The sequence below is a fragment of the Hyaena hyaena genome, unplaced genomic scaffold (genome assembly GCF_003009895.1).
Source record: "Hyaena hyaena isolate Hyena2069 unplaced genomic scaffold, ASM300989v1 scaffold_31, whole genome shotgun sequence".
Taxonomy (NCBI): Eukaryota; Metazoa; Chordata; class Mammalia; order Carnivora; family Hyaenidae; genus Hyaena; species Hyaena hyaena.
This window is the reverse complement of record NW_024080664.1, coordinates 3,271,810-3,415,988: the sequence shown is the minus strand read 5'-3', so window position 1 is coordinate 3,415,988 and position 144,179 is coordinate 3,271,810. Positions and strand designations below refer to the sequence as shown.

The 144,179-nt window shown below is 48.2% G+C and overlaps 1 protein-coding gene across 1 annotated transcript; it reads right to left on the bottom strand.

The window, feature by feature from the left end:
* Positions 1–36,508: 36,508 nt before the first annotated feature.
* COL6A3 (collagen type VI alpha 3 chain) lies at positions 36,509–115,283 on the bottom strand. Its single transcript, XM_039228600.1, is given in 43 exon segments — positions 36,509–37,230; positions 37,867–38,031; positions 44,844–44,942; positions 45,897–46,160; positions 47,424–47,875; positions 50,846–50,948; positions 52,193–52,891; positions 53,724–53,820; positions 55,298–55,791; positions 55,888–55,899; positions 56,001–56,037; positions 56,123–56,155; positions 57,411–57,473; positions 58,457–58,519; positions 58,940–58,975; positions 59,175–59,225; positions 60,954–61,016; positions 62,031–62,093; positions 63,395–63,457; positions 64,705–64,767; positions 65,361–65,396; positions 67,904–67,957; positions 68,283–68,348; positions 69,163–69,225; positions 69,684–69,737; positions 69,858–69,902; positions 70,011–70,037; positions 70,802–70,873; positions 71,740–71,793; positions 72,675–72,767; positions 74,139–74,284; positions 75,329–75,407; positions 76,137–76,474; positions 77,270–77,869; positions 78,382–78,996; positions 80,552–81,157; positions 83,164–83,772; positions 85,340–85,912; positions 87,253–87,852; positions 89,547–90,131; positions 94,165–94,767; positions 102,483–102,603; positions 115,085–115,283. Coding segments are annotated over 42 exon segments (8,970 nt in total). The 5' UTR covers positions 102,574–102,603; positions 115,085–115,283; the 3' UTR covers positions 36,509–37,189.
* Positions 115,284–144,179: the final 28,896 nt, after the last annotated feature.

The window sequence follows — 144,179 nt, the reverse complement described above, 5'->3', positions numbered from 1 at the left end:
CAAAGAGTAAAAAAGAGTGCAAAAAATAGAACAGAAAATCCGAAGGCTACAGGACAATATTGAAATGTTCTAGCATAACTAACAGCAGAAGGAGGAGAGGGACAGGGTGGGGGGTGGGGATCAGAAGAAATATTTGAAGATATAACGGACAAGAATTTATCAAAACAGCAAAAGACATCAGGCCACAGACACAAGAAGGTCAGAGAATCCCCAAACAGGATAAACACTGCAGAAGCAAAAACACACCCAGGACACATCATACCCTAAGGACATAAAAACAAAGATAAGGGGAAGAAAGCCTTGCAAGCATCAGACACGTCACCAACCTAAGAGCAAAGAGAAGGATTTGTAGGAGACTTCTTGTTAAAAATAACATGCAAGCTAAATTCCAGGGAGAGAGGTTGACCCTGACGGTCCCAGCTAACCACCGTTTTCCCTGTTAGAGCAAAGCCATACGTGTCCCATTGATTCTCAGCTGTGGCTGAGTGACTACGTTTACCTTTCCTTCAGCACAGTCTGAATGTCCTGTGAAGGGGCTCTGCTGGGTGGGACACGGAGGCTTCTGCACACTCATCAGAGAAGAGCCCATTTGGAAGCAGTTATGGAAGGGAAATGCCTGTGTTGATAAATAGATTCTATTTCCAAGTGTAGTCCAGTCACGATATGTTGTATAGACCATGGACCTGGGCACCAAGGAGCAGACGTTCCAGGAAGAAAAATGGAGCATCAGAGATTCCTGGAAGGAGAGCCTTTGGGTACAGAGTGCTGAGGATGCCCTGACACCACGTTTCAGATTACATGGAAAATAAAAGCTAGAATGAAACTTTGGAACACGTCAGTGCTTATTCGAGGTGTTTTATCACTATGATTTTTTAAAGAAAAGGGGAGATAAAATATGGATGTAAAGATTTATTTCCTTTTTTTAAAATTTAATTTATTTTTACACCCAAGTTAGTTAGCATATGGTGCAACAATGATTTCAGGAGTAGATCCTCACTGCCCCTTAGCCATTCAGCCCATCCCTCCTCCCACACCCTTCCAGCAACCCTCTGTTTGCTCGGCATATTTAAGAGTCTCTTATGTTTTGTCCCCCTCCCTGTTTTTTATATTGTTTTTGCTTCCTTTTCCTTACGTTCATCTGTTTTGTATCTTAAAGTCCCCATATGACTGAAGTCATGTGATATTTGTCTTACTCTCACTAATTTCACTTAGCATAATACCCTCTCGTTCCATCCACGTAGTTGCAAAAGTCAAGATTTCTTTTTTTTTTTTATTGCTGAGTAATACTCCATTGTATACATATACCACGTCTTCTTTATCCATTCATCCGCGGATGGATATTTGGACTCTTTCCATACTTTGGCTATCGTCAATAGCGCTGCTATAAACATTGGGGTGCATGCGCCCCTTCGAAACAGCACACCTGTTCCCTTGGATAAATACCTAGTAGTGCGATTGCTGGGTCGTAGGGTAGTTCTACTTTTAATTTTTTGAGGAACCTCCATACTGTTTTCCAGAGTGACTGCACCAGTTTGTGTTCCCAAAGATTTGTTTTCAATTCCGTTTGCACCACGTATATTTATATTCAAACACTTTCTGTTGGGCCATTCTATATTTAAGAAGCAATAAAGGTGGTGGTTAAGGATCTGTTCTCAGATTATGACCCTGCCTCTTCACAGACATTTGCTTTGGAAATGTTTCTTTATCTCGGAGTCTGTTCCGACGTCCTCAGAAGGTCATTGTGAGAATTGAATAGAATTCAGGGCAAGTGCTTAGCACAATACCTGCAAGCTATAAACACCAATAAATTTTAGTTGCCCTGAGCTTAATTACTGGTTTTGTTTGTTACATCATTATTTGATTAGTGTGACTTTTATCTAAGCAAGTGTACAATCCGCTAATGGCCTCTCTCTGTGCGCCTTATTCTTTGGGTCTCGCCAAAGCCCAAGAACATTCTTCCGAGACTTTTCACACTCATTGCTCATTCTCCTTTACGAGGTTTGAAAGGTGAGCGCCAGCTCTGAGCTTGGACGCTGACACAATGCTGAGCAGACCCAGAACATCATGTGCTTTCCCTTGTGATGCAGCCGGAGAACATTTCCATCCCCGCCTTCCCCCCATGTGCACCGCCTGTTAGCTCTGCTCATTTTGGAGGAGGAGGCACAATGGATTAGCATGACTTGAGCATCTGAACTTTAACCCAACCAGCACTCCATGGACCTACAAAAATATTTCTAAGAGTGTTTCCGTTCGCAGCTTTATCAAGATGACCTGTGTTGTACACACGCATCCCTTGCAACTGCATTGAGCTCTAGATCAGAGGCTAGCAAACTTTTCTGTAAAGCACCAGATAGCAAATATTAGGGACTTTGTGAACTACACACAATTGTGTTCCGTCTTGTTATTCTTTTCCTTTTTTCCTTCCCACAGCCCTTTGAAGATATAAAAAGCTCTTAACTTAGAAACTGTAGGGAAACAGACTCTGGGCAAAAATCAGTCCACAGGCTCTGGTTTGTTGATCCTTCTTATAGGTCTCTGATTTCCTTTGTATTAATTAGTTTGGCAATCCAGAAGGCACCATTAAATCCTCTTCTCTTTGCTAGAATCATATTGAAAGTCTCGTTTTCAGCTTTTAGGAAACTGGACTTTTTCAGAGATTTCCTTGGAAGAGAAGAGGGTATTTCATTGAAAAAAATTTCAAGGGGCACTCGGGTGGCTCAGTCAGTTGGGCGTCTGACTTTGGCTCAGCTCATGATCTTATAGTTCCTGGGTTGGAGCCCAACGTCGGCCTCTGTGCTGTCAGCTCAGAGCCTGGAGCCTGCTTCAGAGTCTGTGTGTGTCTCTCTCTGACCCTCCCCTGCTCATGATCTGTCTCTCAAGAATAAATAAACATTAAGAAAAAAATTAAAAAAAAAGAAATACATTTCAAAATACATCATGTGTATTTACACACACTCGCACACATATGGTCCTTGTGTTCCAAGTAGTTGAAGTGAATAAAAATGTCTGACCTTTTTCATCTGTTGCCTTGCAAAGATAGGTTAAAACAAAACATATTATCCTCAATAAGCACCAGGTTTCCTGGCTGATGAAATTTCTTATGCGTTGACTTTGGAGGGCATTCTATTTCCAAAAGCCCCTGCCCGGTGGCTTTCCTCTCTATCCCTCTACTCTGTGTCCCTTGCCACACCCTCCTCTATTGTCTCCTTGTCGCCGGTCTCTCTTCTTCCCCCCACCCCCATGGCCTCTTCACACCGCTTGCTCTGCGCGCCTCTGAGATGAAGGTCAAACATCTGGTTTCCATCTACCCACACTGTTTAACTGAAGCCCAGCCGACCAGATTTCCTGTTCATAAATCATTACTCATCTGGAGCACACTCAGGACCACTTTGGGGACTGTTTACTCAGCGTATCTCCTTTTTTAGAAGAGCTGTTTCCCTTCCACGCCGTTTCGAGCTGGCCAGCATCTTCTCAGTTGATAATTTTCTCAATTTTTATTTTTGAAAAGGAGACGAAAGGGAAATGTTTTCTTTGATAAGGTATTTAAACAAATTGTATCAAAATTAGAGTTTGGTAAAACATAAGAGTCTACAACAATACAAGTAGTAAAAACACTGGAAATATATCCATTTGATATTAAGTAGGGACGGTGTTGAATATTTTAAATAAAGCTTTCAGCCCCAGAGATAGTTAACACATATTCACAGCTATGTGCCAAGCGGCGCTGGAAACCTTAACTCACCTAAGTCACAACAACCCTGCAAAATAAGTACTCTTAACCTTATGTTACAGACAGGGAAACCAAGGCACAGGAAAGATTAGTAACGTGCCCATATAGGTAGGGAGTGGCCGCCCCATCCTCCGATGGGAACCCAGTGGCCTGGCACCGATCTGTGCTCTTAAGCACCTAATTTGACTGCTTCCTAGTAGAATTCCTCAACTGTAAAATTATCCTCGCTTCACAAGTGGGGAAACTGAGGACCAAAGAAGTAAAGGAAATGAAACCATCCTAGCTATTTTTAAATTTCTCCAAACGCTGTCTCTTTTCTTAGAACTTCTGGTTGGTTTTAGTGCTGTATTTTATGAGTTTATAGTGAGCTCCCAAGAAGTGTTTTAATTCCTCTATGCAGAATCAAAATTAAAAACCTAATTCCACTTTTCCATTTTTCACAAAAGTGTGTGATATGTGATATTTCCCTCAGCTGACTTGTGTCCTTGAAGAAATAAAATGAAAATGTCAAAACATTTTAACCTGAAAATCGACCAAGTCAATCAGATGTTTTTCCTATGGTCATAATGTCAACGATTTCAGAGGAATTAAGTAAGCAAACGAAAATGTGAGTTCAGGTAAAGGACACTGAGTCATGTTCTAGTTCTTGGATCATACTGGGTAATGACCAATAAACAGTTGATGACCATCCATGGTGTTCGTTGGTTGCTAAACACTGTGCCAGGTGCTAAGGGAAAAGAGATGGAGTCTATCACTTCTCTCCCTGCAAAAAATGACACTGTAGTGGCAGACATAAAATCTGTAGTGAGACTCTAATCAGTGGTAGCAATTTGTAGAAATGTAGATTCTTTGTGAGAGAATAGCTAGTCTTTCTCCATCATTTCTCAAGTGGTGCATTAGTGGGACAGTGCTGGCAGGGGAGGGCTAGGTCATGTGTAGTAAGCAGCAACACCAAAAAGTCAAGAGCTTAATACAACAAGAAGTTAATTGTTACCCATATTACGTGTCCTATATGATGCAACACTGGCCTCTGCCCCACACAGTCATTCAAGGACCCAGGCTAATGAGGTCTCCACAAATTTTGTAGCTACATCATCAAAAACATGGGGCCAGGTTCATCTTGGAGAGATTAAAGAGTGTGCCTGCTTACTCTCTCAACAGGATAGAACACATACCCCTTCTCCCTGGCTAGAACTCATTGTCTGCACCCACTACTTTCAAGATGGATGGGATATATGTGGGTGCTGATGAATCCCACTGTGTACTCAAGCTCAGAATAAGGAACATAGCGAGTCTGTTTCCTGGTTTCATTATCTCTTCACTGCCTATGCTCCCAATAGATAACAGAGCCTTCAGGTATAGGGACACATACCCTGTGTGAAGAAACAGGTACCCTATGAGGGATAATTGGATGGAGACATTGATTCTAAAATATATTGCAATTAAATATATATTATTGGAGCTTACAAATTCCAAGTTTCGGGGCATGTATTTTATAAGCATTACATTTTTGAATCCTGAAAACAACTCTATGAAACTAAATCATTTGCTGGCGGATGCACAGGTCCTAAGTGGTAAATCTTTTATCAGAACATTTGTCAGTAGGATTCCGAAGCCTGTGTGATTATCCCACATGCAACGCCACTAAGAATCATCTTGCGCAAGGCAAAGAAAGTGATGCACAAGGTTTTGCACATTTTTCATTGTATTTACATAACTATTTCCCCTTTCTCGTCTCCTATGTATGCCTTGAAATTTGCTTGTTGCCTCTATCCTGTTCTTTCTTCCATCTTTTTCATTTTGCAATGATCTTTTTCATTGGTTTGGTTTCTTTCATACAATCTGTGTTACTTTTGCTGTGTCCCAGGTGGATGCGTACATCATGGTCAAACAAACACATGCATAAGAAAGTAGAATATTGATTTGTTTGTTTGTTTATACAAGCAAGCAGCATCCAGATAGTGTTTAATCTATGATTCTAGTCTTTGAATTCCATAAGCTAACTCAATAATCATTAAAAATTCCCCTGTTGCTCAGAGGCCTCTCAATTTATTAGTGAGATATTTATACAAAGAAAAATCAGAAATTGATTGCAGGTAACAGATCCTGACATATGGAATTGGTTAAATAGAGGTGAAGTGATAGTCTTCAAGACCCCTCCATCCTGAGAAGGTAAGCTGAGAATTCCTGTTATCTCCCAGGGTTCAGATCACCCACTGAGGCTAGAGCTTTAGAGTACTTGGTAACAGATATCATGGTACCAAGATGTTTCAATTCCCTCTTACCACCTTAGTAAGGAGACGAAAAGGAATGCAAGCTCCAGTCCAAGCTGATCGCCCAGAAGCAAAAGAAAACAGCAGAGCAAGTTTATCATTTGTTAAGGGATCTTCTTTCTATTTCTGACAACACAATAAGGCAGTTTCAGATAAACATGCATATGTGAAACTACACCATTTCTAATACGAAAGTTGACGTATCGGTAAGGAAAATGAGAGATCTGCATGGTTGGAAAGAGGATATCTGGGAATAGAGAGGAGTTCAGTATACTAGCTCCTTTGATCTCCAACCAAGCTGATCTCAGAGCTTTTGTGTCTGTGGTTGTTTCTGCCTGGGGTATTCCCTAATTACCACACCCCTTCCTTTCATCAGATACTTTCATGGCTGGCTCATATCTTCACTTCCTTCAGATGTCTGCTCAGATGGCTTCTTTTCAGAAAGGCTTTCCCTCAGCACCATTTATAAAGCATACACACATGCACACACACATCACTCTCAATTATCCTACTCTACTATATTTTTCTGCTCAGCACTTATCATCAGCAGACATGGTATGTATTTATTTGCCTATCTCTGTATATTATTTAGGCTAAACTGATGTGATAACAAATAGACTCAAACAGACAGCGTCTCAACATAATACAAGTTTTAGTTCTTGCACACTTAACGGACCTGGGGCGGCATTCAAGTCGGCAGGTCAGCCCTCCTCCATGCAGTCATTCGGGGATATACACTCTTTCCATCATGTGGCTCCATCATTCATCCCCCAAATCCAGGAAACAGAATATAATAAACCATGGGGAGAAATGCATGGGAGGTTTTCATTGCTCACATGGAGACATATCACTTTTACTCATTTTATTGGAAAGGACTCAATAATAAGGCCATATGTAGCTTTAAGGGACATTGAGAAATAGAGTTTTTGTATGCATTCAAAGAAAAGGAGGCTGGATTTTGCTGAAGAGCTCACGATTTTGATCTAGTGTTCTTCTACTAAAAGGTAAGCTACTTGAAAAGAGCAGTTTTGTTGTGTTCATGGTTATATTCACAATGTCTAGAACAATGCCTCGAACATAATAGACTTTCTGTAAATTCACATTAGATTAAGGGAAAAATGAACAGAAGCAAATTTACTTTGAAGGTTTGTATGTAACCTGAGATGTCTGGGATTATAGTCCAAGGCATATTTGGGAATACATTACCCAAGATTCACATCCCTGTTTATTTTCCCCATGCATACCTTCTATAGATGATTGAACTCAGAACTAAAAAGATTAAAAAGCCCCAAAGTTGCCCAAGCATGGGCAGTTTCCTTTAATGGCCCTAATGAATAAAAATCATGATTATCCAAAAGTTCTGGCATTGAAAATTTACAAATGTATGCCTCAAAAACAAGAGAAAGGAATCTTAGCAATATTTTAGGTAGTTAGGTCACAAGCTTAGCTAAGAAAATCTTGAGAATTCCCCCTCAATCTTCAAGATGTACCTCAGGAATGGATTAGACCAATGAGTAGTCCACACTCATCCACACCACAGGAAAATCTGACCATTTACTCTCTCAAGCCTGTCCAGAAGGGCCCTAGAACAGGAAATCATTCAACAGACAGACATTGTGGCCTCTAGACAGACTGACCAAGGGCTTCAATCCATATCCAAGACAAGATGTCAACAAAGACATGTACATTACTTTTTCTAACCAGAAGAAAACTACAGGTGCCCTGAACCTGTGACCAGTGGATGGTGCTTCGCCATTTCCTTCTTGCTTTGTCTCCACCAGTTCACATCAGATGTAATGGACACTTAGCGCCATGTTGCAGCTTGTGAGGACTTACATCTGCACCTTTTGAAGACTGTGCATGAGAAGAAATGGTTTCGACCAATTCCTATACTTAGCAAGCAGTGGCAGTTCTGCGCTATTACCTGCAGATGCAATAACCGTGTGTGTGTGTGTGTGTGTGTGTGTGAGTGCGCATGTGCACATGTGTGAGTGTATTCTAGACAGCCATCTATGGGACTCCAGGCTACACTAGACAATTTGCTTAGTACTGCTTTTCTGGAAACACCCTTTCCCATTATCCATATAGTCAATCATATTGAGAGTGAGTAAGTAAGTACTTGACCCAAACTGGGAAGCTGGGCCAATTAATCTTTCTACAAAAATTGGAATGAGGAAAGCAGGTGGCTCTGGGTCTGTATTTTAGTGATGATGTTTTCTGATACAAGGGAAGCAAGGGTTGTATTAGGAGGTCTTGCAAGGAGTATACTGATTACTGTTATGGGTTTTTGTGGCCCCTAAATGATGTTGGGACAACATTCACACATAAAACTGTTTTTCATAATAATAATGATGACTATCTTTTTTCCTGAATACACACAATATGTCAAGTATGGTACTAGATACTTTACTTGCAAGAATTCTAGGATTAACTTTTAGTTATTAATATCTCTGCTTTACACATTAAATAAAACTATCTCAGAGAGATCAAACTAACTCAAACGTGTCTGTTTTCTATTGCTGTTGTTACAAACAGAAATGTATTATTCAGTTTTGTATTTGTATTCCAATATTTGTAATGTAACAAACCCAAATGTATTATTTCAGTGTTGGAAGTCAAGATTTCCAAAATGGACCTCACTGGGAGAAATTCAAGGTGGGCAGGGCTGACTTCCTTCCTGACGGCTCTGAGAGAGACTGTTTCTCTGCCCCTCCTTTCTTTAAAAGCTGCCAGCATTTTCTGGCTCCTGGCTCCATCCCCTACCTATAAGCCAGCCATGGCTTTGACTTTTCTCCCATGATCACTCCTCACTCTCTGACTCTGATCTTCTGCCTTCCTCTTCCAGCTTTAAGTCCCCATGTGATTATATTGCCCTCCCCCCAAACCCTCCCAGAGAATCTCCCTATTTGCTGTTCAGCAAAATTAATTCCATCTGCAATCTCAATTCCCCTTTGCTATGTAATGTAACATATTCCAATGTTCCAAGGATTAGGACATGGATGTCTTTGGTGGGGAGGACATCATTGTATTTACTTTTAGGTTGCATAGCTAGCAGGGGTCCATAGTGAGTTGGATTCAAATGCGAATCTGCCTACAAAACTCCCATTCATAACCGCCACATTCACCAACCTCTCACCTGGTTGCCATGCTGTTCTTTCTGCTGCTTGCATGACTTTGGTTGTACTTCATAACCCTTTTCCAAAGAAGACATCCAGATGGCAAACAGACACATGAAAAGATGCTCAACATCACTCATCATCAGGGAAATACAAATCAAAACCACAATGAGATACCACTTCACACCTGTCAGAATGGCTAAAATGATCTATTCAGGAAACAACAGATGTTGGCAAGGATGTGGACAAAGGGGAACACTTTTACACTGTTGGTGGGAATGCAAACTGGTGCAGCCACTCTGGAAAACAGTATAGGGATTCCTAAAAAATTAAAAATAGAACTACCCTCTGACCCAACAATTGCACTACTAAGTATTTATCCAAAGGATACAGGTGTGCTGTTTTAAAGTGGCACATGTACCCCAATGTTTATAGCAGCGCTATCAACAATAGCCAAATCATGGAAAAAACCCAAATGTCCATCAGCTGATGAATGGATAAAAAAGATGTACACACACACACACACACACACACACACACACAGACACTGAAATACTACTTGGCAATGAAAAAGAATGAAATCTTGTCATTTGCAACAACATGGATTGAACAGGCGGGTATTAGACTAAGCTAAATAATAGAAATAATAGAAAGACAAACATTATATGATTTCATTCAATGTGGAATTTAAGAAACACAACAGTTGAACACAGGGGAAGGGAAGGAAAAATAAGAAGAAAGCAGAGAGGGAGGCAAACCATAAGAAACTCTTTTTTTATTTTATTTTATTTTATTTTTATTTATTTTTTTAAATTTATTTCTAGGAGAGAGAGAGAGACAGCGTGAGCAGAAGGGTCAGAGAGAGAGGGAGATACAGACTCTGAAATTGGCTCCAGGCTCTGAGCTGGCAGTCAGCACAGAGCCCAACACGGGGCTCGAACCCACGAACCACGAGATCATGACCCAAGCGAAACTCAGACACTTAACCAACTAAGCCACCCAGGCGCCCCCATAAGAGACTCTTAAATACAGAGAACACACTGAGGGCTGCTGAAGGGGAGGTAGAGGGGGGATGGACTAAATGGGTGATGGGCATCGAGGAGGGCACTTGTTGGGATAAGCACTGGGTGTTGTGAGTGATGAATCACTGGGTTCTACTCCTGAAATCAATACTACACTGTATGTTAACTAACTTGAATTTGAATAAATTAATTTAAAAAAGAAAACCTAAATCTGAAGCCTCCTCATTACTCAAAGCTCAGCATGACTTCCATCTCTGTTAATGAGCACTTGCTGAGTAAGCACCCAAATCATGGGGTCAACCTCCATTTTCAGTCTTCCCTTCTGTGGGTGTGTAGAATCTGGAATAAAGAACTAATCCCAACTCCGTGTAGCCCACCTCATTTTATGCCATCTACCCATTTGGGTTTTTTTTTTAATAGTTTATTGTCAAGTTGGTTTCCATATAACAGCCAGTGCTCATCCCCACACGTGCCCTCCTCCCTGTCCATTTGGTTTTAAACCTTAGAGTTAAAAAGAACAAGAATAATTTTTCTCAGAGAAAGCTTTTCACATATAAGCAGGAAATGACTGCTGACCTATTACCCCACCTCTTCTGTTTGCCACACGGAAGACCTCTGGTTCTTTCAACCACCCTCCCAGGCCAGGGACCCACGCCACCTCCACACTGAGGGCACACTCTTCTGCCATACTACTGTTGACTGATGGGCCCCTTCCAGAGTGCCAATGCCTTGAGTGTGGCCTAATCAGATCCTCACCCAGATACCGTGTTTCTACAAACTCTCTGAGATCAAACCGCCTGTTCAGTGGATAGACCACAGCATCTATTCAGCTTTCACTGATAGATGAACCGAATTAAGTCATTAAGGTTGTTTGTAACATGCTACTACTAACTAAATCCTATTGCTTTAGCGTGTGTTGGAAGGTAGTTTATTTGTGAGATTTGGGTGAGCAGGCCCAAACAAAAGTGTCTTCTGGTATGCCAATCAAAGTGGATTTCATAGATCCCGCCCTTTCTTCCATCAGGTCTCACCTCCCAGGTTCATGCCACCTATAAACGTGAAAATAGTGACTTCAGCATGTCTGTCCATGGCGCTGATAAAAATACTCAGCAATGTGGAACTGGGGATGGAGTTCAGTAACCCAAAGACCAAAAGTCTTTGGGTTACTGAATCAACATTTCCTTTGGACACCATTAGCCACTTAGTAATTCACCTCAGTATGCCAGCCTCCACCCCATAATTCTCCAGCATGTCCACAAGCAGGTCATAAAAGGCTCGTCAAATGACTTGATGAGGAACAGATGAGGCCCTAAGTCAACCACAGTTCCCAGCTAAACCCCTGTGAAAGAAGGAAATGATGCTGTGGGTCGTGGCAGCCATCATTATGTTCCCCAGGTCTTCCACTGAGTGAAATGCAGTGGTAAGAATGGGTTCAAACAAGCCACCTTACCAAAAACTATAATTGCCATTTTTATTTTTGTGAAAATACATAAAATCAAAAAGCAGAGTCATATAACCAGGTGTGACTTCTATACCTTTGGACATATCCCTGAACGTCTTTAGTGTCCTATCAATGAAATGAACACAGTATCTGTTCTGCCTGTCTCTCTGGGTTGTGACGAGTATCAATTTAGAGATCATGAACATATGCTTTGAAAACAATGAGCCTGTCCTCCATCCCTGTATCCTTGAGACAATCTCGACATCTGAGCACAACTTTCCTGGCCCCACCTCAATATCCTCAACCAGCTAAGGAATGCCATACGTCTGGGCACAAACCTCGGGGAAGTTCTAGTCGTAATGCTTCCTTAAAAATGCACTGACTACATACAGACAGTTTGGAGGCTCAGAACAATTCATATAGCTGAAAACATTTGTAGTACTAATCCCAGAAGAAAGTTAATTATGCTTTGTTTTAACAGAACAAGTTTCATACTTGATGACCCAATTCATAGTTTGGAAATGGCTCTGGCACCCTTGGAATGGCTCATCCAAAGAAACGAGTGAGCTAGTCTCAAGAAAGGATCCCTCTCCTTTATGTACTATGTGACTTCGTGTGACTACACCTGCTAGACAGTGCCATGCAATTGCCAAAGAAATGGTCAATGCAGACACTCACAGCAGCTGGTGGAGGTGTGTAAAATGTGGTAAAACAAGGACCCACGGGAAAAGCCAGCACCCCCATCAAGTGTGTGATCTTGACCTGGCTGCCCCACGTCTCAGAGCTTCATCGCCTCATCTGTAAGATAGGCTCATGGTACCTTCTTTCCCTTCATACCTTCTTCATGGTACTTTCCCTTCCATTTTACTTTCTGTAGAGAGTCATGAAGATTGAGCAAAATAACTAATGTATGCAAAACTGCCAACACCAAAGCCAGGCTAGACCATAGAATCTTCCATGACTAACACAGAAACAAATGGTTTCCTTAGCATGAATCAAGGCTAATTCATACAAGACCAACCTCCACAGATGATTGAGCTTTGCCTTTGATCTCAAGCTTAACATTTGTCATAGTGTCAGAGTTCTCCATCATTATATCATGATCCCCAACAGATCTCCTTGTAGTTACAAGAAAACCTTATATAATGTGTAAGTGCTTCAGAATAAACTCGACAGTATTCGCAATAACAAAATTGTCAAACTTAAGACGAAAAGTAATTTAAAAGTAGAGTGCAGTGGAGACACTCACACTGAACTAAGATGAAATCGCAGATATGCACAGTAGTTTCTGGCTTTAATGGTAGTATTTGTAACACCTTTGGATAATGAGGAAAAATCATGTTCTTTCATAAGAAAAGGAAGTATTCGATGAAGTTTTAAAATAAAAAACTATATTCAACTATGTAGTTTACAAAGAACATTCCACATAAATTAGCTCAGTGAACCCCTTTTGCAGGGATAAAACTAAAGCTTAGAAATGCTAAGGAGCTTTCTCATTGCTGAGGTCTTACCCTACTGTCCAGAGCCCACGCCCCTTCCCTTGAACCCTAGACTCTTGGCAATCCAGCTATTTTCTTCCAGCCTCTGTCCACCTCACTTCTATTAGTGAAAATGCCTGCCTGAGCCCACACCACTGTCATTGCCCTTTCTGATTGCTCTCCAGAGGATGCGAGCACAAGGCATGCTAGAGATTAGGATATTAGCCACACAGGTTGTAGAGTCAGGGAAGAATCAGAAGTGACTGGAGAAAGCCAGGAAGATCCATGCCCTGTGTCCAAACAGGAGAGGCACATTCAGGCATATCCAAGCAGATGAGGCTACCCAAGGAAAAACCATCAGGTGAATTCACAAAGTGGATCAGCTTGCATCCTGAATGGATGCAAGTACCAAGGAAGCTGGTACTCCTTGCCCACCTGGCTCAGGTAATCTGCAGACAGGGACTGGAGCAGAGGAGCGAATATTCTGTGGTGGTGGAAGGAGCAGGTGTCAAGCAAGAATTCAGACTTCAGTAGGGAGACTGGGGTGGGAGCTGAGCTCTGGCCTCAGCGTGAATGGCGGCATCCAGCAGGGACTAGGGAGGGGTTCAGTCATACCACTTAGAACTTGCTAGAAGCTGGGGAAACAGGAATTGGATATCAGATAGAAGAATAATTCCAGACCTGCCAGGTGATGAGCTGACATCTCCTGCTCTGGTCCGAACTGGCCCAGGAAGGATGAGAGTTGATTCTTCCAAGGGAAGAGGTCCTGCTAAGCAAAGCTAGAAAAGGTCAATTTTGGAAGAAGGGGCTCCATCTTCATTCTGCCCCCACCACCCTCTTCATCTCTGCCCTGTGAACACTGCTTTATTATTATTATTGAATTATATGCTCATTTCTCAACAAAGATTCACTGAGTTCCTACAATGGCCAGGTGCTGTGCCAGGTGGTATTTATTCTACGGTAAGTGAAGCAGTCCCAGACTCTGTCACCAAGGACAGACACAGGCTGTGACAGCACCCTGGTGATGAGGAGAGGGAGGGTGGGACCTGAGGAAGGCAGGTGAGTCATTCTCCTTGGTTCCAAAATTGAAGAGGGCACCAAAAACCTCAGCAATCGAGTAAATAATATCTTAATGCAATATCTTAATAAATCAAAATAAACACAGTAAAACCCATGATGAATAAACTATGAAACTACAAAAATAAAAAAGAATCTGGTGACAGAAACCTACAGAGAAGAAGCAAAAACCACCCCCTCTGCCATTGCTGGGCGTATTACTGTGGTGAGTCCTTCCTGCCTGCTTTTAAATATATATATTTTGGGGGTGCCTGGGTGGCTCAGTCGGTTAAGCATCAGACTCTTGATTTTGGTTCAGGTCATGATCTCACAGTTTGTGAGTTTTAGTCTTGAGTCAGGCTTTTTGCTGATGATGCAGAGCCTGATTGGGATTCTCTGTCTTCCTCTCTCTCTGCCCCTCCTCTGCTCTCTCTTGTTCTCACTCTCTCTCAAATAAACTGAAAAAAAAAAAAAACTTTAATAAAAATATATATACTTGCACACATCTGAATGTACAATGGGAGCAATGGCCCTCCCCTCAGTTTCACCCTTCAGACTTGCATTTCAATCCTTTATGACTCAGAGGTATTCTCCGATTCACATTTCCCTGGTTGGAGTTAAGTGGTAGTTGATGCTTTCAACATAGCCATGCCTACTGCAACCACCACTGTATTTCTTGTTTGTCCTGGGGTCCACCCAGGGACCCCTGCTTGCCCTAGATCTCAGGATCAGAGCCGATGGAGGCCCACACTGTTACTCACTTCCGGGGAACATGGGCCATCATACCATCTTCAAACTTCTACACCAAAGTGCAGTATGTCAGTTTCACCCACATTATTGTTGGCCAAAGCAGGTCACATGGCCCCATCTAACCTACAAGGATCACAGGAGGGCAGCTCTGTCATGGTCATGACATGATCATCAGCCTCCATGACTATCACCATCCCTTGGCCAAACCAAGGCAGTGAGGCATTCTTGCCTCTTTGGCTACTGTGGAGGGAGATGGTTACTGGATCTGCAGTCCCAACAGCAAAGAGAGAAGCATACTGTTTGGAAGAGCAACAGTGCTGAGTAGCCCAAAACAGGCAATTGTCCAGGCAGCAAACCTCATCAGCTACCCAGGGTTTGAATGCCTTTTACATGGGCAATCTCAAAAAAACACACCCCCAATTAATATTTTCCCATTTGTTGGGGAGCGGGGTTGTATTTGCTTTTTATTTATTTTTATTAGTAGACACTTTTTTTTTTTTTAGTATTTTTAGGTTTGTGGAAATACTGAGCAGAAAGTACTAAATAGAGTTCCCTTATATCCCCTTTTGACATGCCCAGAGCTTCCCTACTCTGAACATCTTGCATTAATGTGGTACATTTGTGATATTTGGTGAATGGAGTTGGCTGAGGTTCTTAGCCAGGGAGGAGCCTTACCCCCTGTGGCAAGGAGTCTGAGCTCTTGGTGGTCCTGACTCTGTGGAATGGTGATGATTTTTACTTAATCTCAGTGTTCTTGGTGGTCCAGGGAGGCACAGCAGGAGACTCTGGGGGCTGCCCCCATATTCCCCTCCACCCACTTTGAGCAAATAGTTCCTTCACCCTCGAGGATCAAGATCAATCATTCCGTCACTATAATCCATTCCTTTGCTGGTTAGCTCCATAGCATGAGGAACCCTAAATGGCCAACTAGCAGCATTATTTCCCACTGGGTGGATGGAAGAAGCAATCCTTTCTAGGAGACTAAAACCTGTAATGCAGAAGATCCCAGCAACATGGCCACTGAAGAGAAAAATGTAATCAGTTTATCAGAGATACTTGTGAAAAATTACTTATTCCCTTCCATCTCATTGTTCTTAGGCCCATATGCATTAGTTATGAAAGAAACTGCACCATATGTGGGTCTCTGGCTAAGAGTACAGAGCACAGTCTGTCGAACAACATCATAGCATCACAAGGTGTTCTTCCCCGCCTGGCACACATCTGTGTTTTCAGCAAACCATTTATATCCGTCATTAGGATCATCGCATATATTCTGTTTCTCCTCTCCTTCCAGCAACCTAGTAGGAAAGTCCTTCCTCCTTCCCTGGAACTTAAGTTTGCCTTGTGCCTCGATGTGACCAATGATATACGAGTGGTAGTGCTAACTCCCATCAAGGAATGTGTTGGCTTATCATTTTTTTTTCTTACCTTGGTAACTGCCATCAGCCTGAGCTCAGGTGGGGTTGGGTCTGAAATGTGATTGAGAAATAACCCATTGTTGTGCTGGGGTTTACTTCTTTACCATAACTTAACCTATCCTCACCAACTCACCATTTATTCTGTAAGTTCAGTTGCCTCTGGGCCATGGTGTACATGATAAAACCAGTGAAATTCATTTGTTGTAAAGTGATTCCTTTTAGAGACAAGGCAGTGAAAAAGGTGTTTGGTAAGTCTGTGGATGGTGGTGCTGACGGAATACAGTAACCAGGAGAAACAAAGCCAATTTTGGAGTCAATGTCTGTCCCAAAGAGGACACGTACTGTTCCCTCATGCTGGAATGGGCCAATGTTATCAACCTGCCACATGGAGTTGTTGGTTGGTCCCACAAGATGCCACATGGGAGATAACGTTTGCATAATTTGCTGGCAAATAAACCACACAGTGGTGATGGTCAGGTCAGTCATAATAAAACAAAGTCTCTATCATGGATCCCAATCATAGGCTTTAGCATAAGCTCGAGGGCCACATAGGTGTTCTTAGCCATTGATCATTGGAGGAAAGACACTAACAAAGTTCCCCAGGGTGTGTCATCCCATCTGTCTGATGACTGAGAGTGCCCCCTGCAGTGGGGATCTTTGGGTGGCCTTTCAGGTAAGATGAGTAGTCTCAGCTTCTGGGCTCATTTCAAAAGGACCAGCCTTTTACCCCAAATCTCTTTGTCTCTCGTCCTCAAGTCCTGGTCATCTGGGGCCCTGACTTCCATGTCATGGTCCACTAATCAGTATGGCTCTTCACCATCTGCCCTTTCTTCACCCCTGGTTGCCACGGATGCAGTCAGTATGAGGACATGGCACTATTAGTCATCCTTTTCCTCTCTGTTAAGGTTACTTCTGACCACGTGGACAAGATGATTGCTCAAAGTTCTGTCTATAGAGGCTTCTTCCATTCTGCTTTCCTTCAGGGTACCCTGAATAACAAACAGCTTAACACAGCACCAGTCCACTGCCACATGGCACTGACACATTTTGCAAATATCTACTTATCTATAGAGATAGATAGGTAGGTAGATAGATAGATAGATAGATAGATAGATAGATAGATGATAGATAGATAGACAGATCATGCTCCATTTTTCTTCTCCTCTCTAAGTGTCACAGGTGTAGGCTGAAGAAGGGACACCATTGTGAGGAAAGAGTGTCAGCTACTAGCCCATGCTAAGTTCCTGTGTCTACAGACTCTGCTTGTCCAGCCCAGACCTTCCACTGACCGATGGAGCAATGCCGGATGCACCAGACTTTGTGGCAGGTTGGTGGGTTAACACCTGGCTCATGACTGGCAACCAAGGTGGCATGGCCACCTCGTGTCCCTGGAATGGCAGAAGCTATTCCCAAAAGAAGACCCTTATGTGCTCTGGGGGGTGTGGATGGGTTCCAAAATCCACAGGAACTCTGCTGTGACACTGTCCAGTCGAGGCTGGTCACTGGCCCCTCACAGAGTCTCAGAGGGGCTTTCTGCAGTGGATCAAAGCGATAGTAGGGGCCTCACAGCTGGTCCCCATGTGCTGTTCAAAGTGTCCATCTTAAGATAAACTAAAAAGTCTTTAAAGAAAATAAGCTATAAGCAGTAAAAATAAATGTTGAAAGACACAAATCCTGAAGTTTACAGAATTAATTTTTAAAGCAATGAAAAAATAAACAACGGAAAATGTTTTTAAATTTAGAAAGGCAGAGTGAAGTGGCATACACTGAGGGTATGAACGACGAAGATGTCATTAAAAAAGGATTCGGAGATTATAAAAATGAAGTTTTAACATGATTCAAGAGGAATAAAATAAAAATAATTTGATGATGGAAGAAATCTGGAAATAATGGAGAGACAGTAACTCAATAAGATGGCAATTCTAATTCCAGCGCTTTTCTAGACAAATATGAAAAGAATCCTCCTAATGGTATACGCAACCCTCATGACCCCCAGCTTGGTGAGAAGACCAGGCCATGTTCTCAAGATGGCATTGAATCTAATACTTGGCTTCTCACCTTACCCAAGCAAGAAGGTAGAAACTGGCAACTTTCATAGCTGAGGTAAATTTGCCATGAGCAAGACTTTGGCACGTGACCCTGAATGTCCCCAGAGATGTTCCCATATCCTTCATTACCTTGCAGCCAACACACATGCAATGCACTCACCATTCTGTGCATGAAAATTGAGCAACAGATGCTATGGGTCTTCAAGAGACATACACGCAAACTAATCCAAACCCTTGCTCCCAAAGTCTCAGGCAATAAAAAGGAATAAAAGTCCCATGTGAAAACTAGTGAAGCTGATGGCTACTTGCACCCACTGGCCTCCAGTCTGATGTCCTCCCATGTGACTTCACTTTGGTTTCAGGCCAACTTTGAACTAATCAATGTCATGGTGACCCTTTTTTATAATTTTATTTAAAATTTATGGGCTCATAGAAGGCAATGCATTGCACATAAAGCGCCTCACTGGAAAAGTGCTCCCCAAACACGTAGTCACCAGATCTCTCTCCTGTTACCCAGCCACTGGGTGCTTCCTTACTGCCATGGGTCAGGCTCACAGAACCAGCATCTGAGATGGAGATCTGCAGGCAGGAAGCCATTGGAATGGGCTTTGGAGATCAACACTGTCATCTCCAAGGATGGTCGGAGTTTTGGGGGTGGGGGAGATGTCAGTGAAGGGAGATGACAGCAATCAGATGGAACGAAGTGGTTTTCATGAGGTTAAGGGGGCAGCCCTGGGAAGTGGCGATGGGGAGCAGAGAAGGCAAACCCATCCTTCTGGCCCTGATACATCTGGGATTCAAAGAAAACCCTTGAAAGAACTGAGTCAGAGAGCCTTTCCCCTTAGCAGAAAATCAGTTTTTGAGGAAGGCAGGTAAGAGGGAAACTTTCTGAGAATGCAAGGGGAGTTTGCCATGATAGAAGTGATCCAGAAGACATGGTAGAAAGATCTAGAAAAGAGGGAAGAAATAGCAGATAGAGCCTAATTAGGAAGCTCGGAGAGCCTGTGGGAATTGTCTCCGGCAGTGATGAATGACCGAACCTCCCATGAACCAAGCCGTCAGCCTCCCACTAAGCATGGGTGACTCTGCAGCATGGCTCCTGGCTCTGGTGGAACTTGTAAGCAGCCTAGCTCAATACTCCCAGGCCTTGCATGTTTCAACCAAATAAGGTGCTCCTCCAGACCCCGACAAAAGGCAAAGACATAAACTCTGGGATGTTGTCAAGAAACACAAAATAGAAGTGGCACCAATGACCACTTCTCCCATGCCCTACACCAAGGGCAGAGGAAGAAATGCCCCTGGTCTGGGCATCCTGCCGGGAGCAAGGCAAGGCTGGGCACAGGTGCGGCATTGTGCCACGGTGCTACTGTCATCGCGTTCCCATTATCAGAAGCCTTGCTTTTCCTCACTAGCAGTCACGTGTATCCATTGGCTCAGAGGCCCAAGGATGACCTGAGATGCTAAGAATCCCGAGGCCTCCATTCAGGACACCTGGGGTTTCCCTGGCAACAGAACCTTGGTGGAGCTGCCTCTCAATTTCCGTTTGCGGTACCTGTGGTGTCTGAGCCACAACCTGAGATCTATGAGTCGATCCTTCTAAACACTTGCCGGCCTGACATGACCATCGAAACTCACCTTGCTTCTACGATTAACAGCTGACCCCGGGGACTCTGCCCTTTGCTGCTATCCCTTGAGAAAGACATGGCTTCTGACACAAGGAGGTGGGGCTACAGGGCAGCCGCCAGAGGAAAGCCCAGGATGCCCATGGCAGATGCCCAGAGAGCATGCTACACAGTGTTCTAACTTGGAGATAGAGATGACATTTACACGCATGGTGGCAGAGATGAAGTTGGCAAGGGGGAAGAAAACAATGGATATAAGTTCATAAAAATGTAAATCCATAAAAATAGTGGGAAAAGGGCGAATACTTTAAAAATGTGCAGTATTTGTGAAAGTCATCCAATAAGTGAAAAAGTCTTTAAAATAGAACAATAAATAGGCCAAAAGAAAAATAGCACAGGTAACAAGACAGACTTTCAGACTGTGTTGAGTTCAAAAGCCAAGTTGTCCATTTTGCGGCTGTGTGACTCAGGGCAATTACAAAACCTCTCTGAGTCTCGTCACCCCATCTACAAAATGAAGAGCTTGCATTGTTACTGGGAGAACACTGGCAGTGTAATGGGTGCCAGACATGGAGCACAGTCTCTAGCCTAGAAAAGCCATTGTATCCGTTACTGTTAGACTTTTTGCAACTGCTTAGAATGCATTCTAAATGTTTACAATTTTAACATCTCTAATAACTTTAAACTTAAAATAATGCAACTTAAATTCTCATATATCAAATGGGCAAAGCTTTCATAAAATCAACATATGCCTATAAGACAGATGGGACATTTCAAAGCCCATTAGTAGGAGTACAAATTGGTGTCACTTTTGTTGTGGGCAATTTAGTGATGTACACCAAACAACAAGATAGAGAACGGTCCTCTGACCATATATTCCATTTCTTACTATTTATTCTGCAGGAACAAAAAGAATCCTGGGTTAAAATCCGTGTACAAGGTTACTTACCACCATGTTATTTATTACAACAGTGAAAAAGTAAAAACAAGGTGGGTGTTTAGAAAAGTGAGCTGATTGGGGCTCCTGTGTGGCTCAGTCTGTTAAGCGTCTGACTCTTGATTTCAGCCCAGGTTCATGAGATCAAGCCCCACGTTGCTTGGGATTCTGTCTCCCTCTGTCTCTGCCTTTCCCCCACTCATGCTCACTCTCTCTTTCTCTCTCTCAAAATAAATAAATAAACATAAAAAAAGAAAAGTGAGCTGGTGTCACTGTGGGTCATGCACAGAGTGAAAGATCACAGGTGCGTCAAAAGGATGCTCCCAAGTCATGATCAGTAACCAGAAACACCGTCATGATCTGTTTAGTAGGTGACAACTAAATATTCTCTCCCCTTGAATTCCTCCCCTCCATCACCTTTCGTTTGCAGAATCAACTTCTCTGATTCCTGCTTCCCATCCTCCATTCCCAGAGACCCCCTCCGAAGGTTCCCTCTGGGTCCAGGTCTCTCCTTATCTGCCCAGTTCCCCAGTGCCTGGGGCCCGCCTTGCTTCCCTTTGCTCGATACACAGTCTCCCTGGGCAACAGCATCTGCATCCAAGCCTTCCGCTGTGCAGGGATTCTCCTGAATCTCTCATCCAACTGACCTTCCTCCTCTGCTTCTCCTGTGTGGCTAATGCTTGCCTATCAGCCTACGCACCGTAAGAGCCTCAGAACTATGAGTCGTCATTTTCCTGACTGTTCCATAACTCATCATGTGTTCCCCATCTCGAGGAATGGCTCCACCTTGCACCCCGTTCTGTAACCCGGGCCTGCAAGCTGCCATCAGCTCACCCCTGTCCTCAGCAGCCCCATGGAGCCAGCCACCCAGCCCTCTCATTCTGGCTCCATGTCTCCTCCTTCCTCCGCTCCTTCCTCCCCAGCACACGGGCCTAATCAGGGTCTTTGTCATGTCCAGCTAGACCATCAGTAGCCTCCTTTCCTGCCTCCCTGTTTCCCTTGACGGAAACTAAACAGTTCGTGACAACAGCCAGTGGGGAGTAGACTGTCCTGCTACAATGAACTGTAGTTGTGCCATTTGCCCACTTAAATTTTTAGTCGATGTCCCTCTGCCTGCTCTGTGTTAAGCACTCTTTTGTGTGACAGGCCGTGCCCTTCGAGAACTACCCTGGAGCTTTCAGTCCAGGCTCATCCCCATCATCTCGAGAAGGCCAGCGATAACAAAGCTTGTGTCCCCTGAACACCTTCCTCCCTCCAAAGCTTGCAAGCATTGCTCGGCACCCAGGTGCACACACCGCGTCCTTTGTGGCCTCATGGAGCCACCAGCCCCGCTGTCACATCCCCTGGAGCCCTGGGCAGACTCAGACGCGCTTCCCCTTAGCTCCTCTCTTCTTCATTCCCACCTCCGCCGGAGCAAACACCACCCTGTGTTCACTCTTTGGTGTTTATGCCTCCAAATGGTACTTAAGGGCAAGGACAAAAATTTTCTATTTCCTTATCCCAGCTGCCTTTCACCGGGCCTGGCTCCCTGGGGCTCTGGGTCGCAAGCCTTCATATAGCAGCAGCGGTGATGGGACCAAAAGAGACCAAACTCAAGGCCAGGTTGAGAAGGGGGCCTGGTCTGCAGCTTCATTTCCAGAAACTTCTTCCTCCGGGGATTTCATTAATGAAAATGTCTCCAGGATTTGGCTCACACTATAGGCAGCCTTCTCTCCCCTTATGGCCCTGAATGTCCAGCACATCCAGCACTTGCAGGGCACTGCCCAGTGCTCCACTTCTTTACGAAAGCGTCGTCGCTGAATGTAACAAACCCTCAGACAACTTTGGCAATTTTCCAAGTTGGGCACAGGGTGAACGCCTCTAGGCTCTGTCACATGTTCTGTCCTTCTGTTGGGGTCACATGCAGTGACCTTGAGGTCGAGGGGACTCCATTTCCAGGCCACAGCTGCAAAATTTTGCACAGTCTGTATATGACAGACCAGATGCAGTGATACTGAATTTTAACTCTGTGTCTCTGAACCAGAGATTGCAAACTAGTGGCCCAAGGGCCGCTCTTGCCTAGAGGACATGTAGCCGGTAGTAGTGTATTAGTCGTCAAACGTGAATGTCTGTAGGAGGGCCATGTCCCCCCCATCTGCCTGTCCTCTGGCCCTACTCACCCGTGACCCTGCCCGGCGTCTGTGACCACGCCTGAACCTGGCACACGGAGTGAGCTCCAGACCCAGGGGCTGAGCCTGAGGACGGTCCCTGAGATGTGGTCACAGTGGCTGCTGGCCGCTAACCCATTTCCTCGGCCTGGGCTCTTCTGCCCACTTTGAAGCTCCGTAGCGAGAAAGGTGGGGAATTTCGGGGCCCGGGCTCCAAGGAGGCATAAGTGCCCTCGCGGTCAGGGCGATTATGAAACAGACCGGCCTGGGGAGCTCCATGCTGGGGAAGCTCCTCTCTGAAAAGCAAAACTCAATTTGGGGTGGTGGGGATTGAGTAACAGCTTCTGCCAAACGAGGGAGTCAGGGTCCCAGTGAGACCCGGGAGACTGTTCCTGGATTTGCACAGTAGATGAAAATGGGCGACACCCGGCTATTTTTAGCCCTCCTCTCTGCCACGCTGGCAAACGGTCTCCTGCTAACTGGCCGGCCATGGCTTCCATGTGTGCAAGCGGGAATGCAGCGGCTGAAATGCTTCCAGAGGCTGAGTTTGCTTCCTTAAAAGGCCTGAGAAAGTCACATCGGGTGGCTACAGGGACAGGAGCATGGACCCCGCACGGAGGATGACGAATTTCCACCCGAGAGAGAGCTCTTTGGGCCTGCACCCGAGCATCCTTTACATGAAGATAGGTTTTTATTTAGAAACTCAAATACAGACGAAGAGTGGAGGCGGCAGATACGCTGCATTCGACCGTCTGAGGAAAGACAATCCTTGTGTGAGTCATGCGCGGCAGACACTTTAGAGCCACCCGCATAAATCCCCTTCAGACACTTACTTTACGAATCAAAGCTGTTTGGTCAGTTGATTGGAGCTTGATGCTAAACAGACCCAGTCCTCAGCTCACGCCTTTCCCAGGGAAACCTCACAGAGGGAAACAGTTTTCAGAGTATATTCTAAGATGAATAGAATAGAACAGAATTTGGATTAGAATATTTCTTTCTTTTTAAATTTTTATTTATTTATTTTGAGAGAGAGAAAGAGAGAGAGGCAGAGAGAGAGGGAGAGAGAGAGAATCCCAGACAGGCTACGCACTGTCAGGGCAACTGTCAGGTTGTCTCACCAACCATGAGATCATGATCTGAGCCAAGAAACCCTGTAATCAAGAGTCAGATGTTTAGCTGACTGAGCCCCCCAGGGGCTCCAGGATTAGCATATTTCTAACTTTGGACCTTAATTCTGAATGCTGTAAAATATGCCTAAGTTTTTGTTTCTGGAAATGGTTAATATTTGTTTTTATATCCTGAAGCTGTGTCTTATCATGAGTAGTATTAATTCCCTTGATGAGGTAGGAGATTCGACAAATTATTTATTGTGTATAAGGCCAAGCCTTCTGTTGCCCCACTAAATACAGAAAAACAAAGATGGAGAAATGTTTGTGAAGTCTTTTGCACAGCCCTGAACTCCTATTCAACCACTATACTGTTTTCCAAAACCTAATTGTAGGTCACAAGCATTAAATTCAGCCCGGGAGTTAGTGAAGGCTGCCAGGAAATCGAGAGGGTGGGGAATTGGGTGCGGGCTGGAGTGCTGGGCACAGACCACCCACATCCAAGTCTAGACATGCAGTGAAAGGTGCCTCGTTGAGGCAGTGAAGCTGACAGTCCTGAGTTCTCCTGGGCCACCATGATGGAGCCACAATAAACTAAATGTCAGTAAGTCCCATTAGCTCAAGTGCTCCCCTTTAACAAAAGCTATAAAGCTTTGTTTTTGCTATTCTGTTCTTTCTTTGGAAAACGGCAAGGGAGTTCATCGAGAAGAATCAATCTTATACAGTAAAACTTTGGATTGCAAGTAACTTGTTCCACCAGCGTTCTGCAAGATGAACAAACATTTCTAATACATTTTAACTTAATAAAGGAGTGATATCTTGCAATACGAGTAGTATGTGATGTCGAACGTCACATGATCACAACTGATCCAATGGTTCTCTGTCTCTGTCTCTGTCTCTCTCTCTCTGCGGGATGGTGGGTGATCGTCCCCCATGGCTCAGATGCTCAGTCTCAGGCTACGGTGTTTATCAGAAATCAGAGATTTTTCAGAATGTTGGAAGGTGCCCATAACTGGCATTAGTGTATTTTTTGTCACTTCAAAGCACCTATGGACAGTACTTTGCTTTTCCATATGAGAGTAAGCTCAGTGATGCTTTTCTTCCTTCTAGGTCAGGCTGCCAGCAGATACAGACCCTTTTGTCTGCTGCTTTATTTCAATTACATTAAATACAGTATGACAAGATTATTTTTTTAATAATTACTATTTCTACATTTAATTTTTAAAATTTATCGTTGAAGTATAGTTGGCATACAATGTTATATTAGTTTCAGTTGTACAACATACTGATTTGACAATTGTACACATTACACATTGGATACCATGATATGCAAATACCATCTACCATCATAAAACACTATTAAAATATACTGAAGACTTGTTAATGGTAGGTGCTTGATAAATACTTTATCGATGAATTAAAAAGTCAGCCAAAATATCTTGTGATGAGTTTTTATATGAGTTGAATAGAAAAAAAATAATAAACTTCTTGTAATTGTTTGAGTTCACAAATGACAATAATTTTTTCAGAAACTCTGAATATATTTTACATGGATGGAGCATAACCCATACAATGTGTTATATTTCCCATAAATAAATCTTCAAAAATATTATCGACTATATTTCCAGTAGTGTATTTTTTATCTCCGTGACTTACTTATCCTGTAACTGAAAGTTTTTACCTCTTAATCCCTTTACTTATTTTACTTATCTTCCTACTCATCTCCCCTCTGACAGCCACCAGTTTGTTCTCTGTATTTAAGAATCTAGTTTTTGTTTGTTTGTTGTTTTGTTTTGTTTTGTTTTGCACATATAAGTGAAATAATATGCTATTTGTCTTTGTTTCTCTGATTCCCTTAATACAATACCACTACACCCATCAATGTCATCACAAAGGTCAAACCTTTATTATTTGTGACTAATATTCCAGTGTGTGTGTGTGCGCACGTGTGTGCGTGCGTGTGTGTATCTCACATCTTTATCCACTCATCTAAAGATGGACACTTGTGTTGCTTCCATATCTTGGCTATTGTGAATAATACTATAACACACATACAGTATGACAAGACAGATTGTTAATACTGGACTGTAGTCAACATCCATTAGTGATAGTGAAAGTCATCCTACACAATAACCCTTCTTTATCTTGTCTCCCTCACACCAGCCACGAAGGTTTTCAAAGATAAGTGTGAGTTAATTTGGGTTTTTAAAAATATTTTGTGTTATCTTTATTACTTTTGTTATATTACAGTATTGTAATCATTTTTATATGAATGTGTTTGGATTGCAGAATGAATCATCTGAGTTTCCATTGCTCCTTATGGGAAAATTCACTCTGATATACAAGTGCTTTGGATTACAAGCATGTTTCTGGAACGAATTACGCTCGCAAACCAAGGTTTTAACATAGGTTTTAACAAGGTTTGGATGAACTACCTGTAGTTTCTTAAATGGCGCATACCGTCGTGAGCCGTGGATGCACACACAGACCCGCGCCGTCATGGATACGGTAGTGGGTACAGTTGGCCTCCATCCTCCTGACCAGCTTCCCACCTATCTTTAGGATCTTGAGCTTGAAGCATGGGGGGCTTCTTTGCCAGTTTTCCTGCCAGTGACTGGCTTGGGAAAGGGAAATGTCAAGGGAAGTTTGCTGGGGGCTGCTGGGGGACACTCCCTCACTCCCTTAAATAGTACTGCATCCAAATGAGAGCATCTTGGCACCAGGCTAAGGGTGAGCCCAAACTGAAAAAAGCAGGCAGCAAGGACAGAACCTGGGCCCTCAAAGGTATCATCCAGCCACCTGACTGGCCAGTCGCACAGTCCAGGCTCCAGATTTTCTGTGCAGCGGAGGTAAAAACTGTTCCTAGGGCCCAAGCCAACTCGAGACAGGGTTCCCGTTCCCGGCTGCTGAGAACATCTACCGCACACGTCAGCGTCCACACGGGTCTTCTCCAGATCTCCCTTGCCTGCTCTCAGCAGGATTCAATGCAGCTGACAATTCCATGTCCTTGAAACAGTTTGCTTTCGTGCTTCCCATGACCCCTTTCCCTCCTGGGTGTCTTCCTATTGCTCCAGATGCTCCTTCTCAGCCTCCTGGGGTTGGCCTGTTTCCTCCACTCAGCCCGAACTTCAATGTGCTGAGAGGCCTCTCCTGGCTCCCACATTTATACCCCTAGCCCCAACCACTCCCTGGAACTTCATCTGTTTTCCTGATACTATCACTTCAAAGATCAATAGACTTCCTAAATTAAAATGCACATGAGGGGGCACCTGGGTTCTTGGTTGAACGTCCAACTCTTGACCACAGCTCAGGTCATGATCTCACAATTCATGGGATCGAGCCCCGAGTCAGGCTCGGCACTACCAGTCTGGAGCCTGTTTGGGATTCTCTTCCTCCCTCTCCCTCTCTCTGCCCCTCACCTGCTCTTGCATGTGTGTGCATACACACTCTCTCTCTTTCTCTCTCAAAAGAAATGAATAAGCATTTAAAGAAAGGAGTGACAATAAAATAAAATGAACATGAGAGAAATCTTGACTACCCAACTGCACTTCTGAAAACAAGCGTCACACCAAAAGATGACACTCCTCCTCTGTTTTCACTCATCTCAGTAAAAGGCATCGTCAACCATTCAGCTTCTTTTCTTACTCATGCGTCTAAGTCATAAGCAGGTCCTATTGATTCTTCTCCTCAACTAAGTCCAAACCCATCTTCTCCTCTCCATCGCCACGGCCAACACCTGGCTCAAGCCTCCATTTTCTCTAAACCAGGGCTGCGGCTCCTGAAACTACCCCCTCCTGTGTTCCCATAGCCACACCAGCTATTTCTCCTAAGTGCCAGAGTCCATGCGCCAGACTCAGAAGAGACTCTGGCCCAGCCCTTCTCTCAACCTAGAATAGTCTTCCAGGTCCTCCCTTGGTTGGCTCCCTTTTGCCTTTGGGGCTTTAGCTGATAAACCAACTCCTAGGAAGGCCTGCCCTAACCCCCCAGTACCTGTGTGGACCCGCTCGGCACCCTCTTACTTATTCCAAGATCTGAGTGCTGCAAATGCAGGGAACATGTACTGCTCATCTTGCATCTGCATGCCTCACGCAGCACCTGGCACATGTTAGGTACTCCACAAATGTTTGTTCCGGTTCCGGTTCTAGGCTGCAAGTGGCAGAAACTCCCTCTGGTGAACATACATAGAAAATGACTTTCTTAGAAGGATATCGAGTGGCTAACAGCAACGATGGGAAGACTTAGAAAGCCAGTTCATTTTCAAAAATAAAATGGACAGGAACCCGGAAGCCGACCAGCCAGAGCCACAGCCAGAATTCAGACCACAAGCTCCATGGCTCTCTCTAGAGCCCCTAGACCGATGGACACTGGGTGGACAGTTTGCCACCTCCAACCCAGTGGAGTGCTGGGGCATAGGTGGGCGAACGGGAAGAGCTCAGAGCATCTGCTCCATCATTGCTCCCACTAGAGTAACCATGAATAGAGCACCCCCTCTATTCTGTCTGACAACCCTCTCTCAACAACTTGATTTTATGTCTCCACTAAGCTCCTATGGGTTCATGTCCAAATGGGCTGCTAGCCACTGCCACTTATGCCACACTCTCCAGCCCACCTGTGAGCACCCCGACAGCCATGATGGATGGTTCCAGGTGTGCTAACAGCTCTCCACCCCAAGGGCCCATGTCTCCCAGCTTCTTGCCCTCAGGACTTCCTCTAGCAACAGAGTACACAGGCATCCTAGAAGTGCTGGGACTTAACACCCCCACGGTGGCCCCAACCACAAGAGATGAGAGTCAAGAGAGAAGCCCCCACCCCCATCACACTTCTCCCTGGCTCCTGGTGGCTCCCCAGTAGGATGAAGCCCAGGTGTCTGCAGCCACCCTAACCAAAGTGGGAACTTGCTCAAAATTAACACACCTTTTATTGACTTTTCTCTGTATTTCTTTTCAATTCCCTCAGCTGCACTTCCTACATACTTTCCCAAATCAGCTCCCTGCAACCCAGAAGTCAGGGTCCGCTCTTAGAGGCACCAGAACTAGGACTGGGTCACAAGTGACCACAAACTCCTTGAACCAGAATGCTCCCATCAAACACAACTGCTCTCACTTGGGTCTTTCAAAATAAAAGTATTCTTCCTCTAGTATAACGACTTCACCATTTTTTTTTTTTTTGTATTGTGCTATTTCTGTGTCTAACATCTCCTGGAAAATTCATGCCAATCCTGGAACCTCAGCATTCCTGTTGAATTCAAACATGCTTGGCGAGTTCCATCTACAGATGCCCAAGCCCCTTCCATGAGATGACATTTTGCAACAGTGCCTGAGGGTTTTCACAGACACCTCTGACTCAAGGCAGGAAAATAATATCTACTTTCCAGGTTGAGCATTACTTGGAAGGTGTCACCATTATGCACAGATTGGCCCTTTCTCCCGTGGCTGTTCCCCCATTACCCACCCCTAAATGTCTCTGGGCTGTAACAACTGGACTTGAAAATACTCCTTCTTCCATATTTCACTCTTTGGCCTGCCTGTGTGGGTTCCAAGGTCAGGGACAATGTGAAAAGGCATCTGTGAACTGGCTCCACACTGGGCCTCCGAACCTCTGAAGGACCGTCCAACTCATGATTCCAAGCATACAGGAAGACCTCCTGGGAACCCAGCGGTGCTAAGGACAGCCCACCATGTCAGCTCTGGGGAGGTGGGCAGCACAGGCAGCATCAAAGCTCAGACCAGCGAACTCAGCTTGGAGGAGCAGGCCACTGGGCAGCCTGGACCATGGCCCGGTGGCGCCATTCCACCAGCAGCCCCTGGCTTCTCTAGAAGCCGCACCCAGATGGGTGGGCCGGGGGAACCTAGCTCCTGAGGAGAAGCCAGGACCAGCTGGAAATTCGACAACGAGGAAAACTTGGCAGGAAATCTGAACTGTTCCCTACAAATAAATCACTGTGGGGAACAAACTTTAAGATTGATCTTCTAAGTTCATGATACTGGCTTCCTACAAAAAAGACTGGCTTCCATTCATGCTTATTGTGAATTTTTTTTAAGTTATATAGAACATTGTTGTAGAAGGGTAGTTGAAGGCACTTATATTCATAAGTCCAGCAAAGATGAAGATGTGCAGACTGAAATGTGTTAATAGTTGGGTCCAAATAGATGTCCCAATGACCTGGCCACAGAGACTCAAGCAGGCCAACCTCTCCACTCAGGCCATAAACTTGAGCCAAATGTCTAGCTTCTCTGAGTCCTTCCCTGAACAGAGAAGCTCTGGATAATGAGAAAGACATGAGAGCATTTATAATAAAAGGAAAAAGGCAGGATAGAGATGTTCTGTCTATGGAGAGTGACACCAGGTCTTGAGTAGGGTGCTGGGTAGGGCTTGTTTTGTGCTGGGAAAAGACAGAGTCACAGCTGAAATCCAATCCCCAGGGAAGCAGTCCAAAGTCCCTGGAGAAGACAGCAAGGGTCTTGCAGGAACCATTATGTCCTCGGAAAATGGAGCACTTCTGGGTCACAATGGCTCACTCAGATACAGTCTCCATTAGATCGCTAGATGGGTGAACTAGACCACTGTGACCCCCTGCTTCATCATCTATGAAAACTAGGGTAATGACAGCACTGTCTGAGGTAGTGTGTGTGAGGTAGTATGTATGAAACATGTAGTACATTGCCTGACACACAACTGCTACTGGATAGAGATGAGTTGCTATTAATGTCACACTAGCTGCTAGGACAGCCCCAAACCTCAGTGCGTTACGTGTAGATGTTTAGTTCTTGCTCACAAAATCCAAAACAGGTGTTGCAAGTGACCTCCACACATCCAGTCTAGAAGTTCTTTGACGTTACCTCGGAAAGAACTGCGTGGACACTTGGGTCCAGGGCACACCGGGGTTCAAGGAAGGACACAGAGTCTGTGACACGGGCTGGCAAAGGAGAGTTCTTGGATAGAAGTCCGCAGTTGTCAGGAGTCAGGGCCCCTGCTGCTCAGACCACACTTCGCTGAATGCAAGGTCAGGACAGATGATCGAACACAAGAATTTATTTTAGTTCCTTTGTGGGAAGGAATGTGAAAAATGGAACACAAAAACTGCATCCATTCTTACATATTTTAGATCAAAATGTACCCAGAGTCCACACTTCATCTCTCCTACTATTTCTTGGTCTTGGCCACTGTTGCCTCTCACTGTCACCTGTGTTTATGCTGTAGCGTCATCACGGCTGCCACCATCTCATTGCTCGCTGTCTTGTCCATGCATGGCAGCCAGGGGACCCTCTCAAATTCCTAGCAGAGCATGCAAGTCCCTTGATGGAGCTGCTGAGCAGTGCCTCCCGGGTCACAGAGTATAAGCCAGCAAGCTTACGGGGCCCCCAGTGTGCCTTCCGGGCTTCGCCTGGCTCACCGCAGCCCAGCCATGGTCTTCCCATGTGCTCCCCTGTGCTTGAGAAGCACTTCATGCTCTACCATCCTCTCCATCCAGAACTCTCCTCCATTAGCCGCTGGCCGCCTCCCTCAACATCCGCACGTGTCCTGTCACAGTGGGCTCCCGAGCCAGGCCCCTGGGTCGGCCTGCCGGAACGGGGTGGCGTCCCCGCCGCAGCACGGCCACAGCTCCCACAGCGGCCTGGCGTTTGCTCTTTGTCCCACTTCCCACGCTTGCCCGTCTCCCGCCACGAGAACATGAGCCCCCGGCGGCACATACAATGTCTCTGTTAAACAAAACAGAATCCCATGAAAGGAGATCTTTGTGCTAAAATGGAAAATCTGGGGTGGCTGAGCCCATTGATGACCACTCAGCTCTATTTTGTAATTAAGATGGGGGTGAGAAACAACCAGAAGATGAAGGCCTGGCTGTGAGGGAAGGGACGGTGCTGCAGCCGGCCAGGAACATTATGTTGCATTTGCTTTTAATATATTTTCCCTTTATTAGAATAAACATACATTTGTGTGTGTGCATGTGTACATGTGTGTGCATGTGTGTGTGCTCTTACTGTAATAAATGTACAGATTTGTACCATTTTTTAACATTCTATCATAAACCCCAACTGATTAATGGCCTGGGCCAACTACCAACGTTATGACCTATTTAATGGCTACTTTTCCTTTGTTGTTGGCAAAGCAAACTGAATTTCAGCGTCTCCCTCTTGTTGCCTGTTTTGATGACCTCTAATTCATTTTTTGGCATCGCAAATAATGCTGCATGGAATCACCTTGGGCAAAAAGCTTTGTGCATCTGATTGCTTCCTTGGGATAAATTTCCCCTTGGAAATTTACTGGGAGTGAAGTCGCACACGTGGAAATGTCACACATTGTGAGTGTGGGGAGGGTACCGTGGGAACATCTGTCAAAACTCATCAAATAATACGCATGAATGGATGCATTTTACTGTATGCAAAGTTGTTTTTTTTTCAAATTTTTAAATCTTTATTTTATATATATAGAAAGAGACAGAGTACAAGCAGGGGAGGAACATAGAGGGAGGGAGACACAGAATCCGAAGCAGGCTTCAGGCTCTGAGCTGTCAGCACAGAGCCGGATGCAGGACGTGAACTCATGAACCTTGAGATCATGACCTGAGCTGAAGTTGGACACTGAACTGACTGAGCCATCCAGGAGCCCCATAAAGTTGATTTTTTAAAAGGTGATGGGGTGAATAGATGTCCTGGGAAGACCGCAAGAAGCACATTCCCCATCACCTGGAGTTTTGCTTTCCCAGCTGAAGTGCCCACGCCAAGGGGCAGCCAGCACTGCTGCGGGCACGGAGGGTTATAAGCAGCTGGGTGAGGGAAGAGGAGGGGGAGACTTGAGGCAGCCGCTGGAGGTGAGGACCTCTGGTGCAGAGGCAACTTGTTTAAAGGCATTTGTGTGAAGTAAACCAAGGAATGTGTGAGAAACTTCTCTCCAGACTCCTCAAAGTGTCTTTATTAAAATGCCCACTTGTCAGTAACATGTGGTGGGGCCAGATCACATGTGCTTTTAGGGTGTCTTGGGTGCAAGGCTTCCTTCTAGATGCCCCTAAGGCCAAGGGTGGGGGGAAGTGCAATGTTCAGCCCATCGTGAAGGGACCCAGGGCCCAGAGCTCCCTGCTCAGTGTGTCCCTACAAGAGGGGGGTTGCCTCCCTGGTAGATCATGCTCAGAGTTGATCACCAAGGGCCCAGCGCAGAGCACACTGCCCCGAGTCACTGCTGAGATGGAAGAGGACCATGGGACAAGGTCATGGTGGCCTTTAGAAGGCAAAGCAGTGCTTGCTTCTTTCACCTCCCACGGGGAAGGGAAGGGACTCACTTCCTAGGGTGGCAGGAAGCCACACTGCCCAAGGGAGGCCCCCAGTTTCCTCCAGGGAACCAATATGTGCCTGGAGCCTGGGGACCCTGCTGCAGGGGGAGGCTGGGGCAGGCTAGGGCTGCAGCGTGGAGCCCCACAGGCCTGGCCACAAAGAGGAACAAGCCACGGACTTCTCCACCTTGACTCCACGCAGGGCTGTGAGGCCAGCCTGCGCTGGGGTTCGCAGAGAAAGGCTGTAAGAGTATCTTTAACTCCCAGGGCGCCTGGGTGGCTCAGTTGGTTAAACCTCTGACTTCGGCTCAGGCCATGATCTCATGGCTCGTGGGTACGAGCCCCGTGTCGGGCTCTGTGCTGACAGCTCAGAGCCTGGAGCCTGCTTTGTATTCTGTGTCTCCCTCTCTCTCTCTCACCCTTCCTCTGCTCATACTCTTGAGGTTTTAAAAAGAAGGGGACCCAGGCTTCCGATCCAGTAGTGATGGTTCCCATAACCGAAAGTGACTAGAAAGGATAGGATTCAGGGGCGCCTGGGTGGTTCAGGTGGTTAAGCATCTGACTTCACCTCAGGTCATGATCTCACTATTCGGTTTGTGAGTTCGAGCCTCGCGTCGGTCTCTGTGCTGACAGCTCAGAGCCTGGAGCTGCTTCAGATTCTGTGTTTCCCTCTCTCTCTGCTCCTCCCCAGCTCATACACTGTCTGTCTCTCAAAAATAAATAAACATTAAAAAAAAAATTTTTTTTTTAAGAAAGTGATAGGATTCAGTGGAAAGCCTTCGCTGGCTCTCACTGCTAGACCCTGGAGCAAGACATCAAGCAGGCTGGGAACAAGTGTAGGAAAGGCTAACACTGTGTTATGGGCTGAGTCGTACACTCTCCTCCCTTCCCCCAAAAAAGCTATGTCAGGAGTCCTAACCCCCCAGTACCTCAAGATATTTGGAAATAGGGTCACTGCAGCCATAATAAGTTAAGGTGAGTCATACCGTAGTAGGATGGGCCCCTCATCCCACATGACCAGTGTCCTTAGGAGACGACAGCCGTGTGCAGACAGAGGCAGAGACCAGAGCGATGTAGCTGCAAGCCAAGAGGTCACCAGAAAGTAGGAAGAAGCAAGAAAGGATTTCCTACAGATCTCAGGGGGAGCGTGGCCCTGCCAACTCCTTGATTTTGGACATCCAGGCTCCAGGGCTGTGAGAGAATAAATCTCTGTTGTTTCAGCTGCCCGGTTACCGCCCCCCTCCCCACCCCCCCGCCCCGCAAAAGATTACAGAGCATTTCATGGCTTATGTTTCATCCGCTGCACTAACGATGCTCCCTTTCCCTGGCCCCACTGCAAACATTTCTTTGCTCCAATGGTACAAACTTGACTTGAAACCCTGCAGCCTGAGGGGAAGCACACGGACCTATTTATATGGAAGGGGGGCTCTTCCTCTAAGGCTGGGGGACTCTGGGGGCAGCTGTTTCGGAGAAGGTCACAGAATGCGCATTTCCCACCCAGGTTGAATATCCACTTGAAGGGACTTTATGACCATCCCTGAGCTCCCTGGGGTTGTAGGCGCCCTGGGATGGCCGTATCCTAAAAAGGGTCCTTAAAGGTGAGGAGGGGTCAGCATGACCTGGAGGGCGGAGAGGGCCCATGGGAGGGAAGGTGGGCGTGCTGTGTGGCTCACACGGGGAGAGGAGCCCACGGGGCTTCTGCAGGGATGTGAGCAGAGGTGCCTGGGGGCCGCCCTGACTGTGAGAGTGTCTGAGGGCTCCCCAAAGCTTCTAGGCTCCCTTGAAGCCACCCTGGTGTCCATCCAGGCTCTCTCAGTCCCAAAAAAGGCACGTAAACTCACATCCCCAGTGTCCAGGAAGTCTGGAGTCCTCCCTCAAACTCCTGAAAATTCCCAACCGAGGTCTCCTCTGCCCGCCCCTTCCTTCTGCTTCGTGTCCACCACCATGATACGGGCACACATCTCGGGTCTTCCACCAGATTCGGGGCAGATGGGGCCACTCTGAGCGCTTTTAGAGAATTTAAAAATGTCACCCAAAGATCCGGGTGGAAGTCACAGGGGGTGGCTCGCAGGGAGGTCTGCACACTCTCTGACCTCCCGTCCCTCCCCGTGGATATACCGACAGGGGCATCCCTGACCTCCCGTAAAGCAGCTCCGCCCGCGCCCATGGCCCCTGCCGTCTGTCAGGTGCACTTGTCAGAGCAGATGTGTTCTGGCAAACGCATTCAGTTTCTCTCCTAAGTCGGCTTCAGGTGCCACCAAAATACGTGTTTATTTGTGTCTTATGTTCTTTCTGAAGATGGGAGAAAAAGGTCTTTAAGGGGGAAAAAAAAAAGATTCTATGCTTTGTCTTTGAGACCAGAAATGAGTTGTCCTGACCAACTGTGTCTCATCCCCCAGCCACTGTGGGGTGTGAGTAACCTGAACCCCCAGAAAGTCACTTTAAAGAGGAATCCGGGGGTCCCTGGGGGGCCTCAGTCAGTTAAATGTCCAACTCTGGGTTTCAGCTCAGGTTATGATCTCACAGTTTGTGAGTTTGAGCCCCACATGGGGCTCTGTCCTGACAGTGTGGAGCCTGCTTGGGATTCTCTCTGCCTCTCTCTCTGCCCCTCCCGTTTACTCTCTCTGTCTTTCGCCCAAAAATAAATATATAAATAAACTTAAATTTTTTTAAAAAAGAGAGAAAGAGAGAGAGGAGCCAGGAAAGGAGGCCATGGCTCTGGGTCTCACCAGAAGTTAGAGCAGAGGATAAAGGCCAGTCTGGCCGGGAAGATCTCAGATTCCAGAAAGGGGTCCTAAGCAGGGAAGGTGATCTACCAGGTCCCAGAGCACCACAGTGTCAGCGGGCTGAGCCCCCCATGGCCCCACGCTTGGTGATAGAGCAGTCATGCTCATCCACTGAAAACATGAGGTGGTGCCCAGGACCAAGGGCCTGGCTGGGCCCCATTACCCCCGCCCGGGGTCACTGTGACCGTAGGTGCTACCGAAACCACCCAGCCAATAACATCAAGCCCACGACACTTTCAATATACTTTATTAAAAAGTTTCTTTGTATAAATTTCCTAAAATCTTTAAAAATTAAAATTAAACACCCTCCCCACCCCCCCTTGCATAAAAAAAAAAACCCACACAACATTAGAGGAATGCCAAAAATATTCTCTATGATGACTTTCTTCATTCTTTAATGAAGGCATTGGTCCCACAACAGTGCACCCAGATTAAGGTAATTTTGCTTCCTTCTAACTAGGTTGGTTGTTAGAGGCTTTAGGAGAAGAAAATTAGCTTGAAATCTAATCTAGGAAATTGGGGAAGAGAGTCAAAAGTTGGAATCTTGTTTATTCACCGTACACAGGCTTTCCATCTAAAGTCGTGCTTAACGAAGAGGGAAGAAATGAACCAAGCAGAAGTATACAGAGTAGCAGTGAAATTTGGAGTTAGGTTCTAGATCGTACACTTGCCCAACACAGGCAAAGCGTGAAACTCCAGAGAGCATCTGAGTTTACAGAAACGTCCACGTAAACACCAGCGGTGGATAACTATTACAACAACATTCAAAGTATACGATATAACTGCCTGGAGACAGAGAGCGTTGGGTCCACAGACACATTTAGCACCATATCGATAGGTCATGCGGCAGAACGGTTCGTTCCGAGTTCAAAGGTACGTCAAAGCAAGAAACGGAACAGTGCAAAGATGTCTATACCCAGAGCTTCTACAGAGACGACTTGGAAATGGCTGACTCCTTCTTCAAGAGGTATGTGGTAACCATCGGCTACGCTTAGGTCCCCATGGCAGCCATGACGCTGGGGTTGACGAGCGCTGAGCATTGATGGAGAGGGCGGGCCGGTGAGGGTGGGAGAGAAAAGGAGGGGGGAAAGCCACATCATTGACTGAAAAGGACACCACATTTCTCACAAAAACGATCCCACGGCCTCTGGTTTTCCTCCCCAATCTTCCTTTCCTGCTCAGTGCCCTAAACAGCTCTCCTGGCACTCCCTGGTCTGGGTCTGTGTGTGCACCGAGTGCCCAGTGGCCAGCCCCTCGTGCACCCTGCAGTCTCCCGTTCTGGCACCTGCAGACTCTCGGGGAAGCTGTCCGTATAGCAGTCAAGTTGCCCAATGTAACGGAGATACTGGGTGGCCCCAGTGTCAACATCAGTATGAAGATGAAGCAATTATTTAAAGATGAAGAGGGAAGAATAGTTTGGCCTAGTGTCTCTTCATGGGCAAAAACCCAAGTATACAAGGATGTTTTTAGGAAATGATAATCATTTAGAAAATTAATTGCATGTGTTTAATTGAATATCTTCCATATCTAAAGATACAACTTACCCCCTTTGTCCAATCTACCCTACTCATTGTAAATTCAAATATCGTAAAAAAGGCGAATCATCCACCTCGATCTCTTGTCAGCTTTGCAAAAGCCACAAACACAAAAGAATAACCAATCACTTACCGGGAGCGCAAACTTTTTCACATTCTTTTTGTGAATTAAATCTGTTCTCATTGCCACCGCAGCCTCCATACCAGAATCTCCCACAGCTTTTGGTATCCGCGTCGTAGTACCATTTCAGTATGAATTTCCTGCAAGTTCCTTCTTCTTTGGGTAACTTACATATGTCTTTAATAACGGGATGAGAACAGAGCATCAATTAGGACACGCTAAGGACTCTGCTCCCAGCGCGAGGGGCTGAAGGTCTTATCACAAGGCTGGTAAGGCAAACAGGAGAGCTTTGAGGAGCGAAACCCTGCTACCCTCGCCACGCCTCCCCCTCCTGGCTGTCGGATGGACGTGAATCTCACCAACAGCAATACTGCAGTTGCCTCGATGAAAGGACCTCGCCAACTTCACTCAGATTCCAAATGCAAGCCTTCGTTATTGGATAATTTCAAATGAATGAACTGTTTCCCCTTTTCCAAACACGGGGCCATTTACCCTCCAATTCCTTCAATACTAGAGCCCCAGCTAAGAAACTAAGTCTTAAAACTATGGCACGTTCTACTCCTCGGCCACATGGCAAATAAGTTCCGTCAAAATCTAGTTCAAACATAAGGCTGTATGTTTCACTACAAGGCAAGCAGAGGGAAAATAAAAGTCAACGTGTAAAAGAAACATCCTTTGTGAGTATGTGTGCATGTGTGCCCATGCACATGCGTGTGTGTGTGTGTGTGTGTGTAGCTGACGGCCTCCGAAAGCAGCCAAATTAAACAAGCAAAGAGAAGTGCTACCGCTGATGTAAAATTCACGATGGCAAAAATGTCACATCACGAAGCTATTTTGAAGACACAGAAGCATTCTTTGTCCAGTTAAGGAAGTTTATGTTTTACATGCATACTTCTGATGTGGCCCAGCTGCAAAGTTAAGAGCTAAGTCAGAGCCGCTCCACAGCGCCTGGAAAGAGAAGTTTACAGCCCTTTCAGAGTAAAATGTCTGTTTACAGAGTTCTCTGGCAAACTCCAGGTCATGCTGGGAAAGAGAAGCATTAATGTCAACCATTTTCTGTAAGTTTGAAAAATGTAATCCTTCCTTCAACAAAATTCCCCAGAGTGCACAATGCTACGTGTTTCTGGGAGGAGCCAACATGCCTGAGTCACCGCGCCCCCCCCACGCAGGGCTGGGTCCCCACCCGCGTGGGTTGCTCACAGCTGCGCGGCGGAGGTTCTGATTGCACCAGGAAGTGAAAGAGAAACATAAATCTTCAGGTAAGGAACCAAAGCTTGGGTCAGCCATAATGGACCAGACTCAGAGGCACACAGGATTTAGGCTCAGAATGAGCCTACAACATTCCCTGGTGACATGGGGGAGGCCATCTCCCGGGCACAGGCTGGTGGCTCCAGAGTTACCTCCTAATTGCAGACCCTCTCAAAGGCCCAGAAAGCCAGCGGTTCTACCAAGAGCCGTGGAAGACCCAATGAAGCCAGAATAAAATGATGACAATTTACGAAAATGATTTTCTTCCTCCCAAATGTGCCTACAACCGAAGACAAATGCCTGGCTTTAAAGAAATGTCCCGCAGAGAACTGAGCAAAGCAAGAGGATTTTGGCCACCAAAACTTATGGTCGTTTGCCAGTGGGTTCCCCGTTTCGTGTGAGGCTCGGGCCAAACGGTTGACTCGTCCCCTCTCCTTCTCCCGAGCATCCCCCACATGGCTCACGTCTGTTCCATCTTATTTATTCCACACGCCCTCAGTCCTGGCCCCACCTGTGTTTAGCTCCTCTGTTCCCGCTCCCCCATGCCCCTTCAAAGCAAACACGGGAAGCCTTCCCGGACTCAGAGCCACGCAGCCCGGCGGCTGCCCTGCGGAAGGACCCTCTGCTCCCTGACTGATTGGCTTCCCCGGCCTCCTATGATTTTCACCTTAACTGTCCATCACCAAACTATCGCTCCTGCAATTCCCCATCCTTTATGTCAGTGACCAGCGCCGCTAAGACCCTGTAGCTTTCCCAACATGACAGAGGGGAGCTGGCATCACGGGCACACAGATATTTGGTAGACCAAGAGAAATACATGAACGAGGGACTCGCGCTGTTGAAAGGCAAACACTTGGGATTCTTCATGCTTAAAGCATGGAAGTGAAATGTTTTGTCCTAAGAAGCCCTGTAGTTTTCATTCCCGTCATCCTGATTTCTGAGATACACCACGTAGACTGGACTCTGCTGTGTCTGTGCTAAAACAACCATTTTATGGACACAAAACTAAAAATGTCTTGTTGTCCAAAGAGGGGTGGTTGGATGGACCTCATCAAGCTTTTACCCAGAACAAGTGTTTGGACACAACAGTTGTCCAGGTTTTCACTCCAAAATAAGTGTGCCCCTTGGGGCACAAGCCAGGAGGGAGCCCGGAGTCCCCTCTGATGTGAGAAGAGGGTCAGGCTGCACACACTGATTTTCTCCTCCTTATATTGAGAACCCAACAGGAGCCTAAAGGACAAGAGGGAGCAACATTTTCAAGAACCTTCCCTGATTCACTTTTGCTTGGAATAACAACGTAAATAAGTTTCATCTTAAAATATTGACCTGAGGGGCTGTGGATTCAGATCACTCTCCGGAGATACTTTCCAGTGAAATATGAACTGATCACCGGGCATCAGTGAGCATCTGAATATAAGAAGAAACCGAGGCAAATGCATCTGGAAAACCCTGCCAGGGAATCCCACCTGTTCACAGAAGCCATGGGAACACACCTGGGAGTCTGAGAGCAGCGACCACAGGGTGGAAGGTGTCCTAAGAAACATGGTCCGCTTTGGCAACAAAGACGTGGGCACGTGTGTGTGCACATGCCCACATGTTATATCCATTTAAAAAATTAAAAGGCTATGCCTGGGGTCATTAACAGTGGTCATCAATGCTTCAACTATGGGAGTCATAGTTTCTTAGGTTTTTTTTTTTGGTAAGTTCTGGATTCTCCACAATGAATATCTATGATTTTATCATTAGAAAGAGATATTACCCTTTGAAACAGATAAAGTGTTCAACTGGAAAATCTTGCCTTTTTTATGGTTTGAGGTTTCTTTAGTGTCTATGAGTAGCATTTAAAAGTTATCAGCTTTGGGGTGCCTGGGTGGCTCAGTCAGTTAAGTGTCCAACTCTTGACTGCAACTCAGGTCATGATCTCACAGTTCATGAGTTCCAACACTGTTCATCATGTGTTCTATGTCCAAAATGCTAAGCTCTAACGAAATACAGTTCCTTAAGGTAGTATCAGACCCCAGTGAATCTTTCTATTCATAGAAGTAAAAACAAAAAGTCAGGGGAAAGTATCTAACATTTAATGCCAAGAAAGGGACACATCTTTGTAAATACAAACCGTGCTTCTAATTAACTGATACTGCAAAAAATAAGAGAAATTAAACTGTACTCACAACTACATATAAAAAGTAGTTTTTAAATTTAATTTTGCCTCCACTGTCTCAAAAATACATCTTTGGAGAGAGAATGCATTGTATGCTAGCTGATATTTGGATGCAAGTACTGAGTAAGAATACAGGGAGTGTATTTTTAAAACTTACTTAATAAAGGGGCTCCTGGGTCGCTCAGTCAGTTAAGCGTCCAACTTCAGCTCAGATATGATCTCACAGTTTGTGGGATTGAGCCCCGCATCGTGCTCTGTGCTGACAGCTCAGAGCCTGGAGCTGCTTCCCAGTCTGTGTCTCCCTCTCTCTCTGTCCCTTCCCCACTCATGCTCTGTCTTTCTCTCTCTCTCAAAAATGAATAAGCACTAACAATTTTTTTCAAGTTACTTAATAAAGTGATTTGTTGTTACTCTTTTTCTACCTGCAAAAATAAGAATATCATAAAAATGTTTTACTCCCTTAGGGAAAATTCCTAAGATGACTAATTAAGTCATGGCAGGTGACAGGGGAGGGAGGAGGTTGGGAGAGGGGGAAGCTTTCGTCTCCTGATTCTGTTTTCCTATCTGGAGCTTTAAACATTTTAAAGTATCTAATTGATTTCCTTCAAAAAGAGCTCTCAAAATTGGTGCACCCGCGTGTGCATGTGGGCATGTGTGTGCGTGTGTGCACTTATACATGTTCATTGAACAAATATGTATTAAATGCCACCTCCAGCAAAGTGCTGCTTTGTTACTGTGGGGCGGGGGGAGTGATCAACTATGCAGGGTCTTGTTCTTAAGAGAAGCAAGTTCTATCTTCACACGGACTCGAATCACTAGCTGGGGTTCACACAGGGAAGGGTGAAAGATCTGAGTCCTAGGACTTGAGTTTACACTGTAATCCCAATGAAGGAGAAAGATTAGAAGCATCTGTATCTAACTACCTGCAGCCTTGAAAGACTCATAAGCGCCACCAAAATCCTTTTTCTCTGCCACATGGTGAGAGACCTACGTGTTAAAGGTCTGGATTAAAAGGACTTTCCTAACTCTGAACCCATGACTCAGTCTTAAACAACAAACACCACAGCCCAGTGCGATTCATGTTTAATGACTGTGTTGTTTATATCAACTAAATACTGTTTAGATATTCCCGTCCCTTCTGGACCACACAAAAAAAGAACCAAAAACATCCCCAAGACTCACCATGGAATTTACTCTCAGTCATTTTCTCTCAATGAAGCACCGAATTTGTAGGAATTTTACAATCCCTACTCTGTATGAGAGGTAAAGTGAGGGGGAAGTAATAGGCAGATTTCAAGGACTTTGAAGTTAGAATTTCATCTTTCCTGACCCAAATCTTTGGGCGAGTTCTTTGTGAGTTCTTTGCGGCTTCTCTCTGAGCTCGAGCACCATGTTGGGGACCAAGTCACCACGGAAGTGACCCAGGAAGGGAGCAGAAGAGAGAGAGGAGCTGAAGGTCCCCTAGTGCAGGGGACAAAGGCTCTTCCATACACATCTATGTGTATAATAGTCCCACAACACCTGCACTGACTGACTTTCTTTCTAGTAACTCCTGATGCCACCTGTCAGTAGGAGATGTGACTGTATGAATGGATGACAGAAAGAGAGATAGATGGATATAGACATAAAGATACAGCATAGATACAGATATAGATACGGATACAGATATAGATCATTGACATAGGTATGCACAGATAGACGGCCACAGGGAAAGTCTGCTGATGGAATAAAATATTCTAGCGATAGAGAAGATTCTCTCCAGAAACAACTAAAAGAATCCAAAAGGCTCTCCTCCCAAGTGGCCACCAAAGGTGAGTGTGTGGAGTTAGAAATCATCCAATTTTATTTGTACACAGATGGGACAGAATGCAGTCTCTACAGAGAGATTAAGATGGAGAATCAGGGATCATTTTCAAAACTTGTAGAGAAAGAGTAAAATGAGGAATCCTCAGGGTGCCTTGGTGGCTCTATCCATTGAGCGTCCAGCCCTTGATGTCATGATCTCACAGTTCACGGTTCACAAGATCGAGCCCCGTATCGGCCCCCGCTCTGGGCATGGAGCCTACTTTTTTTTGTACTTTTTATTTTTATTTTTTTAATAGTTTATTGTCAAATCGGTTTCTATATAACACCCAGTGCTCATGCCCACAAGTGCCCTCCTCCATGCCCATCTCCCCACTTCCCCTCCCCCCCACCGCCATCAGTCCTCAGTTTGTTCCTACTTAAGATTCTCTCCCTGTTCCTCTGCCCCTCTCCCCAGCTCATGCACTCTTTCTCTCTCTCTCTCTCTCTCTCTCTCTCTCTCTCAAAACAAAAAACAAAAAACAAAAACAAAAAAAGAATCCTTACTAAGAGCTCAGAAAGCAATGTGCCACCGACTCTGACAAAGCTGTGAGTATTGAGAAAGCACACAGCTTTGAAACCCAGGACAAAGACCATGTGCCTCAGCAAATGCCTTCTATCAGAGTCCGCTGCAGACATAAACACTGCAAAGAGGAATGCCTTCTTTCTCTGGACGGCGGCCCACACATCAAAGAAGGACTTGTCCCCACAGCAAGTGGGGTCTATAAAACAATACCGTAGGGAAATGCCCATAGAATTTTGACTTTGGATACGACGGCCAACGTCTTTTGAAGAACACTTCGAAGCAAACCATATCAACTGTATCAATAATCGGTTATCATTGGAGAAGAGTTTTGGCTCGTGGTCCACAGGACAAGGGCAAAGGTCTCAAGGAATCAGGACTCCCACTACCCAGGAGCAAAAGCAAGTGTTGCCTGTCAGTTCTAGGAACAGGTTGAACTCATCACCCAGAGAAGTGCACACACACTCAGGCTCAGACCCACGATCGGTGGGATGACAGGCTAAGCCAGGGTGTGTGCTTAGGGAATTAGGACCAGAACGTCCCTCTCATGGGTCACTTCCAAACCCCTGCATTTCACAGGTTCTACTAGTTGGGTTGTTTTGTGTTCTTTTAGGCAGTCGTTATTAGATTAAGTCACTGAGTGGACAAATCCCTACGCTTCTGGCTTCATGAACCATAAATCAACTCTAGCCCCAACAGGAGGCTCAGGGAAATCTGATCAACAGACACTTGAATTCCCGACTACAGCCCCAAACCATCTGGCCTTCTTTAAGAGTCTGGTGACAGGAAAAGAAGGTCACCATTTACAACTCAGACTCTGCAGAATCAGACTACACTGGGCCACAAAGAACCCATGTGGAATTTTCCAGAGAAGCCAGACTTGCCTGAGAATTAGAATCCCAGTGGATGACCTAGAGCCCAGGCTTCAAAGGCTTTAAAATGTCTGGAAGAGGGGTGCCTGGGTGGCTCAGTTGGTTAAGCATCTGACTCTTGCTTTTGGCTCAGGTCATATCTCATGGTTCATGGGATCAAGCCCCAAGTCTGGCTCTGCACTGATAGTGTGGAGCCTGCTTGGGATTCTCTTCCTCTCTCTGCCCTTCCCTGCCTCATGCACATGCTCTCTCTCTCAAAATAAATAAACATAAAAAAATTTTTTTAATGTCTGGTAGAATGCTTTCTTAGTGCTGTTAACGGACTTACTACTTCACAACTCACCTGCTTCACCACCAGCCAGTGGCTCCGTGCTCACCATTAGATTGATGGTTGAACTAGAAGCTGACCTTGCTTGTGGTGGAGACGGGGACTGAGCTTTTTCTAGAAAAGAAAAACACATGCGACTGGCAGGACACACAGAAACTGCCTCTCCGGGTTACCGTCTCACGCGAGGGCGAGCCAACGACACGTGGAGCCCGCCGAGTCTCTACAAACACTCCTGAGGCCACTCCTCTCATGGAGCAAAAGGAGGGAATCTGAACTTTGAGTAAATCCCCCCATTTCCTATAGAGCCTCTTCTGCTTTCATCCACGAAAATGGAGCCCCGGTGCGGAAGAGGTTTTACACTCACATCTTCACGGATTATGTGGTGACGGATAGGAGTTCCCTTTCTTTGGGGAGAACTCCTTGATCTCAATTGCACTGGCCCAGACAGAATGGGGGTGGGGGGAGATCCGCAAGAACGTCAAAGGCCAGGGGGATGGGGGGATGGTAGCTAACAGAGAGAGGAAACACCCGCACGGGCAGGTCCCCCAGGGCCACGGAAGGGCCAAGGCGACAAGAGACAATGAGGGCAGAGCCACTGCCTGGTGCACCGGGCAGCATGTGATGCCCTTTGTGGGTGGCCGTGTGTGTCCCCTGGTCTTGGGGCGGTAAGGCGCATGGTCCCCTCGGGTCCTCTGTGAAAAGCCAGTGACTCTGGGGGGTGGGGGGTTTCTGTTCACTGAACATGGAAACGAACTTTAGACACACGGTCATGGTGGGCAGTCGAGCCCCCGGTCAGGTTCCACGGATGTGGAGGAGGCTTCACGTAGGCCAAATGGATCTGGCCTCCTTCACAAATGGATGTGGCCCTTCAGGACCCCCACAGAGGGCAACAGTTCACAAGGAATCCCACCTTCCATGGAGCTCATCTACGAAACGGGGCATAACCAAAACACCCAGGCTAAGCTCATCAGTTCAGATCCAACGGACAAGCACCAACCCCTCTATGTCCTGTTTGACATTCTGTGTGGAAATCAGGTACCGAGTGCTCAGGGAGGCCCACGTACTCACTTGTAGTGAAACTTCCTTGGTAGGCAGCTCTGACCTGAGACTTCAAGTAGCAAAGCACCGCCACGTGGTATGTGTGCCCGGCGAGCAGGCCCCCGATGGCACGCTCCGTGACCGACAGGTTCTGCCTCAGCACCAGGGACTGATCGTGGGCCGAGGTGACAGTGAGGTCATAGAAGTAAGAACTGGGGGGCTCGGGCCTCTCCCAGTGGAGTCTGGCGCTATTCTCCGTGATCTCCGACACCTGGACCTCCCGGAACGCCTTAACTGTAGGACAGATGGAAGCAGAGTGTGGAGATAAAACTCACCATCCCGCGAGACTGTAGCGCACAGGCAACAGAACGACCGAAGCGATGACCTTGGGGTGAGCAGGGAGCTAATTTCTCGTTTGGGCTCCTGAGAACTGTTAGTCTCGTGAGCCAGCAACCTACATAAAACGTGGAATTCATAATCTCAACGAGACATCACTATGTCTTTCCTGTTGATAATCTCTCATTAAGGAGAAACTTTGCAAACACACAGTCCAGGAGCGCCTGGGTGGCTCAGTAGGTCAAGCGGCTGACTTTGGCTCAGGTCACCATCTCGCAGTTCGTGGGTTCGAGCCCTGCATTGGGCTCTGTGCTGACAGCTTGGAGCATGGAGCTGCTTCGGATTCCATCTCTCTCTCTCTCTCTCTCTCTCTCTGTCTGTCTGTTCCTCCCCTGCTCTCACTCTGTCTCTCTCTCTCTCTCAAAAATAAATATTAAAAAAAAAAAAAGGAAAACATACAGTCCAGTGCACTAATCTGAAATGAAGCACTGAAAACAGAATGAGCCCCATAAGTTAAAATGTTTTAAGTCACGAAACTTCAGGGCATGACAGGAAATTCTTTTAAAGGAATCCCTGCTTGCTTTCTCTCTGTCCATCAAATGAAGACAATTTCCCCCTTTTTACAGACATACATTCTGCCTTCACCTTTCTATATGGTTTGTGACTCTCTAGTATCTTCCAGGATCAGAGTGAAAAATAAAACAACAAATTCTGGGTCTCAGTAAGCCCACCCACCCTCGTATCTCATTCCATCTGGAAGGTGCCTTCCCCACGGACAGTATTCGTGGGAAGGGGGGTGGGGGGAAGGCTGATTGTCCGGGCTCTGACTTGCCAATTTATGAAACTCAACACTCCAGTATAGCCACCGCGTGCACCTTGGGGCCTCCTTCTGCCAGAAAACCCAAGATGGGATTCGGGGCTTGGGGTGGGCAGTGGGGGATGGAGGCAGCAGAGGGTAGGAGACTCATTTCACCTGCTCCTTGTGAGGGGCTCGCCAGCCTCACAGAGGGAAGAGAGAGACGGCTTTCTAACAGAAAAGAAAAGCAACGTTTTGACAATTGCATGCTCTGACCAGCACCTCCTAAATTGCATTATCTAGAGGTACAAATCCCAGATCAATGACAGCATTTCAACAGCCTTATAAACAGGCTTCAGAGGACATGCCCTGAGCACCAGCAGTAAGGGTGTGACAGGTGGGCGGCCCTAACGGTGCTTTCTTACCCATGGGCTTCGCAGCGTCTGGCTTGCTGGTAGCCGGTCTGGCCGCCTGGGGCTTGGCAGCCTCGGGCTTGGCAGCCACCGGTTTGGTCACGACAGGGGGTCTGACCGCGGCTGGCTTCGCAGCCACTGGCTTCGCAGCCACTGGCTTCGCAGCCACCGGCTTCGCAGCCACTGCAGGTCTGACCGTGGCCGTTTTGGTGGCCTCGGTCTTGGTGACCTCAGGCTTGGTGGCCACGGGTCTTGCAGCCACCGGTCTCACAGCTGCCGGTTTGGGTGCGGCTGGCTTTGCTGCGACTGGCTTGGAGGCCGGCAGGTTTACCACGGTGACCGGCTTTGTTGTGGTGGTCACCGGCTTCGTCGTGGTGGTTACCGGCTTCGTCGTGGTGGTTACCGGCTTCGTCATGGTCACTAGTTTGGATGTAGGACTTGAAGTCACGTTATTCGGAATATTTCTGTTAAGACAAATTAAATTTTTTTAACGTTTATTTATCTTTTTAGAGAGAGAGACAGCACATGAGCAGGGGAGGGGCAGAGAGAGGGAGACAGAATCAGAAGCAGGAAGCAGGCTCCAGGCTCCGAGCCGTCAGCACAGAGCCTGACACGGGGCTCCAACTCCTGAATGGAGAGATCATGACCTGAGCCGAAGTCGATGCTTAACCAACTGAGCCACCCAGGTGCCCCTTAAATATTCTTTAAGCCCTGGGTATTTTTGCCTGCTATCTAAAATTTCCAAAAGCAGTCCCATGAGCTATGCAAAATTTGCTGCTTTATCAAAATGCACCCAGCAGCACTGATGATCGCACATCAGTATTGCTTATATTAAATTCTTTCCTTTTAGAATCGTGCCACAGAAAAGATACTGAAAAGCATATAAAGTAATAAAATCATTAAAAATGAAGCCTCCAGGGGCGCCTGGGTGGCTCAGTCACTTAAGCATCTGACTCTTGTTTTCGGCTCAGGTCATGATGTCACAGTGTGTAAGTTCAAGCCCCGAGCTAGGCCCTGGGCTGACAGAGTGGAGCCTGCTTGGGATGCTTTGTCTTCCTCTCTCTCTCTCTCTCTCTCTCTCTCTGCCTTTTCTCACCCTGCTCGCTCTCTCCCTCTCAAAATGTTTTTTTTAAAACTGAAGCCTATATTGTACTATATACATCGGTCAGCTTATTTCTAGTTTATAAAATAAGAGCAGGAGAAAGTAAAGAGACAATAATAAATATTTTAATTATTATTATCATTGACAAGAATAATTATACTTGAAAATGTCCAAAATATAAAAATTGGCCAACTGAAACATATACACCAAGAATTTTTTTTTAAATGGTTAATAGCTACTCTCATGATAAGAAAGCTTCCACTTGGGACACCTGGGCGGCTCATTCGGTTGGGCGTCCGACTCCGGCTCAGGTCATGATCTCGCGGTTCTTGGGTTCGAGCCCCGCATTGGGCTCTGGGCTGACACCTCAGAGCCTGGAGCTGCTTCAGATTCCATGTCTCCCTCTCTCTCTGACCCTCCCCTGCACATGCTGTCTCTCTCTTTCTCTCTCTCTCTCTCTCTCTCAGAAATAAATAAAACATTAAAAAAAAAAAGTATCCACTCAACAAAATGCTGTGTCGAGCTCAAATTTATAAAGTCAGTGTATACTTTCACTCTCACACCTCGTTGTGTATGTTTGTTTGCACTAATTTTGGGGTGTGTGGTTGTTTTTCCACAATGTCTTGATCTCTTACGAATCCCTAGAAGGACCAGCAACATAAAGAGACACGGCGGCACAGATCCACCCTTTGTCCACTTGCGGCCCTGAGAGGACACTCGTGAATTTCTAGAGTTGTCACACTATGTCACAGGCAGTAAGTTTTCAGCTGATGTCATAACACTTCAAAGACTAGGTTATACTGCCCATTCTGTCTTCCGAAGGATCACGTTAAGAATGTCCGAGAGAGGGGCGCCTGGGTGGCTCAGTCGGTTAAGCGTCCGACTTTGGCTCAGGTCATGAACTCACGGTTCGTGGGTTTGAGCCCCGCATCGGGCTCTGTGCTGACAGCTCAGAGCCTGGAAGCTGTCTTCGGATTCTGTGTCTCCCTCTCTCTCTGCCTCTCCCCTGCTCATGCTGTCTCTATCTCTCTCTCAAAAATAAATAAAACATTAAAAGTTAAAAAAAAAAAAAAAAAAGAATGTCCGAGAGAAATCACAAAGATAATTAAGGCGAGGGAGAGAGAGCCTCTGAACCTGGACGGACACACATGATGCCACCAGAAAGGGCCCCAGCTCCCTTAGCGGTGACTTTCAGCACCTCTCTCCGGGCACGGGCAAGAGCCGAAGCACTGAAGGGATGGGAGAGGGAGGCAGGTTCTCCGCCTCAGCCTGCAGGTCAGCTGGGAGGCAGCCACATGCTCGTTTTTCGAGCATAATTCAGGTCCACATCTCCTCCGGGTGCTACAGGCGGGACCTCTGCTCCCCCACCAAGCGTGACAGTCTGTGGCACAGCCTTCAGTGGCACAACACGCCGGCACGTCGGCCGGGCTCAGCTCCTGCCACCAAGCCCCCGTCACCTCGCCCTCTGTCCCACAGCCACAGGGCCCTCCTCTCCGCTCCTGGAGTCGGCACCGCAGGTGGAGCTGAGCCAGCATCCCCGCGGGCACGAGCCCCGTCCGCCTGCCCGTCAGCCTTCCGGGTAGAACAGGCACCTCCCCTTCAGGTGTCACCACCATCACCCGTGTTATCATAGCACTAATCACGTTAACACTCGGAGCCCATTTTTTTGCTTAATGTACTCAGTCCTTCCGTGTGAGATCATCTCACACCAGGTGCCGCAGACCGTTTAAACACACGGTCCCGACTTCCCACCCTCTGTTCCCGTGCCCTTCATGGCGTGATGTGACCGGGCCCCCCGTGGAGTCTAGTCCCCCTGCTGTTGAATCTAGACTGGCTGGCACACTGGACGTGCCTTGGCCAAAAGAATACGGCAGAAGCAACCCGCGCCGGCTCCAGCCGCGGCCTCTGCCTCCTCTCACGGACCCTTCCCATCCACCTGGGGGCAAACTCCCAACACCGTGTCCTGGAGAACGAGAGGCCGTGGGGAGCCGGGGGGAGCCGACTGGCCAGGACCGTCCTCACCACCATTCATGGCAGACGAGACCGCCAGCCAGCATGTGAGTGAGGCCAGCTGAGCGCAAGCAGAAACTGCTGACCCCCAGAAACGCACATGAAATAAACAGTTGTGTTAAGCCACTAAGTTCCAGGACATCTGCTATGCAGCAAAAGCAAAGGGATACAACAGACTGTCTGCAACGCATGCTCCTCGTGCCCCTTGGGAAGTCACAGTCTCTGGATTTCACTGTCCCCGTCAGGAGGTCAAACACGGTCCAGAGGGTCTCTGCACTCTCTCGAGCGCTGTAGTTTTTGAGATCATCGTGATGATACTTACAACTGCTTGTGACCAAACTTGACAAGATTCTTTGTCAGCTGGTCGCCTTGGAACCAATCACACTGTTTCCTGATGTCCGGGGACAAGTAAAAAGCATTTTCACCTGGAGAGAAAGAGAGGAAAAAGTAGATCTTGCAAGTGCCTGCAGATCACATGGAAATTAAAACTAATCTGCTAATGGGTTCAACGGAGCACCTAGTATGTAGTCCATAAATATTTGTTGAATGAATTCATTCCCCCAGACAAGCTAAGCCCAATCAATTTAAACAGTAAGCGTGCTGGTCCTTGGTCCCTAAAACATCCCAGGCCCAAAGCTTCTGTTTGGCAATAGTCGGGTGATTAGTTAGGTTGAAGGAAAGATGTACTCAGGGCGAGGGGGAGACAGGAATAGAAGAAAAACCAAGTGCAGAGTTTAACAAGTTCCAAGCTCTTGAACATCGCATTGTAATCGAATTACCTGCAATGTTTTCTCAATGCTGTGTTTAATAAAACTTTTATTTTTAATCTTTGGAAGGCAGTGGCAATGTTCCCAGGGAGAACTTTCCGGCCTAGCTTTGCTTCGTGTTTTTTCTCTAAGACTCTGGAGGGACAGGCCTTCACAAGAGGGAACGCTGTTTTCATGGAGCTCACCTTTCCCTCGAATAATAAACTCTCTGCACATGCGTGTTCGTTTCTGCTTTCTAGAGCTCCCTCATTTGGGAGACACTCTCCTGTGCTGACCTGGGGCCGTGCACCCCCTCAGGGACCATGCAGTCCACTGGGACCACAAACCACACGCATGAATAACCAGGAGGCCGTGGGACAGATACGGAAAGTAGCATCCAGAGAACGATGAGAAAGCCTGGGAGTTGGTGGGCATTCACGGTTAGTAGGGGCAAATAGAGATAGGCTTTGAGGATGATTTGTCACTAAGCCAGAGGCGGAGAAGTCCCAGGGAGGAGGGTCACATCAGCAAAGGCCCACAAGTTTCCAAGTATGGGGCTAGCCGCTAAGCCCAGATCAATGCAACTCCTTCTAGGAGCTTCCCCATTATTTTGTCGTGCATCACAAATATGCACTTGATCCACTGTATATGTGCAGGGACATGGGGTCTATGGCTGGGAGGTGTCCAGTCAAATTTGGTTGAATATATGAGTCACCAAGGACAGGATGTTCACTGTCAACTGTGGCTCCTGAAGTATGTCTGGGACACAGTAGGTGTATGTATATGTGCTGAATGAATAAACAAGTCGACATCAGCACACTAGACGTCTATTCCATGCCCACAGCCCCAGGCCCCGCTAGCCTGAGGGTATGGGCTGGCAGAAGGCCCTGACCCAGGCCCGCACTGTCCCCTGCAGGACTTACTGCCGACGAAGGATGGTAACAACCTCCCAAAGCGCATCAGCGGCTCCTCGTTGAGCTCAGTCGACTTATCCAATAGTTTGAAGAAGACGTCGCTGGGCTCACTGGCGAAGTTGTACACCTCCTTGACATTCACCTTCCTGCCGATGCCCAGAATCACGAAGAAGTAACCCTTGCACTTGGCCTGCAAGATGACGCTCTGGGCCTCTTCCAGCTGCTGCTTGCCCACCTCACCCGTGAGCATCAGAACCACGATCTTCATGTCCCGTGGGTTGGGTGCGCTCTCAAAGACGTTCTCTATGGTGTATTCGATGGCGCGGCCCAAGTCCCTCGTCCCCTGCAGCTGGGTCATTCTGCTGCTGAGAAAGTCTACCAGCTTCTCCTTGGAGCCGTAGTCCGTCAGGGAGAACTCCACCTTCACAGGGGGCGCGCTGGCGTTCCCTACGGACTCATAGGGCGCGTGCTGCACGACAGCCACCCTGGCAAAGTGCTGGGAGGCCTTGGGGTCTGGGCTCAGGTCCAGCTGTCTGACCAGGTACCCTATGTACTTCCTCATCTCATTGAACTGGAACAGGCTGGTGGACTCGGAGCTATCTAAGATGAAAGCCATGTCGATGTCCACGTCGCTGCCCGCCGCTCTCCTGTCCCTGAAGGCAGGCCTCCAGCTGCCGAAGCCACAGGACGGGTCAATGTTGCAGATGTCTAGAAAGAAAGAAGCAGAGCAGCCCATTTATCCTGTGACTCCCGCTGCAATTCTGTGCGTCGATCTGTTGGGAGTCTGGGGTAACTAAATCATCACATAATATAGAAGCCTATTTATAGCTTGCTGCCTTTCTGTGGCCAGATTTCAGTTTTTATCACCTAACACTAAATGAAACAGTTCAGTAAGCTAAAATCCTTATTCTGATACTATGGCATTGGCCTCAGAAGAAGGAGGGAGAGGAGGGGGAAGGAGAGGGAGGAGATGCTAGAGGGAGAGGGAAAGGGGGAAGGGAGAAAAGGGTGGAGGGGGGAGGGGGAGGGAGAAGGACAGGAAGGGGAAAGGAGAAGGGAAAGAAGGACTGGGAGATGGGGGAAGGGAAGGAAGACAAAAGAATGGGAAGGGAAGAGGGAAGGGGGAGGGGGGGAGGGAAGGGGACGGGGAAGGGAAATAGAGGGGTAGAGGGGAAGGGAGGGGAGGGGAGAGAAGGGGAGGGGAGGGAAGGGAAGAAAACTACTTCTTTGCCACTCTTTGAAGAAGTGTGTCTAAAAAGTCACAAAGCCAAATCATCAAAATCTGGACTCCAAGGTCAAAATGTAAACAGAGCCTACTTTCTCCTTTATTTCCTCTTTATCAAAGAGAAGCTCTGTTTGGGGGCTTCCACTTTAAATGTGGAAACTACTTAAGTGGGAATTACACTGGTAAACGTGAGGCGTTAAGGATCTTCTTTTAACCCAAGCCCTTTATAGGGATGGCGAACATTCGTTCAAACGTCACCCGGTGGAGAGCATGGTACATTGTGTCACAGATGGTCCTGTTGGAGGAGCACCTTACCCAGGCAAACGTGACACGTCAGGACGTTCTTCAAGAAGTCGGTGAGGTCTCTCCTAGGGGGCAGGACAAGCACGTGTCCCACTGCCGTGTTATTGATCTGGTTTAAACGAAAGGAAACGCTTGGTAGGAGTGACTATGATAAGTAACTATTTGAAAATACAGCAGCGGAATAGAGTCACATCAGTAAAATAAGCTTCTCAGCCGATCACTCTCTTCTGGGGGGTTGTGTTGGCGGGTTTGGGAGGAGGTGCTGAGCTTAATAGGAAAATACCGGTTTTCTTCTGCGGAGCTGAGCTGACCTTCAAATCCCTCCCCTGCACTTTCTGCAGGGCCCGAAGGAAAATTATTTAACCTCTCTGAGGTAGTCTCCTGAGCTGCAAAACGAGGTGCTGGTAAACTCCCCATGTCCAATTAGATGGTACACGTGAAGTGGCTGGCACAGCCTCTAGGGGGTCGTGGGCCCTTAAATAGCCCAGTTATTCTCAGCAACAATAAGAGCAACTGACAAACATTAGCCCCAAACTCTCCGAGAAAGGGATTTAACCATAAAGCAAGTAGTGAAGTCCCTTCTAGAAGACTCAAAAAGCCCTGCTCATCACGGTGCCTTAGAATCCATCACTAAGTAATCATTTAGTGAAAAATTAAATGTAACTAATGACTGAATAATTGACTTTGCGAACTTGCTGGAACACTGCTGTTGAGACACACATGTGGTTCTGGGCCTCTCGGCCCACACGAGGGAAAATGTACATAAATGAGCCCCTTATGAGGGCAGAGAGCTGGAAGGCCAAGCTGGATTCCCAGGCCTTGCGCTTTTGCTCACACTGGCCCGTGGTTTGGCGGAATAAGCCCTGAGAGACGGTACCAATTACCAGACTGTCTTTCGCTGACGTGGGCAGGAGTAAAACCACAGAATACCCAGTCTTGGAGGGAAGATGGTAGAGACCACCCCTCCCCCACTTTGCCCTTCACAGGCGAGAAATCTAAGACACAGAGAGGTTGAGTGACGTGACCATGTTACTTCGACGACCTGAAGCTAGGAAGGGGGCAGGCTGCCCCAAGGGCTCTTTTCCATTATGCCCATCGCCCACTCGTCCTGAGCAATGCCGCTGGCATCGGAATGGAGTAAACATTAAGCGATTAATTAGCCAAATATTATATATATTATTATAGCAATTCAACAAGCTATTGAAGCAAATGACAAGGGAATGCTTTGTGCCTTCACAGCGAAGGCTGACCCTTGCCATCGTGGCTGAGGAAAGTTTGAACAGGGATGCGCTGATGTCTGGGGGACCTCACGAGGACACCGCAGGCCTCAGGGGAGATTCGCCTCCAGCATGTGAGGAAGGACCCAGTGGGAATAAGTCACAGGCATCTGGATGTCATTCTAGAGCCAGAGCCACTCGGCTGTCCTGGAAACAGCACTAGAGGGACTGCCAATCCCAACAGCCTCATCCCGGAGCTTTTGGAAACTATGGGGCAGGAATCCATCAAGGCGGTGCCAGGTGCCCGAGAACATTCTCAGAGCCCAAGGGGGCGGAGGGGGGTGTCACCAATGCCCGTGGGGCACAGACCTGCAACGCTTTGATGAGCTGCCGGTCCTCCTGGCTGGTGAGGAACAAGGGTGTGATCCCCGCATCCGAAAGCTTTAGCACAGCCTCCCTGAGCTGCGGGGACGCCCTGGTGGGCTTATTGCTGAAGAAAACGGCCACTTTCCTCATCAGGAATCCGTTCCTCACGCGCTTAAACGTGTTTCTGGCCACGAAGGACATGGCCGTTTCCAGACTCTGCTGCTTGGACGTCAGAGCCACCTGAAGGTTCTTGATCTTGTCCAGGAGGACCGACTTCTTCTTGGAGTCGGCGAACCGGATCTCCGTGGTCACCTCGTTGTTGTAGGTGACCACGGCCACGCGTGCCCCCCTCGGGCAGTTGCTCTCAGCAATGGTCAGGTCGCCCACAATCCTCAGGAGCACGTCCCTCATCCGGCTGAACGTGTCTTGGGTGACCCCCTCCGAGGTGTCTAAGGCAAAGGCCAGTTCCGTCGGGAAGACGGGGCATTCCAGGGGCCCTGTGGGAAGTGGTGGGTTTTCAAGAACCAACTTTACTTACCGGGAAAGGGGTCTTCTTTCTGCAGGAGAAAGTCAAACGGCTGAAATCAACTTACCGTAGCAGCAAGCTACAAAAGAAACAGAGAGAGTAGTGAAACACGGGTACTGCATGAAAATTTCAAACGTCAGAGCAGACATGCATCACTGACAGCAGAAGATCAGTACTTACGACATTTGTCTTTGATGCTCTGGACAAGGGCACATTGCTTTAAAAGGAAAGGAAAGAAGTGTGAGGGGGGGTGGACAAGAGGCTTACAACTCAATGACTGGTGATGCACACATGCAACTTACATCCACGGAGTCACCTCTGTTGCCTTTGGGACCCTGTGGAACAAGAAGGAGAGGGTGAGAAGAGCCGCGGACGCACAGGCCCAGCAACGCGATGGAAACGTGGGTGGGGAAGCAAAGGTGGGTCTTGGCTGCCCTTGACCATTTTCAGGCTCTCCCTATAAATGTGACTTTACTGCTCAAGGAACAAAAGAGAGAGGAAACTCTGAGAACAAAAGCGTTTCCCCTGCAAAATGAAACATTCTCCGCCCTGGAGAGCTGGAAGGTTGTGACAAATCGAAGGAATCATACATCTGGGCTTGCGTCTAAGCATGACTTCCAAGAGAAGAGCTTTCTTTCCGCTTGCGATCTTAGTGCCTCCTGTTCACAGAAGGGACAGTGACGGGTCACTTAGCTAAGCCTCAGCTCCAGATCTAAAGAACACTGGCTGGATGCCACCCCAGAGGAGGTCCAAGGACCAGCCTTCAGCTGCCCTCAGGGTCTCATCCCAATATGCGGCCACCATGATGGCCACACAGTTGTCTCCTGGGCCAGTCAGGTGTCTATCTACAAGACAACTGACTCCCTTAACTTTCTCCCATGAAATGCTTCACTTTCTTAAAGGCAGCAATCAGCTGACTTAGCCTTTACCCAAGTTTGACCCGTCTAATCCCTCAACTTTTCCTCTTAGGAGTGATCATCCATCATCCTTTGAACCTCATGAAATTTAACGCAGGGAGATGATATAGGGAGAAATTCAATTAAGAAGACAAAGATGTTCGCAATGAATAGATACAACGGAAAAGCTGTGAAAGGTCACCCTCCTGGCCCCAGGTGGCCCAGCACTCGTGGGTTTTAAACCACAAATCAGAAGCTCTCTTGGGGATTTTAGAGACCACAGGAAATAGTCCACAAACCAACGTCTGACATAAATTACACTTACACTACTTCAACAAGATGCAACCAAGAGGTATTAAAACTTGTCCCTTTTTTTTTTTTTTTTTTTTGTCCTGTACACAAACCTCAAACCTACACCAGGAAATTATCAAGGCAAATTACAATATACCCTAAACCACAAGGTTCCACAAGAAACTTCTTTGGAACGTTTCTCATTACTCTAAAATTCAAAAGCTCTTTTCTCCATTGTGGCATCAAAGAAAAGTGGTTTATTTAAAAAAAAAAAAAAAAAAGGCAATGACAACCAAAACACAACATGCCTTTTCTGTGAGGGAAGGAGGCCGTAGGAAGTTTACAAAGGGGCACATGTAAAGCATCCAGCCCATGGCTGGGCTGGAATTGGGTGGGTACTTACAGATGGTCCTGGGTAGCCAGGGTCTCCCTTCTGCCCAATTGCCCCTGGAGGTCCTGAATTTCCCTAGAAAGGGCAGAACAAACAGTGCTCAGCTCTGAGAGAAGATGGAAAACTCACAACTCCTTCAGTTGGAAGGGATGGTGAAGGTGATCTAATCCAACCCTCCTCGTCCCTGTCACTGGGACAAATGTTCCTCTGTGAGGTGCTTGCCCAAGAACCATTAAGACTATCGATGGAGGGGCACCTGGGTGGCTCAGTTGGTTAAGTGTCTGACTTTGGCTCACATCATGATCTCGTGGTTCATGAGTTTGAGCCCTGCGTCAGGCTCTATGCGGACAGCTCAGAGCCTGGAGCCTGCTTCAGATTCTGTGTCTCCCTCTCTCTGCCCCTCCTCCACGCTCGCTCTCTCTCTCTCTCTCTCAAAAATAAAATAAACATTAAAAAATATTTAAATAAAAATTTAAAAAGAAGTCTATTCGTGGACACACAAGCAATCAATAAATGGCAGTTAATTAGACCCCACCCCCACCCCCGCTCAGTGCAGATGACCAGCCCAATGTGTTAAAAGCACCTGGAAAAGTAAATGAGGTAGTTTATCCTCACTGAGCAAATTAGCAGGATCAGATGATCATGATTTTCACTATATTTTAAGCTACAAATAACTGTTTCCCACATCGAGACTGCAATTTGCTAATTCAGGACTCAGCGCAATCTTAAGAGGATAAGTAAACATCCACTGAAGACAGTAATTTGGAGCCAAAAGCAGCTTCAGGAAGAGGACTCTAATGGCCTGGAGGCGGGAGCACGGAGTCTCGTGGTCCTTGAGAGGTGTTAGCGGGAGGGCGTCTCGGGGCCTCCCCGTGAGGGCAGCTGGGCTGAAGGGCACAGCGCAGTCAACCACAGGGCGTTCTGAGGACGCTGGTCTGGGGCTCAGGATTCCTTTTCTTCTGCCCCATGTCCCGCTGGCCCGGAGGCAGGCGAAGAAGGAGAGTTTTCACCACCCGCGTTCCCCTCCCCCACCTGCAGCCAGGAGCAGGCGCACTCACCCTGCGGCCTCTGATGCCTTTGGGTCCCGGTGCTCCACCTGTCCCAGGCTCCCCAGGGGTGCCCTGCGAAGAAAGAGGCACACTGAGCTCTGCAATGGAGGCTGTCACGGAGGGTCCCCGGGGCATCTGGACCACACTTCCCAGGGCGGCCAAACAGCTAACTCTGATTTACATTCCTCTGGGTCCCAAGTGCGTCCGTGTCCTCTGCAGATGCAGCTTACTGAACCCACAATGACAACAGCACACAGATCACAGCAGTTTACAAAGTGTGTGGTCGCCGTGTCATTTGAGTCGGCCCTCACAAGTCCCGAGACAAGTACACACTGTCCACTGTCACCTCCGCGTAACAGGTGACAGGGCGGGGCCTTAGTAAGCGGCTGACTCAACACTAGCACCACAATATTCTGATTTTCAGCCCTTGAACATGCCAGACGCAGCCCCCCAAAACCGTGACGTTTCACCACCAGGGGAATATTTATTTACCTTTGGACCTGGGTACCCAGGGAATCCTCTTTCTCCCTGTAAGAGATAAACAAAGAGCTCAGTTGTGGGTCCTAATCCAAAGGCATCTAAAAGAAATTATTCTTGAGCAGAAAAAAATACACCCACGGAGTCACCAAGACAAAAATAATTCATGGTATTACAATCCAATTTTGAGAAATAATCCGCTCAAGATACAAGATGTCAGAAGTTCAAGCATCCTCAGCAGATAACGCACTTTTTTGCCTTTGCGTCCTTCACCGCCAATCCCATCTCTGCCGTCATCGCCCTGGGGGTGGAAAGGGAGCGTTACTGCAGGCCGCCATGCCGGGCACCCCACAACCGACACCCCACAACCGCTCTGTCTAGAGCCCGGAGCACAGGGTCCTTGGGTCCCTGAAGTGTTCCCAGATCAAGGGACTATTCTCGCTCCCACCCCATCCTCCAAGTGTAAACAAGATGGCGTCTGTAACCGAGTGAGCTGAACGGGACTCCTTTGCAAAATGGTGCTGGTGTGCCACCAATGAAAAGAACATCAACAGCCGCTGGGAAAGACAGTGCTTGGGTGTGGAATCAAAAAGCCAGTAGGGCGCCTGGGTGGCTTAGTCGGTTGAGCATCCGACTTTCGCTTAGGTCATGATCTCGCGGTTCTTGGGTTCCAGCCCCACGTCGGGCTCTGTGCTGACTGCCAGCTCAGAGCCTGGAGCCTGTTTCAGTCTGTGACTCCCTGTCTCTCTGACCCTCCCCTGCTCACGCTGTCTCTCTCTCTCTCTCTCTCTCCTAGAAATAAATAAAAATATTAAAAAAAAAAGCTTTAAAAAAAAAAAAACCAGTGAACCTGAGACTCAGAGTGGAAAGGACTTCTGGAAGGTCGCCTTGCCGACGTACATCCGTGAGTCTTTGATTCTACTACAAAGCAAGAACTCGGGACTCAGTCTCTCACGCCCTCCTGAGCCTCCTGTGCTCAGACCTTCTCCCCTCTCCTCTGTGGCTTCCCCCCTCCTAGGTCATGCCACTGGCTGCCTTCTTTCCAAACACCCCCTGCCTATTCTCTCCAGTCTGTCCAATCACACTCTCTCTGGAGACTTCCAGAACTGCACTCCATTGACTATTTCAAAAGAATCAGAAGAATGTGTGTGAAATATATACATTAGTATCTCTAAAACATACGCAGAGCATGTTATTTAGTTAATTTAAAGTTTTAAGCAAACATCAACAGCTAAAGAGCCATTGTCCCAGAAGTTACAGATACACAATCAAGAAGAGATTTCCTTCAATGGTCTGAATAGATTATAAAGTCTGACTTTTTCCCCCTTTGCTTCTGAAACTAAAAGTAACAGAAACGGATCCTTTAAACTTTAGTTTTCTGTAGAGAGGTTACACACACACACACAAATATTTTAAAGTTTGGGATTATAAATCAGATCAACCGCGTTCTCAACACATTCTTAAAACGTGCTGCAGATTTCTCTTCCCTGTACACAAGTGTATCTTACAAAATTATCGTTAGTGAGCACTTAGATTGTCTTTAGATAATATTTTTAAAACTGAGTTATCAAGGTGATAACTTCTATTCCTAGGGTGTCTCATCCAAAGGAAACAGTTTCAGTCTGGATTGAAACCTGATCAGATCCGATTCCATTTTAACCGAAGGATATTTATTTCTCTGCAGAAAAGCTCCATCTAGTCATGGTCACAAACCATTTGAAGGATGATAATGAGGGTGGTTCAAGCTTCAGTGAGTCCCCACATTCACTTACCAGGAAAAACATAAAAGAAATGTCTTTCCCCACTCGTCCCTGATGTAATGAAACTTCTTTTGAAATTAACTTGCTGTTTATAAGCAACCAGTCTCACTGCGTTCAGTCATACCCCCAAGGATACAAGAAGCAACTATCAATGACCTCTATTCGGAACCAACCCAGTTGGCAACGAGAAAGCCTAGCCCAGAGAAAGGCCCCAACTCCCCGCCTCGGCCCTTCAGCGAAGGGTCAGCCTCGGCATGTCCTGATCTTACCGTCTCCCCTCGGGGGCCCTGGCTCCCGACGCCTCCCTTTGGTCCCGGCTCTCCAGGCTCGCCCTACGCACGAGAAACAAGGCCGAGACCGTTGTGGGTCCAAGACCAATTTAAAACGTGGGGGGGGGGGGAGGGGAAAGGGAGTGATGGGCATGGAGGAGGGCACTTGTTGGGAAGAGTACTGGGTGTTATATGTAAACCAACTTGACAATAAACTATAAAAATAAATAAATAAAACATGATTCCAGGCAATTTCTGTTCACCTTGCCGGCGGCAAGGTGGCTGAAAGCTGCTAACTTCACCTTTCAGATTTTGGTAAAACCGATTTTTCTAAATTGCCATGTTCGGGTGTGTGGACTCCCGGAAAAGAAGCCAGGAAGCTCTGTGCTTGTTCTCTGCATTTGCACGGCCTGGGGACATGCTGACGGGGAAAGGAGAAACAGAAACAGGGCAGAAGCAGCCAGGAACATGGGTGGGTGTTGACTTGAGCGGGGAAACCCCCCAACATCACCAAGAGACAGAGAGACAGCTGTGGATTCACATGAACGCATTTCCTGTACTGAGAAAAGGCTGCCCTTTCAGGCCAGTTCTGATAAACTGTGTTTTTTCTTAAGGCTTATGGAAAGTCGGCTCTCAGACAGTCTTCATATGACAAGCTGCTGTTATCCAAAACAGTCGGGGATCCAGGCCTCTAGGATTAGCTAAATATGGCCAGCAGAGCACTGTGTGTGCGGTGCCAATGTTTAAAGAATGTGTGTTCGATGCAGTACTGGGGCTGTGCTGAGTGCCTCCGATCTGCTGATGGCTCCAAGGACGCTGGACACCGCCCGTCACACACAGAGGCACGAACAGATCAGGGAACCCACTAGCTGCTGGCTGGTTCTGGCCACAAGACGGCCAACCTGCTGAGTCCTGCTCATGTGTGCCCTTCTGGTGGGACAGGGCATGGACCCCACCGGCCAAGCCGGCTGGCAACGGGGGGAGGGGGGGGCTGAGTGCAGGCTGAGCAGGTGAGCACACGGACAGATGTGGGGGAGGCCACCTCAGGAAATGAGCTCTACTTCTGCCAAGACAAACCTTTCTTCCCAGGGGACCGACTCTGCCACGTTCTCCAGGAACACCCACAGTCCCTCCACTTCCCTGGAGCAGAAGGAGAGGCGCGTGTCAATGAAATAGCCACCCGCCAGCCCAAGGCCCCGCCCCCCGCCCCCCACTCCGCAGCACCCAGGGCCCCGAGAGGTGCTGCAGACCCAAATGCCCCAAATGCACACAGACATGGCTTGTGTAAATCCAACACATCCGTGTGACCGCTCGGCACCAGTGTCTGCAAACCAACAGGTGCTGCAGTTCATATCCCAAGTCCCTGACTAGAGAATAACCCGGATTTTGTGGGGCTTTGTTTCCTCTCCCTTTTCCCACCTCCACAGCGACACCTGATTACACAGGTGCGGAATCCTGTACACATCTCCCCTGAAGGAGTAAATAAATAATGAAGAAACATAGCTCTTAAAGTGGGGTGTAGCCTCCGGAGCCCAGAAATGAGCCAAATGAACATGCAAAAGACAGTTGGTAGGAGCTCTTTCTCATTGGTGACTATTAGGAGAGTTTCACCTCACCTCCACTCCACCTTAAACTCTTGACTAGTCAGAGCTTAAATAAAGCTGAATAAAACCCACAAAAGCTTTGAAAATAGGTATTTTTCAGATGGTGAACCGGGGAAGGACTGTCTAAGCCAACAAGAGCCCTCATGAAGTTCCGGCTTGGTGGCAACACCTTTTTGTCCATTTCTGTAGCAACAGGCCAGCTCTTTGCCAGTTTTTGGTCACTACTGTTTTCCGTAACACATGACAGCCTGGCTCCCTGAATGGCATATCAGACGGGACGGATGCCAGAGTGTGCAGTGCTGGGGACCAGTCCCCACCCGGCTCTAACTCATTGCTTCTCATTGTCACCAAGAGCTGAGATGCATGTTCATGCCTGTGGTCGTTCAAGTTTGAGGAGCAGCATCTATGTTGAATTGGAGGGTAAGGAATGCCTTACACCAAATACCGAACCACAAGGCAACCTCTGCGGGCCACATATGAAACAATCTGTCATAAGCCAAGAATCTGGGCAGATCTAGTTAAGAGTTTACAAAGCTCCAGCCTCGGGCTTTGGAGATGCAGGATGGCCTCCCTAAGCTCACCACCCAGCTGGCCAGTGTTTGGAAGGAGCAGCCCCGGGATTCAGAAGCCCCTGGAGAACCAAGAAAAAGGGTCCCTTACTTCCCCAGGCAAACTGGCCAGTCGCCTTGAGGACTGAGGCTGACCCGGGGTCTGTGTTGGCAGGTTGGAGGCGAAGGGAGAAGCCCGTCTACAGTAACACCCTCCGCAGGACCTCAGTCCGTGTGGGCCCTGTGCTCTCTGCTCAGCTAAAGACGGGGTAGGATCAAGCACACTTACCCGCGGCCCAGAAATGCCTTGTTCACCAATCAGGCCTGGAGGACCCGTGGGACCAGGGGGACCCTGAAGAAGCAAGAGGCCAGTGTGAGTGCTGCGTCGGGGCCATCCCATGAGGAACATCAGGGTGACACACGCACTTTGCACAGAGCCCAGAGCCTCGCTTCTGCCGGCCAAAACGACCCCTTGAGACCACTCTTCCGTCTCAGCCGTGAAGGGTGGCTCCAGCCCAGGACACAAATGCGGACGTTAGTTGAAAGAAATACAAGAAGCCCTGGTGGCTCTGTCGGCTAAGCGTCCGACTCTTGATTTTAACTCAGGTCATGATCTCAGGATTCGTGAGTTCGAGCCCCACATCAGGCTCTGCACTCTCAATGCAGAGCCTGCTTGGGATTCTCTCCCTTCCTTCGCTCTCTGCCCCTCCCCCACTTGCACTGTTTCTCTCTCTCTCTCTCAAAAGAAATAAATAAACTTTATAAAAAACAAAAGGAAGAAGAGTTCAAACAAAATCTTGCATACGTGCCCACAGCAGCACTATTCGTAAGTTCCAAAAGGTGGGAAGAGCCATGTGTCCCCCAGCTGATGACGGGGGACACAAACTCTGGTCTGTCCACACAGCGGAACATTCTGCAGCCACAGAAGAAAGAATGAAGCCCTGATACCTGCTGCAGCCTGGGTGAGCCTCAAGCACATGATACGTGGGAAAGGAAGGCAGACACAAAAGGACAAACATTAAATGATTCCATTTCTATGAAGTGTCCAGAATAGACAATCCATAGAGGCAGAAAGGAAATTAGTGGTTTCCAGGAACTGGGGGAGAGGACATGGGAATGACAGCCCAATGGCTCGGGGGCTCCTATGGGGATATGAACATGTTTTCAGCCTATGTAGATCCAATGGTTGTACCACACCATGAACGTACTATATGCCCCTGAATTGCTCAGTGGTTAATTCTGAGTTCAATTTTATAAAATCAATTGTCGCTTCATTTAAATTTCAAACAAAGGTGGGGGCTCCTGGGAGGCTCAGTCGGTTGAACACCTGCCTCTTGATTTCAGCTCAGGTCACGATCTCACGGTTCGGGAGTTCAAGCCCTGCGTCAGGCTCGGTGCCGACAGGCTCTGTGGAGTCTGCCTGGGATTCTGTCTCTCCCTCTCTCTCTCTCTCTCTCTCCACCCCTCCCCTGCTTGCACTGTCTGTCTCTCTCAAAACAAATAAACATTTAAAAATAGATAAATAAAACAATTTAAAAAGCACATACTAGAGCACCTGGGAAAACAGCACAAGGCACGCAGCCGCATGGGGGTACTGACCTGTGCACCGCGGGTGCCCTGCTCTCCCACAGAGCCCGGCTGGCCCGGGCCGCCCTTGTTGCCCTTGGAAACAAAAGAAGATGAAGGGGGTGGGTTAGGGTGGTTGCAGTGCCAGCTCTCTAGTCCACAGTCGCCTCTGGGCATGGGGGGAGGGGAGTGGCCCCACAGTGGGGTGGAGGCCACCAATGCAGCAGCCCCAGGATGAGATATTCAACACGTATAGCTAGTATCACTCTGCACGCCTATGATGGCCCCCCACTCCCGCCTCACCTCTGCTCAGGATGGTTCTGAAATCAGGATTTGTTAATCCAAACCTGCCTTGCACAGGTGAGCAGATGGGCACAGTAAGATGCTGAGACTGGCCTACGACCAGATGGGGGGGCGCGTCAGGATGCGGGACCCCCAGACCCCACCTCCTCCATCTCTCTCCTCCATTTCTGTCCCTCGTCCCCATGGCCGAGCAGTTTCACAAGCCGCTTAGAAGAGGCTACATTCACGGAGTTGGTAGAGAAGGTGCTGGCTGCTGGTTGAGCCCCACGCCTTGACGGCAGAGGGACAAAGCTTTTGGCTCCCGGGCTGATTGCATTCTTGCCCTTTGAGAGCGCACAGTGAGTCACGGGTGATGGAAGGAGACAGGTGCCAAATTAGACGCTTACCTTAGCTCCCGCTGGTCCCCTTCGGCCAAAGCCGCCCTGTGGGGAAGTCACACACACTGAGAGGGCGCCTGGGGGACGGAGCCCGCGGCTTTCTGCGTCTTGAGCCTCCGCGAGCCGGACACCGTGGCTGGCCCTGAGCACGCGCACACGGAAGACACGCTTCCTCCTGCCCTCCTCCCCGCCAGGTTTGCTTCCACGCTGCCCTGCTAACCACCCAAATGCAAGTTTTCAGAGTTACTGCAAACCTGCCAAGCAAAATAATGACTCCTCTGGCTGCACAATCCCAGCCAATGTCAAAAAAAAAAAAAAAGTATGTAAAAACGGTAATGTCAACCTTTCTGTTTTTCAACCATTTTCTTAACTGCAGGGAGAAGTAATGAAATAGGTCAATTATAACGGAAGGGAGTCGCAAGCTCTCCAAACGCTCCTGGCCAAATAGAACACCCACTCAGCTAAGTAAAGGATCAGGAGTGCACATGCGTGAACCTCAAAGCCCAGCTGTACTTAGTCCGGGCTCATGACTTGGCAACATCTTCCTCCATGTACCAGAGGTGACCCTTCGTTCAAATAACCGCGGGCCCACTGCGTAAGCAACGCTTTCATTCCGACTCTGTGATTGCTTCGTCTCCATTGGAAAGGTTTGGGACGGGATGCAGGAAGGCGCCGGCTGTATCTTTGTGAGGTTAAGGGTTGGTTTCTGGACACTGTAAGGCGCCAGCTCTGTTACGGGGCTTGGCCCATCTGCGGCATCAACCAAAGAGACATTCTCCATGCCCAGTGGAGACTTTCTGGGGTGACTGCTTTAACATTATTCGCTGTGGTGGAAGCTTCTTTAATGGAAGACCTTGGCTTCATTCTACCGATGACACATGGACAGGCGGAGGAGAAGGAGACCGGCCAGGCCACTCCTTCAGAGTGACAATCTGGCTGGCCTCCCCCAAAGGGGACATCTAGGCTACCAGTGCTCAATGAGGCAGCGCTGAGGCCAGAGGCAGCCTGCAGAAGTCTCCATGTGGTGTGTGAGGCATGAGGTAGCCCAGCAGGGAGGACACGTGTCGCCTTGGCATGAGCCAGGCACAGCGAAGTCCTAAGGGAAGGAAGGGCGGCCCCGGCCAGGCCTCACCCTACAAGAGCCCTTGACTCCATCAAGTGTAAACCGAAGTCTTGAAACAAATTGTATGCAGGACTCTATTTTAAGTCATGTCACGAAAAGAAGTTTTGGCTCCTCTCACACACTCAGCAGACGGCACACTGTAACCACTGAGTACCTCATCATTGCTTGGTCAGTACACAGCCCACCAGCAGGATTCAAATAGGAAGCTCAGAATTTCTAAGACGGCATTTTCAAATTTTGTTTTCTTCTGAATTCTAAAGGCACGATTTTAAAAATTACGCCCCTTAGCCTACCACTGAATCACGGGTGAGAGGCATTCCTTCCAAAAGTCCTCATCTCAGGGCGCAGCCCCTAGGGTCCAGGCACTGATGGAGCCCTCACGGCACGGCTGGCGACAGGGAAAGGCCGGAGGTACCATTCGTGGCTGCACGGACCCAGTTGCCGCCGCTGTGCTGTCAGCTTGTGAACAGAGCCACCCTCACTGCCTCTGACCATTTGCAAACTTCCAGGCCACTCCTCCCCCGTGCAGGGACCCTCTGCCGCTTCCGGAGCTGCGCCCTGTGTCCCCCGGGGCCTGGGAGTTCCCAAGAGTTTCCCAAGGATCGTGTGCAGAGCTTCGGTTTTAGCAGCTCTTCGAGGGGCTCCAGAGATTAGGCACACAAGGGGCTCTCGTGCAGCAGGCATTCGCGAAATGTCTTGAAAAAGTAAGAAACTAGGGCCCCTGGGTGGCTCAGTCAGTTAAGCGTCTGACTTCAGCTCAGGTCATGATCTCATGGTTCGTGAGTTTGAGCCCCGCGTCGGGCTCTGTGCTGACAGCTCAGAGCCTGGAACCTGCTTTGGATTCTGTGTCTCCCTCTCTCTCTCCCCTCCCCCACTTGTAATCTGTCTCTGTCTCTCAAAAATAAATAAATGCAAAAACTTTTTTTTTAAGTAAATTAAATTAAATTTAAAAAGAAAGAAAAGGCAACCAACCGCAAGATGCAATTCGGTAGGAAACAGAATCTGGTTTCGTTGCTTGAATCACAGCCACACAAACAAACAATGACTAACCCACAAGTACTCAACCCATCAGCCTTCCTGCCCCTTGCTCCCTCACTCCCCCCGTGTTCGCGCCTCTGTTTGGACTTTAAAAATATTTAGCGGGATAAAACCTAGCCAAGTGTTCGAAAGTGGCAAAGACATTCCTTTTAAAACCTTCTGTTGGATGCGGTCTTTTTTGGACCGGAAGGAGGCAGAACTGGGCGCAGGAGACGATGGAGCACAGAGCAAACTTAAGAATGAAACGCTCGTCGAAGCAGCGAGATGGGTGAGGACAGCCTCAGAAACCCCCTTAAAGTGGCTGAGTAGCGCTGCCCCAGATTGGGTGGGTGGTTTAGGAGGCTCTTGCTAGCCCCCCCACAAGGCCCCCCGAGCCCTAAGAGGTACTCACATCCTTCCCGGCGTCTCCAGGCCTTCCAGACACCCCGTCTCTCCCGGGGAGACCCTGGCGTGGAGGAAAAATCAGCGTAAGACTCCCGTCCAACTCTGGCATATTGTGCCCGAGACCACGGGAAGGGGTGGGGGACCCTCGGACGTGGGTCATGCCGTCTGCACCAGCCTCTGGCCGGAGAAGCACAATCCATGAGTATCTAAGGGGCACAAATCCTGCAGCAAAGAAGCCCCTCTGGGTAGCAGCTGGAGGCTGCCTTCTCGGGCACACAGTCCGCTCCCGACCTCGTGTGCCCACAGCCGTGAGGACCACTTCCGTGGCCGCTGTGGCTGGGGGTGAGCCCTCGGCAAAGGGGGCCCGGGGATGCAGAGCACAGTACCATGGGGCCGATGTCCCCGGTTTCTCCTTTGGGTCCTCTCTGCTGACTGTCCCGTCCTGAGTCACCCTGTAGACAACACGGGTCAGGGACGTGAGCCACATGTGCAAGCAAAAGGCGCTTGAAATTCCCTTCAGGCAAAGAGAAGAGTTTGCCACCTTCTCCATCTGTGGCTTTGCAAAACCTATGAGCCAAATACCTCTCGGGCCAGCCTCCCCTCCTCCCGGGACAGCCTCCCTCCTCCCGGGACAGCCTCCCCCCTCCCGGGCCAGCCTCCCTCCTCCCGGGCCAGCCTCCCCTCCTCCCGGGACAGCCTCCCCTCCTCCCGGGACAGCCTCCCTCCTCCTGGGCCAGCCTCCCTCCTCCCAGGACAGCCTCCCCCCTCCCAGGTCAGCCTCCCCACTCCCGGGCCAGCCTCCCCCCTCCCGGGCCAGCCTCCCTCCTCCAGGCCAGAACAAGGCAAGAGGGACCATGAGGCCCTGTTCTCCCTGGTGAGGAAGGACCGCTGCCCACTGCCCAGGGGACCCACGATCGGGCTGCAGGGTGAGATGGGTGGGCTACGTGGGACGTGGCCGAGGGGTACCCCTCAGGGTCCTACATTTTTGCCGCCTCTGACACCTTCCTGAGCACCCAGTCCCGCTGGATTCAAGTGCCCTGAGGCCACCTTCTAGGGAAAGTCCCGAGGCCTATGACGAGCTTTGCACACACTATCTCTGCAGCCGGAGAGCAGACCCGTCTCCAAAACTGGACAACCAAGTACGTCATCAACACGTTCTACAGCGATCTCAGAATTCTGGTTAAAAATTCTTCCTCTCAGCCCCCTTCCCAATGACCCTCTTCCCCAGACGTGGGTCTCAAACTGTCCACGAGGAAGCTCGCTTACCGGGTCACCTCGAATTCCAACGTCTCCCCTCTCCCCTTTGTCCCCTTTGGGTCCCTTGTCACCCTAAATAAAACATGCAAGCAGAGACAGAAAGGAGATAAGGTTTCACACTGGCATCTCCCCCTTAAAAATCACATTCTTCAGTTCATAGGTCTTACACGGAAGCGCGTTTCCCATTTACTCGTTTGCACGGAGGCAAAATTCCTTCCAAATATTTCCGAGTCGTTCAGGTAATCCCAAATCTTTACTAGGGCCTGTTCTGTACCGGGCAGTGGGGATTTATGTAAACAGAACAGGGTCCGCCCCTGCCCTATCAGATGTACTCCTCAGATAAAAAGATACGATGTCATTGTCACAACTGACAGAGGACATAGGAGACACCAAGGATGCGCTCCCAGAGGACATCAGGGAAGGCTGCCTGGAGGAAGTAGTCCTTGCATACAAGATTAAAAAAAAAAAGTTTTCTCAAATGAAATGTTTTCAGTTGTTCCGTCATGACAGCACTCTGCAAACACACTCACCCTTCTTCCGGGATTCCCTTTCTCTCCAGGAGACCCGGGCAGTCCTTTGTCTCCCTGCCAAAGACAATGAGAAAGCGTCACTCCGGCCACAGCTCGCACCGTGGACTGAGGCACGAGTCACAGGGACATTCAGGACCGGACACGGGTTGGGACACAGAGTATGAAGTCGCTTACATCTTCGCCGTTGAGACCATCCAGCCCGATTTCTCCTAATTCACCCTGCGAGGGAACGAGACAGCCGGTGAGGAGAGAGGGCCGTCTGGTAAGGGAAAAATGACAAATATTCGGCATGCTTTAAACGTCAAAAAAGAAAAGCAGCGTAGGTACCTTCTCTCCTGGGAATCCACGAGAGCCCTGGAAGGGGGAGGAAAGGGGAAGCATTAGCTCCTCCCTGGAGGCCGAAGAGAAGAGGCTAAAACAGGCTGGGGGGGTTGGGCACGGGAGGCCACCCGCCCCCCCCGAACGCCCTTGAGTCTGAAATTCAGTGCCAGGGATTCATCTGCCTGCCTTGCCCTCTATCCATCCCATGGGGGGTGCTGGGGCTCATTTCCCTGCCCTGAGCACGTGGTGGTCTTGGCCAAATGGGCAGGAGGGGTGAGCGCTGAAGGCCAGGGACCCGGCTCCAAGGCCCCTCTGTGACTTTGCCACATGCGCCTGCTTTTAAACTTCAGCAGACGGAGGACCAAGCACATCCAAATATTTCACTCAAGGAACCTTCTAGCACATGCCACTCTCTTGCTTCCTTCCACCCCGCCTGGACATGACCCTGGTTCCTCTCCGGGCCCTGGGGGCTGGAGACGCCTGCCCCTGGCCCTCCCCCCGCCCTGGCCCGTGTTCTCTGTCCTGGTGACTCCTTCCTGGCTGCTCTACACCCCGGAGGAAACTCATCCTCCGTTCTCGGGCTCCCATCCCAGAGCAGCCGGGGCCCCGACCCCGCCTGGACATGACCCCGCCAGACAGCGCCCTCTCACCACGAGGCAGCTGAACATGATGACCCAAAATCCCCCGGGGGTCTTCCTCCCCAAGGAGGCATTGGGGGACACTGTGTCGCTTCTGCTTGTGCCCGAGACACTCTGCCCGCGGGGCCCCACACTCACTCAGGGGCCAGCACGCTGTACCTTTATTCCTCTCTGCCCGGGGCAGCCCTGGAAACCTTGAGTGCCGTTCACGCCAGGAGGACCCCGCTCGCCCTGCGGGAGAAACAAAGGCACGTACAAGGTGGAGCTCCCCCCGCCGTGCCTGCGGAGTGTGCGTCGCCCGCAGGCTGTGCCCCAAAAAGCAGATTTCCCTGGCGGGTACACCTCAGGCCCTCCTGCACCCCCAGCCCTGGGCCTGGCCTGAACCCGCAGTTCCCCCGGGTACCAGGGTGAGCACGTCACTGGGTACTGGGTGTGGTGGGTGTCGGGCCCCCACGGAGAATCCCCGGCCTGATGGCTCCTCAGCGCAGTCGCTTGTTCCCGGCTCTCGGATGGGTCCTGGGGCCGGCCTGACGCCCAGCACTGCCGCTGGGACCCTGTGGCTTCGCCTACTCCCCGCGGGCCCTGTATCCCATCTCAGGCTAGGCTTCCTCCCAGGGTCTCCAAGCCTCTCGGGCCACCTCTGTCCCAGGAACTGCTTCACAAACCCCCAACCGGGCCCTCGGAGGGTCCCAAGGCAGCAAACCTCCCTTAAAGGGCGTGACCCCAACGACCACCCTGGTTGGCTTTCCCCGGCCCCTGGCTCCAGCTCACTCCCATCTCTGCTCGGATGTCTGGGTCTGCTAGACCTTGGGTCTGCCACATCCGGTGGCCCCCCGTCGCAGAGGCCATTAAGTCTCTCCCTCTGAAATGGGACCAGTAAAGACCATTTCGTGTCCACATCTGACGCATTCAGGTCGTCACACTGCTCTCCATAGTGTAGGAATCCGAGCGGAGTTGTTACGGAGGTTAGAGACTGATGTTTTCCCAGGAGGAAACTCATTGGAAATGGAACAGATTATGAACACCACAATTCAACCCTGACGTGTGAGGAACACGGAGGCAATAAAAGCTCAAAGAACAAGACATTTTGTACTTACGGGTCCGCCCTCGTCACCAGGATAACCCCGGTAGCCATCTTCCCCGGGAATGCCCTAAAACAGAGTAAGTTGATCTTTGGTTAAAGCCCTCAGTTTTCTTTGTTCTCCAAGTATCTCCTTGACCCCTTCTTGGTAGAGTAATGCCCCCATTTAGCACGGCTTTAGGTGTCCCCTTGAACCGAGGCTGCCTCTCATTATTACAGTACAATTAATCTATCAGCATCTTTTTTAAAAACTTTTTAATGTTTATTTATTTTTGAGAGAGAGAATGGCAGACAGAGCGTGAGCAGGGGAGGAGCAGAGAAAAAGGGAGACAGGATCTGAAACAGGTTCCAGGCTCTGAGCTGTCAGCACAGAGCCCGACACAGGGCTCAAACCCATGAACCATGAGATCATGACCTGAGCTGAAGTTGGATGCTTGACCAACTGAGCCACGCAGGCGCCCCAATCTATCAGCATCTTTTTAAGGCTCGTCTCTACCAGGAAATCCTGCCGGTTTCCTGTAACTTAGACACAAATGCCAAGAATCCCTGCTTGACCGTCGGCAACGAAGCTGCCAGTCAGTGATGCCCACTAATTTTAACATTATTTTAAGTTTACTTATATTTATTTTGAGAGAGAGATAGGGAGCGAGCAGAGGAGGGGCAGAGAGAGACGGAGAGAGAGAATTCCAAGCAGGTTCCACCTGTCAGTAGATAGCCCGATGCAGAGCTCGAACTCAAGAACCATGAGATAAAGAGTCACACAATTAACCGACTGAGCCACCCAGGCACCCCGGACTTTAACATTATTTTATAAAATGAAGAACAGAGCCCCTCGCCCCGAGGAAAGAGAGAAGGCAGCAGGCATTCAGTGCCCCTCAGGCCTCGTGCTGGACCCTTGGGACTCTGCTGAAATCTTGTCCCAGACATCAGAGAAGGGCAAAGCCACCCTACCTTTGGCCCGATGCTGCCAATGGGCCCGCGATCTCCCCTTTGCCCGGAGCATTTGCAGGGGACCCCACAGCAAGCTTTCTCAGCAATGTTGTCCTACCAAAAGGAAAAGAAAGTTCGAGTCTCAACAAACGTCTAGGGCGGAAAAAAGCATAAATATGCCGTGAAGGTCAAAATCGATGTACGTGGATTTCACGGTGAGAGATGACGTTCTTCCCACAAAGCGCTTCCTCCAAGACCGCTCAGCAGGCAGGGTGGGAGCGTGGAGAGCAACCAAAGTAAAATGCATCTTACAGTGTCACCGCAGGCTAGGCATTATGTCTAAAAGTTTCCAACATACGTGTCCAAATTTCAGATGTGAAGCGTAACTTACGTAGTTTTAAGCCCCGAAGAGCAAAACATAATAAATAAACTGCCTGTGGCCAGGACAGAAGGCGGCCCCGATGGAGAGCCATACGCCCTTCCTCAGGACCATGGTCAGAGCACAGACTGCGGCTCCAGCCGGGAGGGGACCTTGGGAACAGCCTCAGGGTGGGGCCGACACAAGTGGTCCCCGCCCCTTAGCCACCAACACCGCCACTCTGGTGGGGTGCGGCCACACTTATCTGACACCCTCGACGATCCCTTCCCATCCCAGCCCCTGACCTTACAGGGACAGCCACGCCCAACAAACATTCCCATGTGCTACACTGGTGCTGCTCAAACACTTCTCTTGCAGTGAGTGTCCTAGAGTTTTCACGTCCTCCATGGCCCGGATGCATCAGCTAACGCAACCTCCTTCCACCCAGTAAAAAAAATAAAATCCCAATCCAGCCCTGGGAAGAATGCAGGAGGGAAGAAGGAACAGTCAGTTCGTCCCACAGCTCACAGCTGCCACCACGCAACACCTCACCACTCAGCCCTGCGTCCCCCAAAAGCCGTCCCCACTCCCGACCCCAGGGCTAGCACCTCCAGCGGAGAGGTGGAACCCCGCATCAGGAAGCCTCATGAGGGCCCCTTTATTTGCTCCAAAGGAAACTAGGAGAGAACACAATGGAGGTGCCTCTCCATCCAGAGACGGTCTTTCTTTTCCCGCATCGTCTTATTTTCACACGTAAGCTTTCGGATGCCGAGGACGGTTTCCTGCTTGGGGACAGGCACTCTGATGTCTTGCCTTCCCAGCCATCTTAGGAATGGAAAGACGTTCATGAAAGGGAGCAGAGGGAACTGTCCGGTAACACCACCAGCATGTCCAGAGAATCCATTTTCCAGCTCTGTTTTCCCAGCTCCTGGATACCTCCGTCTCCAGGACTCACACGTGGGATGGCCACACAGCAGGCCCCAAGTGAATTAAATGAATTGAATTACCCACCCAAAGGGCCCCTCTGCCATTCACTTGGCCAAAAAAAAAAATGCTTTTGTTATCTTAAGATGACAAAACGAATTGGTATCTCGACCCCTTTGTGTGTAAGAGACATAGAAACTCACGAGCTGCTCGGCCAGTTCATAATCGAGGTCCAGCAGGTTAAGCCTCAGGGGCCTGTTGTACATGAAACCTCGTCCGAACTCCAGCTGCATCAGCTGCTCCAAGTTGGCTACACGTTCAAGGCCCACCAGGATCAGAGCTTGGACGCCTGCAGGGGGGAGGCACATTCAGCGCGGCTCACCTGGGCATTCCAGAGAAAACCTCAGGGGCGCCTGGGTGACGCAGTTGGTTAAGCGTCCGACTTCAGCTCAGGTCATGATCTCGCGGTTCATGAGATCAGGCCCCATATCACGCTCTGTGCTGACAGCTCGGAGCCTGGAAACTGCTACGGATTCTGTGTGTGTCTCTCTCTGCCCCTCCCCTGCTCGTCTCTCAAAAATAAACATTAAAAAATTAAAAAAAAAAAAACAACACTTCAGTATAAAATGTGACCTTTACCTACAACATGCTGAATCAAACCAGTTTCCTACTCTGAAGAGTTAAAGTACTAGAACTCTGGAATTCTTTAGCAATTGTTAGAGGCATGTCAGTAACTAAACCAATCAGTGGAAATACAAGAAGTGACGCCATGAAGCATATTCATACGAAGATTCCCAAACTCTGACAAAACACAGGTGTGCATGGGGAGGGCCGCCACACCACCCCTCCAACGCCAGATAGTAGCAATCTCGTCTTCCTGGCTCAGGAAAAGCCAGCGAAGAACGAGAACATTCTTAGGGTAAATTATGGTTTCTGTAAGCCTCTGGTGTGGCATTCACTTTGTGATAGTCAATGCTACCAAATTCCAAAGCAAATAAACAGATATTACATCTGATAATCGGCATCCCTGTCTGTCTAGTCGCCTTAAATCTGGAAGATGTGTTTTCATGGTTTATTGTATAGTAAAGTGCATTTTCTGCTTCAAATTGTAATGTTTTCAAGTGGTGATCAAAAAGTCATGTTCTCTTGGAAAGCATCAGGATTTCTAGATGTTCTACCACCTGAATGAGTCTGAGAGCCTGAGGGTCCTGGGTCAGGATTTGGTAAGAAAACCGTCTGGGGCACGAGGGGAACCGGGGTAGCCCCTGGGAGATGACAGAGGGCCAGGGTGCGGGGAGGGGTCCCCAGAGTCCCCCAGAGGAGGCCAGCAGGGCGATCAATGTCCCTGTCTCAGCCAGGCCAACTTGTCCCATTTGGAAAGCCCACTACTCACCTTCTTGTCGGAGAGCCTCAGACGCCCTTTGTAAATCAGCCAGATCTCCGTCCGCCCCGTCGGTAAAATGAATGACCACCTAAAGTAAAAGAGGTGTCCAACCCCAGACAAAATTAGAAAGAAATGACCTCCCGGGGGGTCGGGAAGATTGGACCCGTCCATGCAAACCCTCCATCTCACAGTTGAGGAGACCCGGGCCAACGTTGAGAAACAATCTACCCACTCGTAGTTCTTTGATACCGTGCAATAAAGGAGGGATAAAATAAACGGATATATGGTGGTGTTCGATTTACTTAAAAAATTACAATAAAAGTAAAAACAATATTTATCTCATTTTCCTATTTATGTGATGCAGTTTCTAGAAACTGTGTGTGTGTGTGTGTGTATGTGTGTGTGTGTGTTCACACTATATATGTATGCATCCATATGTAGGTACATATACATATACACACAGAGAGAAAGAGAGACAAACAGAGAACATGATGTACTTAATGGGCAGGACCATAATCAAACATGGATTAATTACAAATTCAGCTCAATCAAGCTTAATTCCTGATTTCCAGGATTTTTTTTTTTTAGAGCTTAAGTAAAACTATTGAAATGGAAAAGAGATCACATTTCTGAATATTGGGATCAGGTGATGATAAAGCACTTGTACGCTCAGGCACCACCAACCCCATCAAACATGAAGAGTGTTTCTAGAAGAACACTTGCGGGGAAGGAGCTTCTGGACACGGAGGTGCTCTCCTCACCAGCACACACCTAGAAGCCGCACGGGAAGCGGGAACAAGGGGGAGCCCGTGCTCACCTTCACGTTGTCTGCTGAAGACTGTCTGAACTTGTTCTGATAGACCTTGAGCGTGTCTGCAGTGAGGACGTAGGGGTGCTGGCCGCGCATGTTCTGGAACTTCTCGAACAGGTCAGGCTGGTACTCGGCAAAGTCGAAGGCCTCCACGGGGCCCGAGGGCGTGTTGGCCACCACCGACACCCGCACGGTGGGCATCTGGCCACCGCTGCAGCTGATTCTTTGCATCTGGCTGATTCTATTCAAGATGGTGTCCACCTTGGACTCAAGGCCCTTCTGGGTCACAAATACGTTCTGATCCCTCGACCCGTCAAATCCCAGAATCACATCCAGATTGCAGACTGCAAAAAGAAAAGGGGGCAATGAGCTCTAAGCCAAGGTGGCCAAGATAAGTCCAATACATAGGCTCAGCCCCAGGACGTGGACCAGGCATCATGCTCAAGGGAAAATGAGATCCTCTAGGTGTGAGCTGGAGAAGCAATTCAATCCGCCTCTCTCTCAGGGAACAGCAGTACTGACTCTTAGGAACTGAAGGCGTAGGCCATCTTAATGTGTCTGCCTTTTCGGGTGTTAATCAATTTTGGCCTGCTATACAGCAGGGGTCTACGTCCATCCCAAGACTGTGCTTTAAATGAAATGCACTTGAGAACTCAAATACTCTGATCTCAAATAGTTGGTCTAAGAAACCTATAAACAGAAATGGGGATTAGTAAGTCCAGATTATTCGGGGGATTCAAGAATGGGGGGGAGACATCTTATGAGATCAAGAAAATACGGACTTCCACTCTTATCCTGAAAGATAAGATACCCTTATCGATAACAGGGGTTAAGTGGTTACCAGGACCCAACCACACAGCTGGGTAAGTACAATCCCTGAAGCAGCCAAAGGCTTGAGGAATCCATAGGCCAGCACCAGGCATCTAAATGTCTAAACAAGTCCAGGGGGGCCTGGATGGCTCAGTCGGTTAAGTGTCCGTTGCAGGCTCAGGTCATGATCTCGTAGTTCATGGGTTCGAGCCCCGTGTCAGGCTCCATGCTTATAGTGTGGGGCCTGCTTGGGATTCTCTCCCTCCCTCTGAACAAATCCTGAACATCGGCGTGACAGGAGGAAAGTGTACATAAAAAGGACAGGTTACCTTTGGAAACATCAGTCACACCCGGACATAAGGTTTCATGCATCGCATCATGCAGAGTTTCCAAAACTTGCTCGCTCAGGTCAGACAGCTCCTGGACGTTCCCCACTCGGAACGCCGTCGCGCTGTTGGACGCTATCTTCCCAATCTCCTCAGAGTCGATGTTCTTCACGCCCACAGCAAACACCTTGACGCCCCTCTGGGTGAGAGCCAGGCTGGCCTCCTGGGCATCCTCCACTGACTTCCCGCCCGTGATCACAAACGCTATCTGAGGGACCCTCTGGTCCAGGCGGCTGCCTGCCTCAGGCACGAAGTGATTGAGCCGCAGATGCTGAAGGCCCACCTTGGTGTTCGCGTGTCTCCCCCCTTTGTAAACCACTTTATTGATAGCGTCGATGATCTGCTGCTTGGTGGTAAAGTCCTTCAGGAAGAACTCGTCAGTGGGGTCAGAGTTGTACTGGACCAGCCCCACTTGGATGGAGTCACCCCCCTCATACAGCGTGTCCACGATTTCAGAGACGAAACGGAGCACTTCCTGGAAACTGTCCCTCCTGAAATTGATGGAGCCATCCAACAGGAACACAATATCCGCTTTCTTTTTCTCTGAAAGTGGTTAAAATGGAAATGAGAAATTTGGTTTCCACATCCAGAACAAATATACACAGTGTAAAATAATTGGAATAAGACACTCCTATAACTTGTTCCCAGCAAACACTTTTGCTCTATTCCCTGCCTCTACAGGGCCCAAATTCACGGCCACCACTATGCCAAACAAGAAGACAAATGATAAATCATCTAAACAAAAAGCTACGAGACAGGAGGACCCGGGGAAACTGAGAACTGAGTTCTGGTTTTCCCATACAAAATGGCATTATGGCAGATTCGACAGTCCACGAACTCAGATGTTTTAGGAAATGCCACTAAACGCTTTCCTTCTGGTCAAAAATAAACAACGATGTCTGACAGGTGTGGAGGGAGGTATGCAGCCACAACGCTAACAGAAGGAAATTATGAAAATACATAATTGCTTTTTTTAGCAATTGCTAATTGCTTTTTTTCTCAATTAAGAAATAACAGATGTCACACTCTGTCATTATGGGTCCCACAGGTCGTACCTGGCCGTGAGGGAGGAGGTGTGTCCACTCCTGGAGGTGCGGGTGTGATCCCAGAGGGTCCAAAAGAGTTCATGACCTTCTCTTCTATGTTGGGGAGCTCTCTGAATTCTCGCACCGTGAAGACCAGCCTGGGGTCATTGGTGATGGTCTGTAGCTCTGTTCTGTCGATATTTCGGTCTCCCACCCCTAAACTCACAATCCCTGAGGAGCTAATCACCTGTGAAAACCTGGAAATATCATCCTGGGATTTGCCCCCCAGAAACAGAACCAGGTGTTGGGGCACACCATCTTCTATCCGGCTCCCGGCGGACTTGACAAAGAGATTTCTTGCCACAAATTCCAGAGCTTTGCCGGTATTCAGCGGAGACCCCCCTTTGAACCTCAGGCGACGTATGGCATCAAGCACAGGGCCCTGGGATCTATGGGTCTTCAGGTAGAATTCTGGGAAAACATCATTGCTGAACTGTACAACCCCAATCCTCACTTTATTGGGGCCGATGTTGAGTCTGCGAACAATCCTGCTAACAAAGTCCCGAATATGGGCAATACCGTCGGGCTTGACGTTGTCCGAGCTATCGATTAGGAAGACAATGTCTGCAGCGTCACTCTCAACATCTGTGAATAGAAAGAAAGGAAGAGGAAGACTCAGTATGTGACTGGTGTTGATGTGGCTTTGTTTTTGTTTTTGTTTCTGAGCTCTGCATTATCTTGCACCACGATACTAACTAGCATTAAAATTATAAGGTAATCCACATGTATTTATCCCTTGAGCTTTTTAAAATTAATCATTAAGGGGCACCTAAGTAGTTAAGCATCCAACTTCACTTCAGGTCATGATCTCACGGTTGGGTTCGTGAGTTCGAGCCCTGCACTGGGCTCTGTGCTGGCAGTTCAGAGCCTGGAGCCTGCTTTGGATTCTGTGTCTCCCTCTCACTCTGCCCCTCCCCCGCCACCTCAAAAATAAATAAACATTAAAATGTTTTAACTCATCATTAAAAATTGGGCTTTTTTTCACCGAAACAAATTTCTACTTCTTAAAATATTCCAAGTTTTCCAAAACTTTCTCTTTCTAAGTTTACTCTATTTTAATTTTGGCTTTGGAGTCTGGGTTCCAATGAGTTTTTAAAATGTAAACAGCATTTAGAAACTGGATTACCAGAATCCATAGTCATGAGCTGTTACCACCAGACGGAATCAAGATCTCCCAGAACAACATCATCGATGTACAAGAAGAGGGAGCCGACTGAGGTCAAAGGTCCCCTCTGTCCAAGGCCACCACTTAGGTAGTGACACCTGGAGAATGCCAACTCTCTCTCACTGTGCCACAGCAGCTCCCGAGGCATTTGACTCATGGTATTTCGTCTTACCTACATATCCCTGGCATTTTTTTTTTTTTTTTGCAGTCGTTTCCCCTATTTTCTTTACATGAATCCAGTTTTAGTTACAAAAGTAATCCAAAAGTCTGGGACAGATGAGCCATGTTTTCCTTTTAGTTAGAATTCTAGGTACTTCTTGGATGCCATTTTATTAAGCTAGTCCTATGTCGCCACTCAACAAGTTAGGCCTGTCTTTTGCTTCATAAATCACTGGGCCACATGTAATGGAAACGCATTGTGGCAAAATCTGAGCAAGTCATAGAACTGAGCCATTTACATTGAGAAAGAGAAAAGCTGGCCCGGCACACAGAGCCAGGCCTTGGGTTCTCCTGTAGAACACAAAAGATTTCACAGAACAGCAGCATCAAAATCCTATGTACACACTGACAAAAAGAAGAAAAAATAGCCAAACGCCTGCCATCTTGACGAAGAGGAATGACTACTGCTTCTTTACCGATTACGGCTTTAGCCTTAAGATGAAGAAAGATACCAAATCATAGAATTACTTCCACTTCTTGGAATATCCAATCCAGGCCAAACTGCATTTCCTTAAGCCTCCCACAAAATTGCCTCCCACAAGCTCTAATCCTATCCTCAGTCCTTCCTAACACCCTCTGATTGAGATGCTCCATGACTCACCATCATGTGCTTCCTCCCTCCTTGCTGACACAACTGGCTCAATGTGAGGTGTCCCTTTATTTTGATTTAATGTATCATGAGTACCATGGGCCTTTGAACTGTTATGTTTTTATATCAAAAACACTCAGAGAACAACAATAAGTACCCCATCTTACCTGGAGAAGGATAGCGAGTGCTGGCTAGGATCCGCTGTATCTGCTCTGAGGTTAGGGTTGTGATGGGGGTCAGCAGTTTCTGCTCCAGGCTTGGCAGCTCCCGGAAGGTGCTCACTGAGAACACATACTCGGGGCTCAGGGAGATCTTTACCAGCTGCTCCTGGTCTGCATTCCTCGCGACAGCAAATGGGGCCACACCAAACTGCTTGAGCTCTGCCGCAGAATCGTCTACCTCGTCATCAGACTTCCCAGATGAAATGAGGACCAGGAACTGAGGGACACCCTCTTCGATCCGGCTTCCCAGTGGCCTCTTGAAGATATTCCTCGACACGTACTCCAGGGCACCCCCAATGTTGATCTGCCTCCCGCCTTTGGGCCTCAGCCGCCTCACTGCATTCTGTACTTCATCCTTACTGGAGTGGGCATTCAGCAGGAACTCCACCCTGGGGTCCTCGCTGAACTGGATGACGGCCACCCGAGTCGTGTCGAAGCCCACATCCAGGTAGTCAACCAGCCTCTCAATGAGGGTGCGGATGTACTGAAACTCAGGGCCAGCGTTTTGGGACCCGTCGATGAGAAACACCACATCTTTCTTGTTTCCAACACCTGCAAATCACACGTTATCATGGGTTTCACATCTGTGGGCACCAAATTCTTAGTATTCATGAACCACCTCCCAGTTTGTCATGGGATCACCACCTGGCAGGCAAAGTATCCCAATTCTCACTATTACAGCTAAAATGCCAGCCCCAGGAGGTAGTCCTGGCATTGCGGTGATTCAAGCCAGGGAGAAGAGAAGGAACCGGAAAAGGATAAAGAAGAGTAACTCTGAGGGCGGCAGAGCATAGACACACAAGAGCCACGTCTAGACCAAGTAGGGATGGTGTTGCAGGAAGGAGGTGATCCGAACTGTGACATGCATCAGGTTCTCTTAGATCAAGCAGGAAGTGCATCTGAGAACTGACCACTGGGTTTTTCCAGATGGAAAGACCTTGACAAGAGCGCCTTCTGCGGAGTGGCTACAGTGAATGACAGATCGGGGTGGGTTCAGAGAGGAAGTGTAAGGATGTAGATAACTCTTTTCAAAGGAGACTCGGGCACTCTTGGAGAGGGAAGCAGGCATCGAGAGAGAGTTTTTAAGAAAGGACAAAAGGTGATATGTTTGCACTGTAAAGGGAATCACCCTTCCCCTCCTTGTTGGAGAGCCAGTGAGGCAGGAGAGAGAATGGTGAATGGCGCCCTTGAGTTGGTAAAGGGCAGGTGCCCAGGAGGCAGAGGCAGCTCACCTGGGAAGAGATCAGGGCTGAGATATGGACAGCAGTTCTGGTAAGAAGGAGAGCGTAGAAGATGCAGGATAAGAAGAAGATGATGGTAGAAAATACTCATTTTGAAGAATGGCAGAGCAACTACGCTGTAGAAACATATGCTTGTGTTTAAAGTAAAGAAGTCGCATATGTACTATGACAAGATTTCCAAAGCACATTGTTGGGCACACTGGTACCTCAGGATGCATCATATACAAAAGGACCCCACAGTCAGGTAAGTTTTGGAAACGTGTCCTCCTCTTATTTTGCAAATAAGATGCGCAAAAACACATCAGTTAGAGGAGGGAACCTCTCTCACTTTGTTTATCCCACCGTTTCCCAAACTTACTTGATCACAAGCCCTTTAGAACATTCCATGGAAGCCCGTGCAAGGACACATCAGTCACCCTCGGCGTCTTCATTCACCAAAGGGCACCGTATACGGCACCTGACTTCTCTCTCACCTGCTTCTACTCTTCCCTTCCTTTTGCTGTCTCTGCCTTTCCCTTTACCCCCCTCTCCGTGCCACGAGGCTCCAGATGGTACTCTGTAGCATGTAGGCCACAGAGGAGCAAGGAGCCATCTGGGTTTTCACCACTGTGAGCCTCCCCACCCGAGTACCCAGGGGAGGCAGGCCCTCGGGGGATATTTTGAGGGGGATGGATACATCTTAGCCCCCTTCATTCTCAGCAGCCAGGCTCCCACTGTTTTCTAGTTTCCTGTAACCAGACCTAGTAAAGGGGAACAGGAATGATAAAATAGAATAAATTATAGCAATAAGAACAAGGTGGAGGCCTGCCCGCTAAGCCATTTGCTTCTTAGCACCAGGCAATTCAAAAGTAATCATCACACTTGGGCTCTAGAAATGCCAATATTTCAGGGACTGTTCCCCAGCTTGGTGGACCCTATGGTCAAGCTCCCTCCCTGATCACAGAAGGCTGCCGACTGGATGTGCCAGGGGCAGCATAGTAATGACATTGAACTGGGGTCCCCAGCTAGATGGTCCCGTCCCATCTGATATCTATGCAGAAGCCTCTAAGCAGATGAAGGAGGTCTGCGCGAAAGCATGAACATGCACCTCTCTGAAACTTTACTTTGCCTCAAAACATGAATCTCAGCATGTCCCCAGGCCTGTGCCACTTCCAGCCACTGAGACCAAAGGCATGTGGCTCCTAATTCTTCATGAAAGGCCAGTTTCCCCGCATAGGGCAGAGGAATCCAACAGAGAACACTCAGAGCCCACAGTCCAAACGAGTAGCCCCGGATGTTTCTAGAAACAATGATCCAAGGAACCTCCCCCCTCCTTACCTGGGCTCGTTGGAGGCAGCAAAACTGGCTGCAACCTGCTCAGCTCTTCCCGGCTGAGCTGAATCACCCTGTCGGAGACCACCTGCTGGACGCTCCCTAGCTGCCGGAAGGTGGGGATGGCCACAGCAAAGTCAGGGATAAAGGAGATGGTCTGCATCTCTGTGATGTCAGCATTCCCGATGCCGATGCCGATGGGCACCGCCCCTCCCCTCTTCAGGACCACAGAGGGGCCCCTCACGTCATCCCCAGACCTGTCAGCCGTGAGGACAATCAGGAGCTGGGGGACACCTTCTGCTATCCTGCTTCCAGCCGAGCTGACCAGGATATTCCTCAGGACAAAGTCCAGGGCGGCCCCAGTGTTGGGGGTCGGCCCTCCCAGGAGAGTCAGCTTGCGTATGGCGCCGACCACACTCTGCTGGTCCATGTATGAATTCAGTTAGAACTCAGGTCTGGTCCGGTCACTGTACTGTACCACGGCCACACGAACCCGGTCGGGGCCCACATCCAGGCTCTCCACCACTCTCTGGACGAACTCTTTCAACAGAGGGAAGCCGCTCCTGACACCCTCAGAGCCATCTATCAGAAACACCACGTCCTTTTCACCTGCAACTGGGAGGGAGACAGTCTCAATGACACACAGGACCCAAGAGGGATCATCTCCTACAGATCTTGGAAGGCTGAATAACGGCCCCACAAAGGTATCCAATTCCAGATCCCCAGAACTTACGATGAGGACTTTGCGGGTATGACCGAATTAAGTGCTTGGGGGATGAGAAAATTGTCCCAGATTACCCAGGCAGACCCAGTGTAATCCATCATAAGTCCTTTTAAGAGGAAAATAAGACAATGAGAGTTCAAAGAGGAACTTTAAGGGGAGAAGCAGACGTCAGAGAAGAGAGAAGAGGGTCCTCTGCTGCCTTGCAGATGAGGAAGGGTCCCCAAGCCAAGGAGAGCAGGCCGCACGAGGCAAGGAAACGATGACCCACCAGAGACTCCAAAAGGAATCGAATCTGATTGACACCTTGCTTTTGGCCCAGTGAAACCGGTTTTGGATTGCTGACCTCGAAGACTGGAAGACAATTAATTCATTTTGTTTTAAACCATTGAATTTACGGTAATCCGGTAGAGTGGAAATAAAAAATGAATACAGCAACATAGATAGGTAGGTAGATAGAAGGACAGGTCTTTATTTTAGAACTTCCAGTGATTGTGTAGCATTGGCAACTTTCCAAGGTGTCCCCAAGAGACTGTGTTGGGCTGGGAGGGTGGGCGGAAACAGGATGGTACACCCGGCCTAACCATTAGCACATTGCCCAGGTGGGAGGCTGCAAATGATCTGCTGTAAGTCACTGCAGAGGAACGGGAAAACATGTAGACCAGATGTCGGGTTACCATCCAAAGCCAACAGCGTGTGGGCCCCATAGTCAATGTAGAAGTTCAAAATTCTTGGGTTTTATTCTACAGGGTTATACATGCATGTAATGACTCTTTTCACTGTATTTTTACCAACAAATGGAAAGTGGTTAAACACAAAGTCACGGTAACGTAGAGCAGCAGTTGGAAATTTTAGGGCAGTGTTTAGGGTGGGAATTTATCCACCTCTCATAATGCCTTGTATTCTTGATAAATGGACTGTGGTTGAATTATAGCACAGTGAGGCCCACAAAGTAAGACATTGGTAGATCATATGGATGAAGACGGTTTTAGCTATAATGTATCCATGGGATGTGGTTTTTATTGTGCTTATAGTGAAAATAGTGTTAACTACTGACATGTCTACATCTTTACAATGTGCCTAATTATGAAAAATTCTTTCCTTATTGTTTTAATTTTTTTTTTTTAAGTTTTATCTTGAGAGAGAGACAGAGTGCTCAAGCAGGGGAGGGGCAGAGAAAGAGGGAGAAAGAATCCCAAGCAGGCTCTGCACTGTCAGCACGGAGCCCAATGCGGGGCTCAAACTCATGAACCGTGAGATCATGACTTGAACCAAAGTCAGACGCATAACCGACTGAGTCACCCAGGCGCCCTTAATTATGAAATATTCTAATGTCACCCTGATTCTCCTGCTTTTCCCTGAGAACAGTTAGACAATTAAAGGGGGGAGAGAGCCAGCAACCTACTGTGACTCACACCCCAGTTCTGGGCTGCGGAAGCAGCCAGAATTCGCATGCCATACCTGGTGTCGGCGCCCCATTCTGCACGGATTTTAAGAGATTGACGATCTGTGGTTGAAGGTCTCCGATCTTGGGGAGTGACTCGGCGGCCAGGATGAAGACCGGGGACGGCACCATCAGCTCCAGCTCGGCGGGATCTGCGTTCTTGGCCTGCAATACGAAGGTCACCACCTGGCTCTGTTTCAGGTTGAGCGCCGGCGTGTCCAAACGATCTGATGACCTTCCAGCAACCAGCAGCACAAGGAACTGAACCACTCCGTCCTCGATCCGGCTTCCCGCAGACTTCACAAAGATGTATCTCTGTGCGTAGTCCAGCGCGTAACCCAGATTGAGGGCTTTGCCGGTCTTGATCTTCATTCTCTTCACCAGGTTCAGGATCTCAGGCTTGTTCTGGTGCTCATCAAAACGGGACTCCACCTTGACATCATCGCTGTACTGAGCCACCGCTATCCGGGTCCCATCGGGCTTCACGTCAAGCTCGTCAATAACCTTGTAGAGAAAGTCGCGGACGGCAGGGAACTGGCCCACGAGATTGGCTGAGCCGTCAAAGAGGAACAGAATGTCTCGCTTGCTTTCTACAACAAAAGTAGGTTAGCACACAATGAGGGAGGAGAACATAACAGGCACCGGAATGACTTCAGCCCGGTGCCGCTAGCATTTGGGAATGGGAGGTCACATAGTTAATTCACCTGATGATCACTGTACCAGCAAGAGGGGCAAAAACCCGCTGCCAAAGCCTGAAGCACCTGCTGTCATTAAGATGCCCCATTTCAGAGCAGTGCACATTCGCAAAGGGCTAGAACCAGATGGGTCTACCTGATTCAGCATCATGCTTCTTCCAGAAAGCAAGACAACAGAAGCCCCAGAGGGTCCTATTCTTGGCGGCAATCACTGTGCGAGAACAGTGTTTCCAAACTGTTACAAATTAAACTATGGAAAATGTGGACCTAATGGTCCTTGGTCTTAAAAATTGACCCGTTCTAGCACCAAAGGCTGACGTGGGTGAACCACCCACAGGTAACTAATTTGACACATATCTACTCTAACTGGACTATTTTTCATTAAGTTTGAAGTTATGGGACCCCAAATAATGCCCATCATTGCTCTGTGGTTCAGGCTGTCTGCCAGGCATCCCAATCTTCTGTACTGAGCCAACTGAAAACAGGGCTGAAGGCCCATGGCGGGGAGGGGGGCGGCCACAATGGGTAGCAATGTAACGGGAACATAATCTCCAGGTCAAACACTTCTTAGAGGTATTTGATTAGGGCTTCACGCAGGCTCAGTCTCGCTCCCCATCCGTGTGGGGTCAGCAAGCTGGCAGATCCCATTCATCTGGACGGATCTCACCACCATATTCATCTGTAAGAACAATAATATTCCCACCTCACTTTAGAAATCATTTTAGCGTGACATGAAGATGCAGCCCCTGTTGGGTGGGTAAAGAATAATTTTCTGCATACAGCAGATTTTGCACATAAAGGAATCCTATAAATAAAATGATTTCAATGTCTTCTTAATTTTTTAGACTTTAGTTGGTTAATATTTCTAAATGACCCCAATGCATTCTCTGGTATGAAAAGGTGTCAATCCCTCTCACTCTAGATCTGTGCTTCCATCTAGATCTGTGTTTCAGGAACTTCACAGGCTTTGTGGCAAAAATAGGAGAGGGGAGGAGCTGAGATCAGATGGGAGGGGCATATGCCGCATTTTCTAGACTTTCTTTCATTAATGAACACCGTTTAGACAGAGAAGCTAAACTTGCTGGTACAGTGTTTCAAGCCCCCATCCAAATTACTTTAAGCACAGAAATCTGGTCTTCTTTCTACAGGTCACCGCACACTCGAGCTCAGGCCGGGCTACCTGCCACCCGGGAGGTGTTGGGGAAAGGGAGCCCCGCGCGGTCGGGGAGCTTTACCTGGCTGGGCGAGTGGGACTTCCTCCACACCTCCACTAACATATGTGGTTAGGGGCTGAATGAGCTGCTGAGGCAAAGCTGGCAGGGAGCTGAAATCGTCCATGAGATACACCAGGCTCGGGTTAAAAGCAATCTGCTCAAGCTCTGCCTTATTCGCCTGGCTAGCTCCCACACAAAAGGTCAGGATGCCTGCGCGTGCTAGGGCATCGGCAGCTTGCCCATAGGAGTCCTCGGACCGCCCGGCTGTGAGCAGGAGCAAGAGCTGCGGCACGTGTTCGCGGATCCTGCTGCCGCCAGCTTCGGTGAAGTGGTTGGCATGGACATAGCTCAGGGCTGCGCCGGTGTTCAGGCCCGACCCCCCCTTGAGCTGCAGCTGCCTCAGATGAGCAAGCAAATCTGACTTTGTCTGGTATGTGTTTAGGGAGAACTCGGTTACGGGCGTGTCGCTAAATTGCACTAAACCGACACGGATATTGTCGCTTCCGACATCGAGGCTGTTAACTACGTTCATGACAAAGTCTCGCACGTAAGGGAAATTGGTCTTGCCAACGTTGAACGATCCATCCAAAAGAAAGATGATATCCCTTTTGTTTACGTGAACTGCAGTGGAGCACAGAAAACAAAGTGAGACACAGACAACCGCAAAGGTCACACCATGTGTGGCTGCGACACAGGCACACATGCCAACATTCAGAACACACAGACAGTTGGTGAGGCAAAGCATATCCATCTCGTAAAATATGGCAGAGGGCTGCATATTTTCCACCGGTGGCAGCTGGTGTTTGTGAGGCATATTGATAGCCAAGTTGACGAAACCAAGTTGGCTCATGGAGAGATACAGTGCCAAAGTTAGAATGTTTGCAACCCACAAAAATGATCAGAATCCTTGAAGCAGGACATTCCTTCCCTGGAAGCGAATGCTACCAGGGACCTGTGCCTTTCTGCCTCACTCGTATCCAGGACCATGGTCACGGCCAAGTTGACATGCCTGAGACAACGGCCCCTGGAGTTCACCCCTACACATTTGCAGAGAGATTTCCGGTTAACAGATAGAATACAAGTGTTAGCCCAAGTTCACCTGAGAACGTGAGTTCCTGAAAGTTAAACAAAGTTTAATAAAATTGGACTGTTCTCATCCTGAAGTATTCCTAGGACCACCCCTGAGTCATTCTCTACTGGTACCCTTCTTCTTTGGAGGGGTCACAGCATTGCCAGACAGCAATGCAATGGAGAGCCCACAGGAATTCCTTCAGGGTGAGATAATAGCATCGTGGAAACACATTAAAATACAAAAAGCCTAGCTGCCATGTCTGGCTGAGGTTACACACACGATGAATCACCAAGTAGAGTGCTCAAATCAGAGAAGGTGTAGCAACACATTTAGTACAACATGCCTTAAGGAAAATTATCTCCCTTCTCTTCCCTCGTGTCTCACTAAAATTTAAACCTAACAACGAATTTCATCCTAGGTCCTATCCATCAACTTTGGCCATGAAAGTGTGGACCAGAAGAGTGCACGAAGTAAGGAGAAGGGAAGGAGGCTTTCAGAAAAGCAGAGAGCCTGGGGAGAAAGCATGCATCATGCAACACGAGTCATGCATCCGACAGTCTTCCAGTGGTGAAGCTGTGTGGCGGAAAAGCTTATTTCTGTGATATTCATCTTCATTGAGGACGGCGAATTGTACTCATCTGTTTGTAAGCTCATAGCCCGCTATCGTGCCTTTAAAAATAACTCTTCACTGGTAATCATAGTAAATGAAAGATTCTGGAAACCACTGGGCTTTCTGTCTCCATGCCCATTTACTGGCTGAAGGAAAATCCCTTAGAGAGAGGAGAGAGGGTTAATGTTCTGCACTGGTCGGGGCTGGGCCACTGAGAGGGGACTGTCAGCTCAGGAAAGCAGGAGCCAGGCCACGTCTTGGTGGTGGCAGGAGGCGGCTGGACAGGAGTCGCCAGGAGAGACAGAAGCCTGGGATCCGACCAGAGGTAACAACTGAGAAGTGACCTCCAAGGCCAGAAGCCGTAAGGATGGGTGGTCCTGGTCCTTTTGTCTTGGTCATAAGATTTCTACTGGATGACATGGAAAGCCATACCATTCGCATCAAATGACATTTTAAAACATACACTTGTGTCATTTAGCATTTAAGTCACACAACTCCTAACTAAAGGAAGGCTGAAATAAAACTTGTTTATCGCTCTTGTTTCCGTCATTTAAGAGCTGCCTCTCATCTAAGTTCAAAGGCTCGGCCTGGAGACCCCCCTGCCGTGCGTCTGACTCGCTCTCCCCACCATACCTTCAGTGGTTCCGGTGAGGGTCCTGAGAGGCGCCAGCAAGCCGGGCAACACGCCTTGCAAAGGGGCTGCTCGGAACTCGGCAGGGATGAACACCAGGGAGGAATCGAAAGCAATCTCTTCCAGCTCAGCCTGGTCGGCAACCTTGTTCCCAATGGCAAAGGACATGATGCTGCTTCTCTTCAGCTCCTGGGCAGGCTGGCTGATCTCATCTAGGGACTTACCACCTGTCACCAGCACCAGAAGCTTAGGGACCCCCTCGGCGGCCCGGTAGCCAGCCGAGCTAGTGAATAGGTTGTTCCGAACGAAGTCCAGAGCAGAGCCCGTGTACAGGGCCGAGCCTTCCATGGGCTTCATTCTCCGCACGGCGGTAATGACTTCCCTTTTACTGGGGTAGCTATTGAAATAAAACTCTGGCCTCACAGTATCAGCGTACTGAGCCACGGCCACTTGGATAAGATCCTGTCCGATTTCCAGCCTCTGGACGACTTTGGCAATGAAGTCTCGGATTGCATTGAAGTTGGCCAGTCCCAGTGCGGATGAGCCATCCACCAGGAAAACTATGTCTCTCTTGTTGACTTCGATGACTGTAGGTAGCAACATTATAAGGTGAGTACAATGGCCTTACCTGTCACATTCAATTATGACCATCTCTACCGCTAACTCTACTCGCGTGGCGCTCCCATTCACTCTGGCCGTGTGAGGTCGGCGGGAGCACCCGAAGAACTGGTCGTAACACACACACCAGTGCCAGCTGCATCCCCCCTATGGGGTGGCAGGTAGGGCTCCGGACCCACCCACCCCCACTTAGTACTTTTGGCTAAATAGTTGCACAAAAACAGAATGAGCTTTAGCAGCCACCTGTTCACCATGTTGTCAGTAGAAAATCCAGGAAGCTCCTTTCCACCAAAAGCCTACAGGTTAGATTTGAGAGTCCAGAATGAAGCTATAGCTTAAACAATTAAAGGAGCAATTGGTGTCTGTCTACTCAGAGGGTGCTTCATCTCACAACTGTGATTTCATGAACACCGACTGCCAAGTATGAAATTATAGAGCATACACACCCCCTTTGCCTTCCGTTCTCTTCTCCCTGCCTGGGTTTTTCAGGCAAAGAGAACAAAAAATAATTCCGTGACATCATAAAACTTATTAAAAGGAAATCAAAACCAGCAAGTGGCACAGGATTTTCATTTAAGACACCTGTGTTGTGAAGGTGCAAAGTTACGTATTAGGACTGTGATAAACTACAAAACAAAGACACCTGGACAAGGTCACTGGCTTGTGACTCTAAGCTTGTGTCCACCTGCCGTACGTCTACCTGGGCCACGGGCACAAAGAACTGTGTCAGGCACGACACTCAATCCAAAAACCTACTCGGGCTCCCAACACTCATGAGGATACAGAGGTAGGAGTGCTTGTAGGTTATTAAGGAATTATCTGGACGTGAGGAGGCCTTGGTCACGCCACACTGTCACGTGAATTATGTACCTTGACATTCGGCTATATTGACATTATTGGTCCAAACTCTCCTTTTTTTAAAAAAAAATTCTATTTATTTTTGAGACAAGAGAGAGACAGAGCATGAGAGGGGGAGGGGCAGACAGACCGGGAGATACAGAATCTGAAGCAGGCTCCAGGCTCTGAGCTGTCAGCACAGAGCCCAATGTGGGGCTTGAGCCCATAAACGTGAGATCATGACCTGAACCAAAGTCCGAGGCTTAACCAACTGAGCCACCCAGGTGCCCCCCAAACTCTCCTTTTTAAGAGAAAACATGTAGGGGCGCCTTGGTGGCTCAGTCAGCTGAGCATCCAACTTCGGCTCAGGTCACCATCTCAAAGCTCACGAGCTCAAGCCCCGCCTCTGGCTCTGTGCTGACAGCTCGGAGCCTGGAGTCTATTTCGGATTCTGTGTCTCCCCCTCTCTCTGCCCCTCCCTTGCTCATGCTCTGTTTTTCTCTCTCTCTCAAAAATAAATGAAACATCAAACATAAAAATTTTAAAAAAGAGAGAAAACATGTAAATGCACACACAGATACAAAGCACACAGGGACAGGCACATGGAGACCATTGCTTTGGCACCAGCTTGGGGTACAAAGGATGAATTCCAAGTCCTTACACTCTCCATAGAGATGTGTGTACACAAGGAATTCTCCCTCCATGTGCATGCGAAAGACATGGAATGCCACACAGCCCTACTCTTTCCTTCCCTCAACATGTACATAAAAGACATACATATGTGCACATATATGCACGTATACACAGTTAACCACACGTGTGTTTTTGCACACGCGGGTAGTGAGCCTGCCTGGTGGCATGCACACACCCATACCCTTCCTACACCAATGATACAGAAGTGATACTGAGATTCCGGCATCCGATGTCTGCATATACATATATACAGGTAATATATACGGGAGATGAATAGAAAAACAGGTCACAGCTGTCATCCTGACCAGCAGGACGATTCATTCTGCTGGTGGAGGGGCAGCCCTTGTCTCCCCTCCAGTAAGTGACGTCCCCCTTCCTGGCATGTGATGCCAACCCAAACAGAGCTGTCTTCTGCTCCGACTGGGTTTGAAATACCGTTGTTGGGAGGTGAAATTGAAGGTCCTGCTAATCAGTGGGCTGCTGGCCTCACCTGCACCACTTCCTCCCGCGGGGCGCGTCCTCTGCCCTCACCGGCTTCTCCCGCCCCTCCTCCCACACGCCACCAGCACCACGGTGACACTGATCAGCCAAGGCCACCGTGACCTGCACATGTGGACACACGCAGTGGGGCTCCTTCTACTCAGCTTCTTAGCCGCTCAGGGCCCTGGCGACCTCTCTAGACCTTGAGACACGCCATTGGCACCAGGCTTCCAAGGCTCCACTCTGTGGCATCTCCTTGTCACTGATGGCCCTCCCGGGTTCCTTTCGAGGACACTCCTCTCCTTAGCCAGCTGTACAAGGACAGCCCCTGCGCCTGGCCCCCTTTTCCGGCCCTTCCCCAGAACTCTCCTCTGAACCCACATGTGGCTGTCGGCACCCAAGGCCCATACTCGTCTTGCACGTGACACACAGCAAAACCATTCATGCTCACCCCCTAAACCAGTTGCTTCTCCAGCCTCCGTGTATCAAGTGAGCCCCAGCCCCACTGCCTGCCACACATTCTGGAAAGAGGGCAGGCTCCTCGGTGTCCCAGGGCCACCACACCTCGAACACTGTCTATCCGTCCCTTGTTCTTCCCCTGCTGTCCTCTTTCTGTCTTGCAGCTTCTCCAACCAGCCTTCCCTGGCCACCCTGTCCAACGCTCTCTCCCCCCTCGTTCTTCTCTTTACAGCCCCATGGTGCCCTCACACAACTTCTCACCCTCAGAATATGGCTTCTGAACATTGGCTCACGTTTCTACCATCACCCCACGTTTCTACCATCGCCCCGTTACCCCCTAACAGGCCAGCGGCCACGTCTCTCTCGTCCACCAGCACTATGTATCCAGCTCAGACCAGACAGCTGGGAATATTTGTTAGCTATTACAAATCAGTCACAGAGATTAAAGATGCTGTTCGTACGTGAGGAAGTAATATTTGAGTTAGCTAGGGGAAACTGAAATGAGAGCAACGTGCTGCCGTAAATAAAAAGAATAAAGAATTTGAAACTTCTCCTGGAACAGAAATATCGTCATCCAGGGTAGCTCCTTTGTCAGACAATCAAGAAATTGGAGCCCAGGGTGGTTGTGCAGCCTGTCTAGGATCACACAGCTGATTAACATAAGAGCAGGGACCGACGGCCAGGTCTCACATCCATTCCGATTTTCCACACCTGGCGATAATGCAGAAGACCACTGGTAACCTCTGGCATAGTTGAGACCCCCAGTTAATGTAATTTGGTTCAACTGGATCTGCCTAAATCTTACCGGTCTCAGCATCAGGCACAACCAACCATATTCTTATTTACATTTGGAAACCACGTTTTCCTCCCACATTTCTTAAATGTATATTTGCCATGTGACGTGATTCGTTTCATGTTTATTAATGAGTCCAGTTGGGCTATTTTGCCAAAGGCCCTTCGAATGGACGTATGTCATGATCTCCCCACTCAACACAACTACTCTGAAACTTGGGAAGCACAGGAAAACAGTTTCTCATAAACATCCCGCCAAGTGAGTACTCTGCTGTTTCTTACCTTCAGAAGTGCAGTTCTCAAAACCCAGCCCAGAAAGGGCCCCTGGGGCAGCCCTCACGTACCTACAAGCACACCTGTAACACACCGACTTAGAGGCCATGCCATTGTTCTGGACTAGTTTTCTCAGAACTGTAATGAGCCCCTGAGATCCATTTTTTCAGACGACTGGATCACAAGTGAATAATACAATGATGTTGAATAGTCTCAAGGTAAGGACTGTCTTCACTTCACCCCAGAAGCACACTTCCTTGACAACGCATGCATTAACAAGAGCTTTCCACTCACTCGTGGACCTTTTGTTTTGCACGTCCAAGAGCTAGCGTATCTCGGAAGGACCCCGCCGTGGGTACTTACAGGTTCTCCTGAGGCGAAGCATTCTGGAGGCGCCTGCCTGACTTCTACAAAAACCAACACACAAACACCCCACTGCCACACGGATGGCGAGGAGAGCATACGTACCTTCCGTGACAATGGTTGGCGGTTGTAAGACAATGCGCCTTTGGGCCACGCCAACAATGTACAGCAGTACTTGTTCCTGGAGGTCCCCAAAGCTACGGAATTCCGGGACGGTAAACACCATGTTGTCACTGGTAGCTATGTGCTGGAGCTCTGCCCTGGAGGCGGCCTGGGTTCCGAGGCCAAACGAGAACACACTAGCCTGTTTCAGGGCTATGACCCCGTCTCGGATCTCGTCACTAGAAGGCCCGGCACTTATGAGGACCAGCACCTGGGGAACCCCTTCCTCCACTCGGCTGCCCCCTGCCCGGGTGAAGTGGTTCTCCACCACGAAATCAAGGGCGAGGCCGATATTGGCCAGCTCCCCACCAGTGAACGAAAGGGCTTTCACTGCATCCAGAACCTGTCCCTTGGTGGTGTAGGTGTCCAAGGAGAACATGGTTCTGGGCTCATCGCTATACTGGACCACCCCCACTCGGATCTGCTGAGTTCCAACCGAGAGTCTCTCAAGGAGATTAACAAGGAAGTTGCGAATGACTGCGAAATGGGCACTTCCGGTGTTGTTTGATCCGTCAATAAGGAAAATAATGTCAGCAGAGTCTTGTGCTTTAAAAGAAAGAAATGCAAAAAATGTGAAAGCATTAGAACAAGTGACCACATGCATTGTTCAGTGTTCTGACATGTTTCTTTGGAAACCAATAAGAAACACGAAATACAGACAAACAAAACACATGTTGATTAAGGAATGTGAAATTCTCTTTTAGTTCTGCATTCTGAATGGATACGAGGCAACTCCTTGGGAACGATGGTGTAACACAGGAACACTTACATCAAATGTTCATTTGTGCCATCTTCGTGGCTACAATTCAAAACATATCCACTTTTCTGAGGGAGAAATCACGCGATCGTACTCTAGAAAGTTCTACTAAATTTGGAGGGAAATGTGGTTGTATGGAATTCTGCGCTACCATACCTACAGGAGGTCCAAACATGATTTCGAATTTTTGGATGTTTCTCTTATCATCCCCAAGTGCTCATGGGAATTTTCTTTGTCCAAATCCACAGGTAGGAAACAGACTCTCAGAGTCAGGGTTCGGTATCATCCGAGTGTGTTGAACACCCGATTCCTAGAGTGACTACTGTTTCTTCCCTTTAAAAACCAAGATGGCTGCCTGCACACAACTTTGTGAATTTGAAAGGAAGAACTCAAGCTACACTTCAAGTTTGAATCTTAAAAACAGTCTGATAAATGTTTGGTTTGATCTTCTTTTCTCATATGACACTGAGCTGCGTGGAACTCACGTGCAGGTCTGGGGTCAGGCTAGATGTTTTGTTCGTGTACTTGTGCTATTGCCTCTGTATTCAATCACATAATGCAGAACAATGTTAAGCAGAGTGATATGGAACCAGTCATGACATAATTATCCAACCTTATTTTTATGACACCCTAAACCGGCTGCCTAGCGAGACCATGAGCCTCTCATAAGCCCTGGATCAGGTTTAGCTCTGGGTTATACAGATGGACATAAGAACGGGGACCTAGGCCTCTTTTCTCCCTACAGTGGCACACTAGAAACTTCCATTCCATTATGGAGAATGGGGACTTCACAGAAGCCCTGGGTAAGGAATAGCAATTAGTAACCTAGAAACCTGAGTGGACTATTTCAAAAGGCTCAGCTAGAACATTTAAATTGGACCGATTTAAAACTAAAGGAAAAGCCAAATTATTCTGATGAATGTTTTTTTAACATTTCACAGGAAAAGATTCTATGTAAGCACATGTGATATTTATGTTCTTTTTTTAATAGTTTATTTATTTTTGAGACAGAGAGAGACAGAGCATGAGTGGGGGAAGGGAAGAGAGAGAAAGGAAGACACAAAATCTGAAACAGGTCCCAGGTTCTGAGCTGTCAGCACAGAGCCCGACGCAGGGCTCGAACCCATGAACCGTGAGATTGTGACCTGAGCCGAAGTCGGACACATAACCGACTGAGCCACCCAGGCACCCTTGTGATATTTATATTCTGAGATTTAGGAAGTGGTATCTGGGATATAATCGCAACATTATGTGTAAGACCATGCGTTCTGATCTTTCTAATGACAGTGAACGTTTTAAGTTTAAGACTAATTTCTCCTTGTGCCAGAAAAAGTTGTTTTTATTTTTACTGTGGAAATAGTAAGTAAATACTATTTACTTACAAGTAAAGTAAGATACAAGTCCTATCTCATAAAATTAAAGAATTCTGCTATAGTGAAATTATGTTCTTATCCAAGTTCCCTCATATGGGAGCTGAGCCAGAGATTGCTAGAATCAGAAGAACTCTCTCTTCCCTCACTAAACACCATCCCTGATAATGTTTTTGTAGGTGAATCCCTTGCATCGGGAAAGATACTAACTTGGAAATATGAGATCTAATGAGAAGGATAATTTTTTTGCAACAGTAATCAAGATCTTGTGTTCTTAATAAAGGTCGCATGAAAGTATTACATAAGTGGGCCTTTGCTAAGAATCCCAAAGCATTTGCTATTCTTTAGCCAAAACATAAGATTCCCGAAGGATCTTTGGGAGGGTGCAGGGCCACAGAAATGGCCCTCATCATCATATGAGCCACATACTCTGTCCATCACACCACCATATCCCTCAACATCTCCGAGGAGTGACCCAATGACTCCGAGAGACCATGGACAATTTGTACACCAAAGTCATTTAAAAGAAGGATTAGCCATGAGCCTAGGGTCCTCAATAAGAGAGAAACGATAATCTAACACATAGGATGACATCTTCCTTATTCACCTATTATTTTTTCATTAATTTATCACATTCTTTTTTGGGTTGCAATTTATAATAGTATATAAAGAAGGGACACCCTGTGGGAAAACCCTTGACCTTTTCTCTTCCTAAAGGCTGAACTGCAACATGTCATAGAAAAATGGTGGATAATTTGTCATCACTGAAAAAAACAACATTGTCCTCTTACACACACAATGATGGGACACACAAGTGCATGCTGTGTTATCCAGGTGAGCTGAAGCCTCAAACAGACACAAGAGCTGTGGGTTCTTGTGTACAGCAAGGCGTACCAATGACCAGAGTTCATTCTAAGGATAATCATGTCTAACTAAAACTTAAAACGTGAAGTTGCCTGGTTTTCTGCTTTAGTGGCTCATATATCACACCTTCGTGGCATTTTCTATAGAAAAGTTTCACCATGTTCATGGATAAGGCAGGCTCCTTCGACACTGTTGGAAACATCCTTTTCCTGAGCGTGTTGGTGTGGGCACAATGCCTTCCTCGGCTCATGGGATGCTTCCTTTTTTTTTAAGAAAAATTAAAAAGATCGTACATGCATTTCTTCTGCAAACACAAAATTGGAGATTGATTTCACGAGTGTTTTAAATCTTCATCTTTTGCAAAGAAGAGAAGGCTTACACTGAAATCCTCACCGAATAGAGACCACTTTTGGCTTTCACTTCTGAGCAAAGCTTTTGTGCATCTTAGCGATATGCATTTGTAAAAGACTAACAAAGACATTCTTAAAAAACACGAACTTTGGAAACTGATTACATGAGTAGAGTTCATTTAGAACAGTGGGGGACCATGAACATTTTAAAGACATCATAGTTTATGGTCAAGAACACTGTATGGGGGAGAGGTACCTAGTGGACAGGTGATGGAAAGAAATGGCCCTGACTCACTAGCTATCTCTATCGTGCCCTCTGGAAGCAGAGGATGATTATTATTTTAGGTTTAGGCTGTGGAGCATGCAATGGGGCTGATACTGGAGGAACTGCAGAGTGAAGTTAATCAGAAAAGACAACATAAATGGATTAATATTCCACCATGGAGCTGCTAGTGGCTTGGACACTAGAAGACAGAGATGCTTTCTTGGCATAAAAACAAAGGTTTTTGGGGTTTTTTTTAATCTGTGTGGAAACATACTATGTCGGTAGGCTCATTTAGCATTCATGTAAGAATACGATGGTTCCTTTATAGAATGGTGAAACATAAAAGCGAACTCATCCGCTCTTTTCCCTCAGTTGGCCAAAACAGCAAGAAAGAAAAGATGTCCTGTGTTTTACTGATCCCGTCTCTGTTCTGACGTGGATGGTTTATCATCCCTACCTTCAGAAATGTGATTGTTGATGAAAGTCAGTATAGGCAGCCTCATAGCATTTCCTTGTGGCCCGGAGTGTTTGGTTTGGGACATTCTGGGGGGGGGGGGGGGGGGGGACCACCTTCTTCTCCTATAATCTGGCAGGATCAACACATGTGTCATAAAACACAGGTGAGGCCTGTCACTTGAAGCACAGAGCACTTTCCAGTGTTAATCGGGAAGAATCCAGACGGTCACCGGCTCCTCTGTCAGAAGTAGACCCGCAGGCAGGACATTAGCAGTCCCACCTCCGTCAAAGCTGAGATCACGGGCGACCACCAGGCGGACCATTTTATGAACAGCCTTCTGACAGGCCTTGCGGATGGTTAGTTCTGAAACTCTTCTCCCATCCAAGCTCTGCCTTCCCGGGACAGCTGGGTCTTTCCCTGACATCTAGTCTTCCTGGTCCCTCTCCCTCACTTCCTGAATCTGTTATGAAAACCTGATGTCCATACTGTTTCCCTGCAATTCCCCCATTATCTTGATCGTGGTCCAGGAAGCCTACTTTTCTCCAGACTCCACATGCCCTTTCTGCCTTTCCACAAGCCCCTCCCATGTGGCCCTTCTGATTGGCCGATTTGGGGGCACCTGGGTGACTCAGTCGGTTAAGCATCTGACTTCAGCTCAGGTCTCAGGTCGTGATCTCACGGTTTGTGAATTAGAGCCTTGCCTTCGGCTCTGTGCAGACAGCTCAGAGCCTGGAGCCTGCTTCAGATTCTGTCTCCCTCGCTCTCTGCCCCTCCCCTGCTCATGCTCCATCTCTCCCTGTCTCTCAAAGATAAACAAACATTAAAAAGTTAGATTGGCTGATTTATGTCTAAAAATCCCCAGTCTTTCTTCTCCCGGCTCCACCCAACATGCTGAATTAACAAGAGACTGACTTTCCGACTGTCACCCTGCCTCCTGCTTCCTGTTTTTGAGCCCTCTGGGGGGCAACCACTCTGGAAAGCTTAGAAGAAAAGTGGGCTGTGATCACCTCCCAGGGGTGGTGCAGAGCCTACCTGTCCACTCTACCCGCTTGGATTCAGAGAAGCATCCGCCTCCTGTGGCTAACCCTCCTGAGCACTGGATCCCAGGTCTCCAGGGGCCCCCTGGCCACTGTGCCCACTCATGGAAGGGCCAGTCCATGAGCATCTCTCCAAACTCCTGCACCCCCACGATGTGCTCCCAGTCTCCCTCCGTACATGGTGGCAGCGTCCCTGGGGTCACACGCCCAGCTGTCTCTGAGGCCCCTCCCCCTCCCGGCCCACGTGGGCTGGCCCCCCCCTCCCCACCAGGCAGGACCCCGCCTGGGCTGCTGCAGGAACTAACCTGCCTCCATTCTGGATGTCCTTCCCAAGAAGACCCTCCTGCCCCTCCATCACTCCCTCTTTGCGAGCGCTGCCGTGCACTCACAACACAGCGCCTCCCCTCCAGGACACGGGTTCTCTGTCCCAGTTACAGACGGGAGGGGTCTTTGTTAGATGCCCGCCTCACCACGCTGAGGCTTCCTTCACTAAGCATCGTAGAAGTACCTCCCGTGGGATCATAATATCAGAATGGGGTTTTTTAGAGTTAAAATTTAATTATTTCTGGGCACCTGGGTGGCTCAGTCACTTAAGCCTCTGACTCTTAGTTTCCACTCAGGTCACAATCTGATGGTTCGTAAGCTCAAGCCGTGCATCGGCCTCTGTGCTGACGGCGCAGAGCCTGCTTGAGGCTCTCTCCCTCTGCCCCTCCCTGCTCGCTCTCACTCTCTCTCTCCCCAAATAAATAAATAAACCTAAAAAAAACCTTTTTAAAATAAAATAAAATTTCGTTGTTTCAGAAAACACCCTCTTGGATGTAGGCGGAAGCGCTATCTTAGGAGACGACAGAGTGTGATTAAACCTTTGTTTTTACACCTGTGAACAGCCATCTCTTCCCTGACCCACCCCACCCGCCCCCATCCTTCAGCCACAGTGTTGCTTTAATGCCAGCAGTTGCCAAGCTTATCTCCAAAGAACAGCGAGGCAGGCAGCAGCTTGGCAATGTTGCCATTACCTGTGATGTCTTTAAGGGTCTCTGTGCCTCCAGCCCCTTCTGGAGCCACGGATGATTGCACACAGGACACTAAGTTTCCTACTATGTCATGAAGTGAGGTAAAATTCTCTAGGTTGAAAACATGCATATTGAGTGGTTCGCTTGCTATTTCTTTTAACGCTCCTTCATCTGCATCCTCAACTCCAATTGCAAACACGTTAACATCAGCAGACTTAAGTCCCGCTGAAGGCAGAACGAGGCGGTCGTCCGAGTGTCCATCGGTTAACACTACAATAACCTGAGGGACTCCGTCACTGGCCCGGCTTCCGGCAGCCTCAGTGAGGTGATTTTGCATTACGTATTCTAATCCTTTTCCAGTCTGATTGCTTCCCCCAATATAAGACATGTTGGAAATGTGGGAGAGGACTTCTTGATTAGTACGATACGTATTTAACAGGAACTCGGTATGTGGGTTGCCGTTGAACTGGACCAGAGCAAAACGGAAATCATTTTCTCCCATAGCTAAAGATTTTATAACATCATATAGAAACTCTTGAACAAGTTGGAAATGTTCCTTGCCAATGCTCCAAGAGGAATCCACTAGAAATATTATATCAGCAGCGGCACCATTTTTGACATCTTTAAAAAAAGACATTGGTTTAGATTTTTCTCCTGTTCAAGCAATTACTTCCTATCGGCGCAAAGCCTTCCTAACCTAACTCGCCTCACGCTGTGCTGTTACTGAGTGGCCCACACCTTGCTTGCTCTATAGGCGGGCAGGATGACTTACCTCAACAGCAGGGACCTGAGCACGGGGACACCTGGTGGTGAGCAACCGCTGGCCCAAGTTCCGTATACAATGAACCCCATCCATGAACTGGTAGCAGGCTCCAGAATGGGGGCGAAAACATGCCCTGAAGTGTCTTTTAACTCAAGCATGATTCTCTGTGATAGTTTGAGCCCCGACACCCACCTGAGGAGACCAAGCCATCCCATCAAAGATAACCAACCACCATCTTCTAAATTCCTTCTTCATTTTTGGCTCTGAAATGAAGGGGCCTCGAGAAGAAGGAACAGTGAAAACAACCATTTTACACCAACTAGTGTCCGATGCGTGGGGCACTTTGCAAGAAAAATAAACGTAGTATGTCTTCCTAAATTGAAGACTTGAATAACTGGAGAGAAAAGCAAGGTCTCATTTTTCCCAGACTTTTTAGAATGAAGCAAGGTACCCTAACTAGTTAACTACGTGTTTTTCAGGACCAGAAGAGCCTTCACAGATGTGGGATATCATTCATCTTTTTCTGAGAGAATCCAATCCCCTCTCGACGGTGGGGGGCAGGAAGCTCAGGGAGCCAGGCTGAGGGTGCCCGAGGCGTGTCCTTCTGCAGCTGTGGGCCAGGCTGGCCGTAGACAGCCAGCTCCGGACTCAACTTACCTCAGATTACCCTGATGCCCCAAGCAGCTCCCCTTTCCTTGAGGCAGTGCTCACCTCCCGCCATCTAAGGACCACTGTGCCCAGTGGGAAAATCCCCGCCTGAGACACAGCTCTCCAGGCAAAGGAGAGAAAGACTCAGGGCCATCCTTCCAAACTCACAGTGCGTGAAGCATTTCTAAGTTTTCTAAAACTCCGCAAGCAAATTCTTAAGAGGGTTAATTTGGATCTTTTTTTTTTTTCATCATGTGGGGAAACACGTTTTTTTTAAGACTGGATGATTCTAGATGAAAAACGTCTTTGTGTCCAGAACTATAGAAAGAGGGTGATCCGGGTGTTTCATTTTCAAGGAAAATAATGTTTACTCTCAATAATTGTCTTGTCCTGGTTTTAGGTGCTGTGAGGCCAAACCAAGGCCAGGAATGTGGAAAAGCCCTTCATTTCGGTGAAGTGTTTGTGATACAAGCATTCTGCTCACACCCAATGTAAAAACAAACCACTTGCAAACCAACTCCAAGATATCAAACCCAAGTGTTAGTAAAAGTAGGCCATCTCTCACTGGATGAAGAGCAGCTGGAGAAGTCTATGCATTGAATGAACGTCCTGAGAGACAGGGCTCCACCATCCCTTAAATCACATCTAAGTTCTAGCTCAAGCTCACGAGGTCTAGGATCTAAACATCAGCGAACATCTTCCTGTAAATAAAAGTAATAAATGTTTCTGGATCTTACCTGCTTGCTGTTGTTGGGCACGGGTAAGAGAAAAGCCTGAGAGAAAGAGGCAAAAGATGGCCACCAAGGGCAAGTGTCGATGTTTCCTCATTTTGAACGTGTCTGAGCACCAAGTGGGAACCTGAACAAGAAAAGGGGGCAGAGCAAAATGATCAGTTCTGAGGCTCAGACTGCAAATTGCTGCATCAAGGATTTAGCCCTTTTACAAAAAAGAATTTTGACTAAACAGTCCATGAAAATCTTTGAATCCGGTGATTGTATTCCTTTGGTCACAGCCAAAATAAGATAAAACAAAATGGGTAGTTGAACTCCGTGTCTCTCAGATGGAGGTGGCAACAACGGCCTGTCACCCAACAAATGGCAGAGAGAGAGAGTCAAGAGTAAAGGTATTTGTGGCCACAGAGAGTGGAAGGTCTGTGACACCCAGCTTATCTGTAGATCGTGTCTGAAAGGATTCCACAGGAACTCTTCAGTTCATGGAGGGAGTGGGCTTTGCCCACATCAGAGCGTGTGCCAACACGGCCGTGGCCTGCAGAATGGGAGAAAATATTCACAAACCACATATCTGATGAGGGGTTCAAATCCAGAAGATATAAAGAACTCCCACAACTCAACAACATCAAAATAATCTGATTTCAAAATGGGAAAAGGGTTTGAGGCGCCTTGGTGGCTCAGTGGGTTGAGTGTCCGACTCTTGATTTTGGCTCAGGTCACAATCCCATGGTCATGGGATCCAGCCCAGCATCGGGCTCTGCGCTGAGCATGGAGCCTGCTTAAGAGCCTGTCTCTCCCAGTGCACCTGGGTGGCTCAGTCAGTTGGACGTCTGACTTTGGCTCAGGTCGTGATCTCACGGTTCATGAGTTTGAGGCCCATGTTGGGCTCTGTGTTGACAGCTCGGATCCTGGAGCCTGCTTCAGAACCTATGTCTCCCTCTCTCTCTGCCCCTCCCTCACTCATGCTCTCTGTCTCTCTCCATCTCTCAGAAGTGAATAATGTTAAAAAAAAAAAAAAGAGTCAGTCTCTCCCTGTGCCCCTCCCCCACTGACGCGTGCTCTTTCTCTCTGTCTCTTAAAAAAATAAATAAAATAAAAATGGGAAAAGGGCTTGAACAGACATTGCTCCAAAGAAGATACACAAATGGCCAATAAGCATAATGAAAAGATATTCAACACATCCTTAATCATCAGAGAAATGCAAATAAATCAAAACCACAATGGGCCATCACCTCACACTCATTAGAATGACTACTATTGAAAAAATAGTGAATAATGATTATTGATGAGGATGCAGGAAAACTGGACGCTTTCTGCCCTGTTGGTGGGAATGTTAAACAATGCAGCCACTATAGAAAACTCTATGAAGGTTCCTCAAAAAATTAAAAAAAGAATGACTGCATAACCTAGCAATCCCACTTCTGGGCATATATCCAAAATAAATGAAACAGGATGGCAAAGAAATGTATGCACACCCCATTTCACTGCGGTACCAGTCACAATAGCCAAGAGGTGGAAACAACATAAACGCCCGTCGATGGGTGAAGGGGTAAAGAGAAACGTGACATAAGCATACAATGAAACATTCTTCCGCCTTTAAAAAGAGAGAAATCCTACCATATTCCTAAAACATGGATGAACCTTGAGGATGCTAGGGTAAGTGAAATGAGCCCGTTACAAAAAGACACCCTGCAAGACTCCACTTACGGGACGTATCCAACTATCAGAAACGGATTCACAGGGGCGCCGGGGTGGATCGGGCAGTTAAGCATCGACTCTTGGTTTCCGCCCAGGCCATGATCTCACAGTTCGTGGGATTGAGCCCCACATCAGGCTCTGTGGCTAAGCATGGAGGCTGCTTGGGTTTCCCTCTCTCTCCCTCCACCCCTCTCCCTAGCTTACGCTCTCTCTGTCTCTCTCTAAAGTTAAAAAAAAAAAAAATTGATGTAACATCAGGACCTGGTGCAAAAATTATTTCTGCCTCAGTATTGGCTGAGCTACGAAGTCAGCTCCACCGAAGGCCTAAGCTTTTGCACCTGCTTCCCCTTTCTAGCGTGACCTTCCTCTTGCCCCAGGCACTCCATGGGCCCAGCGAGTCTCTTCCCGGCTGTCCGCTGTGCATGCAGGGGCGCCACCCTCCCCACACCGCCTAAGGAGGCCAACGTTAAGGACGGTCTGATATTGTCGATGCTGCCCTACGGAATAACACAACTCGTGACAGCAGAGGAAAGTCTATCTGACTAACGAGTGACGTGGCCTTGGCAGAGGACTAGTGTCCAGTTGAACTGCTCAGCAGGACGGCATCAGGGGCCAAGGAGCACAAAGAGGCAGCCCCTTGTGGAGTCTGCCACCTAAGCACACGGGTACAGGGAGCACAAAGGAAAACAGAGCTCAGGCCCATGGCTGTGCCTGCCAGGGGTCAGGCCCGGAGGGAGAAGCTGGAGTCCAACATCTTGTGGCCCAGCTGTGAGGAACGGCAAGGCACAGAGTGTGGGCCCCCGGCCAGCCTGCCAAAAGTTGGAGGAGAGAGAAAGATAAAACCATAAACAAGAGAGTAGATTCCAAGGTCCACTGTGCCTTTGAATTTCCAAGGAAAGTCAACAAAAGCATCACCTGTGAGGAGACAGATCTACCCTGTGATTCCAATTCTGAGCTTGAAGACATTCTCAGCAGCTAAAATAGAACCACCCGTTGAGCCAGCTTTCTCTTGGAAATGTACCTATGCTGCAAAGAAAAAGTTGTTCTAATGATGAGCAGGGGACTGGTCAGCAAGAGGACATCTTTCTTTCTTACAAGAAGGTGACAGCGAGTACCGATAATGGCAACATTTCAAAGGCACGGCCCAACCATCTTGGCTTGAACCGGTGAACACACATTGGACACGGATTTATACAACAGAGAAAGGGCAGTCCCCAGTGCCCAGTGCTTTGGTTCCACGGTGTCCCCAAGCCCTGGTTGAGTCCTGGCTGGCACTCAGGACACTCCCCACAGGCACTGCTTGGCTGGTTGGTCTGTTTTCTCTGCTGAGGATGACCTTCCAACACAGCCCAAGCATCAGCCCCTCCGCACTCTAGAAATCCCTTGATCAAGCACATGCTCCACCCTGGGAATCTTCCAGATCTTTCCATCCGGCCATACTTCCCTTCCCCCACACCCTGCTAGGCCTATTCCCGAGTTTTTCTTTTGGAGGGAGAAAAAAAGGATATCCAATGTCTGTAATTTTTTATGTGTGTTCTCAATGAATTGGAGATACACACTTTAGAACAATGTAAACGTACATCGTACACGTGCTATTCTTGAGTCTTCCTATTACAATCAAATATTGCATTTTTCTGTCAGCACTAAGCATCCTACTAGAAAACCGTTTTATGGGAAAATTGTCCATGCTATTTAAATTTTCCCAGATTCTTTCCAAAAATATAACCAGTCCTTTCCAAAACAACCTGTAATATTATAATTGGTCAAGAACTTTTTTAAAATGTGGGATCCACAAATTTCAAAGGGTTGGCCGACCTCCCACAAATGTGTACAAAACTGTATTTGTGTACATGGGATTTTTCTGGGGGTAGGATCCACGTTTGCATGTGACTCTAAAATCATCCATTCTACCTCCCGCCCCAAAGTGTAAGCAGTACTGCTTCAACGAAAAACTTTAATGCAAATCTCAATAGTTAAAAATATTTGATCCATGTACAAAATGCAAGATTGTATGTAGTACTTTGTTTAAGAATTAGAGCAAGAGAATATCACAGGGCTTCATCGGAAAGCGATAGACCGTGAAATCCAGGAAGAGAAAAACAGACAAGATCTGCCCACCCACCACTGACGGGAGAGCCAGGGGCCCCCTGCCTGTGATCTGGACCAACGGCATGGGATGCATTGTGTGATCAGCAGTTACTAATGGCTTTCTAACCATCCCTATATCTCACAGGGCCTCACATCTGACTTCTTGGAATCCACCGATCCTCTCTTACAGTAAACATCGCATGGGCCCTCTATTGAGAAAGTCCAAAGTAATCTTCTCATTTTTGACAAAGCTCGTAACATCTAAATGGGAATGGGATGAAATCTGTAATATCTTTCCGAGGCATTACTTACTTCAAGCTATTCTCTAAGGAAAATGGATTTTACATTGGTTGAAAGTTACACGTAAAAATGTTTATTTCCAAGATATTCATCTTTAAAAGAGCAAGAAGCCCCATAAAGAAAGTGCTACCCATTGAGATGCAAAGTGCAGTGCATAGGAATTGTCTTTTCCAAAACGTGCCCATTTACAGAGGAGAGGGGAAGGGAGGGGAGGGGTGGGGAGCAGAGGGCAGTAGAGGCCGAAGGGAAGAGCTCTTCCCACTCTGGAGATGACGCCTGTGTCATGATGAGTTATCCACACCTCGCTCACGATGGATGAGCCCTCGTGGCTTGGCTGAGCTGAATTCCCAGGTGGGAAAACGTTTTCTGGCCATCATGCCTGTGATCCAGTCCTGTGGCCCAAGCGTTCCTGGCCCAGCTGTTGAATATTTTGTTAATGTTTCTGTTTGCAATTAAATCTGTTCTATTTATCATGTCGCAGGGTCCCGATTTTTAAAACTGAAGTTTTTAAAAGATGTCAAACATTGTCTCCCCCAGTGATCATGGGGCTTGCTCATTTAAAATTTTTTTTAATGTCTGTTTATTTTTGAGAGAGAGAGAAACAGAGTGTGAGCGGGGGAAGGGCAGAGAGAGAGGGAGACACAGAATCGGAAACAGGCTCCAGACTCCCAGCTGTCAGCACAGAGCCCGATGTGGGGCTCGAACCCACAAGCTGTGGGATCATGACCTGAGGCTCAGTCGGCTTAACGGACTGAGCCACCCAGGCGCCCCCAGCCTTGCTCATTTTAATAAGGGAGAAGGAGGCAGCCATGATCTCATTACCCTTCTCCCCCCAACCTCCCCCCCAGCCCAGGAAATAGAGACAAGGCAGCACAAGTAACACTGACTGCGCGTCTAGCTCGCGTTGGGATTTCATGTCGTCCCATGGCTGCCTCCCCCCTGCCCTGGCCCCACTGCAAAGCCAGGAAACTGAAACCAGGAGAGGCAAAGCGACATGCCCAAGGCCCACGTAGATAAAACAATATAGACCCAGAGTCCTAACCGGAGTCCACGATGGCAAAGCCCGTGGGAAGGACTCCAGGAAACTCCCCATCTCTTTGGGGGAGAAAATAGACTTCTCTGGTGACATATTCTGTGTCAACAGAATCCATTTGTCTGTTGCTCTTCTTTTAAATATGAAAAAAAAAAAAAAAAAAAAAAGTCCGAACTGGCTGCTTGAGCCCCTTGGGTTGGGTGGGGTGAGGTGCTGCTTTGTGTCACAGAGTCTGTGTCCAAAGGGCAAAAGATTCAATAGTAGAACTTCATCGAATGTTCTATTCAGCATTAGTGATTCCTTTTTTCACTTCGCCTCGTTCTGAAAAGCACTCGGGGTGCTTTTTCTCTTCTGCAGCTGCCCATTTGAAACTTAAAAAGATACCTCTTATCGCAAAGATTGCTTTACTCGGACCTCCAACTTGCACTCACATTCGGTCATATTCCGAAGACCCTCCCCAGCCATTTAGCAACCCTGTGAAATTAGTTTCCATTAAGTCTACTCCAAAGCTGTTTCATTTTCCATGTCTGGAAAGCTTTTTTAAGAAAGAGACACACACATGCACACAAGGAAATCATTTTGAAACAAAGGCTTAAATACTTCCAGAGGCTCCATTTTGAGAGCATTTATTCCGTCTTCTCCAAGCACCGCTTTTTCAAACCAGGCTGCTGCTGCTACCAAGTTCAAGGGCTTGTGTTAACTCCTGACGTCCTGTTTCACATGGGAGCTACAGAAGGTGTAAGAGCCCAGGGTGGGCGTGCGTCGTCTCTGCTGTGACTCACACTTCAGGAACCCCCAGGGGCCCTGAGCTGGCTGCCACCCCTCCCCTCTCACCCCACTTCCTCTCTTGCCTGAATCCTGGGAAAGGAGTCCCCATCCTGGTCCCCAGGGAGAAAGCTGAAAGGATTCATTAGGTTCTCGTTAGGGAAGGAAGAAGGTGGAATTTAGCGTAGGTCTGCCATTTGAAAGAACTTCGGGGGGGGATCCTCAAATGATTTGGAGAACCCTAAGAAGACCCCTCTCGATCAGAAGGTGGTTTTCTTAACTTTATTTTACAACTTGAATCTCTTCTTTTGCTTCACTGAAAGTGCACAAGAGAAGAGAATATCAGCCATGCGTACGTATCTGCAAGCAATTATCTGCTTGATCAGGGCTCTGAACAAGGTTCCTGTGATAGCAAAATTTGAACTCTTCTGATTATGTGTCTTGGTGTGGCCTCATTGCCACCCACGGTGTCCTTGCTGGACACTGAGTACCCGACTCACCATCTTTGATGTTCGGCTCCTCCTGGTAAAATCAAGTAAAACAATACCCGTTCAGCAGCTTCTGTATTTAAATAGAGCAAGACAGGGGTGCCGGGGTGGCACAGTCAGTTGAGCGACTGACTTCAGCTCCGGTCATGATCTCACAGGTCATGGGTTCAAGCCCCGCATTGGGCTCTGTGCTGACAGCTCAGAGCCTGGAGCCTGCTTCGGATTCTGTGTCTCCCTCTCTCTCTCTGCCCCTCCCCCACTCGTGCTCTGTCCCTGTCTCTCAAAAATAAATTTTAAGAAGCATTTAAAACATTATAAATAGAGCAAGACAAAAAGGAGGAGGGGGTTTGGACCTTCCCTTGCAAGTAACCTCCTCCCTGGAGGAGGTCACGGGCAAGCACGTGCTGAGCGCCGTCAGGGTTAGCTTCTTTCCCCCCATAAAGGCAGCTTGAAGATCCTTCAGATTAAGGGCCAGTTATTTGGAAATCTATTTAAAGACATATTCCTAGGGTCCAACATAGTAACCGTGAAGTAGAAAGCTCCACGTGTGCTGTAGTCAGAAAAGCTACACACCCCACTGTGCAAATGCAGAAAACATGTTACCCTCTTAACTATAAGGCAGCCAGACACGGCTCTTCTCCGTTTATATTGCTAATTATAAACGTCGAGCAGAGACTAGATCGGATTCAACATTAAGGAAGAGAATGCCTTAGAAAAGGCTTCTAAAGAAATTGCGCAAACACCCATTCCATTCCAGCCCCGCGAACGGTGCTGGCTTCCATCTGCCTCTCTTCCTTTCTTGGCCACAGACTTTTAGGGCTACCTGCCTCTCCAAAGCCGTGGCGTTCCGTGGCTGAATTTTATTCAAAGTGGCTAACGTGTTCTCATACTGTAAGGAAAAGTTAAACATTGTGTGTTTTCTACTCTGATTCACCATCAAGTGAACCAGAAGACCAGTTCATTTAAAACAGACTCAACCCTAAGTTGAGACTGGGATACCATATTCTCAACACCGGCTTCAGTGTAAGAGCCTGGAAAAATCCTACTTCCTTACCTCTCTACCAGTAAAGATCAGCTGATCTCCCCAGGCTCACTCATCTTATGCAGAAAATAAGGCCAATAGGCTGATGCCCTGACAGGTAAGGCTGAGCGACTATTTCCCCTCAGCTGTTGCCCTGGGCCCGACCAGGGATGGGGATCCTGCTGCTCCCACGAGAAACAGAGAGGCCCCCAGGGGCATGTCGGGCAATCTGTGAGCCTCAGCTGAGCTGGCGCTCACTCTGGCTGCTGGCCCTGGGCTGCTGAATCAACTGATGAAGATTCCAGAAGAGAAAAACCAGTTTCCTGGAATGGCTTCCCTTGAGACCTGAGTCATCTCCAGCTGCTGTTCGATTTTTAATTTTCAAATTAAACTGCCGCAGGAGCTCTTCCGTCCTGTGGCCAACTCTCGATGCTCTGGGTCCATGAAAACTAAATGTATAGCACACACCAGGGAAATGTTATTCAGCTATTTCCTACTGGGCTTTCCCCAGGCCACTCCTAACTCGCAAATGTTTCCCGGTATTTCCTGAGTCTTCGAATTCAGGAGAACGGCAGGATTATGCTAGACTAGACGCAGCCAGACCCCTCTAAAAGATTAACACTTTGCCTTGGGGAAGGGCTTTGGCAGAACTTTACATGTTTGTCTTACTTTTCTCCTCTCCTTTTTCTTTCCAGATTTTTTTAAAGTAATAATTACTTCTCTGCTCAGTAAACTTGTAATAATACACTACTGCATAGAAGACGGGCCAATGGGTAGAAGTGCCTTCTTCACATGACACTCTAGAATATTCTCTAAGGACTTTTACTCCCTGGATATTCCCAGTCCTGGATATCAGCTGATGGGCGTGCACTACCATGGGCAGAGGAGCCCAGAAATTCTGATTTTGCTTTACTACTAGCGGTGTGACCTCAAACCAGTAATGCACCTCTCTGTGTTCCCATTCCTTCGTCTCAACTGTCAAGGGTGTGGAGAAAGCATCCACCAAGGTAGTCATGTTTTGATATTTAAAAGTATTGAAATCACATACTTGCCAGTCAGAGGACAGGGTCTATGTACAGTCATTCCTGTAACCCCCAACCCCAAAGCTCCAAGCCATGAGCAGAGCAAGGCTTATCCAGCTTGGATGAATAGAGCACATGGATAGAATAGAAGGTTAGGTTCCTTCTCTCGGAGCTGGAATTCTGTCCTTCGGAATCCTAACACTGGATAGCTCAGGTAAACAATAAGCCTGAAAGTCAGCAATATAGTTTTTTTTTAATTAACCAAGATTTAAAATGGGACATTCATAATTATCGTAGTCTGTGCATTTTTTAAAATTTGTTCAAACAAGTCGCCCATTGGGGGAAAGCAGCAAAGGGCTGGTAATGAGAAGTCCAGGAGTCCCTGGATCGGTTCACTACCTTGACATTACTACTGCCTGCTTTACGGTTCAAAAATTCTACGCAGACACAGCAAGCCATGAATATGCGAATTCACTTCGGTTCTGAAACAACTTACTGTTAATTTAAACTTTTCTTAGGAGATGTGCATAAAACGTTTCCTTTATAAGTTCTTATATGGTTAGTGCCCTTGTAATGAAAACCTTTTCAGAGTACAGAATGCCTCGTTTTCAAGGCATAATTTCACTTCAATCCCTGAGCACAGAAAAAAAAAATAATAAAATTCTAAATTTATATCTACTTCAGATACTATGGGCACATTTAAAAATATACGTGTTTAAACAGTATAAAGTTACCCATGAGCCCTGTTGAGATGTCCGTCAACCCCTGCAAACCCAAAAACCCCACCCTGAACGACTCCCACCCTTGGAGATTTTTCTGGGGCTCGGGAAGATACACCGCCCCCTAGAGGAAAGAAAACCATACTGCGTTTTCAGGAAAGGCTACACCCCGGTGAATGTGCTAACCCAGAATTTTGTCTCCCTCCAAGAACAGACCCAGGAGATCAGAAGGTGTTAAAAATTATTCTTCCACAGATGAACATCATGAGGAGAATCTCCCCTTTGTAAATCAGGACGCAGTGTGTGCCAAGTGTGAGGCAGCCACTGCCCATGCTTCAGATCCAAGAGCATCTTTTCTGTAAAGCGTGGGAGAACCTTCCAGAATTTTTACACTGGAAAGACAGAAACCATATCTGGAAAGGCGGGGATGAAGAGAATCGTCCTTGTCTTGCTCAAAGCTGGCTGGATGTACAGGAACTTTTTAATGCTTTCCTGCTTCAAAATTTACATCACATTGGGCTTCCGTTTCCTGGGCTAGAGCTACTACTATGACTTTTTAATGTCAGGTCGCTCCTCCAGCCCTCGCTGTCTAGGCAGCAGTGGTGTGGTTCTGACCGCCCCCATTTCCACGGCGAAGTCACCCTGGCAGCCTGCAGGTCGCTGGGCAATAGCCGCCTGCCACTCCGTGTCCCCCTCGGATGGGGAAACAGCCTGGGATTCTTCTCCAAGAGGTAACAGATCGCCAGGTTCATCCGAAAGGACAGTGACAACAAGTAATGGTCAAATCAAACCGTGGGCCAAGGCCGTCCACACGCCTTGCGTGACGGTCTCACAGGGCAGAAGTTGTGGCTTGTTGGTGATTTTTAAACCCTAACTGTGGAATTTCACATAAAAGTGGCCGGCAGTGCAGGCTGCTGGTAAGGACCATCCTTCACCGCGCTGTCCAAACACGCTGAGCGAGCTCCCAGGGCAGGAATTCTCTCTCGACTTTCAAAAGGGACAGAAGACTGGTTTCAAGCTGGCTTAGAGCAGTGGCCTCTGGGGCCTCCTAACCCCAAACTACAGTCAGAGGGGGAGCCTCACAGGAATTGATCACCGATCATCGATTACGGACGTCTCCCCCTACTTTATCATCAGGGATGGGTAAGTTTCTAAGCAACAAAAAACAACAAACGGCGCTCCCGAGGACAGAGGGAGATATATGCATCCTGAACCCTGTGTTACAAAGGGAGGTGCAGAAAGAAAGACCTTTCTGGTCAGAAAGAATTGATATCAAAAATGTCCTTACGACCCCTCATTTGGACATTTGCCATAGATGCGTCAGCGGAGAGCCAAGACATGGGGGTGGGGCAAGGAAGATGCCGGGGCCAAGGGCTAACCATCTAGACGTTTCCCCGGCCGCTTCCCAGGAAGGCGGGGTGGCCACACCCTCCAATTCCGCCATAGGAAAAAGGCAGGGTGACCAGGCTTCTCCACCTGCGGGGCTCCATTCCCTCCAGGTCCCGGGCTCCACCCAGTGTCTCCTTGACAGCTTTCTCGGTGCCGGAGTAGGGAGTGAGAATGCTCAGCCTCCTGGTAACGACGACCCCTTGCCTCAACAAAGACGGTCAAGATCACATGGCCGTTCCTTTAGGTTGAGTCCCTACAGAAAGCCCCTCACCTCCCCACCCCTGTTCTTCACCCTCAGCAACAAGCCTACATTAAGAACGAAGTAAAATACAGCTCCCGCCCCTCATGGCCCCAACCCCAGAGGTGACCTGAAGGAAGGAGGCCTGCTCAGCTCTCAGATTCTGCAGCTAACGTCCCCGCCTGCCTGCCAGCTCCTGGCACGTCCATCTCCATCCGCTGGGCTGGGAGAGCCGGGGGGCCTGGACCAATTTTCCCGTTACTTAGAGCAGAACGGGACAGAAGGACACTAACGTCGGGGGATGTGAGTCAGTTTGGGCTCCTCCACTGCTAGGGCGCCTGCTTTCCTGAAATGGTGATGGTTTTACTACCATCTCGGCCACCTACTGGCTCTGTGGTCTCTGTGAGTATTTGAGCCCCGCGCCCCCCCCCCCAAATCTGCGTCTTTAAAACCACGGAGCCACACCTCAAGGGGCTTCCAACCAAGAATCTCTGCCCTTACCTCTCGCCCAGCAAAGAGCGCAGAAGTTCTGACCTTGTCCAACAGCCAACTGCTTTTTAACAGAACATTGGTTAGGGACAAAGAATATTTGATTTTTAAAGCTATTTCTGTTCAGGTTTGTAAAGTGTTAAGAACAGATGCCCTGGGGGGCTGGGGGATGCTGGGTCGGGAAGAATCCTCCCACATGAGCTCCGAGCCCCTTTGCAGCTCTCGGACCCTACAGCTCTCGTGTGGGGATAGCCGTGTGCAGGGCAAGAAGGGGGCTCACACGGGTCAGCGGCCCATGCTCCCTCCGGGGGCAGGACCCACCCCTGTACACAGGGCCGTCTGTTCTGGGTGTCCAGCCCGGCCTCTGTCTGAGTTTGCTCCCGGGGCCAGGCTGTGATTTTTGTTTCTCTGCTCCCCCCAGCAGCCCCCCGGGTCTTCCCAGGGACCCGCACCCATGCTTCCACCCCGGGCCACTTTCTAACACAGCAGGCTCTTGAAACAGGTCCCCAAGCAGGGTGGCAGCTGTCAGGACTTTCCATCGTGGGTGATAGAGGACCCACGTCCCGCACTCCCGGCCAGGAACAGGCCCGGGGCGTCCCGGCTCTGCCCCCTGCACCGCGTGTGGGCACCCACCACCGGCCGGGCCCTCGGTCCCAGGAGCCCTGCCTTATCCAGTGGGCACACGGCCCAGACACCAAATGCCTTCTCCTCCTCCGACCTCGGCAGCCCCTTTATGCCACTCCCGAGGGTAAAGACTCCAACAGTGACCTCAGCTTCCTAAAAAGAGGAAGGCCTGGTGGTACCGGCTGGGGAACCACCTCTTGACTTGCCCTGAGCCTGGGCACCAAAGTCACCCCCAAAGGCCTCAGACGTGCTCCACCAGCCCCCGCCCACGCCAGGCCGGCCGGGAAGCCTGTCTGACAGCCCCAGCTGAGAGAATTCCGAGAGAATCTCCCCCGAAGAGCTATTCAACAGAGTAGCTCTTGAATCCCCACAAAGGTGCGTCTGCTAACAGAGCAGGTCCCCAGCGAGTGCCAGGGGAGCGGACGTCAAACAGACGGCCGTGAGGCCAGAATCACCACAGCGGCCCGGCGTGGGATGGGCAGAGAAAGCCCGCGGCGCCCCCCCGACGGCAGCCCCACACTCTCGGGCAAGCCGCAGCCCTAACTGACTTGGAGAAACCCAGGGGCCACCAACCCAGAAAGGCAACTCAGCAGAATCTTCCAGAGACCAAGAACACGTCCAGAAAATGGATTCTAGCGGAGTGAACGCGAGAGCCTCCTAGAAACGATCAGCAGGTTCAAAGCATTTTCTCCTCACCCACAGACTCGGGAAAGCAGAGGACCAATCGCACTTACCCTGAGCGAACCTGAAGACGTGCGTGTCCCTGGGCTCCTGTGTGCACTTAGGGTCGAATCTGATGCATGTTTCTCCGGCTCGCTGCGTCTGCTTTCCTTTCTGCAGGAGCGGGGCTCCGGCGGAGCAGGAAGCCCCTCAGGGTTCTCGCAGGAGGCTGGATGGAGGGCAGGAGAGCTCAGCGGCCCTCAGTGGAAGACTGAGCTCCAAACTGGACCCGATCCAGGGATACAGTCAGGGCTTTCTCCAGCTCCTCCTCCTCCCCCTCCTCCTTCCCTCCTCCTCTCCTCCCCTCCTCCCGACCCCTCCTCTCCCCCTCCCCACCACGGGCCTGACCCAACTGTAAATGAAAACCAGACTCTGAGCCTTGTTGCTTCTGGCCCTCGCTGCAGGCTGATGTCACCCTCCCAACGTTGTCTGCACCCTACAAGCCTTGAGCTGGACTCCCGCAAACCCCAACTCCCGAAAAGAAATCCACCTCTTCCACTCGTCACCTTTCGGGCTGGGCCCCTGGTGGCAAAGAGAATGAATTTTGGAATTTTTTCCCCCGTGGGTTTTCCGGAGAGTGTTTTCCAACACCGTCTGAAAGGCAAACAGGAAATGCAATCTACCCCCTCCACCCTCACCACGCCCTCCCATTTCTCCTTGAAGTTTCTGAATCGAGACTTCTCCTAATAACCTCCCTTTCAAATAGAAAACCCAGCAATTAGCATCTCCTCGGCCTTCTGCTGAGCAAAGCTCTGTTCGCCCGGGAAAAGGCAAGAAAATGAGAAGACTTCTTTTTTAAAAGCTCTCTCCATAACGGTTCTGACTGTGCGGCCGCCGGTCCCATTCCAGGACACACTGGAGGGGCCAGAGGATGCTCTGCTCGCTCAGAGCTTCAAGAAAGTTCTTGAGAAACAATCTGCCATGCTTTGCACATTTCACTGCGCTTTGATACACAGTATCTCTGTTGTCGCAAACATCACTGCCCCGGCCCTTTAAATAGATACTTGTCTCTTGTTGTTGTTGGACAAGATTATGGCCTCATTTCACAGGCGAGAAAACGGGGTGGGGGGGAGCAGGAGGCCATACCAGGGCTCAGTTGGAACCCTGGCTTCCAACACCCCCGAGCCTCCCCATCACGGGGCTCTTCGTGAGAATAACGGGAAGTATCAAGAGACCTGTAACAGATACTTAGGACTTTGAAATCTTCCCACAGCCAAGTGCGGAGAGTAAAGGTATCAATAACTCCTTTCCACAGATGATCCTCTTCGAGTTGAGGGAAGAAAGGGACACAATTCCAGGAGACCACGCGGGCCCCCCATGGAGTAGGCAGCGGCTTAGACGAGCTGGGAGGCGGGGTGGATACACCGGCAACACATTACAAGCCTGAGAGTAAAACACCCTGACTTAGTGGGTTTCAACATCACGGCCTTGTGGCTTGTAACACCCCAGGGAGCTGGTGGACCAGGAGCCACAGCTGCGGGGGGAGGGGGGGGGGAAGGCAGTGCAAACCTTGCAGGGTCAAAAACTCCCCCCCCCGACCAGTAGGAAGCCCCCCCCCCCGATGATTGGCAGGAGCCCCCAGTAGACGTGACTCCATCACGTGGCCCAAGACCCCCACTGCCAAAAAAGACCCCTGCGGCCTCAGGGCAGCAGCCACCTCGCCCCACCTTGAGAGTGCACTGTCCTTCATAAACAGCTTCGCACTTGCTACCTTCCCTCTGGCGGCCTGTGTTCGAATGAATGCATGTCCTCACGGAAATCTTCCGCAGGACATGCAAGAGCAGAGAGCTCCATGCACACAGCGCAGCCTCTCCCCACCACAGGGTTCAGCGGGCAGAACGTCAGCCCCGGGGACAGGGATGGAGGTGGCGTTGCGGCAATTCCCTGTCCGGCGCCCGTAGATGAAGAGATGAGCAGAGCCAGGTGACCCGTGGGCCGTGTAGGAAGAAGACATCTCAGCAGGACATGGGTTCTCCACCTGCGACCCCACGACCCGATCGCCCAGGGCAGCCGCGGACCCGGCCCCACACTGCGAGGACATCGGCTGCGCTTCATTGGTTGGCGTCTGGTGGTTCAGCACTGGGGGTAGCCCTGTGTCCAAGGCCAACACCTGCTGCAAACAAGGCAACCTCCGATTACAGCCTCCTGTCCCGAGCAGTGTGGCTCACAGAGGTTAACTGGACAAGCATGCCTTAGTGTGCCCCTTCGGGGCACTTCCTCTTTGCAATCAAGAATACAACTATTTCCGGGGCGCCTGGGTCGCTCAGTCGGTTAAGCATCCGACTTCAGCTCAGGTCATGATCTCGCAGTTCATGGCTTGGAGCCCCGTGTCGGGCTCTGTGCTGACAGCTTGGAGCCTGGAGCTGCTTCGGATTCTGTGTCTTCCCCTCTCTCTGCCCCTCCCCCATTCACGCTCGCTCGCTCTCAAAAATAAATAAACATTAAAATTTTTAAAAAAGAATACAACTATTTCCTTTCAAATATTCCTTGGTTTTAGGAATTTGTGTTTTTTTTTTTTTTTTATCGAGGTATAGTTGACACACACAATGTTACATTACAGGCATGTAACTAGTCATTCGACCAGTCTGTATGTTATTTGGTGCTCACCACAAGCAGAGCTAGCGTGTCACCATACATCCCTATTAGGATCCCATTGACTGTATTCCTCTGCTATTATCTTTAATTGCCATGACTTACTCATTCCATTACTACTGTTATTTAAAAGGCAAAGGTGATGCATCATTTAGAACAAGATTTAAAGAAGTAAAAAGCTCCTGTTCAGTCGGGAACCACACTCTATAATATTTAACTGTACCTAGCATTGGTGATCTAGACCCTCTTCAACACAGTGTGTGACTAAAGAAACTTCTAGAGCAGTGGCGAACCTCCAGCACCCTCTTCTGTGCTCACTAGAGAGAGCATTTAGGCCCCTATGGTTTTCTCCCTTAATCACTGGGATTTGAGATTGTCACTGGGATGTCTAAGTTCCTCTCTGCCACCTGCTCCCGGGAGGAAACCATCTAAATATCGGCACTGATCCCAACATGGAGGGTCCCGGGTCCTGGCCACCTGAGGGACTTCCTAAGCCACAGAATCTCTCAGTTCTTCCCCTTAAAGATCGTGTTGAACTGGCCTTGCTAGTTCTTCCTGGATCTTTCTGCACAGGTTAGAGAGGCACACGCCCCGTTCTCAGGTTCGCTAGTATTTAGGGCTTGGGTGGGAGCTGGGCTTCCCCATGTAGCTGTTCCACTGTGGTGTAGGGAAAGCAGGGGGTGCACACAGGAGATTTTCTGCTGGCAGAGGGTGCAGGTGCTAGGGAGCCTCCCCCAGACCCTTCGTGGGCTGGAGCCGCCACCTCAGCCAAAGCGGGTGTCAGCCACTGATGGCTCACACCTGTACCCGTTTCAGAGGCTTGTCCTTGGCTGCCAGGAGCTGTCTCTTCTGGAAAAGTCGGAGTGTGTAGGGTGGACGGAATTCTAAGGGAAACTTCCAGCTTCCCAGGGGACAAGGGGCGGGGAGGGGGGCAGGGGCAGCTGGGCTGGACGTCACAGAGTCCACATTCCAGCCAAGGATGTGTCCCTGTCCCTCCCCATCCCCTGTCCGTTCCCACCCCAGGTGGTGGCCATGCAGGCTCTCCAGGGCAGCCCGAGCCTCCACCTTCCAGAAAGGGCCAGGGGTGAGGCTAAGAGTCCCGGGAATCATTCCCGGAGGCCCAGCCCCAAGCCCACTCCACTGTCCCCCCATAATTCCCCACAACAGAATCCTTTCTGCCCACAACAGCTAGAGGTGCTTCTTTTCCCTGTACGGACCCCAGACCAGTACAGACCTGTGACATAGCTCTGAAGTTTCCTTCAGCTCTAACAGCGGTGTTTATGTGTATCACATGAGAGACAAAAAGAAGTGATGCAGGGCCCACATGGGACTATAGACGCCATATTGTATTTAAATGGTCTTCGGCTCAGTCACACACCGGACTCCTATACCTAGTTGCCTCTCGGGCTTTGAGCCTCTTCTCCTGCAAAGATGGCCTCTGTTGTTGTTCTTTCTGTACCTCTCCCTCGACATTTCTTCTGATCAGTTCCATCTGCCATCTGCTGTCTTCATCAAACCAGCAAATAGATAAAATCTTCCCAGAGATCCAAACTATTATAATGAATTACAACATCGCGTCTATACGGTAATATAATGTGGAAGAATGCACTTTGGTAGAATTTTAATTCATTTTTTAAAATGTGAAATGGTTTCCCCTCAAATACCATTTTGATTCAACATCGTAAGTCCATGTCGATGGGGAAGAAAGTGTAAATAACACAACCGACATGACCCTGAGGTGGTAAATGGTATCCCAGCTGAGACGGAGACCCACGGAGTTTGTGGGAATCGTAAGACGCGTGGTGGGCTAACACCCGGGAAGCTGAGTGATTCACAACCAGCTCCAGCAGTGAGCTTTCAGAAGAGCTCAGCACTTCCCGTTGTACATAATTCCCCCCCCCTCCCGCCCCCGACAGGTTCCCTACCACCTCGCCCAGGCCCTTTGCCCAAACAACCACCTGACAGCACTGCTGCATTGAAGGAGGCTAGAAGCCCACCATCATGACCTTTGTCCACGGCTGAGAGATGAGCTCCGGACCCCCTGCCAAGTCACAAGGTGCCTCACTGCCCTCCATACTTGCAAAGGCCTTTTCTGGGTCACAGCCCACACCCCCAACTCCTCAGCCGCAAAGGCATTGCTCTAGACCAAAAGGATCTTCCCAACAAGCATCTCTAATTCGGCGAACAACAAGCGGACAGAAAGACTACAGCATTATAGGCCAAGAAGAATCCCACTTCTGCATCATTTGCCCCAATCTGAAGATTACAAGATTCCTAAAATGAAAGGAAAATCACATTGTCCTCAGATTAATGTGGATGAGTCTCCACAAAGACATAAGCTAGAGGGGCAAATAGTTGCATCTCCCTTGGTGGGGGGAGGGTGGAGAGGAGTGGGTTCTAAGGTCAGGGCACACCATCCACGAGCACTCCCTGTCAAAGCTCTCCTGGGAACACCTCTTCCCGGCCACGGAAGTGAGCGTTCTTTCCTGCAGACAGACAGTCCCGCGCATTAAATGCTGCTCTTGCCGATGCTTAGAAAGCACTGAAAAGGGACGAAAAGGAAAGTTAATAGGCATGTCTGCCTTTAAGATAAAAATCAGATCCCTAGAGGAGACTTAGGGTGAATGGAGGGGAGAGTGTCCAGCTTCCCTCTTGGAGCTGAGGGCATGCGTCTGCACCTGCAGTTACGTGCCCAGATTTGCCCATGGGGCTGGAGTCTACTTTCTTGGACAGGGCGTGGGTGAGATTCCAAAGGCAGCTTAACGCGAAATGCTCCCGAGATGCAACTCTATTATTTCAAAAGAAGAAGGACGGTGAGACCGACCAAAGAGGAGGATTTGAGGTTTCCACTGACCCCGCGGCCAGACGGCGGCTGGCCTTCCTCAGGCCACCCCTGCGCCCGCCTCAAGCCTCCGCAAGTGGCATAGCAGAAAGTGGGAAGGAGGCCCTAGTGCCTTCCTGCCACTGACGCACAGCAAGTCTGGGCCCAGCTTGCTGCTGCTCAGTTTCCTCATCTACAGACCGTGTGGCCATTGTGCAGGGTGACATCAGGGCAGGTCTAGCCCCAACCTCTCAGGGTCCAGGGCTCTGTCAACCGCATTTACCTCTGCCTGATTTCTAGCCTCCACTTCTCTCCCTGCCACAGGCCATAAACGTCTGATGTTCCAGATTCAGCCCCTCCCAACCCCAAGCTCAGGGACAAGGATAGAAAACGTGCGCTGGGCGTTCCCCGTGCACCTGACTCACATGTATTGACGCTCCCCTCCCGCAGCTCCAGCCCACTGGGGAAATGATGCTGTCGCAACAATTTAAGAGTCTAAAGAGAAGTGACATCTCACCTCCAGTTACTAAAGCACACCAGGCTGAGTGGCTTGGAAGGAGAATTGTGCGTTCTTCAGCATGTGCTTGATACCCTCTCATCAGGTGCCTCAAAAGAGAGCTGTCATTTTCCTGCAGAACCTTCCAGCACCACCTCCACTGGTTGATCCGGGATGGGCATAGGGACACAGGAGGTCCAAAGGGAGGTCTTCTCGGGGCTTCCAACTTGTGTCCAGAGCCGGCCAGTCTCGGGCTTTCTCTGCTATGATCCCAGGAGCCGCCATATTTGCAGCCAGTTGGAGGAGGCCAGCCTGAGAGAGCAAAGCAGAGGGGAGAGAAAAGGGGGGCGCCGTCAGCTTCCTGGCTCCAGATGTCTCAAAACCAAGTGTAGCCCACAGTTCGCGTCCACCCCATCCATCTCAACTTTCCCTTTGACGATGTGGGCCAAAAGTTATTCATTTTTTACACTAATTTGAGTTAGGTTTCCAACACTTGTAACCAGGGTAGTGCTGCCTGATGCAGGAATAAAAACAGTTCACAGGACGACTTTCTTTTTTGTTTTAACATTTCTTTATTTTTTGAGAGACGGGGAGAGACAGAGCATGAGCAGGGAAGAGGCAGAGAGAGAGACAGACAGACAGAATCTGAAGCAGGCTGCAGGCTCCTAGCTGTCAGCACAGAGCCTGATGCAGGGCTCGAACCCACAAACCGTGAGATCATGACCTGAGCTGAAATTGGACGCTAAACCCACTGAGCCACTCAGGTGCCCCCACAGGGCAACTTTCTAATGTGAGTCTTGGACTAGCAGGTCAGTCTGGTCATTGCATCTTTACCAAGGTCATTCCATGATGATTTCTGCTAATAATCAAAACGGGCCCTATCCTGATTTCCCGTGATTTTTCTTAAAATCATTTTTCGAATCAAACAGAAAGGAAATGACGTCTCTATCATTCATGGCACATGGACCCAAAAGCCAAAAATAGAAATTAGATGCTCAAGAAAGCATCGACCCAGCAAGACGTGAGGCAGATCTTTGAGCCCTCCAGCAAGTCTTTGACTGTAAGTGCCCAGAAAATACCTTGAAACACTATGCATTCTTGTGAAGAAACGCCCTCCAGGAAGAGTTTTCTATTTGTCTTGAACAGGTAACTTTGGGGGGAGCTCGTTAGCCCGCTCTGCCTGGGGGAATAAGAAGATCACCAGCATTGAGCTGGCTCTAGGAAAATGTGTGTAAAATTGCCCGGTTAAAAATATAGCATTCTTCCCAGAATTTTGTGAGCTATAAAGCATGCTCAGCCGATTAATTTTAAGGATGTCAAACCCAAACATGAGACAAGCCAAGAAACTTTTGCAATTGATTGGAATTCAAAACTCTGAGCACGGAACTGTTTGGTTTTACAATTATCAGACTACCCCAAAGTTCCAATCTTGACTCATTTTTTTTAAACTTTGAAATATAAATTTCCATTTATAAAGGATGGGTGGATTGGTTTTTTTTTTTTTTAAGTCATCTCAATTCCTTCATTTATTCCACACGTGTGCTGAGGGGCTTTTGTATGAAAACGCTGGGCCAGGAAGTAGAGGTGATGCCCAGATGCCTCCGACACAGACACTTTCTTCCAGGACCTCCCTATATAAACTGCAGGTGAGACAGAAGCCAAAGGAAGAGGTCGGGGGGAATGCACGGAGTAGATGTTGCAGGGGGGGCAGAACAGGGCACCCCTACTTCTGTGGGGAGACCTGAAAGGTTCCCAGAAGCCTGGAGAATTCCCTTCAGCTGAGGGACTTGAGAAGGATGTTTGCTACGCGGTGGCTGGTCAGAAACAAGAGATTTCAGCTATTTTTCAAGACTGAGCTGAGGCTGAAAACACAAGGACTATGGGAGTCTGGAGCCTAGACCCTGGCCCCGTGACGATCACCCCCTCCTCAATCCAGAGGAACCAGGAGGCTACGTTCAAGAGCAATGAAATCAAAGAAACCGCAGGCCCTGAGGCCACGGGGCACAGAATCGGGTGAAATGGAATACTACTTGGCAATGAGAAAGAATGAAATCTGGCCGTTTGCAACAACGTGGTTGGAGGGTGTTGTGCTGAGTGAAACAAGGCAGTCAGAGAAAGACAGATGTCATGTTTTCACTCATAGGTGGAACTTGAGAAACTTAACAGAAGACCACGGGGAAAGGGAGGGGAGGAAATAGTTTCAAACAGAGAGGGAGGCAAACTGTAAGAGACTCTTAAATACAGAGAACAAACTGAGGGGGGTGGGGAAGAGGGAGAAATGGGCTTTGAGGAGGGCACTTGTTGGGATGAACACTGGGTGTTGTATGGAAGCCATGAATCACGGGAATCCACCCCCGAAACCAAGAGCACGCTGTATACACTGTATGTTAGCCAACTTGACAATAAATTATTTAAAAAAAAAAAAAAAGGATGAGGTGAGACCCTACAGTGACGAGGGAAGGGGTGAGGGCCACTGAGTATGGTCTTCACCGTCCTGACGAGGACATGTCGTCTGTACTGTCTGGAGCTGTGTCCTGGAAGCACCATCACAAGGAGCCACAGAAGGAGGCTCTGAACACCAGAAGTTTAACATCTCTCAGTCTTAGAGGCTGGAAATCCGAAATCAAGGTGTCCACACGGCCTCCTCTCCCTCCTAGGAGAGGACCCTTCCTGTCTTCTCCCAGCTTCCGGAGACGACAAGGGCCCCTCCATTCTCTGTCTCTGCTGTCACAGGCCCTGTCCCCATATGTGTCTGCCCTTACTAGGACACCAGTCACGCTGGACTAGCAGCGCACCCCATCCAGCGTGCCCTCCTCCTAACCAATCACGCCTGCAACAACCCTGCTTCCGAAGACCACACTCCGAGCGCTGGGACGAGGACGTGAACATGCCTTTTTTGGGGAGACACATTTCAACCCATAACACCGTCCCAGCAGATACCAGAAAGCTACTCCACTGAGAAACTCGGGGACCCCAAAGAAAACGTATTCAGATGGTGGTATATCGATAGAGTCCCGCAGAAAAATAGGCAAGTCCTCACTCTCCTGTGAAGCTCATTATCCGACAAGCCCCACCTGTGAACAAAGACCTTCCAAAAGGATTGTTACCGCATGTTCTTAAATTTGGACAACCAGTCAAGGCCTCTAGGGAAACTCAGGAATAAGACACAGAAGCTTTTTTTAATTTTTATTTATGAGAGAGAGAGAGAGAGAGAGAGAGAGAGCAAGAGATGGAGGGGCAGAGAGAGAGGGAGACAGAATCCCAAGCAGGCCCGTGCTGTTAGCACAGAGCCCGACAGGGGCTGGATCCCAGGAGCTGTGAGATCGTGACCTGAGCCGAGATCAAGAGGCAGACGCTTAACCCACTGAGCCACCCAGGCGCCCTAGAAGCAGAAACTTAAACAACAAACAGAAATCAATTAATGAGTTATTTAATTAAGGAACTTAGAGGAAACAGAGATGATGCAGGGAGAAGAGAAAACTTCCCATGGGGTAATAATGAACACTCATAGAAAGCAAAAAAAAAAAAAAAAAATTTTGGGTCCACGGTACAAGAAAAGGGTGTTTGTTTTAAATGAGAATATTTACAGAATAAGAAATCTTTCAGAAGTTAAAAACACCACAACAAATCTCACTTCTGTGTGAATCCTAAAGAAGCCAAACTTGCAAAAGCAGAGAGTTAAAACAATGGCAGCCAGGGGCCGAGGGGGTCGGGGATGTCGGGAAATGTCGGTCAAAGGGCACAGACCCAGTTTTAAGATAAGTCCCAGGGATCCGATGTAGAGCATGATAACAATAGCTACTAACACTGTAGTATGGTTGGAATTTGCTGGAGAGTTGATTTTACATATTGTCGCCATGCACTCACACTCACTCACACACACACACACACACACACGCACAGTGGTAACTATGTCAGGTGATGGATGTGTTAATTAGCCTGATTGTGGTCGTACTTCAAATGTATACATCATGTTGTACACCATGAATATATACAATTTTTATTTGCCAAAAACTTGGGGAAAATGTCATAGCAAAACTAAAAAAAATCAAAGGGCACCTGAGTGGCTCAGTTGGTTAAGCATCCGACTCTTGATCTGATTCTTCACTCAGGTCATGATCTCACAGTTCATGAGTCCGAGCCCTGCATCCTGGCAGTGCTTAAAATTCTCTCTCTCCTTCTGTCCCTGCCACTCCTCTGCTCACGTGCAGGAGTGCCTCTTCTCTCTCTCTCTCTCTCAAACTTCAAAAAAATCAATACCAGATTTTGGCAGATTAACTAGAAGAAACCCCTTGGAAAGTATAACCAAAAATCAAAGAGAAAGAAAATAAAGCAGGAAAGACAAGAAAATCACAGGCCCATCCAGGAGGTCCAACATCTAAGAAACAGAATCATAGAATGAAAGAACAGAAAACCAAAGGGAGGAAATTATCATATTAGTAATATATATATTTTTTTAAATCCCAGAATCGTAGGGTATGAGTTTTCAGTCTGAACAATGAAACAGTGAAGGAAGAAGGACCCTTGTCAAGGCACATCTCACGAACACTGACAATAAAGAGAAAAGGCCTAAAAACTTACTGAGAGCTAACACACAGAAAAGGGGGGAAGTTGCGTACAAAGCATTAGGGATTGGAAGACTTGCCAAACATGCTGAGAAGCAACGCTGGAAACCAGGCGAAGACAGGGCAATGCCTTCAGAAGTCCGAGAGAAGTATCTCCATCCCAGATGCTACATGCGACCAGCCATCCATTGAAAACAAGGGTAGAGTCAAGACCCCGTTAGGCCAGATCTCAAATAACTATTTCCCGGGAGCTTTATCAGGAGTCCGCCTAAGGATGTGCTCTACTGTGTGGAGAAAGAAAACCAAGAAAGAAGAAAATTGGGGCTCCAAGAGGCAGGAATCTAACAGAAGATGCAAGACAAAGTCATTTCCAAGCAGATGATGAGGGACAACAGCTTGCGCACCCCGCCTGGAAATCAGCGGGCCAGGACCAGGGCGGGGGGGGAGGGGGTTTCTGAAAGGCAGGCCCTGGGAACTTAGAAAACACGTAGATGAGTGAAGTATTGGATGATTATTGAAAGAAGCTTGGGGAGAAAAGATGCATCAGCCCCGAGACAAGCAAACTAGAGAAGAGGCCATTGGTAACTCTCATAATAATGGAAGACTTGTTGAACCAAATCACGTGACATGATTACCAACAGGGAGAACGGGATGGTGCAGGTAGGGGAGCTAAGCACTCAAGTCTGTAACAAGTCAGAACTGCATCCTGAAAACGCTGAGAACAGTACAGGCACTGCACACAGATAGATGGATAAACAAAGAACCAGGAAGAACAAAAGGAGTTAAAATGGTTTTGGGAAGGGTAAGAGAGAAGGTTGCTGAACTTTAGTTTATAAAAAAAAAAATACATCCTTTAAAAAAAATAATAATAAAGAGCAACAAAATCAGGCAGAAAATCAAATAGCTTAACTCTGCATTTAAGATTTAGACTCCAGGGGGCGCCTGGGTGGCTCAGTCGGTTAAGCCTCCGACTTCGGCTCAGGTCATGATCTCGCGGTTCGTGGGTTCAAGCCCCACATCGGGCTCTGTGCTGACAGCTCAGAGCCTGGAGCCTGTTTCAGATTCTGTATCTCCCTCTCTCTCTGACCCTCCCCTGCTCACACTGTAATAAACGAAACATTAAAAACATAATAATAAGATTTAGACTCCAAATTTTCTGAACAGGGTGAGAGGGCAGAAAAGCGGGAGGGGGTCCCTAACAACCACATCAAGCTGATGCATCCTGAAGCACGATTTTTCAGTTTGGAGAAATGGATCTTTTGGCTTAGAGTTTAAAGCTTCCAGGCACAGGGGCACCTGGCAGTCGGTTAAGCATCTGACTCTTGGTTTCGGCTCAGGTCATGATCTCCTGGTTTTGTGAGTTCAAGCCCCACGTCGGGCTCTGCACTGCCAACACAGAGCCTGCTTATGATTCTCTCTCTTTCTCTCTCTCCCTCTCTCTATGCCCCATCCCCCCTCACACTTTCTCTGACTCTCTCAAATATATAAAATTAAAAAATAAATTTCCAGGCATAAATTTTTGTAAACATGGCCGTTCTGTTTTCATCATTACAAAAAACAAGGGTGGGGGGTGGCGCCTGAGTGGTTCAATCAGTTAAGCTTCCAACTTCGGCTCAGGTCATGATCTCACGGCTCATGGGTTCGAGCTCCATGTCGGGCTCTGTGCTGACAGCTCAGAGCCTGGAGCCTGTTTCTCCACAAGAAAAGTACACATTCCCTCCAATTGCCGTTGATTCACAGCACCTACTTTCACGCAGATTGTAATTCCCACCCCACTGTCAGGTGTGACAAGCTAGGCATGACCAGCTAAAATAGAACAGAAATGCAACAGAGATTTCTGCAACACCCAAACATTCTCTTCTGCTATGAAACCAGTGTGTTCAAAATAGCTGCTTCTCCAGGTTAGGCTTCTCCAGACTGTAAGATGCAGGGCATAGAGCCGCATAAAGCCACCTTTATACAGCATGATAAAGACACAGACATTCAATGTTGAGAGCCACTGAGATTTGGGGATGGTTTGTTATCATAACACGGCTGATGAATAGACTAGGTTAGTAGTAATTGCAACAGTTGCATACTGCACAGGTGGTGAAAGATCATTCCCTAAGGTAAAAGTATTCTACCTGCCCATGCCCTTCCTTCTGCTTAAATATGTCCCGCTTCGTGTTCCTCAAAGTCAAATGCTACACTTCACATTTTCTCTGCACCTCCCATTCTGGATGAGCTCTTTGAAAGCTTCCATGAAAAGAACTTATTTACTGGGGGCGCCTGGGTGGCTCAGTCAGTTAAGTGTCTGATTCTTGATTTGATCATACCATGATCTCACGGTTCGTGTGTTTGAGCCCCGCATCAGGCTCTGCATGGACAGCTTGGAGCCTGCTTGAGATTCTCTCTCCCTCTGTCTCTCTCAAAATGCCCCTCCTCCAAAAATTATTTAAAAAATTTTTTAAACAATTATTTTCCCTCTAGCTCTCAAAACAAATACTTTTTTTAAAAAAAAAAAACGTATTTAATGAAAAATTTTTCTCCCTGGTATCTCACATGATATTACCAGTCACTCTATGCCACAGTAACTTCCCAGATCAGCTCTTGTTGATTTAATTTGGTTTTATAATATATGCATATATCCAGTATATATTTAAGAGCCCTGAAGGGAGGACAGGTCAAGGAGTCAGCCTCCTCAGACATGGGCGCCACCCATCTGCAAGGGAGTTAGTTAGAGTGTAGAGCTGCAAACCAGCTCAGAGCTCATCAGTGTTCAATGCCAGTCCCCACGCTTGAGCTTCCAGATCCCAGTAAGGTTGTGCCAACCACACCCTCCCACGTGCCTTACCACTCGGCTCTAGTGACATCTGTACTTTGGCTGTCATGGCTTCTACAACTCAAAGGCACAGTGGTCCTTCCTGGCCGTTCTAAGGGGGTCAGTGCATCCCTTTGACTTGAGCCCCTTTCTTACGTCTTCCCAAAGCACTGTCCCTCTCAGTGCCAGAAGCTTCTCCTGGGCCCTCAGCATGGCTGGGAGTCTCCTATAAAGACACAGTCCTGACTCTTCTGCTCTGCTCTGCTCTGTTAATGGGGCAGGCTGAGCTTCAGGTCTCAGACCTGGTTTGAAGCTTCATTCTGGTTTTGGGGTCGTTCACCATCGAGTGATGCCAACTCCTCCTCTGCCATCTGGAGCCTTCCTGAGTCTTCATCCTGTTCTCAGCTTTCTGAGCCTCTGTGGGGAGGTTTGGTCTCTGGAAGCTGGGGCCCAAGGTCAGGAAGCCTCATCTGCTATAGGCTCTGAGCACTCTGGTAGAGACGTCTGCCATCACCTTTAAATAACAATTATCACCGTCAAGTGGAGGTCCAATGTCAAGGGCATTACATGCTTTGCCTCACCTAACCTCACGACAATTCCAGGAGCTACCCCTGAAACCTCTGGCATCTACAGATGAAGGAACCAAGGTTTAGAGCAGGTGAGACTTCTGTCCAAGTTCACACTTCTCATAAATGGCAGGGAAGAGGTGTGAACCCAGGCAGCTGAGCCCTGAACATTGGGCAAGGCGGGGAGATGAAGAAAGACAGCTGGGTCCGGAGTTCAGCCCTAAAGGCACCTGGGACCGGGACAGGCAGACGCTGCCACAGACTCAGCCCTGGCTTTTACTTTCCTTCTCCATTCATAACTTTCTCAATTCTCCTCACTTCTCCCTCTCCAAATACCATAAGAGACCTGGAAGGAAATCTACTTCCTCAACTCCTACCATGAGAACACACGCTTTGCCAACCAAAACCACTTCTCCTCACGGTTTAATTGGATGTTTTCAGTTGGCAAAGGAGATAAATGTTAACTCTCAGCTTCCTCTTCAGTCCAATAAATGCCTCCCATTCCCCCTGAGTCCATTCCAGCTGCTGGTACCACAGAAAAAGAGAAATGCATATCATGTCAGGATGTGTCAATCCATAGAATTAGAGAAGTTGAGAATCAAAGGCTCCCTGAGAGAGTGTCTAGTACGAACTCTTCACTTTACAGATGAGGAAACTGAGGCAGGAAAAGATCGTGACTCATCGGGCACTGGAGGCACTAGCAGTTGAGTCAGCTCCAGAACTCAGCCTCTTGGTTCCCCAGCCCTGTGAATCACAGGGTCTCCCTTAACGCCCTTCTCATTTTTCCGTGGTTCTCCCTGGGGGCTGCTACATTCTCTCACCCTCAGCCACGATCTTCCTGAAAAGAACACTGAGTTTTTCTCTAGGCTGTCTATTTTCAGTCTCAAAATGTAGGCAGTTTTCACTATTTTGGTCTTTGTCGGAAGATATACTGTAATGAGATTTTTCTTCCACATAACAAATCAACCTTGACGTTTCCCTCATGTCACCCACATCACTTAAGTGGCTCTGAGTCACATCTCTGCAAGCCTCCTGGGGGAAGAAAGAAGTTTCCTTTGCCCATCCTTGCTCGCTTGCCAGCCCTGGATTCATAGCCAAGATTGGAACATTTGAAGTTTCCATACAGATTTTAAGAATGTTGTTTGGGGTCACAAGGCTCCCAAGATAATGAACATGTATGTTATCCAAGTCTGATGTACAAAAATTGAAAGCAGAAGAAGTGCAGGGTCAAGGGCAAATTTTTTTTCTCCCATTAGCCCTAAAATAAGCATGAGCTTGTCCCAAACTGGTGAGAACTTCTAGCAAAGGCTGCTGAACAGCCCCATTGGACTCTGGGGGTTGTCAATGTCCTTAAGTCACTCAACCAAAGCAAGCTTGACCCCAGGGCCCCAGTGGAGTCCATCACCTCCTGTCCTTCCTGCCCATTCCTCTGTCTCCATAGCACTTGGCTTTCCTAACACTTTTCCACCACCAACCTGAGCTTATCCCTTGGGCTTAGGGATATCAGAAACCTGGATCTTCATAAAGAAGGAAAAGCATCAAAGAGGGAATATAGGAAGGTAAAACAAAATGTGTTACTGTTCTTACTTTTCTTGGATATAATAGATAACTCCTCAAAATAGTAATAGCAACAGTGGATGAGATGGTTATGGCACGTGGATATGAAACAAATGACAGCAAAGTTGTAAGGTGCAGGAGGGAAGGATTGGAAATACTCTAAGATACTTGCAGTGTCTGTGAAATAGTATAGTGTTATTTGAAATTGGGGCCTGATTATTTGTAAATTTGTATGTTAAACTATAAAACAACCACCAAGTTTGTTTTTAAGGTGTGTAATTGATGTTTTAAGGAAAGAATTATATCTTTCCTTAAAAAGATCACGTTATATAAAATACTCATTTAAAACCAGAGAAGGCACAAAAGTGAGAAGAGAACAAGAACAAGTGCAATAAATAGAAAACTGTTACAAACATGGTAGATATTAATCCATCTATATTAATAATCACTTAAAATAAGAATAGTCTACATGTCCCAAGTAAAGATAGCAATTGTCAGAATGAATTAAAAAATAACCAAACTATATGTTTTCTATAAGAATCCCAATTTAAATATAAAAATCCAGAAATATTGACAGTAAAAGAATAGAGAAATATATACCATGCTAACATTTATCAAAAGAAAGTTGGAATACATATCTTAATGTCAGACAAAGCAGACTTCAACACACAAAGAAAATTTTCAGAGATAAAGAAGGACATTACATGATGAAGGAATCAGTTCTCCCAGAAGAGATAACAGTCCTTAATATATATGCACCCAACAACAGTGCATCAAAATACATTAGGCAAAGCTAATAGAAATGCAAGGAGAAAAACCAAATCCCCTATTATAATTAAAGACTACAGCTCCTTTTTCAGTAATCGATAAATCAATCAGATAACCAATAAGATGTAAGTAACAGATAATCAGTAAAGATACAGATGAACATCACTATTAATTAACTTGATATAATTGATATTTTTTAAATAGCCCATTAAACAATAGAATAAACATTTTTCTCAAACTCACACGGAATATTCACAAAGATAGACTGCACTTTGGGTCATAAAGATACCTTAGCAAATTTAAAAGAATAGAAGTCATACCAAGAATAGAATTAAACTGTAAATCAATAACAGGAAATTTTCTAGAAAACCTTCAAATATTTAGAGATTAAACATATTTCTTTAAAAACCCATGGATCAAAGAAGCATCAAAAGGAATTAAAAATATTTTGAACTAAATGAAAGTGAAAATATAATTTATAAAAAGAATTGTGCAATGCAGTAAAACGCAGTGTTTAGAGGGAAATTTCCTCTACTAAATGCACATATTAAAAATGAAGACGGGGCACCTGGGTGGCTTAGTCGGTTAAGCATCCGACTTTCACTTAGGTCATGATCTCGCGGTTCGTGGGTTCGAGCCCCGCGTCGGGCTCTGTGCTGACTGCCAGCTCAGAGCCTGGAGCCTGTTTCAGTCTGTGACTCCCTCTCTCTCTGGCCCTCCCCTGCTCACGCTGTCTCTCTCTCTCTCTCCTAAAAATAAATAAAACATTTAAAAAAAAACAATGAAGAAAGATGTAGAATCAATCATCTGAGATTCCACCACAGGAAATTAGATGAATAAGAGCAACTTAATTTTCTTTTTAAGTACAGAAGAAAATAAATAATATAAGCTAAAGCAGAAATTGATGAAATTTGAAAAATAAAAAAAAAAACCTTGAGAAAACTCAAAACAAAATCTGGTTCTTTGAAGAAATTAATAAAATGTATAAACTTCCAGACAAACTAACCAAGAAAAGAAAGACAGAATACACAAGTTACCAATATCAGAATGAAAGAGGTGCCATCAGGATTGATCTCATGGACATTAAAAAAATAATGAAGGAATACTTTGACCATCTCCATGACCACAGATTTGACAGCTTAGGTAAAATGGACCAATTCTTGAAAAACACAAACTACCAAAACTTACACAGGAAGAAATAGATCATCTGACAAGCCCTGTATCTATTAAGGAAATGAACTCAATAGCTAATGTTCTAGAAAAGAAGGTCCTAGTTCCAGATGGTTTTACTGGTGAATTCTACCAGGAAGAAATGATGCCACTTCTTCATATTTTTTTCCACAAAATAGAAGCAGAGAAAATACTTTGGAACTCATTATATTAAGCCAATTTGACCCTAATATCAAAACTAGATAAAGACATTGCAAGAAAGGAAAACTAGAGACCGGTATCTCTCATGAACATATATGCAAAAAGTCCCAACACAACAATATATAAAAAGAATTATGCACTATGATAAAAATGGGCTTTATTTCAGAAATGCAAGCATGTTCAACATTTGAAAATCTATAGGCTAAAGAAGAAAATCACATTGTCATACCAACTGATGTAGAGAAAATATTATACAAAATCCAACACCATTTTGTGATAAAAACTCTCAACAAACTATACAGAAAGGGGAACTAAAGAAGATCTACTGCTTACATCTTAATCAGTACTGAGAAACTAGACACTTTTCCCATAAGATCATGAACAAGGCAAAGAAGTCCTCTCTCACCATTCCTATTTAATATCTCATGAAAGTCATAGCTAGTCTAATAAGATAAGGACATAAAACATACACAAATTGAGATGGAAAAAATGAAACTACCTTTGTTTACAAATACCATGATTACCTAATTAGAAAATTCCAAACAAAGATAACAACAAAAATAATAAGTATCTAGAAATAAATGTATCAAAGGGAGTGCAAAACTTAACACTCTGAAAACAACAAAACATTGTTGAAATAAATCAAAGAATTAAATAAATGGAAAGACATCCCATGTTCATGGATTGGAAGACTTAATATTGTTAAGGTGCCACTACTCCCCAAATTGAACTACAGATTCAGTGCAATCCCTATCAGAATCCTGGCTGACTTCTCTCTAAAAATTAACAAACTGATCCTAAATTCATAGAGATTTGCAAAGGACCTGGAACAGCCAAAAAAATCTTGAAAAAGTAGTACAAACCTGGAGTACTCACTCTTCCTGATTGCACAACTAACTACAAAACACCAGTAATCAAATGGTTTGGGACTTGCATAAGGATACATAAGGGACTTGCATAAGGATATAGATTCATAGAATAAAATGGGGTACATTTATGTTCAATTGATTTTCAACAAAGGTACCAAAACAATTTCAAGGGGAAAGAGTCATCTTTTCAATCACTGGTGCTAGAAAACAGGATATCCACACCCAAAAGAATTAAATTTGACCTCTACCTCACATCATAACACATTATATATACAAAAAAATAACTAAAATTAATCAAAGACATAAATGTAAGAGTTAAAACTATGAAACTCTTGGGGAAAAAACTAGGGATAAATCTTCACAACCTGGATTAGTGATGGTTCTTAGATATGACTCTAAAAGAATAAGAACAACAACAAAATAAATTGAACTTCACCAAATTTAAAAGCTATTGTGCTTTGAGGAGCTCCTGGCTGGCTCAACTGGTGGAGCATGTTACTCTTGATCTCAGGGTTGTAAGTTCAGCCCCATATTATGTATAGAGATTACATAAAAATAAAATCTTTAAAAAAAGTTATCATGCTTTGAAAGACACCTTCAAGTGGAAAAACATCCCACAGAATGAGGGAAAATATTTGAAAACCATATATCTAACTAGAATTTGTATCTAGAATACATAATGGCCTCTTATGATTCAATAATAAAAGAAAATCCAATTTTTAAAAAATGGGCAAAGTACCTAAATAGGCATTTTCCCAAAGAATATATGCAAATTGCCAATGGGTGTATGAAAAGACCCAACATCATTGACCATCAGGGAAATGTAAATCAAAACCACACAAGATGCCACTTCACACCCACTAGGATAGCTTAGACAGTAAGTGAGAATGTGAAGAATGTGAAATGTTCATACACTCCTGGTGGGACTGAAAATTCACCACTTTGCTGAATGCTTGGGGAGACAGTCTGGCAGCCCCTCAAAAAGTTAAATATAGAATTACCCTATGAGCCACCAATTCCACTCCTAGTTCTCTATCCAAGAGAAATGAAAACATACATCTGCACAAAATGTTCATAGTAGCATTATTCATAATATCCAAAAAGCAAAAACAATCCAACTGATGAGTCAATAATAAAATGTGATCCTTCCATACAATGGATTATTATTCAACATTAAAAAGGAATGAAGCTGGAGTGCCTGGGTGGCTCAGTCGGTTAAGCGTCTGGCTCTTGATTTCAGCTCAGGTTACGATCTCATAGGTCGTGGATTTGAGCTCCATGTCGGGCTCTGCACTGACAACGTGGAGCCTGCTTGGGATTCTCTCTCTCGCTGCCCTCCCCCCTCTCAAAATAAATAAACTTTAAAAATTACTCTGTCCCTTACAGAAAAAAAGAATAGAATAGAATAGGATAGGATAGAATAGAATAGAATAGAATAGAATAGAATAGAGTAGAGTAGAGTAGAGTAGAGTAGAGTAGAGTAGAGTAGAGTAGAATAGAATAGAATAGAATAGAATAGAATAGAATAGAATAGAATAGAACAGAACAGAATAGAAAAATACAGGTCCCGTACTAACCAAGCAATCAAGAAGTAAGGGGCGCAGCAAAACCAGAGGACTGAACGAGGGGACTTGGATCATAGACACTGGTCTCCACTCCCTGTGGCCAGGGGACCCACCTGAGCTCCACTTTTCTCTGTGGTAAAATGAGAGTCATTTGCCCATCTTTCTGGTCTCGCAAAGCTGTCACGGAGGTTGGCTGAAAGGAACATATGAAAGAGTTCTCGAGGCTGCAGGACGTCTAGCTGAGGTGACAGGTAAAGAGCCTTGGTGCTTCACAGCCTCCCTTACTGCTCTCTCGCCTCGAAGTAAGTGTTCTTTCACCTCCCCCTTCTTCTCTGCCCAGAACACCTTTAACTATCACCTCCCCTTGGCACCTGACAAGGTGCCCCCTCCTGCCACGGGACGCCGGGGGGTTCGTGTTCAACATTCCCCGTCGTCACTTCTGTGCGCTGGACAAGGGACCTGGCACACTGCCGACAGACAGGCCTGGGAGGGGAGGGTGAGCACCCGCGGGAGAAGGGGCCCGGGCACCTGGTGCAGGGAAGGTGGGTGAGGTGGGAGACGACGGGAGGAAGGTGGCAGGTGGGTGGGGACGCTCCTGGAAGATGACACGGCAGTGAGTAAGGGTGGAAGCAGGCGTGGACAGCCAGCTCACCTCCCGCCCGCCCACCGCAGCCACAGACCGGGAGGGGCCGAGCACCGAGCAGGGGTGGATGAGGCGTCCTGAGAGCAGCAGGCAGGCTGCCAGGCAGCAGCTGGCACGGGCACGCCCGCTTCGCTGCCGCCTCAGCCCTCCCCCCAGGGGCCCGGTAATGGGACGCTCACCGAGGAAGCCGTCAGCAAGGGCGGCCACTGATTCATGGTTTACAAGCAACGGTGAAGTGCTTTTTCCGCTGTTTGCAACAGACTAGGTGCTGTGCACAGTAACGGTGACCATGCCAGTGGGTCCCCACCGCGCCCTCCCCTCGCCTGACCTCTCCAGCGCTGGGCAGACACTCCTCGCCCCGCTGCCACAGCCACGTGCTGGAGAAGCCCATGGTGCCGCCTGGGAAGACCCGGAAGACGGAGGTCCACACTGCCAGCCAGAGGCAGCAGTGGGCTGCACGCCTGTTTCCTGGACAAACGGAGAAGGGGCGAAAGGGGAGTGTCGATGTCCCCAGCAGGACTCCCAGCAGCAGCAGCATGGCCAGGGGACCAGTGGCAACAGGATGGAGGCATCACTGCTTCATTCATTCATTCACTCATCCATTCATTCATTCATCCACTCCTCCATTCATGCTTCATAGGAGCAAGCGAGGCCTGAGGGCTTTGACGTGCCAGGACCTGCCGGGAGCTAGAGAATCAAAACACAGACAGACGTATGTGGTTCTCGGCACCAAGGAAGGCTTGCATTTTCTCAGGACACCCTTCTGCCACCTTCTTATTCACAAGGGAAGGCTCCCCTCCAGGTAGCTGGCAATCAGACCTGTCAGTGGCTGCCGCAGTCAAGGTGCTGGAGCCCAGGAAAAGTTCCGGAAGCATTCCCACCTCACGGATTGCTTAGATCTACAGGGATGGGGTACATTTCTGCCTGGTGCTTAGGGATAAGGGCTCTGATGGCCACACCCATCAGGCTCCCCACCCGCCCCCTACGATCCCAGGGGGGGCCATCGCCCAAAAGCAGCAGCTACAGCTCATAAAGGTTGTCACCTGCAGCATCTCCTCAGGCTTGTCCCTGATGAGTGGGAGTCACCTGCCCAAAAATGCTGGGAAGTCATGCCCCCTCGAGAGAGGAGACCTGATGCCAGAGATTGATGGAGGCAGGGGTGCAAAGCACTCCAGAGTGGACCCACGTGTGCTCCAGGGCGCATCACCGAGCCCACGTCCAGGGAGCCAGAACCAAAACAGCTGTGAGCCAGGGCATCTGCCTCAAATCCCAGCTGCACTGACTCACCTGGGCCAGGTCCTTAACCTCTCCAGACTCTGCTTCCTGTAAAGTAGGGATACAGTTGCTGTGCGGACTGTGTGTGTGTGTGTGTGTGTGTGTGTGTGTGTGTGTGTGTGAACACAGCAGAAGCGGCTGGGGCAAACCCCAGCCTGTAGAAGGCAGCTTGAGATGTCAGCTGTTCACTCTGCAATGTGTAGGCGACTTGCCTGAGCCACACACCAGACACCCACTACCCACCCATTCCTCTCCCCGGAGACCATGGTGGCCAAACCAGCCGTGTACCTATTTTTTTACGTTAGGTGCGCGCATTAGGCATTTTCTTAGCCAGCATCTGAGGTTGAAAGTTTATTTCCAGGGAGAAAGCACGAGGAACGGATGAAGCTCGCCCCTGAAATGGGCACATAAGTGCACACGCCTTTGCAGGCTGCTCCAAGCAGAGCAGTGACTGTAAACACGGCTGCAGGTCAGCATTATAAAAACGTTAGCTCCCCTCCAGGGCCACCTCTCGCCCCTGAATGTCTAATTCAGTCACTCCTGGGGACCTGCACCCGTGACAGGCAGTCGGGACGGCAGACCCATAACAGCCTTCCTGGAGGAGGAGCTGCCTGTGGAGTCTGCATCTGGGGGACCCCCTCGTCCAAACGGGGAGGCAGCTGGGGAGAGGGCGTCTCCAGCAGATAGGACCGTGAGCGGCGCGGCGGCCTGGAACCGCTCAGCGGGTGCGCAGGGCTGGAAGCACCTGTGTGGCTGGCACGCGACGGAGGCGGCAGGTCGGGCAGGGAGTGGAGGGGCTGCAGTGGCTTCTGATGCCCGCGATGGTCATGCGACCCCACCAGCCACGGCTGGAGGCTCTCACGGCCCCCTGGCGGTCCCTGCTGTCTCCCCACATCACCCCAGGAGGAAAGCTGTGAGGCCCTGCAGCGGGGCCAGTCCTGACAGGCATCTCTATCAGGCTGCTAGAACTTAACAATGACTCAGAAGACCTGGGAGTGTCTTCCAGAAGCTTCTCTCCCCCCGCCCTCCTTCATCCCATTAGGACCCTCAGGGGCTATCTTTGCTGGGTGAGAACGAGCCGGACACAGGTGGGGTGGCTTCCAGGTGAGTGGCATCCCGCTGGCACGCTGCACAGTAGCGGGGGGGAGGGGGGGTCTTCTTCCTCCCAAACCCGCAGAAGGTGCAACGGGAGCCGGGTCCTTCTCTGGCCACCAACCACAGCTGCGGAGTTCGCTCACGAAGGGATCCTTGAGGAGAGGGGCTCACACGGGTGCATCAGAACGACGCAGCACCAATTCTCCAGTTTGTCAGCACAGCCTAGGAGCCGACGTCTCAGCCCATCAGCCCCAGCTCCAGCCCTGGCAGAGCCTAAAATATAATACAACACAGGAAAAGAAAAAGAAAAAGTGAGTCTATAATGGGGACGATTTTCGTGATACAGCTGCTTTTTAAGTTAGTAATGTCTGAGACGATTGGAATTGATCTGTGTAATATAAGCTCTGGGCACGTAATGGTGTTTGTTAGATAGAAACACCGCAGCAGCCTTAGCGGGGAAGGAGGTGCGGAACGGACACTGAACAAAGTTGACAGCAAAGCCTTAACATCGTGTTACTCTGTTGACTCTGAGTTATGGCAGCTGTTGTTATGCCAACGACACATACTGGTTTTAAAAGATCACTTTCACTTATCCCAATGTGATAAAAGGAATTTACGATGCTGTGATAGGCTATACCCTCTCCTGGTTCCCTAGGCGTCCAAGAGCGCAGGATGGCAGAGGTCCCCCAACGATGCGGCCTGTGGCTGTCATCCCCACGGGCCAGGCCCCCTGAAATGCTGTCTTCACCCTGTTCCCAGCCTCTTTCAGGCACAGCTACAAAAAGGCATCACAGAGACCGTGATCTACAGACTGACCCTTCAAGAATTTTGTCTCAGACGCCAAGTGATCAGTTACTTCTATAACTAATTTTTTTAATGTTTTATTTTATTTTTGAGAGCAAGAGCAAGGGGGGAGGGGCAGAGAGATTGGGGGACAGAGGATCTGATGCAAGCTCTGTGAGGAGAGCTGGTCTCTCCTTTTGTCTTGTTTTAATTACCTTTATAGAGAGTTGTGTGTATGTGTAAGGAATCTCAATTGCTTTAGGAAAAGTTAATATATAAATTATAAAATAATACATATAGCATATAGAATCACATATAAATAATATAACGTATTATATGTAATAAATACAATATATGTAAATATGTAAACATATAACATTATTTTATATTTATTATATTATATTAACCAATTTATCATTTAATTAAATATAGTATGTGGGTCCTCAAAACCATCATATACAATCTTCACTGGAATGTTTCCTCTGTGTTGGTGCTGATCAAGGTATCCGTAGCCTTCTGGAACCTAAAGGGTTCAGGCAGAGTCCCGGCTGCTCAGGGCTGGCCCGTGTCCTTCCTTGCCCAGGCTGGGATGCCACTGCGGTTAAGGGGGTTGGCTTCTGCTCCCCTAACCCCTAAGGGGGTCCACACATCCGAGTCCAGGCTCCCAGACTGGCTCCAATTATACCAGTTAAACCTTCCAGGTGGATGGACAGACAGACACATAGACACCTGGGAGGGGGGCTATAGGTGTGTCCAGGGGTCCTAGACACTGGACGCCCTCAGACTCCGCCCTTCCCCCGAGCCCGCCCCCACACACAGTTTGGCATAGTTAATTCGAGGTGGGGGCCACTGAAGGGAACACCCCACTTCCTTGCAGGGTTGTGCAAGGAAGCCCACAGCGGCCAGAATTTTCCAGCATTTCAAGAGAAGCTGCAAACTACACTTTTTGTGGGACATCAAATTTTCAAACGTGGGAGCACATATCCCTTGGAACGGAACCCGTCTCGCAGGCCTCCTGCCTTCACGTCTGCTTGCAGAAGATCCAAGCGACACACCGGAGGCTCCTCGTGGGTGAGGGAGGCCCAGGCCCCCATCTGTCAGCTCCCTCCTGGCTGTTCTCCGCCTCCCCCCAAAGCCCGACCTAAATGTTCTTACTACCTCCCCGTGTAATTTATTAGAGCATTAACTGAATTATAAATGTGTCTATTCAAACAGGGGCCTGGCCAGTGAAACTTTAACCAACTACCAGATTTCCAACTGTTTTCCATTGACCCACATATTAAAATAGTAGAAGCCATTGGTCTCATGAGGTTTCTGGACCAGCCTTGATCCAGCAGCAGTGACGTTCTGGTTGTGGAATTTCGCTAGGCAACAGGCCCCAAACAGAAAATGTCAGCACTTCTGAGGAATAATGCAGTGTTTCTGGTACACTCTCTCCCACCCCTTTTCTTCATCCAGTTGCTGTTCTTTTATTTTTACCATTCCTTTTAAGGGTTCATGTGTGTTTTTATTACTATAAGGAGCACTTACCTGCCTAAAATGACCCTCTCTGACTCACCACATATGGCTTACAATTACCACGCTGGCGCCATCTCTGGAATAAGATTCTACTCTGTTGAAATCTCCACCTTGAAAGGGCAATGAATTTGTGCTTCATTCGGGGGTCCCGGTTTTAAGGAGTACTACAAGAGAGTATCTAGGCATTGCTCGATGGCCAGACAACTAGTCGACCCAGAGGAAGGCCGGCTCAGGAGGGAGCAGGGCCAATGTCAAGGTCTAGCCAAGAGTTGTAGAGCCTGGAGATGGATTCAGGCACCAGCATCTTCCAAAGGGGAACCAGAGAAACGCACCCGGGAGAAGCCAGTCTGCCACTGTACCCCTTCCGTGCCACACAGAATGTAAATATTCTCTAAATAAATACAACCTGAGGGGCGCCTGGGTGGCTCGATTGGTTAGCATCTGACTTCAGCCCAGGTCATGATCTCACGGTTCGTGGGTTCGAGCCCCGCCTTGGGCTCTGCGCTGACAGCTCGAAGCCTGCAGCCTGCTTCGGATTCTATGTCTCCCCCTCTCTTTCTGCCCCTCCCGCACTCATGGTCCTTCTCTCTCCACAACAAACATTTAAAAAATAATGAAAAAGGGGCGCCTGGGTGGCTCAGTCGGTTAAGCGTCCGACTTTCGCTCAGGTCATGATCTCGCGGTTCGTGGGTTTGAGCCCCGCGTCGGGCTCTGTGCTGACTGCCAGCTCAGAGCCTGGAGCCTGTTTCAGTCTGTGACTCCCTCTCTCTCTGACCCTCCCCTGCTCATGCTGTCTCTCTCTCTCTCTCCTAGAAATAAATAATAAAAAAAAACATTAAAAATTTAAAAAAAAAATAATAAAAAATAATGAAAAATAAATAAATACAAATTGAGAGAGACCCCTCCTTCACACACTTTACTGTCTTTCTGTTCAGTGGCACAGAGCAGGATGACTCCCTGCACAGCCGAGAAGGGCCTGTATCTTCTTGTCTTTCTCTGAAAGTCTCTGCAGAGAACTCACTCTACCGGGATTTTGGTTGGAAAAGGGGATGTGGAGGGAGTTGGGGAAGTGTAGTGCGTTGAATGGTGGTTCCTCCTCAAAAGATACATCCACCTTCTAAGCCCCAGAACCTCAGAATGTGACTCTATTTAGAAAGAGATCTTTGCAGATATAATTACGTTAAGGGCTGTGAGATGAGAACACCGTGGACGACCTGGAAGGCCGAGAGGAACGGCGCCCTCACGAAGGATTGAAGACAGAAGACTTGGGGAGAGGAGGAGGAAACGGATGCAGAGAACGGACTGGCGTAACCACGAACCCGGAGCCTGGAAGGGCCCTGCCCTGGACCCTCTGGATGGAGCCCAGCCCTGCACACTTTATCTCAAACTTTTGGCCTCCAGAAACATAAGAGTATAAATTTCTGTTGTTTTAAATCACCAAGTCTGTGCTGACTTGTTACAGCAGCCCCAGGAAAGTGTAAGAGGGAGCTGCCCTTGGGAGGGGGCTCAGTCCCCTTGCCCAGCAGGGATGCAAGGTCATTCGGGGCATAGGACCATCATCTGTGGGGACTGAGAGCAGGGGTCCCTAACGAGCAAGCCACTGACCTCCAGGTCACCCCTACACAGAGCCTTCCATCAGCATCCTGAGGGCCCAACTCCAAATGTGTGCCTGACACAGAAGTCAAAGACTGAAGAAAATCAACCAGTGTAGGAAAAACAGGGAACTGAGTTAAAGCAAACAAAAAAAGAGAGCAGAATAAACCTTCAGAGAATCTATATAAAAATCTCAGAGAGGAAGAGAGAATCCCAAGCAGGCTCTGCACTCTCAGCACAGAGCCTGATGTGGGGCTTAAACCCATGAACTATGAGATCATGACCTGAGCCAAAGTCGGACCCTCAACCAACGGAGCCACCCAGATGCCCCAAAGACAATGTATTCTTAAACTAGGCAAACTGCTAAAAAACAAACAAAGAAACAAACAAACTTTTTTAAAAACACAGAATAGTAATGATCACTTGACAATTAAAAATAGGATGAGAACAACGAAAGAATGTCAGAATCCAAGCTGAGGAAACTGCCAAGGAGGCAGAGCAAAAATGAAAGGAAATTGCAACAAAGGCACAAAGACCAGACCATCAATCCCATCAATCCCAGAAGTCTTCATTTGTTTTTAAGTCGTGCACTGTTTATTTTTGAGAGAGAGATAGAGTGTGAGCAGGGGAGGGGCAGAGAGAGGGGGAGACACAGAATCTGAAACAGGCTCCAGGCTCTGAGCCGTCAGCACAGAGCCCGACACGGAGCTTGAACCACAAACCACCAGATCATGGCCTGAGCCGAAGTCAGCGTTCAGCCGACTGAGCCCCCCAGGCGCCCCCGATCCCAGAAGTCTTTAAACGGCGAAGGGAAATAGGAAAGAAAAAACACAGGGAAACATCAGAATTGAAGGACTCAAGTCAACACACCGAGGGGGTGACCGCATCCACTGACCCCTGGGGTGACTCGGGAACCCCGTTTGAGAAGGGGTGCTGCTGCCGCCTCCCTCCCCCCTCCCCCACTCCCTGCGAGGCACCGTCACTCTGAGTGTATGACGAAGCAAGAGGCTAACATTTACACGTTTTCACGTTGAATAAATTATCCCGAAATAGAACCTGAAAGTTAAATACACACACGCGTGCACACGTGGGCCACGTAAATAGTTTCCACTACACGCTTCTCCCTCTGGACGGCCATCAGGCCCCGCGGGAGGAGACTCTGTGCCCTGCCCTGCCCTGCCCACTGCTCCCCTGGGGGGCTCGGACCCCCGGGTCCCTCCTCTGCCCTCGCCTCCTTCCCTGAGGCCTCCCCTCCGGGCCTTTTGCGGCACCATCCTGGCCCCCCCACCCCCCCGGCTGCCCAGCTGCCTCTTGGCCTCCTTCTCGACCTTCTCGACCTCTCCTTCCCCAAGGGTTTGTCCTCCACTGGCTTTGGGGGGAGGTGGGTGGGGAAGCCCCCCCCCAGGCCTTAGAGGAGGAAGGCGCCTTGGTGCCTCCCTGTCCTTGAGCAGCAGTTGAGCTGGTGCGGAATTCTGGCCCGAAGACCATTTTCCCTCTGAACTTAAGCTGCCCCCAGGCCCCCAGGCTCCCAGCGGTTTGCGGGGCGTCTCCCCGCCCTTCTCCCGCTCCCCTCCGTTTGCCCTGTTCTCACTCATCGGCTCTGGAGGCGGGGAGGACAAAGAGAACAAACTAGAAAATGAGGCCCAGGAGGGCCAGCCGGGGGTGCACCCTGTGACCTGTGCTGTGAGGGGGCAAAGCCCGGAGACCCAGGGGCAGCTCTGGAAGGCGGCCCACTCCCCCACCCAGAGCAGGTGGCGTGGGGCCTCGCAGCAGCTTCCCCCACCCCAGCAGGGACCTTCCAAAATGTCCCAGCTGGAGTCCCCGGAGCACGGGAGGGGCTGTCCCCAGCAGCGGTCTCTGCCACTTCCAGCCACACAGGAGAGCTCCTACACGGATCCCGGGGTTCTTCCCTCACATGTCTGTTCCTCCTTCTTCTCAACTCTTTTCCAGGAGATTTCTTGCACTCCTAAGCCTGGTGCTGAGGTTTCGCCTGGTTGTGATCTCACAGCACTTCCTTGCTGTGACTCTTCTCAGAGCCCTGTTCGTGTGTCACAGATGCACGCTATTTCCTTCGATTCACCAAAGACACTAATGAAACTGGGTTTCAGTTAGAGTGTTTTATATCTCTTTACTCTTTTGATCTTGCTGTTTCTTTGGTTGGTTTTTCCCCTTCTATTGTGTCTGTTGGATCATCTGCAAAGCAGACATGAAGAGCAGAGTTGGGAGCGAATG